General features: G+C 34.7%; 1 protein-coding gene across 1 annotated transcript; it reads right to left on the bottom strand.

Moving 5' to 3' along the window:
* Window positions 1-93,696: 93,696 nt before the first annotated feature.
* LOC149794762 (uncharacterized) lies at window positions 93,697-141,821 on the bottom strand. The gene is made up of 10 exons (XM_089966233.1): window positions 141,668-141,821; window positions 140,148-140,779; window positions 128,874-128,993; window positions 124,239-124,417; window positions 115,592-116,449; window positions 113,544-115,022; window positions 108,475-108,626; window positions 106,529-106,629; window positions 103,223-103,349; window positions 93,697-95,085 (listed from the first exon to the last, which is right to left on the bottom strand). Exons 2-10 carry the CDS (start codon window positions 140,404-140,406, stop codon window positions 95,082-95,084), a joined length of 3,279 nt encoding a protein of 1,092 aa, XP_089822359.1. The 5' UTR covers window positions 140,407-140,779; window positions 141,668-141,821; the 3' UTR covers window positions 93,697-95,081.
* Between the last annotated feature and the right edge of the window lie 2,358 nt (window positions 141,822-144,179).

The raw sequence follows: 144,179 nt of genomic DNA, 5'->3' as shown, positions 1-144,179 counted from the left end.
TCCTTATGAGTATCATGAACATTGACATATTTATAACTTATGCATCCTTATGAGTATCATGAACTTTGACATATTTATAACTTATACATCCTTATGAGTGTCATGAACATTGACATATTTATAACATATACATTCTTTTGAGTATCATGAACATTGACATATTTATAACTTATACATCCTTTTGAGTGTCTTGAACATTGACATATTTATAACTTATACATCCTTATGAGTATCATGAACATGGACAGACTTATAACTTATAAATCCTTATGAGTATCATTAAAATTGACATATTTATAACTTATACATTCTTTTGAGTATCATGAACATTAACATATTTATAACGTATACATCCTTGTGAGTGTCAGGAACATTGACATATTTATGACTTATACATCCTTATGAGTGTCATGAACATTGACATATGTATAACTTATACATCCTCATGAGTGTCTTGAACATTGACATATTTATAACTTATACATCCTTATGAGTGTCATTAACATTGACATATTTATAACTTATACATCCTCATTAGTGTCATGAACATTGATATATTTATAACTTATACATCCTTTTGAGTATCATGAACATTGACATATTTATGACTTATACATCCTTTCGAGTATCATGAACATTGATATATTTATAACCTATACATCCTTATGAGTGTCATGAACATTGACATGTCTATAACTTATACATCCTTGTGAGTTTCATGAACATTGACATACTTATAACTTATACATCCTTATGAGTATCACGGACATTGACATATTTATAACTTATACATCCATATGAATGTCATTAACATTGACAGATTTATAACTTATACATCCTTATGAGTGTCATGAACATTGACATATCTATAACTTATACATCCTTATGAGTATCATGAACATTGACATATTTATAACTTATGCATCCTTATGAGTATCATGAACTTTGACATATTTATAACTAATACATCCTTATGAGTGTCATGAACATTGACATATTTATAACTTATACATCCTTTTGAGTGTCATGAACATTGACATATTTATAACTTATTTATCCTTATGAATGTCATGAATATTCAAATATTTATAACTTAATTATCCTTATGAGTGACATGAACATTGACATATTTATGACTTATACATCCTCATGAGTGTCATTAACATTGACAGATTTATAACTTATTCATACTTATGAGTGTCATTAACATTGACCGATTTATAACTTATACATCCTTATGAGTGTCATGAACATTGACATATTTATAACATATACATTCTTTTAAGTATCATGAACATTGACATATTTATAACTTATACATCCTTATGAGTGTCATTAACATTGACAGATTTATAACTTATTTATCCTATGAATGTCATGAATATTGAAATATGTATAACTTAATTATCCTTATGAGTGTCAGTAACATTGACATGTTTATAACTTCTACATCCTTATGAGTATCATGAACATTGACTTATTTATAACATATACATCCTTATGAGTGTCATTAACATTGTCATTTTTATAACTTATACTTCCTTTTGAGTCTCATGAACTTTGACATATTTATAACTTATACTTCATTATGAGTGTCATTAACAATGACAGATTTATAATTTATACATCATTATGAGTGTCATCAACATTGACAGATTTGTAACTGATACATCCTTATGAGTGTCATTAACATTGACAGATTTATAACTTATACATCCTTATGAGTGTCATCAACATTGACAGATTTATAACTTATACATCCTTATGAGTGTCATTAACATTGAAGATTTATAACTTATACATCCTTATGAGTGTCATTAACATTGACAGATTTATAACTTTTACATCCTTATGAGTGTCATCAACATTGACATATTTATAACTTATACATGCTTATGAGTGTTATTAACATTGACAGGTTTATAACTTATATATCCTTATGAGTGTCATCAACATTGACAGATTTATAACTTATACATCCTTTTGAGTGTTATTAACATTGACATAATTATAACTTATACATCTTTATGAGTATTATGAACATTGATATATTTATAATTTATTTATCGTTATGAGTGTGAACATTGACATATTTTTAACTTATACATCCTTTTTGATTGTCATGAACATTGACAAATTTGTGACTTATTCATCCTTATGAGTGTCATTAATATTGGCAGCTATATAAATTATACTTCCTTATCAGTGTCATTAACATTGACAGATTTATAACTTATACATCCTTACGAGTGTCTTGAACATTGACAGATTTATAACTTATACATCATTATGAGTATCATTAACATTGACATATTTATAACTTATACATCGTTTTGAGTGTCATGAGCACTGACATATTTATAACTTATACATCCTTATGAGTATCATTAACATTGACAGATTTATAACTTATACATCCTTATGAGTGTCATTAACATTGACATATTTATAACTTATACATCCTCATGAGTATCATTAACATTGACATATTTATAACTTAAACATCCTTATGAGTGTCATGAACATTGACATATTTAAAACTTATACATCCTTATGGGTGTCATTAACATTGACATATTTATAGCTTATACATTCTTTTGAGTGTCATGAACATTGACATCTTTATAACTTATACATTCTCTTGAGTGTCATGAACATTGACATATTTATAACTTATATATCCTTATGAGTATCATTAACATTGACATATTTATAACTTAATTATCCTTATGAGTGACATGAACATTGACATATTTATAACTTATACATCGTCATGAGTATCATTAACATTGACAGATTTATAACTTATCCATCCTTATGAGTATCATTAACATTGACAGATTTATAACTTATACATCCTTATGAGTGTCTTGAACATTGACATATTTATAACTTATACATCCTTATGAGTGTCATCAACATTGACAGATTTGTAAGTTATGCATCCTTATCAGTGTCATTAACATTGACATATTTATAACTTAAACATCATTACGAGAGTCATTAACATTGACAGATTTATAACTTATACATCCTGATGAGTGTCATTAATATTGACAGCTATATAACTTATACATCCTTATTAGTGTTATTAACATTGACAGATTTATAACTTATACATCCTTAGGAGTGTCTTGAACATTGACAGATTTATAACTTATACATCCTTATGAGTGTCATCAACATTGACAGATTTGTAAGTGATGCATCCTTATGAGTGTCATTAACATTGACATATTTATAACTTAAACATCATTACGAGAGTCATTAACATTGACAGATTTATAACTTATACATCCTTATGAGTGTCATTAACATTGACATATTTATAACTTATACATCCTTATGAGTGTCATTAACATTGACAGATTTATAACTTATAGATCCTTATGAGTGTCATCAACATTGACAGATTTATAACTTATACATCCTTATGAGTGTTATTAACATTGACATCATTATAACTTATACATCCTTATGAGTATTATGAACATTGATATATTTATAATTGATTTATCCTTATGAGTGTGAACATTGATATATTTTTAGCTTATACATCCTTTTTGAGTGTCATGAACATTGACATATTTGTGACTTATTCATCCTTAGGATTGTCATTAATATTGACAGGTATATAACTTCTACATTCTTATTAGTGTCATTAACATTGACAGATTTATAACTTATACATCCTTATGAGTGTCTTGAACATTGACATATTTATAACTTATACATCCTTATGAGTATCCTTAACATTGACATATTTATAACTTACACATCCTTATGAGTGTCATGAACATTGACATATTTATAACTTATACATTCTTTTGAGTGTCACGAACATTGACATATTTATAACTTATACATCCTTATGAGTGTCATTAACATTGACATATTTATAACTTATACATCCTTATGAGTGTCATTAACATTGACATATTTATAACTTATACATCCTTTTAAGTGTCATGAACATTGACATATTTATAACTTATACATCCTTTTGTGTGTCATGAATATTGACATATTTATAACTTATACATCTTTATGAGTGTCATTAACAATGACAGATTTATAACTTATACATCCTTATGAGTGTCATTAACATTGACATATTTATAACTTAATTATCCTTATGAGTGACATGAACATTGACATATTTATAACTTATACATCCTCATGAGTGTCATTAACATTGACATATTTATTACTTATACATCCTTATGAGTGTCATGAACATTGACCTTTTTATAACTTATACATCCTTATGAGTATCATTAACATTGACATATTTATAACTTATACATTCTTTTGAGTGTCATGAACATTGACATATTTATAACTGATACATTCTTTTGAGTGTCATAAACATTGACATATTTGTAACTTATACATCCTTATAGAAAAAGAAGCATTCTCTTACATACTGCAAAATAGGTTTCAACATTACGCCTTATTTAAGGTCCGTATCAAGCGGTTGAACCAAAACTCATAATTTAAGTGAAAATATATTAGTTTGATATTAAAATCAATTATAAAATGTATAACATTAAACGTATTTGAATGAGAGCTAATTTGCAGTGACCATACATATGGGCAAATAAAATGGTAACACATAAGAAGACAATTGTGCAATTATTTTGCTGGATCTTTGCTGTTTGTAAATGATATAAAGGAAATGCTGCGATTAATTTCATGTCACCAATCTCTGATTAGCAACACTGTATCTGTCAAAGGTAGCAATATAGGTGCTTGGAGTTTGTTAACGGATGTTCAATTATTAATTGTGTCATATAATATAGATCACTGGTTAGCACATGGAGGCAGTATATAGGCCTGTTGTTTGCCAAGTATGTCGGTTCAAGATTAATTCAATCAACACATTAAACCAAATTAAAATGCACCCATGGTTACAAAGCGATGTACCGATAAGATAATGGTTATCAAAATACATCAAAGTTGAGGAACAAGTGATGCCAGTCTATTGGCATACCACTGAAGGGGATTATGCATGACGTAGGAACACTAGATTCATACACGGGTGGTACTAATTAACCTCTCACGCGCCAGTTCACCTAATTATCCACGAAATATGTTGTTTTAAGACATGAGTGCGTCAATTATCTTTAAATGTTGCTGAGTTGCAAGTGTACTTCATAAAGATGATATACCGTATGGAAAAGGAATCTTACATTTTTAATGTATATTTAGCTCGAACTATTTATCTTTACGGCTTCTACTTCCAAGTGGAATGGAGAGAACATGCAAAACGTAGAGCACATCTAAGTTTCGCTAGGTATGTTCTGGAAAACTTGGTTTCGGTGCAGTTCCAGTACACACCACACTTTAATAATGACTAAGCAAAACGGGGAAATTCTGAGTGTCAATACCCATAAATTTGCTTTATGCTGGCTATATTCTTATGACCTACTGACAGGATGTAAGCACCATGACTGACACTGTCTTAGTGAAATCTGGATACGATGTAGGCATCGTCTTTGATACTGTCTTAGTGACATTTGGATACGATGTAGGCACCGTGTTTGACACTGTCTTTGTGACCTTTATACTCCATTTAGGCACAGTGTTCGACATTGTCCTTGTAATTTTTAGACACGATTTACTGACTTTCGGTTATAAGACTTGTCGGCCTATGAATATGTCAGCCCCAAAGCAGTACTGACAAAGAGGTTTCGGGCCTATAATTTAATATTATTTTTCTCTATTTTCACAATTATTTATTTAGATTTTTACACATATTTTTAGTATTGCATGGTAAAATTATAAAACAAACATCATTAGAACTAGTTAAAGTAATATTATTTAAACTATGTGTTATTTTGAGAGGAACATTTATGAACGAATGGGAAACAAACTATAAGATTTAAAACAATGATTGAAAACCAGTCTTGGCGATTTAGCAAACATGTTACAATATATGTTTAAATTACTAAATATATAAATGAGGGGAATATCTAAATTTAACATTTATTTACATTTAGATGGCAAACAATTATATAAACAAAGAAATATGAATCACTTCACCACAAACTTCACAAACAAAATATGTATCAGTTATATAACAGCTTAGCATTTCATGTGGTGTTGCTTTCCGTGTCATTGTGTGCAATTTCCTTCTGGAAATCTCATGTTGTCATCTCTCCACTGTTGTATTTACGAATATGAATAAGGCATATGAATGACTTCTAAATCTTTTTGTCCAAGTGTGATTGCAGTTAACGTCCACGTCAAACGACGCAGTGTTCTGACACAAGTTGCAAGTTGAAGGTTTGCAATTTTGCCTCACTCAGGAGGAATCAGGACGTACACTATAAGACGGGTCCTGTCTGTCTTGCCCTTAATGCGCTGGTGCCACAATGAAATAAACCTAAATATCATACAACGTTTAACAAAAATATAACTAATTAGTATACCGCGCAGTAAGTTACAATTCCTGTTAGTCAATAGTTCTCGTATCGTGTAAAACAGTTATGTTCAGGAATAATGGAACTGGCATAGAGAGAGTTTACTATTTACTATTGCAGTTCGTGCTTATTTTATTATGCTGGCATAGAGTGAGTTCCTTAAATACTATGCCAGATCTTGCGAACTTTATTATCCTGGCAAAGACAGCGTTCATTATATACTTTTCTAGATTTTGCTTATTGTATTATACTGGAAGAGAGGATGTTCATTATATATTATTCTAGTTTTTGCTTATTTTATCCTACTAGCATAGAATGAACTCATTATATAAGATTCCAAGTCTTGTTTATTTTATTAAAGAGAATGATTTCATTTGATACTATTCCACATCTTCCTTACTTTATTTTACAGACAGATAATATTTTCATTATATGCCTTTGTAGATCTTGCTTATTCTATTATACTGGCAAAGAGGGAGTTCATTATATGCTATCCAGATCTTGCTTATTCTATTATACTAACAGAGAATGAGTTTATTATATACTATTCCAGACATTGCTTATTCTATTATACTGGCAGAGAGGAAATTCATCATATACTATTCCAAATTTTGCTTATTCTGTTATACTGGCAGAGAGGGAATTCATTATATGCTATCCAGACTTGGATTATTCTAGTATACTGGCATAGAGGGAATTAATTATATACTCTTCCAGACCTTGTTTATTCTATTATACTGGCAGAGAGGGAATTCATTATTTACTTTTCAAGATGTTGCTTATTTTATTATATCTAAAGCTTCTGTGAAACTTCAAACAATGGATACTACTTTGTAAGTCTTTTAATTAGCAAATACCACAAAAGACTAGAAAGACTGCGTGTAGAATAGAATACCGTAAAGGACTAGCAAGACACATCATGCCGTTAAAATTACCATCACCATTTACAATTTGTCTTTATTATTAATTCCTAATAACTAATATATTTATCAAGAGGAGATTAATGCCTTTTAACTGATTGTATTTGCATATAGTACACAGAGTCGAAAGACACCTAGTACGCAGAAAACCCCCCATATCATTTGCCTTTAGTCTTATATGTTAATAATTGTTTAAATATTTCATCATCACTTTAAGCAGCAGAGAGGGTGAACAGACCACTTAATCCGTCACGTACGTTTTTTAGACAAAAAAAGAAATAGTGACCCTTCATAGAGGTCATTAACATTACAGCGTCATTGATTGACCCAGACAAACAAGGGATGCGGTCACCACCCTCTCTGCTGCTATGTTATTCTGAATAATCCTGGAAATTATCAGAGTAATCTTGAGGATCTTTAAAATTGAAATAATACTCTATCTCTGTTGGTGGTTTTTCTATTTTTGGGTTTATTTTTTTCTTTTTCTGTAATACGCCATCAGACTTCTATATCGATCTCCACAGCAATTTGCACAAATCTGATATAATCCTCTAACGCCGTTGTTACATCCAACACAATGTCGTGAACCAGCATGACGATCTTTTGATAAAATATAATTATGTCCCCTGCAATATTCTCCATGGCACCTTTTGTTGCATTTATCTGTTGTTCCTTGAATCAGCCACGCACAATTGTGCATTATATTAATGATATCTGTTTAATTAAATTTACACCTCTCTCTGCTGCTATTCATCCAAATATTTTATCAAGACCTACACGATATCTTGCTCTAGGATCGTGCAAATTTATTGTTATAAATCCATGCGGAGTAGCTTGCGCTCGTGAAAAGAAGTTTTTAAATTTAATTATATCCATGTCACCGCTGCACCAAGTTTGATGAATATTTCTCATCGTGTGTGTATCAACTCCATTAAACACAACTAAAATATTACAGTTATCTCTGATCACTTTTGGTATTTGTGTGTATCGTTGAGTAACGTAAATGACATCAGTGTTTTTATGTCTACCTCGAGAAAATATTCTAGCTGGGTTTGTTTGTTTATCCAGCATCACATCGTCGTATACAACCAAATTATTAATAAATCCGTCTATGGAATCTACTGATGGTGCTTCATCAATATCAGTTATAAACTTAATAACATCGTCATCCAGTAATCGCGCGTTTTCATTAAAATCCTTGAGCACATCATAACATCGTTGATCATCAACTGACGGGGCTACCAAATACAATTTATCCCACTTTAACCATCTCATTATAAGATTAAGTAACAATTGTGTCTTTCCACTTCCAGATGGTCCTATTATTATCATTCTGAAGGAATTCGGTAACGCAGGATGATGCTTAGCAGGTTCTCGTTTTCTTGTCGCTGAGAAATCAATTATATCCATGCTATATAAAATATCTATGGATTTATATTGTGTAAAGTGCAGGACGAGCACTCCGACGGATACACTAACAACTATTGCTACAAAAAATAATAAATCAGCAGTTACTGGTAAGTGTATGCGGTGTGATACAAAGAATTTCACATTTATCTCTACTGACAAGTCAGTGCAGTCAGGTGAAAAACCAAAACCAAGGTCAAGTTAAAAAAAAAGCAACGCGGAGGTGATATTGCAGCAAAATTAACAAAGTTACCGGGAACTCCGTGGGCTAAATACCCACGAGAAAAACATCTACCAGGATATAATTATTGCGGTCCTGGTACTCGACTCGATATCAGGCTTGATAATCAGGATCAACCAAAACCAGGTGAGTATCCGATAAACGCTATTGATAAAGCGTGTCATGCGCATGATGTAGCTTATAAAAGTAAAAATCTACAAGATAGGCATATTGCAGATGTGAAATTAATTCACGCGCTAGATTCTATAAAAAATGAAAATATCAAAGAAAAATTAGCTAATTGGTTAGTAATATCCGCGATGAAAGGTAAATTAGCACTTGGGGCTGGTAATATATAAAAATGGAATCGATTTATTATTCTCCAAGAGGATACTGGAAAGGTAAAGCAGCAATTAGTAAACTTGCTGATGCAGCAGCGGTTAAACATTCTACTGCTAAAGCGTGGTTATCCAAACAGGCAATATGGCAAATTTACCTACCACCACCTAAGCAAATTCGATTTGCACATTTCGATGTTAATGTTCCTAATGAAGTTCATCAAGCTGATATTCTGTTTTTACCACATGATACTGTACGTAGAAAAACGTACAAATACGCGCTAAGCGTTGTTGATGTTGCAAGTAGATATAAAGATGCGGAACCGCTATCAACGAAAACAGCATCTGAAGTAGCCGATGCGTTTAAACGAATTTATCAACAAGGACCATTACGATGGCCACAGCTGCTACAGGTTGATCCTGGCAAGGAATGTCTTGGTCCAGTATCATCGCTGATGAAACAACATAATACCAAAATACGACGAGGACATACTGAAATTCATCGTGATCAGGCAATTGTTGAACGATTTAATCGTACGCTCGCTGAGTGGTTTTTTGGATATCAATACGCGAAGGAATTTATTCAGGATACGAGATCTCGTGAATGGGTTGCAAGATTACCAAGTGTGATAGCAGCGTTAAATAACGAGATCATTCGAACAACCAACATGAAACCTATTAATGCAATTACAAAAAAAAAAATATACCAATACAACGACGTGATCTTTCAACACAGCCAGTGCTAGGTAATATCACTGTAAGGTATTTATATGAGCCCGGTGAACTCGAAGGTGGTAAAAAAAGAGCGACTGATCCTATTTGGAGTGTTACCACACATAAGATATCCACCGTAACTAGATACTCAGGTAGACCCGCAATCTACAGGCTGGTTTCAACTGCTCCTCAACGTGGATTTGTACGTGAACAATTACAAGTAATTCCCGAGGATACACAATTACCACCGCGATCACTTAACTAGCGCCAAGGGTGCCAGCACCCCGACGTCGGTTACATTCAAGACAGGTCAGCATGATATTTTCTGGATCATTTTTCAGATACCGCTGTAACATTATACAATTACAACTTGCACATTGATTATTCTGTTGTTGTTTTAACGTGCTGATAAATTCGACGTCGAGATCAAAATCGCGTTTATTTTTTTTATCAGATTGTTTAAAACCAGCTAATTGTTTTTCTTTTTATATCACTTTGACATTTGTCAAGGCCCCGACATTTATCGAGGTCATCACTAATCACTGACGAGTCCATGACGATTCGTCTCAATTGAGATTTTCTAACTCGAGACACAGCAAGATAAACTAAGTTCGACCATTCGATGTGATCATCGACGATCCAAACAACTGTATCAGTAATAGTTAATCCCTGAGATGAATGAATCGTCATTGCGTATCCAAGCGTCCACGGGGATTTATCAGCACGTAGAACATCTTCAACAGCGTTGATATCAACTGTGATAATATCATTCAGCACAAGATTCTGTTTCCACTGTCCTGGTATATCAAAGTCAATATTTTTGTCGTCGCGTATCTGCTGGTCGATAACATAACGGAACTGGCAATGTTGGATATTTTTTTTTATGCAACTGAAACAACTCTCGTTTAAGTGTATCACGAACTATCTTTCTGCTTGCAACTATTAAATCGGTTGGTCGCCACGTCTGCAGAAAGTCGTTCATGGGTGTTTCTGAAATTATTCCACGCGTTACTTCACACTGAATTTTATTTGGTTGTAGTCTGATTAATTTTTTAAACTGTTTCAACGTTGCATCAAGTGCTCTATGATCATCATTCATTTCTTCGTAATAATCGACAAAGTTTTTTAGCCATCCATGTGGAGATGGTCCAACTATGGGTGGTGGTTGACCATGATCGCCACACATTATCACAGCAGTATTTCTTGTTAATAACCAATCTAGAAATGTTTTTAATGTTTCTAACGGCACCGTGCATATTTCATCCCAAATGATGATCCTTGGAATGTATTTCTCACCCATCCTCGAAGAGGTCCATGTATCACCCTTCCATCGGAAGAAGCTGTGATAAGTACATGATTGTAGTCCTCGTTGTTTCATTTCTCGCGCGAGTCAATGTGTTGGTGTCAGCACGATCATATCTGATTTCTGAAATAGTTCGATCGCTCGAGTGGTTTTACCAGAAACACCCGGTCCGTTTATGTATATCGTTTTATATCTAGCTATTGGATCATATACCGATGGTAACAACGAAGTTGTCGATGATCTATTTCATCGCTGGTTTTTATAATAATCATCTTTGATCGTAACATCTGCTGATTCTGAATAATCAAGTATACTTTCTTTCTTTATTCTCCATGAACCCCACGGTGCATTATCGTCCGTAAAATCATCCAACAATGTTGCATATTTCTTATCGATATAGAACGAATCCGTTTCAACGATAACTGCGGTATCGGGAAATTTATTTATCATAGATAGCAAGTTTATGCTCACGTAGGCCAACATCGATGATCTTAAATGCGTATACTGAGGCGATTCTCCATCCATATAGCTTACAATCATACCTAATCGTGTTTCATTTGATAAATAAATATCCTCGCGGTTTATAAATATATTTCTCGCTGCTGCATCAGCAACTATAAAATCGTATTCGGTATCATCCAGTATTAATCGTGCATGACGTTGTTTATGATCATATGCACCACCTTGAGTAAACTTTCCTATTATTTTTCTTCCAAGATCTTTTGCTGTTTTATCGCTCTTATTGAGTTTAATCTCGAGGATTCTAGGGATATCATCGGGGGAAGCGTCAGGACATTTTTCTCTAAATTCCTTAATGACCTCATCGAGACTACTATTTTCCTTCGGTGGTAACCAAACCTCGGTTTGTTTCTTATATGATATAATTGCCTCACTAACCACCAACGATAGCAATATCACACAATCGAACATATATCGTAATAAAACTATTGGTGCCCAGCGTTTTTCTGAGAAATGTCTACCAAACATAACATATCGTATGAAGATCCATAGCAAACTCGAATGATTCAACACAAGCAAATCCAGTTAGGTAAAAATCCGGCAATGGTTCATTTATCGATACTCGCGTCATTTCATGTGTTGGATGACCGAACCTTGCAAAATAATTAGAACAATCTCCGTATCCGAGAAAACTTCCTGGATAACACGCAACCATATCAACAGATATCATATCGTTGTAATTATATTTAGTATTCCACAATCCGCCGTGGCCATACTCGACACAACTTGATTGGATATCCGAAAGAAATTCATTTCGGGTTGGTTTCCACGAGTTCTTTTCTCTAGCAGCATGAGCTGCAAAAGATGGAACAGTAAAACAGTTGCTGAGCAACTCATCAATGTTTTCTGAATATCTTTCAGCAAGATTTTTCATTTCTTCATGAAGAAATTCTTTACGATATATTTCACCGTTAGGTCGCACAAATTGAACATATTTTTCATCATCTGAGCTCTTAAATAACCACACTGACACAGGATCATTTTTACTTATTTTGTTAATAAAATCAAACATGTTATCATCATAAAATTTAACAGTTCGATCTCGTGGAAATATTGTTACTGCGCTAGTCCATGCATGCGCGTTATGATCAATGATATTTATTGGAGTTCCTTTTCATTTATACTTTGATTCATACAAAATCTCTCCTGTTATCGTCACTACGGTTACTGGGAATTTTAATCTTTTTCCTAACTCAGTGACATCTTTGATAGACGCCCCGGTATCTTTAACTGTTTCTCCCCACTCGTTTATTATTTTACGTCTTTTATCTGTTAAACCGTTTCCACGGGCCGCGTTTGTAAAATGTTCTATTATTCGTTCAGCTACACAGCTTATTTCTGAAAATTTCATTGGCGCCAGTTTATCAACACTAGGTTTTTCATTTATCACATAGATTCCATAAATAACTGCTGTTACAGGATACGCTCGCTCATAATACGGTTTGTCAATACCGGTCAATAGACCTGGTTTGGAATTTCTACTTAATATGAGTTTTTTTATTACGTGGACGGGATCATATTTGTCACGGATAATCCAGCTATCTGTTTCTGCAAGTATGACAAATTTTATTCTGAAAAGATAACTTCTATCATCGAGCTGTTTAATAATAGCTGCTGCTCTTTTGTCATTCATCGTAGTATCAACACCTTTGGCGTTGACTTTGTCATTGCGAATAATCTTGAACGTTGACCAGACATGATACACCATCTGCGTAAAATTATTTCTTGGCGTCGTGAATTTTATTGATCAAACCTTTATTTTTCCGATCAACCAGATCTTGTATTGGCACGTCAGGAGATATCCTGTCGAGGTTGAATTTACTTGTTTTCCAAGGCTTTATTTGGGATAATCTCTCAAACTCATCCATACTATATTTCAGACAAGTATTTAAATAAAAAGTATTATATATACACAATGTCTCAATGCAAATGGTTAATGATCGGATCATTAACTCGTTGTAATAAACCGTGCAGAAAGGAATTCTGCGGACAACACATGCAAAACGTTCACCGTGGAAGCTTAGGACCAATACCATATCTGCGATGTGGTGCTGAAGTACGAAGAAAAACACAGTTGTGTGCTTGTTGTGGTGGTAAACGATACAGAGAGCTTAAAAATATTATGACAAAAAAATAACGACCCTGACAGAGTTAATAACAACGCTATAAAATCCGTGGAGGATTATTTAACTAAGTTTTCAGACAAATTATGATTTAAACAAATGATATTATTGTATAATGGAGCAAAATATAAACCACGAGTTTATAAAGCATCCTACAATTACAAACTACGAATGCCATATTGATGGTGTGATCAGAAATTGACAGAAAAAAGTACCATTTGGTTTTGTTACTAATACTGGTTATCTATTGTTTACTGTTGGAAAGAAAAATTATCTCTGTCATCGTTTCTTATACGAGTGTCACAAGAGGTTGATCAAAGATGGTCTTGTGATCGATCATATTGACGGGAATCCTCAAAATAATAGTTTATCCAATCTTCAAACTGTTAAACAGAGCGAGAACTCTGCACGGGGATGGACTGGTAAATATGACAGAACAATTATAAGGAGGGCGGTAACATCCACAAACATAGAAACTGGCAAAGAAATTATATTTCAATCAATGAACGCGGCTGCGAAATACTTTGATATTAACTCGCGTGTGGTAAAATACGTCGCAGAAAATATAACCAAATCCACTCTTTCCAAGAAATATAAACAGAAAATCATGTTCCAATATTGTTAATGAGATAAACTATCATCACTACCTCGAATTATATTTATTAACCATTTTTTAACCATTTATCCTTTTTTGTCAGAAAATCTTATTTTTATGCTACTTATTTTTTGACTCATGCGAAAGGGAGATTACTTTTTGGTTTGTATATATTTTTCCGTAGATTTCTGATTTTTATGGTCGTAATTGGTCAATTAACTACCTACGTCGTAATGAATTACTCGTAGAAGGATATTTATGGTTTTTAGCTCACAAAATAAATATATAAACGTATTCCCATCATGCAATGTAGCGAGTTATTTTAGATCTGTTAGAGAACTCGAGGCAGAACACGCAGTTTATATACTTACAATCTGTTTAGAAACCGCTGTTATAATGCATAAATATTTAAACCGAACTGTATAAAACATTTGATAATGCAGTGGTTGCGTGTATATAGACAGAACATGCTGTTTATATATTTACAATCTGTTACGAGAAATCTTGGCAGAACACGCTGTTTATATATTTACAATCTATTCAGAAACCGCTGTTTTAATGTAGAAATATGTATAACTTACAATCTATTCAGAAACCGTAGCTATATAATAATTTCTGGAACGTATATTGTCAGATGATTCGATAGCTCAGTTGGTAACGTATCGGACCGTAATACTTGAGGGCTGGCGATCGAATCCCCATGGCTGACAACTGGTCGGTGGTTACGCATATTTGCGATTTTTATAATTAATTGGGGCGCCGCCAGCCCCTCTACGCTCAGCAGAACCCCTCCAACCACACGTCACTGGTGGTTGATACATGTTTTGTATCACCCACGGGCTGATTATTGGGGGGTGTTCTACTGAGCGTGGAAAATGGCCTCATATATGTTTGTGCCGTCATTCATTCATTGTATATACTCATTCATTGTATGTTTGTGCAGTCCATTTATTCATTGTATATACTCATTCATTGTATGTTTGTGCCGTCCATTTATTCATTGTATATACTCATTCATTCATTGTATATATTTCATGTCATTCATTGTATCTTTATGCTGTCCTTAATTAAGATTATATGTTCCGTGTATCCTCTAAACTTAGTAGAATGCGGTGGCAATCTACGAGTTTAATGGGGATTATATGTTGTGCTGTCTTCACCAAACGCACCCTCTTGGGCCTCTAGACCGTTGTTTGACGGGTTAGGGGCTCTCATAGGGGGTAGTGTTTCGTGCGCCCGTGAACTTGGTAGAATGCGGTGGCAAGCTACGAGTTCTGGGTTGTAAATATGTTGTGCTGTGCCCGTTGAACTTGGTAGAATGCGGTGGCAAGCTACGAGTTCTGAGTTGTACTGTCCTTGTATGTTGTGCTGTGCCCCTTCCTGAACCTGCTAAAAGACTCGAATAGAGGTTCATAGGGGATATATTTTTTCTTTTAAATATATATATATATGCTAAATAATGAACTATAAAAATATCAGTGATGTAATTGTTGCTAGTAAAAAATTAGAAAAAGACAGTATTAATATATCTGATGAACTGAATCCTGAAAAGATTATTTCTGATTTTCAAATCTTACAAGAACGTAAAAATGATGGTGGTTTTACACTGTCGTCTGAATACAAGTTCATAAAACGAATTCAGCCAGCGATGATCCGGTCAATAGCTGCAGTAAAAGATGATCAGGTCAAGGACTTCGTTCCTCTCTCTGCCGCAGTAGAAAAAATTAGATCCGAGTTATCCCACGAATACGAGGCAAATAAAACGATTAGTACTCGTATAAGACAATTAAAGAAGATCATGTTAGATCGTGAAATGACCGAACAAGTGTAATATTTTTATTTATTCTGAAATATTTTTATTTATTCTGAAATATTTTATTTTTTGCAAAAACTGGTCGATTTTGTTAATTTTGAGTACCCATTTACTAGTCAAAATTAACAAACTGATTGATTTGCATGATTTTGAGTACCCATTTACTAGTCAAAATTAACAAGCTGATTGATTTGCATGATTTTGATTACCAATCATCATATCAATTTAAGATATTTCTGATAAAATAAAAAAATATTTCAGAATAATAATAAAATATTTCTGCTAAAATAATAATAATAAAATATTTCTGATAAAATAAAAAAAAATTCAGAATAATAATAAAATAATTTTTTGTAGTATTTTTTGCAAAACTGATTGATTTGCACGATTTTGAGTACCCATTTACCAGTCAAAAATAACAAACTGATTGATTTGCATGACTTTGAGTACCCATTTACTAGTCAAAATTAACAAACTGATTGATTTGCATGACTTTGAGTACTCATTTACTAGTCAAAATTAACAAACTGATTGATTTTATTAATTTGAGTACCAATCACCATATCAATTTTAGAATAAAAAAATATTTCACAATAATATGATATTTTTTCTAGTTTTTTGCAAAACTGATTGATTTTATTAATTTTGAGTACCTAAATATCCATCACAATTAGCAAACTGATCGATTTGCATGATTTTGAGTACCTAAATACCCATCAGAATTAGCAAACTGATTGATTTACACGATTTTAAGTACCAGCCACCATATCAATTTCAGAATAAATACAATATTTTGGATAAAATAAAATATTTCTGATAAAATAAAATATTTCAGAATAAATACAATATTCCTGAAAAATCTACGATAAAATCTTACGACAATCTTAAAATAAAAATCTATGATAAAATCTTACGACAATCTTAAGATAAAGATCTATGATTTCACATATAGATTGACAATCAATTCCTCCCCACGCAGGTCAATTAATCGTCCTATGTGGTCTGTAAGTTTGAAATTTATTCGTGACAAATACTGATTATGTGTACGTAGATAAACAGGATTGGTTGGTACTTGCACGATCAAATCCCCAGGGGGGAACTTGTGGTGTGAACGTGTATAAAATGTATCCTTGTTGAGCCTGATTTGATCTTCCGAGATCTATTTGATAGCTACCATCGATTACGTCACAAACTAGATTAACCGCGACCGTTGAAGCTATATTAATGATTCCCGGAGAGACGTGTCTACCGCCGCCGTGTGGATCATTATTATGTCTGAGAACAAGCGGAAGTGGGGCTTTTTTTCTCCGTGCATCGAGTATTTCAGGAAAGTTTTTGGTGATAAGATCATTGATAGATTTTTTTAATTCGCCTGTGGAAAATCCTGTTAATATGAACGTTGGTATATCCGCGTCAGTTATCTTATGATGATCAGTAAATAAATTTTTAACTGTTATATGAGGTTCAGCATTATAAATTACACTACTATCAGTAAACGCAGACTGTCTTGGAGTGTTGATAGTAAGTGATAGAGTAATACTTTTATTAATATAATTAAGATCTGATATAACATGGTTTAAATGTTGTATTGTTTCAATAATCTGTTGTCCTGTATTTTCTGAATAAAGATGTGCTATATCAAGAAATAAATTTCGTAGATTACCGAATACACGTTCATACTCGGACTTAATTGTACTGGAAAATAAACTAATAAATCCTTCATTGACAAACGCTTTTTTATTACTAACATAGTACATATCATTTCCTACCATCATATGAAGTTGTGTGCCATCAGGTGCAGTAAATACAGTTCTAACACCACCTATATAGTAATTTGTTAGAGCCCATGGGTGTTTGCTTTGATATTCTGGAGTTATTATAAACTTTGTTTAATCTGTGATAAAATCATTTAACCTCGGTTCTGGTGGTCCATGATATTCGCGCGCAATATCAGGCCATCCTAGTACGGATCTGATCGTGGACTGATAAATATCAACGACGTAATCAGGAGAATGTATTTCGATTGTAGAAGATAGCGTCGGCTCATGAACGTTAATCGATATTTTTGATTCTTTTCCTGTTATTGATTTTGTTCTACGTTGAAATTCCTCATTGATCTCTTCAATCTCATAACTGCCAGTTGGTATTCCAACAACGACCTAGTCAGGTGTTCCATCGGGTTTGTTTTTATTAGCAAATACAAGCGAATTATTTGCTTGTGTACCATTAAATGATTTCGATCTGATATTTTGCCAACTATGATATACTCGTAATTCCGCTAGTGCAATTTCATTCGCGTGAATTGCAGTTGGAAAATTGATGCTAAATTCAGGATTAATCGAGCTTACCGAGATCATCGTGGTCTTGTACGGTGTTGTGTTTGTCACGATCTGCTGGAGTAATTCCGTCATTATTAATACTCGTACATTTAACAGCACTGTTATATATTTTAATCATTTCTGAAAACTCAAAATCAAATATAATTCCATCACTGAGACTTGCTGATAACAACGAAGAGAACTTCGAGTATGCGACCGTCGCTGTATGTAATTTTATCATGTAATCGGATAATTTTTCATTCGTGCAAGTACATACTTTTTTTGCAATGATATTGAACACACCTGCAATCGTTGTTGTAGCTGAAATACAAATGGTTACAGCTACTGGTGCCATCATTGTTATTGTTGATAATATAACACCGGTTCCAGCAACAACAGCGGATACTGAATAAACGATTACGTCGACGATAACTAGTCGTCGTCGATATTTTTTTACTTTTACCGTGTATTGTTGGACTCGATCTTTCAACGCTACCTGCCATTCACGCGTTTGATTATACCTGTATTGAGATGCATCGTCGATTGAGGTACTCATCATATTTTATGTAGTAACTAATTGAGGTGTTTCATCTACAAATTCCAAACACCACCAGCAAGATGTTGCGGTTAATTTCTTATCAGCTGCTTCCAGAATAAATATTTCTTCGGTTTCGCTATTTAATATAACAGATACAACCCCAGAAAACTTATCAGTTGAATGGCACCATGGATACGTTGTAATATTTCAAATTTTGCAGCACTGAACACAGATAACCTGTACACGCCAGTGACTGTTACGGTATATTTGATATATTTATTTTGCTGCGACCAGGTTGCGAATCCCGATGATACTGTGTATACGATGTTGGTAATATGCCCGAGAGTTATTCCAGCTGAAATTTTAATCAAATTGGTTTTATTAATGATCTCAGGAATCCCCGCTACGATGTCTTGCTGTGTTCGTTTGATCGTGTCGATGTTCGTCTTGATATCAACGAGTTTTATGTCAACGGTGTGCGGAGCGCCGAAGAAGTCTTCTGCGGTTTTTTTTGATGGTTTCTGCGAAATCTTGCAAAAGCGCTCACATGAACGTCATACTCGGTCCGCAACGTGGATAGTTTACCATCTACGGTGTTGTAGTTGACGTCGACGTATTTTTTTGTTGCTGCGTCTTCGTCGGATGTTGGATCTCTCAAAACTACTATCTTATTCCCGTTCATGCTGAGTTCACCCGTCATTGTGTCACCGGTATTTTTCACGCGATTAGCAACACTTGCTGTAATTTGATCTCTGATGGTTGTAAACGATATACTTGAATCCCTGATTTTACCGCTGTCAGTAAACACAGGGATATTATCCATAACTGCACCAAGTACTCGTCGAACTATATCATTCCATTTGATATTGCTGGTGTTTAGTTTACCATATCCATCCTGAAAAATAACAACCTCATCTGGGTCGACTCCAGCCAGGTTCATAATATCAGCAAGTTCATCTTTAGTCATCTTTAGTCGCGTACTTTGACAGATCAATGTCGCCGGACTTTTTCTTAACGCGTGAAGATCTTCTTCCGTAAATATCAACCATTATATTTTAAGATCTGTTTAAAACGAATCGGTTGCTTGTATAATCATGCACGACTTTATGTGGCGGTTTGGATGATTTTGATATAGCGTTAAGTACATTAATTACCTCACGGCCGCATATTGGCGGATCTGTCATTGTTTGTGTTGGTAGCGTTGAATACCAAACTTGCGCGTGAAGTGGTGCAACATATTTGATAAATTCAACGGGTGGAGCTAACCCGTATGAATCAAAATAAACGATTCCACGCGGATCAACCGCGTATGATACCCAATGAGTACCGGGTCCTGAATTCGAGTCAAGATTAATAATACCTGTTTCAACACTGTTTGGTTGTTTCGGTAATTGATCTCGCATAAAAACACCTCTCAAGTTTTTTATTTTTAATCGTTTAGCAGCATCAAGTAAATCAAAATTTGATGCTGGAGCATCTAACGAAGTGATCCTGGAAGCCTCAAATCTCTTCCCCAACGAGATCCCGGTAATCTTAGGCCGCGTCCCTTTTTTTGTACCCCTTTCCTGTTGCTTTTTTTTTAGAGCCATTCCAGCAGCTGTTCCAACAGCACCCAGTGCTGCTGCTTTTGCTACGGCAGGTGCGGCTGCGCCAATTAACGCTGGAATAGCCGCGAGAAGTGGAAAAATACCACCGGTTTTAATTGAGTCTTTAATCGCACCGGCAGAGAGATTAAGTTTGACGCCTGTTTTTTATTGTTTAGCGTCGTTGAAATGTTTAAGTTGACGTTCTGATAATGATAGTTTATTTTGACCACCCGTCATCTCATCTCGCTTTAGTGATATTTTCATTCCGCAGTTTTTTGCTGAATTTCATTGAAGGTTTTTAATCTGACCAGGAGTCAGACTGATACTAACGTGATGATATGGCATTTTATGATAAATACCTGCCACGCTCCAAATAATGATTAAAGATTTTCCACTGGTGCATCAACGACTCTCATTCGACGACTACCACCTTCAAGTAACATGGCTTTATCGCTGAGTATAACCACGATTGCTCTATAATCAACACCACCTGTATTTAACGTTGCTTTAAGATGTATATCAACGACAGATTGTTTTGATAGATCAAGATGCTCCAGTGAAAAATAATAAATCGGATACAAGGTTCAGAAATCATATTGTGATATTTGCAACCCAGTATCTACATTTTGATCACGTCCCATGAATGACATTAAACGATGATATACACGTCCTATACTATTTTGTTCATAATTTAGTTGTATATTCTCTGTTGGTTCTTGTTGTCCGTTTATCCGTAAAGAAATATTTGTAATACCTAGTTTATCAAATATCATATGAGTACGTTCTTGATTACCTAAACGATCGATGGTCTGAAACGCAATAAAAATATGCCGTGGTGCAGAAACACCTTGTTGTGATGCTATATGCCATGTAAACTGGCCGTTAACGTCAGTTTGCATACTATCTGTGCTTGTTGTTAACCATGACAACAAGGATTTACCACCAGTGTCCATGAAAGAAATCAACTTTTGTTCTTCTGCGATCGTTGGAGTCATTACCGGCATCCACAGTGAAAGTTTCGATAATAGTACTTTACCAGCATCACCAGCAGGTCTCCACAGAGCATCGCTATCATCAACCTTTCTTACAAGAACAACCGTGTGTCTAGCTCCAAAAATAACCTTTCTAACATTTCTACAAAATCCAAAAATATGCGATAGTGGAATTGTACATGAAAAACTTCTATTGGCTCCTAGCAACATAATTTTACGCAATGCAAATCCCAAGTTGAAATTTTCATTAGGGCCATGAACCACCGGCTCCACATCAGCATCATCGGCAGCAGCAGTATGTTTTTTTTTTGGTCGTCTTATATTATGCGGATTATCATCGGGGCGATTAGAATTATCTTTTACAAATATCATTGTGGGACCTGCTGATTTTGTATAATCATCAGAATATCTTGCTAATCCTATTATTGTTGTAGCAACGTCGACATTATTCTGAATTGATTCAATATTTTTTTCCATCGATCATATATGTGGCGCTATCAAATAATGCCATGATCCCGTTGTTGACAAAACCAACTTTTACTGCATCTCCGTAATTAGTATTATCCGTTTTTACAATTGTACCTTCTACCTCAAGAAAAGCCTCAACGGGTAAAAAGGATCTACTTGTGTCATGAACTTGTAGTTCAATTCTTCCTCCACGTTGATCTGGTGTTCGTGCTTCATAAGAATAAAACTGATAATCACGTACCGATTCATCTTTAAGGACAGGTGCTTCCATATCAAATGCTTCGTCGGATACGCGCTTGAACATTTTATTAAAATTATTTCCGTTTAACACGTTGATTACCGCGTTCGGGAAGTTCTACTTCGGGAAGTGCCACTTCCTGATATCAAACTTGAAATATTACTCCTGGGTTCACCGAGTCCTTGATCTGCTAACACTGCCAGTTTTTGATTTGCAGCTTGATTTATTATTTTACTTACGTCTGGGGGCATAATTTCAGTACTTGGTAATTTTACTGGTTGTCGTTTTCGTCGTATTAATTGTGTTAGTCTATCTTTGATCGCCGAGAACGCCTTACCAGCAACATTGACAATTGCACCAGGAGTTATTTCACGAACAATATCAATAGCTTTCATCGATAATTGTTTTGCAGCAGGTGCACCTTTTGGAGCTATCCTTGTGAATAATCCCCGTACAACATCACCAAGTCCATCTCCGTAAATAGCTCTGTAGATTGGTAATCGTGAGTTTACCGCTCTGACCTGTGCGGATTTACGATGATTATTGTGTACTATCATCTTATTTTATTTACCATTTATCTAACAACTAGTCACTGTAATCATCAACAAGTTCATCGATAAGTTCTCGGTAAACGCCGATATCCATGATACCACCTTGAAATAATCGCCGACAAATATCAGCTGCTTCATTAATTATTTCTGGTGAATTATTTCCGGCACGTTTTCCTCTTATGAGAACTTCTAACCGTGACACTTCATTGAGGATATTATCAGGACAAACAAAATTATTTCCCAGACCACTCCCCGTTGCTCCTTCTTCTGTTGTTTTCTTAAATAGTCTTAAGGGTGTTCCTTCTTCTTCTGTTTTTTTAAGTAGCTTAGCACTTTTTTTAAGTTTCGACCTAAACTTTTGCTGCGGTGAAGAAGATTGTTGTTGTTCTATTTGTTGCAGAGGTGGAGGAAGTTGATATGAAGGTTCCTGCTGGGAGAGTTGTTCTTGTTCTATCTGTTGCAGAGGTGGTGAGGTTGATATGAAAGTTTCTGCTGGGAGATTTGTTGTTCTTTTAGTTGTTCCAGTCTCTCTCTATAAAGTCTTTTTACTTCTTCATTAATATTTTCGTATTCTGGACCTCTAGCTTGTCTTTTGTTTCTATATACGCGATATATCCATCTAATAAGATTATCATCACTTACTTTTTCATGACGGGGTTTTAAAATGTCAGATTTATTAAATATACAAAATAATATTGCTTCGGATAATTTTTCTATTATAGTATTTCTAATACCTTCGACAAACCCTTTCTTAAATTTTGCAATCAATTCTACGTTTTTTCTACTAGTTCGGGTTCAGGTGCAAGTTCTTTTCTCACGTCGGCGACTTCAGTAGGAAGTTTTCCAATATCTTCAAGTATTTCTCCACCAACGGGTGGAGGCTGAGCCGCAGCTATATCAGTTGGAAGATCTCGTAAAATCTTTTTTGTTTGTTTGTTCTTTTTGCTATTTTTTCAGTCTGCGCTGCAGTTTGTTCTAATACCGGTAAAATACCCTTTTTCCTCTTCTCATCTTCTTCCGCAATATCTCCCCATATAGTTTTTTCAATAACCGCTGAAGCTTTCTCAGTAGCTGCAGTGACGGGTTTAAACAGTTTTTTAGTGTCTTCTTCGTACTCAACTTGTGATTGTTGCTGCGCTTGCAAGTATTTTTCTAAATGAGTCTCTGACAGGAAGAAATTTTTTGATTGCTTCTAATCGTTCTCGAGCTATCCTTGCAGTATGAGATTCCGGATGTACCATTATTTTAATAACATAATGATTTAATTATATCAGCAGAGAGAGGTGTAAATTTAATTAAACAGATATCATTAATATAATGCACAATTGTGCGTGGCTGATTCAAGGAACAACAGATAAATGCAACAAAAGGTGCCATGGAAAATATTGCAGGAGACATAATTATATTTTATCAAAAAATCCTCATGCTGGTTCACGACATTGTGTTGGATGTAACAACGGCGTTAGAGGATTATATCAGATTTGTGCAAATTGCTGTGGAGATCGATACAGAAGTCTGATGCCGTATTACAGAAAAAGAAAAAAAAAAAAACCAAAAATAGAAAAACCACCAACAGAGATAGAGTATTATTTAAAATTTAAAGATCCTCAAGATTACTCTGATAATTTCCAGGATTATTCAGAATAGCATAGCAGCAGAGAGGGTGGTGACCGCATCCCTTGTTTGTCTGGGTCAATCAATGACGCGGTAATGTTAATGACCTCTATGAAGGGTCACTATTTTTTTTTGTCTAAAAAACGTACGTGACGGATTAAGTGGTCTGTTCACCCTCTCTGCTGCTCTTTATATTAACCACTTTTTCTTGGAAGCAAACTTAATTATATCTGTTACATTTATTTCATCAGAAAGTAAAACGAAGGTCTAAAATTACTCGCTTGATGGCGTCGAATCGTTTATCTACGAATGGCTGAAGTGTCGTAGGACCGAAATATCAGTTTACGTTAGGGACGATGTAGGCACCTTGTTCGACACTGCTTGCCGTTTGACACAAGATGATGTTATTACTGAGAGCACGACGCCAGAACGAAAGTGTATCTTGACTTTTTTTGATCGATGAATCGATGAACGATAATCAATAATGCGAATGACAGAAACCAAAGATGTATACAAAACTGACTGATGTCAACAACACTGTTGTTATTTAAGACAAACAAAGAAACAAGCAAACGAAAACGATGAAAAAATCAAAGCAAATCAGTACAAACAATAATAGGGTGCTCTGATAATTTGTAGCTGAATATAAAGCTGTACAGTTATACTCTTATAGTTGTGCTTTTAATACGTAAAGTCGAATAGTTTGCACTTTTTGAACTAGTAGTACCATGGCAAAGTCTTTTAGTGCAAACGTATCAATGAAACCACTAACGCAGAGATCATGTGTTCTCTCTCAATACTACACACACAATATACACTAAAACCAGGCAAATGTTTCAGTTCTCGATCCATCATATATAATAATGCTAGTAACGTGTCCCATCTCTACCATCAATGCTTAGAATTATTATTTTAGGTTGGGGAACTTTGGAGAAGTAATGTATGTTATGCTCGCAAACACTTGGATAAGGGACTACGTACTAATCTTGAAGTACTCAAACCCAAGAAAAGACAACCTCAGGCAACCTCTCCTGATAATATCGGTATAGAGACGATAAGGGACGTAATGACCTTCGATTCGATGAAGTTAGTGTGTGTGTTCACAAAGACACTGCATGTTATACACGTGTTAGGGGTCACCAATCGGGCTTCTGCAACCAACATCGAAAACTTTACATGAATATCGGGTGTACATTGACCATTCCTGTTGAAAAACAATACTTTTCGACCACCATACCTTTTTTGACGAAGGCGTCGCTTACCATACAGTTATGGTAAAAGTGATATCCTTATGCAAATAACTCTTTAGAACATTTAAAGGGGGACGCGGTTGGGAGAGTGTAGGATTCAAATGGTCAGAGTTTGATGCCAATCCAGACAAACCGGGTTTGCTGCCTCTGTGTGTCCTTTGGAAATGCGCTTAGCTCAAATTCTTGCTATTCTAAAGTCAGTTCATTCCATTAAAAAAACAATAACAATAGCAACACTACTGACAAATGTCAGAGCTTAACAAGATTTTACACTGACCTCGACAAAGTGTTCTTCAATAGCTTGAATTTGAAAGAAGATTATATCTCACACACAAAAATTATTCTAAATTTGTATCTCATTGTAACGAATATTAAAATGTTTTTAAACAAATTGATGAGAATTATTAAAAGGTTAATTATAACAAGGGCCAAATGTAAGATAATACAGGTGAAATCATAACGTGGTCCGCCTGGGCGACAGGAAAAGCCTGGCCCAAACGTGGTCCGCCTGGGCGACAGGAAAAGCCTGGCCCAAACGTGGTCCGCCTGGGCGACAGGAAAAGCCTGGCCCAGCATTATTGTAAGAGGACGAATCACCGGCCCGATCGCTCGTTCAAAAACAATTGATGAACTGCTTTGAGTTTAAGATTGAGCAGGTGTCAAAAGTTTATATTTGTTCTTTATCCTAATGCTATTGCAGTTACTACAACTACTACAGGATACAAATGACAAATGCGATATAGCATTAACGGTAACAGTAGTAGTGGCAACATCAGCAAAAGTACAATCGTACGACGGGGAGAGGACAATTATTTAGAGACTGCTTATCCATATTGCGTCATACACTCGAGGTTATTTTTCCTATAATGAATACAGGCCAGATTTAACTCTGAATGAATCATGATTATTTGTAACAGAGAGCCCATTAGATGGAGGTGGTTTTCAAACATATATTCATGTTTCAATTGTAGCTTTTATTTTATGTGAAAAATATTTATCACATTTCCTTAAAAATAGTCTGTCTGGATACTATAGCTATGTTGCGCTTTTAGATATACGTGGTTAAAGTAACCTGTAAAATTGTTTTCACATAGATTTTATCTATTGTATTCTTGGCTTACAATTCTATTATTTAATGATACCTTACGCAAACGTCGCTCAGAAACAAAGAAGTGATAATTGCAAAAACGTAAAAGAATTTTCGGCTACTAGGTTAAACTTTTGTTGACATTAGTTCTCTACGCGAATAATAATAAATTTATCATGGCAAACATAGCAATGGCGAACTAAGAGCATTAGTCATTGGTACACTATACAGTTGATAGCCTTATGTTCACCGTTAATATGATACAACATATATTTCCAGATTGTATATTGCAACAGGTGCTTCTTATCACAGTAATTGTATAATTGCCTTTTAACAACAGAGACCACCCTCGAAAATTAGGAGGATAAAAAACTGTTGTTAAACTAAAAACAAATGATTTACAATTTGCGTGTCTGCATCTGTTTTTTCTTCTTTCAGAATATGGGTTAGTGTTACGGATGTAACCTCCCTTCCAGAGATATTTCATTTAATTGGTTGCCGTATCAATCATGTGAACTTTAAAACTTGTTATGATTTTAAGCCGATTGTGTGGCAGACTTTCAACCGCTTTTACAACAAACACTCGACGGCTCATGTTACGACAATACTTGTGTGTCAGTATTATAAATGTGGCTTATTTAACTTGTAAATAAGAGATAATAAAAATGTAGCTATGACAAATAGGTGTCAGCGTCGGCCGAATCCTATTTTAGCTGGAAGATAAAGGCATCGGTTTAACACACATATCGTATCATTTCAGGTGTTGACGTCTGGTGGTCTTGAAGATGGAGGAAACCCGAGACTCCAGAGGATGCCACAAGCCGTTAATTGGTAGCTACGTATGTCTAGCTAGTCGTGCTGTACTGTGGCCAATTACTAAACCGAGAACTCAGAGACTAGAACAATCTGAAACTGAATCAATAAAATCCGGTTCTTTTCTTCCATGTTCTAATCTCTCTCCAGTGTGGGATAAAAGAATATAAATTTTATAACTTCACATACCCTTTAGAATTCATGTCTGTGTGCATGGTAATTCTAGTGGAAATGTTGTTCGACTGAACGTCACTTTCTGGATTTAAGTATGTCTTCATTCCCGAGAAGATGAAAACAATGCTTAGATAAATAAAGGAAACGCGATACCTCTATCTATCCATCCATATATATATATATATATATATATATATATATATATATATATATATATATATATATATATATATATATAGGACAATGATACATTGAACACTTATAGTATGGTACATAATTTGCAAAATGAATTAAATTCGGCAGCGTGGACGGCAGCATCAAGTCGTGGTAAGACCATACTGCCATCTTACTGACATTAACATGCAAGAGTAGTAAAATCAATCGGTTCCATATATCATATCAGATACCAAAACCATTGACCGACTACAAAATTCAATTACCTGGTGATCTTTTAATTGACCATTAATTAAATCATCATACTTTAATGATGCAAACAGCACCATAGATCTAAAAAAAATAATATAATCTGTAATAAATCTTGAATATTCCATGTCCACAATACTGGATATATATACATGGACAACAAAAACGGTTATGTTTGCGAAACTTTACATAGCTGATTCTACAGGAATGCAACCTTTTAGCTCTATTATGATTCAACTAGTTTATTTGAACTTGTTGCTGATACTGGAAAATATTTGTATTGACCTAGAAATTGATGAGCCATAACGACATCTTTTATTTTATGTAAATTTATGTGAGCACAGATTATATCCCGGATATTTCATTGTTATAGTAGTCATAGGCTATTAAGCAAATTTAGAGAATTATTTAAAGGAAAATGTGTCGGCTGCAAAAGATAATTTTATTTGTGCATGGTTTTCTTTACCTAGTCTTCTATGTTTAAACCGCTTGGTTTCAAGGTTCTAAGGCGGCGTATCCAGTAAGATTCCTTTTCTTTCCTGATATTGGGACTCGAGTTGGGGTTGTGAACAATTGCAATAAGTGTTATATCGCTGAAAGTGTGGCCAGGGGAGAAGAAGTGTTCTGCGACCGTGCTGCTGTACAGATTCTTTTTTTTATAACATCTGATCTATGAAGGTTGATCCTTTTGTTTAGCTTTTCAGTTTCCCGGCATACTGAGTGCTACAGATCTTGCATGCACGTTTTGTTTGGACCATGTATGTTTAATATTTCTCTAGTCACTGTGCTAGAAAATATCCTGGTCTCCATCATATGTTGACAGGTTTTGCACCTTTTATCGCCACAGGGGCCAGATTGACTAGGGTGGTCTTGATTAGTGATAGCTTGGCCCTGACTAGGATGTCCTTGAAGATTTTTGGTCTCCGGTAGGCGACTACATGTTTATTTTTATTTTTTAGGGAGGATTAACTTTAGTGCGTCCGACGATTCCACGATGTGGCAGTGCTTCCCGATGATTTTACCTACTTTGGGGTAGTCTGGATGGTAGGTCAGGATAAATGGTATTCTATCAGTCTTATTCTTCTTTCCATATTTTAGTAGGTCATCGCGGTTTGCTTGTTTAGCCCTTTGGGTTGCCTCCGTAATCAGGTCTCTGTAGTAGCCTCGGTAAATTAAATATTTAGATAGCTCGTCAGACCTTTTTAGCAATGTTTCATCGTCGGAGCAAAGTATGCGTATCCACAGTGCCTGGCTATATGGGATGTTTCTAATGCAGTGTTTTGGATGACAGCTGCTTGGAATACTGGCGTTTGTCAGTTGGTTTGCAGTAGATGTATGTATGGAGTTTGTTTTCTACCAGTCTGGTTGTTGTGCCCAGGAAGACGTGGCTGGAGTTGGAGATTTCTGCCGGAGATCAAAAATCCTCAAGGACATCCTAGTCATGGTGATGCTAACGCCAATCACTAATTAAGACCACCCTAGTCAATCTGGCCCCTGCGGCGATAAAAGGTGCAAAACCGGTCAATATATATGTAATATAATGCCTCGTGCAATGTTTAGAAGAGACCTAAAACGACTTAAGGTGTATTATTTTTACAAAGATGACAGCGGACAAACATAGACAGGAATAGATAGATTAATTCATGGTATGGTGTCTTATATGATATGCGTTTTAGGTAACCAAGTACAAAATGGAATGTTTCTTTACGACGTCTGTTATAAATGTAAATTTGAGCCCAAAGGATACTACTCGTATGAAATCATTTCAATTGCTCTCAATCCGTATTTTCTGATTGAAAAGTTTGGTTAACTATTTTGTTGGTGAATACGATGGTATATGTTTTTCCAAGTGAGAAGATTACGCAAACGGGTAGTGAGGTAGGTTATAATAACAGTTTATTAAAGTCATCCGTTGTATTTAGTCTATGAATAAATGCTGCTACCAATGCTGATATAGTAAATTATGGGATTCCAACAGATGATAAACAGTCGGTATGAGATCGTCGAGAACAGATTAAGAAAGTAAATCATAGTAAATTAGACAGCGTGGGTACACGTTATCTGGACAAGAGAGACGAAATTGGCAAACGTGTTGTAATTTATTTACTCTACGTATGATCTATATAATGTAAATCACGAAATAAAAGCAAGCTTTTACGACAGTATATGCAAGAGCTTGCTTACATTTTAAATGGACTTTTCTAGGAACGCTTTTCTTTATATTCTTTTCGTTGCAGTATCCCTGACTTTCATGAAACTGCAAAAGATAAACCAATTAATGTTTCACGAAACGAAATAATAGGATAAGCAAATACGGAAAGAATTAGTCCAGGGGATTTAAAAGCAGTCTTATTACACTGTCCATTACACCATGCAATCAAATGATGCATCTTCTTTTTTTATAAAAAATAATAATAGGACTGTTGACAACATGTTCATAAATTCAGTGTATTTTTCCTGCCTTTATCAGAACCACCACCACTTGTTCCACCCTTTACTCGGGTCAAACCATTTTTTAACACGTCTGTAGCAAACGAAATTCAGCGCTTACAGATGGTTACATCTTTGAAGTTTAAAGATGTCTAAAATAACCATCAATTCATTATCGAACATGAATATTGAAAACGTCCTTAAAGTTAAAAGTCGATGAGATTGTAAACAGTTTTTACGATAACGTTAGAAAAACAATAAGCGATAAACCTCAAGATGAACTGGATTTACAAAGATGAAAAATGACATAAATTATATGGTAAAAATAATGAAGTACTTGTCGCAATGATAGAATAGATAGTTGAACAAACTTGTCAGAAAAAAAGAAAGAAAATTTGTAATGAGGCATACCTGTCCGTTTAATTACAATCTGGTATCGTGGGCTATAGGCGACCGAGTGGCCTACTGCCAACTCACTTGTATGGGTTTTGAAGTCTTGGGATAGGACAATCTGGGTATGTGGGAAAGCTTGCCAGTAGTTTCCCGTGTTCTTCTTTCATCAATTATGCAAGCCGCCATTATAGCCTATCTTGTGCTGCAAACTGGCATTAACACACAACGACACGACGCTGACAAATGATAAGGAATTTGTTCAAAACAACTTGGTCTCATCGATCGTGTCCAACAAAACGTCTTCTTGTTGAACATAGCCATATGAAAAAAATCGTATCTACTTAATGGCTGCTTTCATCAAGACAACTTCATGCAACTTTATTGTAATATATGGTAAGATCTATGACAACTGACATAGAGTTTCATAACAGACAATCATTTTACACTTCTAAGGGTAGAGTAGTTATAAAACCGATTTTTCTTTTACTTGGGATTATTTCAGCTCTTGGGACTATTTCAATACTTGGGATTATTTCAGTACTTGGGACTATTTAAATAATTACGATTATTTCAATACTTGGGACTATTTCAATACTTGGGACTATTTCAATAATTGGGATTATTTCAATACTTGGGATTATTTCAATACTTGGGATTATTTCATCACTTGGGATTATTTGAATACTTGGGATTATTCCAATACTTGGGACTATTTCAATACCTGGGATTATTTCATTACTTGGGACTATTTCAATAATTGGGATTATTTCAATACTTGGGACTCTTTCAATAATTGGGATTATTTGAATACTTGGGATTATTTCCATACTTGGGACTATTTCAATAATTGGGATTATTTCAATACTTGGGACTGTTTCAATAATTGGTATTATATGAATACTTGGCATTATTTGAATACATGGGATTATTTCAATACTTGGGACTATTTCAATACTTGGGATTATTTCAATACTTGGGACTATTTTAATACTTGGGACTATTTCGATACTTGGGATTATTTCAATACTTGGGACTATTTTATTAATTACTTGGAATTATTTAAATACATGGTATTATTTCAATACTTGGGATTATTTCAATACTTGGTATTATTTCAATACTTGGGATTATTTCAGTAATTGGTATTATTTCAACACTTGGGATTATTTCAGTACTTGGGATTATTTTACTACTTGGGATCATTTCAATACTTTGTATTATTTTAATACTTGGTATTATTTCAATACTTGGATACTTTTTGCAGCTTACAGATGCAAACACTATTCTCCTGGAACCACAAAGTTGTTCTGCTGGTGCGCCACCATTCAAACCATTTTTAACAAGTCATCATATCTTTACATTCAGTGAGGAGCACCAAAAATGTTATCCTTTGTGTATTTGCTTGTTTATTCCAACTTTCGTAATATGTCTTGTCGTGATCATAGGTATCCGTCTCTAAGTCAAGCACACCGTGACTCAATCTGTGTCTTTACACATTTCATTGTATTACCATACTGGCTTGGTTATTTCAATTGTCCTTTTCTATAACTGTCATATCTTTTTCTATAATTGTTCTAAATTTAAGTGAAATATTGTTTTGAAATTTGAAACGTTTCTCCTCCTAGGGAAACATTTCTACATTCGTCTGCGTTCTTAAATTTTCCATTTGTTCCCTGAAATCAGAGTTATTCGTCAATTTAAAAAAAAATATTTTCAGTCATTATTTGGCTGTTCTCCCACACATATATTCAATTCGATATAAAATTGTGACCATGGCCTCTGATTGAATAAACCCATTCTATGTATCTTTAATTTTTATTCCCAGCTAGACCTACAACTTTAAATTACTGTAGCGAATATAGCTCTGTTTTATTTAATTAAGGTACTGGGGAATTTGTAGTTGTTTTATCTTCAATCGATTTCTTCTTCAATGGAGATATTAGATACTTAAAAGATATTCGATTTTTTGGAACTGAAGGACAGTTTATGAAATGGTCGTGCAATGTGTTGGCATTTATAAATCTACTCTCTATTCAGTTATGTTCATTATGTTCACTGGTAACGTTCTGTGATATCAATCTTTATGACGAATTTGACAATTTTTCTTTCAGTTCGATGGATAAATATAGCTTCATTCAAAATGCATTAAGCTTTTTAAGTTTTCTACTTATTTTGTCATATAAATGTGATAAAGCTTCTTCAACACTAAAATAAACGTTCATGATTCGTTTCACTATCTCCTGTTGCAAACGTTTGTTTGAAACGCTTATGAAATCAATCATGTAGACTGCTTGTCATGTTTATATTTTTGTTCTGAGAAACAAATCTGTTTATTTCTCATCTATATGAAACAAGGTTGTCACCATTTGTTATATTATTGCAAAGTTCTTTTCCTGTTTATAACTTTAGTTTACGTAACAAATATGTTTACTTCTTTGTATCAAACGCATTTTCCCAACATTTATTGTAGCACTATAAGTTTTGCAATTAAACTGCCTGTGTGAAATTTACGGTTATTGAAATAGAATAAGAGTCTTTTCGGCATTATCTAATTTCCTCCATTACAGTACCATCAGGCTTTGCACAAATATATGTGTGCTCTTAAACTAAGAAACAGAAAACAGCGAAAACCATGACGTTTTGTAAAATTCAACAAATAATTTATTTCCCTCGAATACCAAGTGAAAATTTATAAAGAACTTACAGGATTGAACGTTTTTTCACAAGTCCAAATGAAAAGAATTCCAAATGAATTTCAGTGGAGTTCCAAATAAATTACAATATTGAATATCTTAATAGGCATCGAACGTGCTGATGTGTCCGTGGTCTGGGATGTTGCAATGTGTGAATAGTCGTCTTGTTGAATCACGATAATATAATCCAAAATGCCCTTGCCTTAATTCACCATATTTCCAAATTAATGTTCCTGTTTAAAAAAACATTATTGAGTATTTATTAATGCCAGTGAATAATCTTTTTTAATAAAATACACACACACACACACACGCACACACACATATATATATATATATATATATATATATATATATATATATATATATATATATATATATATATATATAAGCGTGCATCATGTTAAACGAATGAATGTCTACCTGCCATTATTTAAACCACAATACTAAAACAATAGATGAATTTCTACCAGCCTTAGTCGTGTACCAATGAGGTCTAATTCGGAATTGTGCATATCTTTTATTGTATTGAATTCCGAGTTAGACCAAATTGCCAAACGACTAAGGAGATTACACTATCAAAGTCTGAAAAAGGATAAAGGACCCCCATGCTTTAGTTAGTCTGGTAGATGCATTACAATATTTTTTAATATATAATTAGTATATAATATCGCCAAAAACGTATATAATTTGATTTGTAAATTTTTATTTAACGTATGTTCAGCTTACCAGTACATCCATCTAAAGTTCCGTGTTTCTTTATAATGAACTTAGTTTTTATTCCTATTTCCTTGTTTACTTTGCTTGATTTAATTGTTAATACACTAAGTTTTTATTAAAATTTCCTTGTTTACTTTCCATAATTTAATTGATAATGAATTTAGTTTGTATTCCTATGTAGTTGCTTTCTTTGATTTAGTTGATAATTAACTTAGTTTTTATTCGTATTTCCTTGTTTACTTTTTGATTTAATTGATAATAAGCTAGACCATCAGTACAGTATTTATATCCGCTTCCAAATGTCATAAAATTGAAATTAATGACTGCAATACATTCATCTATTGTTTAAGTATTTAAACAATAGCTGGTAGACATTCATCTATTGATTTAGTATAGAGGATTATAAAAATGGGCTGGTTGACATTCATCTATTTGTTTAGTATAGAGGTTTAAACAATGACTGTGTCACATTATAAGGCAAGAAATAACTTGTTATCGCCTTAGAACGAGTTAATCATTTTTCATCGTACAATCGTAGAACGTTACCTAGGGTGGATGATTGTTTTTCTTTTAATTTAAGAGACTGAACTAACGGGTATCTCGTCGTAGATCGCTTGTGGTGAGAGATATAAAAAGCACGGTATGCACAGGTATTTTACCCTTACTAATACTAATTCTCCTGTAGATTTCAGGCAAGTGACTTCTATAATTGACACACTGGTATTTTGGATCCTGTCAAGAAGTGTACGTTCTCCATTTTTTTTCTACAGCCATAGGGGTAAGTGTTACGTTTTTTTAATTTGATATGTGAAGCATAGTCAGTTTTTAATGTCATATCGTGAAATGTTGCCTTTACCACTACGCGTATTTGAAACGTTGTGAACTTTTAAATTTTTACAAGTTGCTATTAAGAGTTTAATTTAGTAGCATGTCTCTATAGATTTTAATCCCGTACCTGTTAGTATGACCAGTTTGGTTTTAGTTTAGCTGTGCGTACGTGTGTGCGGGTATGTCAGGCTGTCGGTCTGGCTGTCTGTATGTCTGTATGAGAATTGAAGCAGGTGTGGATATCAAAGCCAAACAAGGATGGAGCTGATGATTTGTAAACTTGTGCGCATGGTGGATCCACGAGGGTGTGTGCGTGGCCAATCCAATTTCGGGCCACCCAAGAATTCAAAAGCGCTGTATGGTTTGACAATGGACACGTGAACCAGGTCAAAATGTTTCGTTTGCAAGTTGTTATAAGTATTTGTGATTCACGCGTCATATGTTTCGTACAATTGTTATGTTGATTACAGTTGAACATATTTGTTTCAATTGATGATGTTTTTTCAATTGAGTACACCTGAGTTACTTTCATTACATGAGATTATTTGAATCTGACTTTCATTACATGAGATTATATGAATTTTACATTCATTACATGAGATTATTTGAATTTTACATTCATTACATGAGATTATTTGAATCTTACTTTCATTACATGAGATATGAATCTTACTTTCATTACATGAGATTATATGAATCTTACCTTCATTTTTGAATATATGAATCACATTTTTGTTTACCCATTTGTGAATGTTTCTGTAAAGTATTAGAACGAGTCACATGTTTAGAACGTTAAAGAATCACTGTATGTGTAGAGTATATACATAGTTTTAATAATTCATTTCATAAACTTCCATCTTTCATCACATTGTGTTGTGTTGTTATTTAATCCAAGCATCCATTCAGGTCAGTCCTGTTACAGGCTGGTAGGCAATCATCTATTGGTTTCGTATAGACGTTTAAACAATGGCTGGTATACATTCATCTATTGGTCTAATGTAGAGCTTGAAACAACGGCTGGTAGACATTCATTAGTTAGTAAATAATATTAAAATCTGGCTGGTATACATTCATCTACTGGTTTAGTATAGAGGTTTAAACAAAGGCTGGTATACATTCTTCTATTGGTTTAGTATAGCTGTTTAAACAATGCTTGCTTGAAATTCATATGTTGGTTTAGTATAGCGATTTAAACAATGATTGTTTGACATTAATTTATCACTATAATATAGAGGTTTAAACAATGGCCGGTATACATTCATCTATTGGTTTAGTATATCTGTTTAAACAATACTTGCTTGAAATTCATCTATTGGTTTAGTATAGCGGTTTAAACAATGATTGCTTGACATTAATCTGTCACTATAATGTAGAGATTTAAACAATGGCTGGAAGACATTCACCTTTTGGTTTGGTATAGAGATTTAAACAATGGCTGGTAGACATTCTTCTATTAGTTTAGCATAGAGGTTTTAACAATGGCTGGTAGACATTCATTTATTTAGTTTAATATAGAGGTTCAAACAATACTTGGTAGATATTCATCTATTGGCTTATCATAGAGGTTTAAACAATGCCTTGTTGACATTCATCTATTAATTTAGAAAGAGGTTTAAAACCTAACGAGAATCTATATCATCCAATTTATTTAGTAGTCCTGAGATCAAAGTTAGTAGAATTTATATCTGACTGCTAAAGTATCCCTTTGAATGGTTTGCTGACCTTTGACTTCACCTTTGCATTGGTTATTGCTGCACGGGCACCGCCAACACGGCAACGGCTGATACAAGTCGATCCAGGCAAATTCGAGGTTGTTCATGTTAGACATATTAACATATATCGCAACCAGGCTATTGCGGAAAGTTATTAGGACTTAAGTACGCGCATACATTTTTGATGAGACTCAGAGTGCTCGTTTTCGAATCGCTGAGTTATCACCCAAATGAGTAACACGACCTCTTTCAGTCAATGAAACAATATATGATGAAATCGTACCAGGAATTGGGTTAAAGCCTGCCATAAAACTTAATTTTTTTATTTTTTTTATTTTTACGCATATCTGTATTCTTTTGTTTATACGACTCCATCGAGTGACTCTGGTCATCTTCATGCTCCCGTTAATCTTTGCTTAAATGCATTCTAAAGCGTAGGTATGACTGCAAGGTTCGTACGGAGACTACATAGTTGTTTTTGTTCAGAAGTTTTGGGATACATTCAGTTAACTTGCTACTGAATTCGTCTACAATTCCACACAAGGCACCACCAACGGTTTTGGAGGTACCGGATATTTGGTATGGATGAGGTGAAACTCCTCTGTAAACCTTAAAGAAATATCTGTGGTTAGTGTCTTGATTGTATTTTGTTCAGGTTTGTTGACGCCCAATCAATCAATTGAAACCCACCGACATGCATGGTCTGCATCAGTGCCCAACCAAGGCGAATGTTCGTATCAGTGCCCACCAAAGACGAATGTTCGGATCAAGATACTTTGATATTACTGTTTGGTAGGGCCAGATCATATCTGACCGCGTTCGGGAAGTTGGCTATGACGTAACGGTGGCTCACCATAGACAAACTCTCACGAATATCACGTACAATATACACATGCTAATCAGTATCATTGAGCCGTTTTAACTCCGCCTTAGATTTTTCAGCAGCTCATTGATCGAGATTGCATCCGCGAGCAACAACACACCTGGGCGTATTTAAATATGTGATTATAAAACAATTACTTCATATACTGAGTCACCAAATATTATTTTTAAAAAATCCGTGTAGGCTGCGCATGTAAACAATCCGTGTAGAGAGATTTCATAAATGAATGAAATTTTAAGTTGTATTGTAAGGCTAGCCCAATAAAACGTTGTGTATTGAGTGATATCACACGTGCATTGCTATAATCCTACTATCAGGATTTATGAAATTTATCTTGATTTATCCTCATTCAATTCCATCTTTAGTTATAACTTACTGCATTTGTATGAGAAATATCAACGAGGTTTCTATGAGCAATGCCACACGATGTTATGAGTGCAGTATTTCTAAGGAAGGAGTTCATCTTTTAAAATACAAATGTAGTAACCTTTCTAATGTATAGTAATTCTGCTCTTCCATGCAAAGTCGAGTAATAAAACGAACACACTACAAGAAACAATGTTACTGAATTTATGATGGTTTCCAGAGAAATTACACAATTGTAGGTTCAACAATACGCATTAACAGTACTGATGCGCTCATATCACCATCCAGCAACCTTTAAACTTTGCATCTTAACGCGCGATCAATTATTCGTTTTAAAATTAAATATCGTTTTGTTCTTCTTAAAATTGAATTAGAGTTATACTGTGAATGAAATCGCTCTGAAACAACCTTTTTATTTGGTCTAGAATGGCACGATTTTGTACATGTGACTGGATGGACTTGCCGTGATGCATCTACACATTTTTCTGTTTTGTCATTGATAGAATGGAATCATATTGTGGAAAATACGATTTGTTTTAACAGCTCACAGTCTGAACGATTCTAATTTGGAAAAGTTATGAACGTTTATTCTAAATAATTGTTTAAATAATCAGAATGGTATTTTCAATACTGCATGTGGCACGTTTATTGTGGACATTGCGGATAATGTTCTGTTTTTGTCTTTGTTGAAAGTTTCAGTGACTCAGTGAACTCATTAACATTGTCAACATTATTATCTTTACTTTCAGATGGACCAAACAGCCTGCTTAGTTTATGAACAGACAAATCTTATTAACCGAAAGCTCAAGCATCTGCTACATGAGCGCACATTGTTTGCTTACAATCAAAAGTAGTTCCTAACAGACAATACTTTTTCATACACACGTTTTGTGTGGTATGCAGCAGCGCAGTATGGAAAAATTCTGCACGATACTGATAATGTAACGTTAATATTTGAATGATAACTTTTATGTTTGCAATCAACAACCAAGCATATGTATTCTTCTATTTAAAATTGTATACACTTACAGAAGAACAAATGATTTAATCCTATCCAAACGTGGAAACAAATTCACAGTAACTCTTGATACCGACATAGTTTCTTCACGCTTTACTTGATAGCCTCCTGTTGAATGGCATAGAGTGGATCATTGCGCCATTATTTGTGTTGTTATTTATACTTTTTTTTTGTTTCGCCACACCAAGAACATACAACTGTTCATGTTGCATTACATGTATATGTATTGACTGAAGACCTGCAGTCTTGTTAGGTTCTCCAATTGAAGAGAAAAGAGAAAGTTTACAAGTGAAGAAAGAAAACCAGGTATTTTGCCCTAGTACATCTTACCTATTCAGAGTATAGACATAACGATGCACCCAACCGGGAATAATCAACTAATCTTCTCCACAGCATCTCTTCTGTATTTTTATTTGCGCATAAATCGAAATACGGTTCAGAAGCTGTATAATATATGTTAATTGATTTTCCCTTGGAAATGAGACATATTCGAATACGTACTTATTTCACAACAGATCGTCAAAGTTAGCTATCTATCGAGAGGCTCATCCGTTTTGACATCTGCTGATTGGAAGCGAGCTCCATCTTGAAAACTAATTACGTACTTTCAACGTACCATACCGGCGCCTTCACTAGGGAAACTTTAAATTGCTCTGAAAATGTAAATATTTTCTGTTTTATGTAAGGATAGTGATAACACATATTGCTTTTTTTTTCTTCCTGGTTTCAACGTTTCTCTAATCATTTGAGTCTGTTGAAAACCTTGACTCTCTGGTTACAGTAGATTTACTTATTATGTTGTGCATATCAATAATATAATAGACTTTATATCAATTTCCCTAAGTTTGTGTATGCGACCTGAGAGCACCCAACCCTCCACCTCCCACCCATAAAATGCAGTCCAGGTTCCTATTCTTTGTGACCAGTACTGTGTGTGGCCTCCTGTTTTGTATCATTAAGCGGCATGGAATTTTAAAATCCAATAGGATCTTTGTCTGGAATTAGAAATCCCATAGGATTTTCATATTGCTGAAATATTTGCATTGTACTCGTGCCACTTGCTTTGTGCACTCAAGTCGATTTTCCAGGACAGCTAATAATGTTGTACTTGGGGTAGTTTATCATCCTGATTTTCTTGTACCTACACTGGGTTAGCTATTTATACTTAGTGAACTACTGTCTCATCCTTGCTGTCCATGATGATCATCATCATTATGATCATCGTCATCACCATCGTCATCATCATCGTCATCACCAAAGAAGGCTTTAGAAAACATTTTAAAATTTTGTGTTATAATGCATGTCCATACAAATACATTGTACAGAAAAAATGTGCAACCGATAATCGAGAAACGCTAACCCTATAATTAGGTTATATAATACACGTTACGGCTGTAGCCATGTAAACCGGTTACCCAATACATGTTTCAGCTGTAACTTACACTCTACGCATTTGGCATGTCTAAAGGTCGTATTATTTATGGCTCTTAGAGACGGTAATGATGCAAGGTCTTTAAGAAAGCTATTTGACACCAACATTTTCCTGGAATATATAACAACTATAAACATCAAATGGTAGATTCTGAGAAAAGGGGGAAAACGAGGAAAGGGCGCTAGTACGATTAGCTTTCTTCCGAAATAATTTAAAAGTAACTTTTATTAGTATTGTGATAAATAACTAGTGATTGGATAATATATGTAAACTAAATCAGAAAATTAAAATAATTTTAGTAAAATTATCCATAAAATAAAGGAGTTTGAACAGGTCTTAAAACTGTCTTCATAGCATGAAGGTGACAATTTAAAAGTAAGTTTTATTACGAATCTATGGTCTTAAACAAAGTAATAGAAAGAGCTAAAGTTTGATAAAATGCAACGAATAAGTTATTTCCTTTTAATACAAAGTGAAAATTGAAAAAGAATGCACAGAACTGTGAATTAAATCTCAAATAGTCCCAAAAGTTCTATCACCAGTCCTAATGAAATCAATTCCTAATTAAATTCCAGTGATGTTTAAATTAAGGTGTCAATGCACTCGTAGTCTTGAATGTACTGATCTACCAGTGGCCTGAAGTACGATAATGTGCTGACAGTATTCCAGTTAATCATAATAATATTATCCAAGATGTCCCTGTCTGAATATTAACTCTAATTCCAAATTAGTGATTCTCTCTAAGAATATTATTTAAGAGCACATTATATTTCCAGTGAATCATAATTTGAATAAATAAATCCACCCAAATCTTCTCGTGGGTCGGTGGTTCTTTCCGGGGGTTTTCCGGGTTCTTCCTCCACCATTAATACTGGCCGCCATGTATAGCCTATCTTGTGCTGAAAAATGGCGTTAAGCCCTACAACAACAATAACAACAACAACAACAAATCCACCCAAATAAAAATTTTACCACAGGAATGTGTAATTTCTCAAGTAAACTAGATTATAATAAAAACGAAGGTAAACTAGATTATAGTAAAATAACTAAGGCAAAATGAAAATACAGGATAAGGGTCTAGAACATTCTAGGCTGTCAGCAAGATAAAATCTGTTGCTAAAACTATCATCAAAAAACGTTCCCAACATTATGTACAATAGGTTATTAGGTGGGGAATACCGGTATCCTAGATCCATACCCAAATAAATATGATTATCTTTGTTGATAATGATCATAATATTGAAGTCACACTCACGGAGAAAGTATTAGCTATGTATTATTTGTTTACCAAAAAAAAAAAAAGTTACTAGTATGGTAGACTATGAACTTGACTTTGGACAAGGCCAAGTCCAAAATACAATTATAGATAACATATTCATGGAGAAAAAACTACAAACATTACAAATGAAATATACATAGCAGTACATAAGTTTAAACAAGTAAGCGAAGTTTTCATTATGGTGACTTTTTAAAGTAAGTGCCTTAAGAAAGTAAGTGAGATTTTCCTTTACGTAATTGAGGTTTTCATTACGGATTTTTCAAATAATGCCTCATCATAAACTACAAGTTGCAGCCGGTCGGGCGGCCAACAAGTTATGTATAATTTCGTGCACGTATTAAGCACCCAGTTGTAAACCAAGTTGAAACAAAATATTTTCTTCTCTTGTAAATATCACGTTGTATTCAAAATGTATGCATCAGAATATGTAATAAACAGTAAACATATTTTCTACAGATATGGTAATAACTGTTTTAAAAAATCAAATAAAATTCATGATGACTACATTAAATATTAAAAAGATTAAACTCAGTTACGATAGATAAATTTTGAAAAAACAAAATTATAATAGATAATATGGTTTTAGATAGGATGTCTTATTCTGTAGCTGGTCAGCGTGAACCATTTTCTAAACTATCTGGAGAGGTCACTTTAGGAGATTACATTTTATCCAGACCTTTTCTTTATTTCTTGTTTTAGTAAATGAGCTTCAAGTATAAATGACTATTTTTCCACAGTAAGCACTTTTTAAACAAATATAACATTTTGATCGAGCGACTACAACTTTTGCGGCATTTAAGGAAATATGGAAAACAAAAAATAATCAAAACTCATGCATACTTAACGAAAGAAAATATTTTGAACTGGTTAATTTTATATCTCTGATAAATATTTATTTATTTATTTATTTATTTATTTATTTATTTATTTATATTTATTTATTTATTTGTACTAAATTTCTTAATTATTTATCACACTGTATACTTGTACTGTATCACAGGCAGTACTGTATCACAGGCAACAAACAAATGGTTTGGAATCCTGCACTGACAAGGCTGCGAAGGCCTTCCTGAGGTAATTCTGGGCAAGCTAATTTACTCCAACTGCATTGGCACGATGTAACCTTTCATTAAACCAGACAAATCAATCGATACATTTTACAGATTAGGATTGCATAAATTAGATAATAGAAAACAGAAAGAAGAAATGGAATGTAATAGGTTCGCGCAGCCGCTTGCAACACTCACACGATATGTTTATTTAATGCACGTATGACAGCCGTTTTGTACAGACTTCACACAGTAACCTCACGGAGTTTCAATTAGACTAAATATCCGCAAGTATCGTTTGAATTGTAAATGTCTCGCCTTGTCTTGAATTGTAAATGTCTTGCCATGCACTATCGTGTATGCGTCCGCATATGTTTTAGTTACGTGTGTATTGCACATCTTTTATTTCCACCACTATACGGATCAAATGCCCATCAGATGATATATAGACAGGATATCTAAGGCAGTACACTATTAAATAAGAAAATGTATGTATGTATGTATGTATGTATAGGGTTTAACGGCACGTCAGTACACCAGTAACTATATAATGTCGATTACAAATTATGTTAAAAATATAAAATCAAACATTTGCAAACAACCCCATTACTCCTCGAGGTCCAGTAAGCCCGCCACACTAAAGGAATATACAGCCTTCCAAATATACATAAAAATAATAGATAAAAGATAAAATATTAAGATGTTAAAAGATTATTTCAAGGTATATAAAGCCAAGATAAAATACTCAAGACTAAATATAAATAATAATTCCCTAAGATTTTCCTTGATGATTTCACATAAATAAATTATGTTTACAGGGCTGAATCATTGATGCGTGTTTTAAGTGTTATGAATTAAAGAATGACAGATGGACACACACACACACACACACACACACACACACACACATATATATATATATATATATATATATATATATATATATATATATATATATATATTTGATTTGATATGATTCGATAAATGTGCAAAAATGTTTTTGACATTAGTGCTTACAAGACTTTGGACATTCCTGTGCACATGCTACGGATATGTAACATAATGCTATGCAACTATTCGATAAAAAATCGATACAAACAGGAACATTAATTTGTCATAATACGGTTCATTTCTTAAACAACCCAAAACTTCCCACCCCACAAAAAATAAAAACAAAATATGAATTGATACAATGGGATTTCAGTTATAAATGGTGAGTATTAAAAAATAAAACTCAATTACTAGAGAATTCCATGAGGTTTGCATGTATCAATATTGGAACTCAATTACTATAGAAGTCTATGTGATTTGCATGTATAAAGTCGGGAATTCAGTTACTGTAGAAGTCTAAATTTAGGAACTTGCTATAAAAGTCTATGGGATTTACATGTACAAAACTGGGAACTGAGTTATGGTCACATACTTTTGTCAATCCGGAAACAAACTAAATAGCAATTTAACATTTTGAGTCTGTTGAGTAGTTCACGCGGCGAATCTCCTACTGATGGTTTGTTCATTGTTACTTGTAAATTATTTGTCTCTCTCATAAAAACTAATACTTAATTCTAAGAACATTTATACGATTTAAGTACTTTAAATAATGCTTAAATTTAGGACTTACCTGCTTGGTATAATAAAACAATTCCTTTTACCTTAACGATTGAATCATCTTAAGGGGATACATCGTACTAGAACATACCATTCATTGCGAACCAGTATTTTTATTATATTCAGTAAAACTGAAATATAGCGTAAACTCTTTGAAAACATAACACAGAGTAAACTCAATGAAACTCTAATACGGAGTAAACTCAAGGAAACTATAACACAGAGTAAACTCAATGAAGCTATAATACAGAGTAAACTCACTGAAACTATAATACAGAGTAAACTCAATGAAACTCTAATACAGGGTAAACTTAATAAACTGTAATATAGAGTAAACTCAATAAACTCTAATACAGGGTAAACTCAGTTAACTGTAATATAGAGTAAACTCAATAAACTCTAATACAGAGTAAACTCAGTTAACTGTAATATAGAGTAAACTCAATAAACTCTAATACAGGGTAAACTCAATAAACTGTAATATAGAGTAAACTCAATAAACTGTAATACACAGTAAACTCAGTGAAACTCTTATGCTGACTAACCCCATTGAAACTATAATACATCGTACATTCATAGAAAAATATAATACACGGTGAACTTGCTGAAGTTACTATACAGAGCAAACTCTATTTAATACAGAGTAAACTCGGGGAAACTGTAATACAGAGAAAGCTCTGTGAAATTCTCAGTGAAACTAATACAGAGTAAACTTCATTGAAACTATAACACAGAGTAAAGTCAGTTTTACTCTATTACAGAATAAACTCAGTGAAAATTTAATACAAAGTAAACTCAGTGAAACTGTAATCCAGAGAAAACTCAATAAAACTCTGATATACAGTAAACTCAATGAAACTCTAAAGCAGAGTAAACTCAATGCAGCTAAAATACAGGGCAAACTTGATTAAAATCTAATAAAGAGTGAACTCAGTGATACTTTAATGCAAAGAAAACTCAATGAAACTTTAATACAGAGTAAACGCAATGAAACCCAAATGCAGAGTAAACTCAATTAAACTCTAATACAGAGTAAACTCAGTGAAACTATAATACAGAGTAAACTCAGTGGTACTCTAATGCAGATTAAACTCACTGGCGCTATGATACTGAGTAAACTCAGTGAAACTCTAATAAAGAGTAAACTCAATGAAAGTTTAAGACAGTAAACTCAATGAAATTTTAATACAGAGTAAACTCAGTGAAACTCTAATGCAGAGTAAACTCAATGAAACTAATACAGAATAAGTTAATGCAACTCTAATGCAGAGTGAACTCAATAAACTCCAGTGCAGAGTAAACTCAATGAAACCATAACACAGAGTAAACACAATGAAACTACAAAGCAGAGAAAACTCAGCGAAACTCTAATTCAGAGTACGTTAATGCATTTCTAATGCAAAGTAAACTCATTGAAACTATATTACAGAGTTAACTCAATGAAACTCTAATACAGAGTAAACTCAGTGAAACTCTAATAAAAAGGAAACTCAGTGAATCTGTAATGGAGAGTAAACTCAATGGAAGTTTAGTATAAACTAAACTCAGTGAAATTCTAATACAGAGTAAACTCAATAAAACTCTAACGCAAAGTACAGAATCCATACAAGGGGAAGTCATGCAATTGTGAAGGTGTGATGCAGTGTGAAGTTGGGACATTTGTGGTCATTGATGGACTAGAAGATAGCTATTTATAGTCTTGGCGCGTTATGAGAACTTACTCTTCACAAACGTTGTAGTCTAGACGTCCTTGGGAAATAGGGAAAAACAATCGACTTCGAGCAGAACTCACGCGAGTGTTTGATTCGCTCGGTAAAGACACCCTTGCATTTGACACAATGAAACGAGTTGAATAATATCAAAATTAGTAATCATAAATCGAGTTTCATAAATTCAGCATTACATAATTGCTCATTTGACAGTCTAATCATCACATAGTCTTTTATTAGGAATGGAAATATTCTAGATAAAATGAAGAACAAATGATTTCCCGCGTTTAATTTACTCTTTTTTAGACGATGCACATGCTTTTGTTGTGCGCGAAGAAAAATAGTCCCAGACTTGAGTTGAACTTATGTTACACAGTTTGATAACCAGTAAGATCTAGAACTTGATTTTGTTTTTACAAATTAAAATTCGAAGAGTAACTGTTTCCCTAATCAAGATAAAATTTTAAACATACATAATTTTCATACACTGGCTGTCGGAGGGTAATTCCCATGTGCTGTGTAATGTTAAATAGTTCGTTCGGTCAGGATAGCAGGAATCTATCTATCTAACCATCTATCCATCCACATATCTATCTATCTATCTATCTATCTATCTATCTATCTATCTATCTATATATATATATATATATATATATATATATATATATATATATATATATATATATATATATATATATATATATATATATATGCATGAATTTCGATGAGACAGCTTCCAACGTTTCAACAGGAAGTGTGTAATATACGGCAAAATAAATAGCATCCCAGTCGTTGGATATTCGCCTGACATGTTGATTACTGGATGCAGAAATTTTACCAGTTCTAGAGGTGTTGCTGGGTATGGAGGATATAGATACCTGTGGTGATATGCATTCACCTGGCTCAAGTTATGCCTAGTTTTATTGCTTTTGTAAGGGACATTTCCATTATTATTATTATTCCACTTTGAATTCCAACAAATAATTGAATTAATAGCAGTAATAAACATAGAAATGTTGTCTGCTCTCCTTATATGCATCTCCACGACCCCGTGACCTATTCTGCCATACATACTCACGTGCCATAGGTCACATTAAATCCCCATCTGATATACGTCGCAAACACTTCAACTATTCAATCGTAAAATTAATTCAAACTATAAACTGTACACGGGTTCATTTTTTTCGAACTCAAACCCAAATAAATAGCATATATATAGCTCATTATTATAAAATACAAATCTGCACTCATGGACAAATATTATCTTTAAAGTATCTTGTTTATAAATGATCAATTCAATCTACTGTGATAGACAAAACTTGAAGACAACATATATATATATATATATATATATATATATATATATATATATATATATATATATATATATATATATATATATATATATATATATATATATATATATAACACCGGATAACATTATAGAGTATATCGTGTTCACCCACATTTCGGTTTAAATGCGTGGATGTTAAGCAGGTTTATTTATGTGCTAGTTTCAGTTGGCCTCTGGAGAATTCTATTCAGGGTAAATGGGTCATTTTTTGATTTGCGTAATCACCATTGTTCGTTTCTATATTGGTCGCCCATTTCTTTTTCCATTGCCCATTCGGCTACTAGCTGGAAAGAAGAATTGCATATGACCGATGCTAATAATACAAAAAAGTGCTTATTAATAATGGAGCAAGAAAAAACCTACGATTTCAGCCAATCAATAATGAAAATACAGCCCAAGGATTTCATGAGTATATTTGGACCAATCGGATTCTCAGAAAGGGGCAAGCTATTTTGTGAGCAAATACAAAAAAATGCTCCGCAAAGTTTAGATTTAAAGTGTACCTAAACATGATAATTAACGGGATGGTATCACGAAAAAGTCAAAGATTGTTTGCCAATACAATATAAAGAAGGAAGAAAGATGTGTCATAGAATGAAAACAGTGAAATAAAAACTCTCACTAAAATCGTGTAATAAAATATTTAATATCGAAAAACACTTATATTAATCAAAATTAGTCATGCGCGAAAAAATAATGACTTCCGGTTAGGTTGTGCAAGAGAATTGACACGAGTCATGCTTTCACCAGTTTAGTTTCATCTGCTTTTTCGTTGTGTACTTTTAGACGGTAAGAACATCAATATTGCAAAACATTATAAGCTCAAACTCGCCATCATATTGTTTCTTTCTTTCCTTACCTTATCTTTCTTCTTCTCTCTTTTTTACTTAATGGTTTTCATGTTAGAATTTTAGCAATTTCAAGATTAAAACAATTTTCATATTCAATAATTTAATCAGATAATTTGACACTAGCATATTTTATACACTTTCACCAAAATAATCTGACACTAGCATGTTAACACACTTTTTCAAGATGGTTTGTCAAATTCTAATCCACAATTTCGAATAGAGGGCATCCCATGCTAATTCTTTAAAATATATAATTGAAAAATCTAATCGAGCTTACATTGATTCCTTTAAAATGATCTTTAAGTGACTTATCATATTGGAGCAAGTTTGTACTGAATTTTGAAGTTATTTGCTAAGGAGGCGCCCTGCTGTTTTATATTTTGCTCAGGTTTAGAGTAAAAAATGCCTTATACATTTAATATATTGTTAAAAGAACTTTGTATTCCCTTTATGTTGGTGTTTGAATGATCGGTGTCATTTGGATTATAGAGCATACAGCTTAGACTTACGTACTTCATATGTGTACTTATTAGAACACTGCATCCTCCGCTTGGTAATTTCCGTAACGTGGATTTTAGAGATAACTTATATATATATATATATATATATATATATATATATATATATATATATATATATATATATATATATATATATATATATATATATATATATATATATAAAGCCGATAACATTTTTATACACGATATACATTTGTTACTTAAAGGAGTAATTCAGACTGATATTTTCAACACACGGGGGCACACATTAGTTATGTACTTAGATCATGGAAAATTCCACAAGTACTATATCCAAAGAAATGTCAGCAATAGCAAATTAAAGTAACATAGAAGTATGCCAAAATTCTCTCCAGTGCGCATGTTGCAAACGCATACAACTTCACCTTATACCTGTCACTCACTCACAAGTTAATAATATCTGTTGAGCGCCCCCCACCACCAAAGAGGGGAATATAGTTAGGAAATATAGTTATTTCAGTTTTCAGCTGATTATCAAGATTTTCCTTTACTTTAGCTATATGTATATGAATATGAATATATATATATATATATATATATATATATATATATATATATATATATATATATATATATATATATATATATATATATATATATATATATATATATATATATATATACATACATATATATGTATATATATATATGTATATATGTATATGTATATATGTATATATATATGTATGTATATATATATATATATATATATATATATATATATATATATATATATATATATATATATATATATATATATATATATATATATATATATGTATGTATGTATATATATCTATATGTATATATGTATATATGTATATATATATGTATATATATATATATATATATATATATATATATATATATATATATATATATATATATATATATATATATATATATATATATATATATATATATATATATATGTATTCTCGCTATCAGTAGATGTATCAAGGCAATATGTTACCCTGAATTAAGATAATACACATATAGTTCTGACTTTCCTCGTTGTTATTTACTCGTCTGATTGGATAATTTACCATACAGTATGGTTCTTTTGGTGGTAATAAGTAGAACTGCTGTTATAATCAATGATATAACCATCATTCTTTTAATTAAATTCAGCATGTTGCCAAGGTAATGTTCTGGGCCTCAAGTGGATTAGTACCAATTACACGATGCATTATTTTAAATATTTGGTTGACATTGCTTGCTGTTCCATTAATATTATGTTTTTCAGGAATTGGGTTTGAAGGGGAAAACATTTTGGCCATATAACAAGAAATTATCTCAGGTACTTCACCATCTTATCATGAATTATTGAGTTCTTGAAAGCCTTGATTGTCAAGAACTGTTTATAGACAAGATTACAGGAGACAAATTTATCAAGCTGCACGGACAACTATGATATTACCCTATTAACTGATACTCAGTCTACAAAATAAAGAACGTTAGTGGAGAAGTGAATGGGGGTTTGAAGCGAACTTTCGCTCTCACTCTAGCAGCAGCAGGTTAGTTGTTATATTGTTGAAGAACACTTTCAAATACGGAATATTGTATGAATTAAATGATCCGTGGGGGATTAAGTTATTGTAGGTATAGGTTACTGCATTTATATGGGAAAATACGAAGGCGGTTTTGAAAATAATACTGCACGACCTCGCGAGCGCAGTTTAAGTCCGATAAAAACGAGTCCATATTTTCCCATGCAAATGCTGCAATCTTGTATTTTGTTTTCCTATCTAAGGCTTAATCATAACAAGATCTCACTGCAAGAAAAATAGTAGTTTAATTTATGCTGTACTCCAAAATAAATGCACAACCGTATATTTATCGATAAACAGTACCAATATTAATACGCACGTATCACCGCCCAGCGACCTTTTAACTTGGTTTCGCTCACAAAATAAGCTTAACAAACCGATTTGATCTACTTAAAATTGAAATTTAGATTCATACCGTGAATGAACGGGCATTGAATAAACTTTTCCAGTTGGACTGGAAAGCGAGGAGTTTGCTTTTAATGTTGATCCGACTTAATTCATTTTTTCTGCTTATGATGGACTGGATTTGTTAGCTAAATCAATTTCGTACGAAGTACACGTAATTTAGGCAGTGGAAAGACACGCATTGAAAGATCTACACTTCTATTTCTCTTATGTCATTGATTTTTTGGAAGCAAAATGTGCGAAAAATATTATTTCCTTCAAATGGAAAAATCAAAATGACGCTATGGAATATCATATTCATTTCGTTTTGAGTGTGATTTCTTTTGGCAGTGTAGTCGAAATTAAAGTACAATTCTGAGTATGTATCAACATTTTGAACATATGACTTGGGTCATGTAATTTGAATTTGCTAACTAAGAAATATATTCCAGGAAAATCAAATGTAAGTATATTTATTGACATTCTTATTATCAGCAAAATAAATGATGTGCTTAAGCCAGGTCACTTACATGCTCTTTGTTGAATGGACCCCAGCTAGGTACATGACGTGTATACTTCTATCACTAGCCTTGTGATGGCTGAAATCCAAAGCATCTCATCAAAAAGAAGTTAAAATAAAGGAAAACATGTAGCAAAGTAGCTGCTGTGTGACAGTCCATTTAACTAACGGAAATAAGTCTTCTTCGTTGTTTTGGTGCATTGTCACCGAGATTCTTAGTTTTCTACCAAAAATCTTCAGTTGTGTCTTTTTCTAAAATTTTGTGTTTTGGCTGATTTGTAAAAATGATACGTCTCTTATAGATATACGAAAGCCCTAGAGTGCACTGGCCATTTTCTGATTCATTATATTGGTGAAAAGGTATGAACATTTCTTAGAAATAACGGGTTTTTTATAATCAGAATGGTATTGTCTATAATGCGTATAATATTTGTTATGGACATTACGAATACCACGTTCATTTGTTTGCTTGGCTGAAAGTTTCTTTTGTGAGTCAGTGAACTCTTCCATATCGTTCACATTATCATTCTTACTTTCAAATGGACGAAATAGTTTGTTTAGCTCATCCCCAAACAAATCTAATGAAGCAAACGTTTAAATCGTCTTCATCATGAGCGTACATTGTTTACAATCAAATCAGTTCCTAATATACGATACTATTCTTAGACACACGTATTGTGAAGTAGAAAGCCGTGCAATATGGAAAAATACTGCACAGTTCTGACAATGTATAGGTAACGGAGAAATGTAATAAATGTTATTATGTATGACAAAAATGATATCAGCAACAATTTACGGACCACATGAAGACAATTAATGTTTAGTAAACAAGTCTTTACAGATTTGAAAAATTGAATAATTTATCAGTAATAAATGGAGGAGATTGATGTGTACCATTAGACTGCTATTTTTTAAAATTTTTTTTAAAAATATTTTTTTATAATGTTTTCTGATTTCATGGTGTTTGTTTTTGTAATCATATCATTATATGTTTTTTTTTTTAAAAATCTTATATATGTTGTCTAATGTTGCAAAGCGCTTAGAGCTTCTAAAGATTAGGCGATGTACAAAGTCTTCATTATTATTATTATTATTATTATTATAGATAATTAACCATGTACATAATAATAAGAACACACAGAAACAAATGCATTCAATAATGGAAGATTTTGACCTTATGAACGCCTGGAGAGAGTAGACCACCACCCTCGGCATATATAGAACGAGATTCCCTTTTAGAAAATAGGCTAGGTTAATAGAACGAGAGGAACTTTTAGGAAAAGGCTAGGTTAATAGAACGAGAGGCCCTTTCAGGAAACAGGCTAGGTTAACTTATTTTTCGATGTAATCAGACCTTCGAAACATATATGACAAGTTCTAATAATGACATTTGCTTCAAATATGATCATTGATCTGTTTTTTAACCAAATTAGAGGACGAGGTACATGGGAATTTAATAATAGCTTTTAATGTTGCCTGGATACAGTAGATATCATGACTGGTTGTATATCTGCTAGTATTGATCAATATAAAATTAATAATGGTTATAACAATCATGATGCAACACGTTTGAACTTGATGATGAATCGTTTTGGGACATTTTTCAAGTTACCATACCCGGGAAAACTATCTCCTACTCCTTTTTAAGAAAGGACAGCGTATCATCTAGTGATTGAGGATGGCTTACACGTAGATGGTTTTACTGCTGAGTTCTATACATTTTGTCTGGATCGACCTGGTGCCCTTTTTGCCCTTAATTATGAAATTATGCATGCGACAACATTATTCTATTTAAAATCAAGGAGTTAGAAAGAAAATCCAAATTCAAAATTGTATCTAAAATAATGGCGACCCATGTGTTTTGAAGAGTTGATATATCGGTGACTGTACACGCCTCAGTAGTTATTTAGTATGAACCATATTTGTTTGAGAAACTTTGCCAAATGCATTTCAAGCTTCCTTTGGATAGAAACTATGACATAACTAAAGGGAACATTCTAGTCAATGACTATTATGGTGTTGGGCTGAAGATGCCACGCAGGCAATCTTTTCTTATGCACTAAAGATCACGTGGATAAAAAGAATTAATGGAACTCAACCATTCAACATGTATACTCCTTCTCATAGACACAAGTGAAGAGTTTAAAGAAAGGAACACTCAACACAGTGTCACAGATGCTTAAAAGTTTTTTGCATGGTTGGAATTGGATGATTATCTCGCCACAACCCCTGAACAAATTTTATCAATTCCACTCTGGTGTAATAAATATATAAAGATAGTACCTTCTTTCTAAAGAATTGGTGTGGAAAAGTCTGTATCCATTATTAACGACATAGTTATGAAAGATTGCATGTTCCTTGAATATAACGAATTCATACAAAAATTTAATGTCACTATTACCCTTGTAGAATTCTATGGAGTTCTTGAATTAATACCAATAAATTGGAAAAACACTATTAAAATCCTATGAGAATAGAATCACCACAAAACGAATATACAGATCTTCTCAGGAAGCAGAACATAATTGCAAAAACATTGTATACATTGTTCAAAAATAAAAGACTACCAGTTTAAACGAAAACTAAATGGAGCTCTACTTTAACGTAGAATTTTTCTCTCGAAGATAAGAACAAATATTTTTCCTTCCCTTCCCTACAATTGAAGATTCAGGACTTCAGAATTTTCATTGCAAAGTTTTCCACATGATTCCTAATACTAAATAGAAGATTGTTTGAAATGAAAATCTCTGAATTATCATCATCAGGTACTCATTGTAATAAAGCTGAAGATACGATGCTTTATTTAGATTTTGGATGTCATGTTGGGAAAACAGTATTAATAATTTTATTTCAATTCTTAGAGACAAATGCAATGTTGACTTAGATTTAATAGAAGATATCAGAATATTTGGTATCAGAGGTTCACCAGAATTAGACGTCATTGATGCTTGCCGGATTCTAATGAAAAGTACATATATAGTTTTAAAATTAAAACTTTCATTCCATGTGTTGTGGTTTGCATAGAACAAATCAAGTTTTATAATGATCTGGGACTGTACTCCTCGGCAAGGGCAGAACAAATAAAGGGACTGTGGGAACCCATCAAATAACATTGAAAGTTATGCGGTAATTAGTATCTATTACAAAAATATACATGTATACACGTATATATAAGATGAGAGCTAATTTGTGGTGACAATAAATATGGGAATTAAAATGGTAATACATATGAAGACAGGGGTGCAACAAATTTGCTGGATCTTTTTAGTTTGTAAATGATGACAAGGAAATGTTGCTATTCATTTGATGACATCAATCTCTGCTTAGCAACACTGTATCTATCAAAGGTAGCAATATAGTTGCTGGAGTTTGCTAACGGATGTTCAGTTATTAAATGTGTCGTGGATTTTAGAGCACCGTTAGGCCACGTGGAGGTAAGTTATAGGCCTGTTGAATAGCAAGACATTCCGAATGTGAATAGTAAAACCAAATATTACAGTCAAGTAAAATACACCTATGCGTACCATGCGATATACTGGTAAGAGGATATTCATCTAAATGCATCAAAATTGGAAAAACAAGTGATTGCAGTCTATTTGGCATTCAGCTGAAGGGGTTTAAGTATGACGCAGCTGTGTACACATGTGGCGTTAGTTAACCTCTCACGTAGCAGTTCGCCCAATTATCCATGAAATCTATTTTCTAAGGCAAGAGTGCGTCAATTATCTTAAATGTTTATTAGGCACACTCGTACCTCACAAAGAACATGATATACTATAATGGAAAAGAGATATTACATTGGCATTGGTTATTAAATGAATCAATCAAACAACGGCTTCTACTTCCTGGAGGAATGAAGAGAAAATACAAGCTAGAGTATATATGTAAACTTTGGCATGTATGTTTCAAAATGCAACATGAAGTAGCCATCATAGCATCCGCAATGTCAAAAAAGTGCAGTAAAATGAGGAATATTTGGAGTGTCAGTGGCCATAATTGTTAATGTCTTTGCTCAGAAACTGTCATTCCTAGTAGCCTTTAGAGAAGATATAAACGTTTTGTAGGCACATCGTTTGACGCTGTTGTTGTGGCCTTTAGGCATGATGAAAGCACATTATTTGACACTTTAATTGTGGCCTTAAGAACCGATGTAGGTACATCGTTTGACACTGTTCTTGTGGCCTTTTAGGCATGATTAAAGCACAGTATTTGACACTTTAATTGTGGCCTTAAGAACCGATGTAGGTACATCGTTTGACACTGTTCTTGTGGCCTTTTAGGCATAAATAAAGCACGGTATTTGACGCTTTCATTGTGGCCTTAAGAACCGATGTAGGCACATCGTTTGACACTGTTCTTGTGGCCTTTAGGCATGATGAACGCACAGTATTTGACACTTTAATTGTGGCATTAAGAACCGATGTAGGCACATCGTTTGACACTGTTCTTGTGGCCTTTAGGCATGATCAAAGCACAGTATTTGACACTTTAATTGTGGCCTTAAGAACCGATGTGGGCACAGTGTTTGACACTGTCCTCTACACGTGATGCAGGTACGTTATTTACACTTTTTTTGTGGTCTTTAGATAAGATGTTGACACAGAGTTTAACACTGTCCTTGTGGACATTACACACGAGGTAGACACGTAGTTTAACACTGTCCTCGTGGACATTACACACGAGGTGGACATAGAGTTTAACACTGTCCCTGTGGACATTACACACGAGGTAGACACGGTGTTTATGCATCATATAGAAGTGTGATGCATGCTGTTTACTAATTGACTTTTAACGGAGAATACCATCGTCCTTAGCAAGCATAATAAGAAATCTTTATTTAAGACGATTTTGTTCTCCGTACCTAACATTTCCTATACAGGCACGAATACTGATTACGAACTGAATTTGTAATTATAAAATATACTTTGCATTCAGTGCAATTCATTTGGCGCGCTATTTTCATAGTACATTTTGCTGCAAATATCGCTATTATTCGTATGGTATAAATACATTTCAGAATGAATTCATAAATCACGGTTTCTTTGCAAGAGAGAACACATTTCATGAAGGAAGCTTTTAAGTATTAATTTGTGCTCCAATTGCAGCTTCTTTTATGTAGAAAAATATATAATATTTAAGTTTTCTCAACTTTAGAATTTTCATACTTGAGTTGATATTGAATACAAATATTTAGCACTGATACTTATCTGGTTAAATATTACCGTCTCAGCAAAAAAAAAAAAAAACTATCCTTGTGAATACCGTAGGCTAGGCGAAACTTTCAGATATACATGGATGAAAGTATCCTACAATATCTAATTTTGTCGCGTAAATAATGGTGAATGTTCGACTGACTTCATTTTTATTTCGTGATGTTTTATGTAAAAGCCGCTCAGAGACTTTTAAATAATAATTGCAAACGTTAAACAAACTAAAATGTCACAATTAATCCACAAAGCAAGGGAGTTAGGCTGAAACTCTGTAGGTTTTCATTCTAACCATCAATTATCGTGGTAAATACGTCAATGGGGAACTGAAAGCATCATCCCTAGGTACACTATACAGCTGACCTCATTATACTCACTGATATTATAATACGTACTATATTTCCATGCTGTATAGTGCAACAGGTGCTCCCTTGTCATACTGTTTTTATTGCCCTTCCATGCTGTATAGTGCAACAGGTGCTCCCTTGTCATACTGTTTTTATTGCCCTTCCATGCTGTATAGTGCAACAGGTGCTCCCTTGTTATACTGTTTTTATTGCCCTTTAACAAAGAAGACCACCATCAAATATATATAAAAACATGTTGTTAAATTAAAAATAAATGATCTGCTATTTGCGTGTCTGCGTCTGTTTTTTTCTTCTTTGAGAATATAGGTTAGTGTTACATCTGAAGTCTTTGATCTTATAAGCTGGTGTAACCTCCCTTTCTGAGGTATTTCATTTTAGTTATCGGCTTATCAAGCATGTATATTTTAAAACTTGTTTTCATTTTAAGCCGATTGTATGGAATATTTTCAGCTGCCGTTACAACGAATATTTGAAGGCTCATGTTAAGACAATCAGTATTATATATTTCATCCATAAAACCTAATTGTGATCTTGTGATACTTGAATAATGATGCTACAATTTGTCTTCAGTAAAGATGCATCTGGGTATTAGCTGCAACATAAAGGCATAATTTGGTAAGTATATCATGCCATTTCTGGTGTTCACCTCCGGTGATCTTCTTGATGGAGGAAACACAAAAATCCAAACAAAACTACCTTCCCTGAATCAGCAAATATTTTCATTTAATAGTGCTGTGCTGGAGTTAATGATCGAGATGGAGAACGCAGAGATGAGAAACGATAGCGTTACCACTATATTATCAACAATGTCTCTTAGTGCAGACGAAATGTATTAAATATATCACCATAAGTGTCTCTTAAATGTTTACTTGGGTATACGGATCATTTAGTTAACTTTACAGAAGATGACTTGAGGAAACTAAAACGTTTTAAACTTTGCAAATCCGGTATAAATCGACGGTAAAACAAATAAGGTGTCTGTCCGGATGATTCCTTGCTTTTTTTACTTATTTTTCTCTAGCCTGATGTGTAAGTATTTCAATCGGATAACTCCGTTCACTATAAATGATTGATTTTCATTTGCAATCTTTATGGCAAATATTCAAATATGCTCTTAATGGTAAATATTCAATATGGTAATGGGGTACTGGTACTACAAAATATACCAGAAACCCTTTCTATTCGCAGTTCATTCTCAAATCAGTTTAGGAGATACCGTTGAAAAACGTTTCATTTTATGCAGAAAAATCGTCATATAAATAGTTTTTTTTGCATTTCTGAAAGACTTACCAGTTATAAAGGATGATGACGGGGTTTATGACAACTGGTCTCATCATTTTCAAAATAATTACTGCAGGCGATGCTTCTGGCCTAATCATTTTCAAAAGTAAATACTACAGGAGATGCGCCTGGTCTCATCATTTTCAAATATAGTTACTGACAATAGCTATTCTTTTAAATAGTCAATGGCCGGAACGATACAACGGAACGCAGCAATCAGAAATGCGCATATTGCGATTCTTTGTCTTCATTACCTGTCATATACCACTCCTTTCTTTGTCTTCATTACCTGTCATATACCACTCCTTTCTTTGTCTTCATTACCTGTCATATACCACTCCTTTCTTTGTCTTCATTATCTGTAATATACCACTCCTTTATTTGTCTTCATTACCTGTCATATACCACTCCTTTCTTTGTCTACATTACCTGTCATATAGCCCCCATTACCTGTCATATATTCCTCCTTTCTGCCTCCAACTTGTGTAGGCTTCAAGTAACGTGGTCACGACAAAACCCATGGATCCCATCCAAACACTTCTGTTTGTATTTTGTCGTTTTAAAAAGTTAACCTTAAATACTTCAAACTAAATCCGCCTGGCACTGACCGAATAGGGTAAAGGGGTTAATATATTGCTACTGGTGGTCGTATTGTGAGATCGTACCTTCTTACAAGGTGTCCGCTTTATTTGGCTATCACTATCTAGAGGGTGATCGCCCTCGGTATTGTTGCCCGGATCGAGAAATATTAAATTAAAGAGTGAAACGTATAGATGGAATAAATAAAGTTCTGAGCATATATATAGAACAGAATGACACGAGCCTCCGTTCATGGAAAAACAAAAATATAATCAATTACATAAGCAACTGTGATAATACATTACATTAGAAAGATATACGTCTATTTGAAATAAATCTTTCACCGAATTTCAAGCACATATTTATTCATATAAATAGCCGATCTGTTTTAAATGATAGAATTTGTTCATCATATAATCTTGTGAACGATCGAAGGTATTGCCTTGTACATCTTCAGAACTTACTTAATCAAGTCCACTCCAACTTCACCGTGGTGGTTCCTCTAGGTCCTTCGCATTTTCCCTCTTCCAATCTACCTACTGTCTCGCCTGTTTTCGGGCCTCAAACTTTGTGTGGGTAGGTGGATAAGTAAGAACGTAGATGCATAGATACCTGGATCAGTAGGTACGTGGACATGTCAGTGGATATTTTGCTGGATACGTCCATGGAGCTATTTCCCCTTTTAAAATAAATAGAGAAGCAACCTAAATCTTCTGTCAGTTGTCCTACTGGGAACAGATCATTAATCCTTTCTCGCTATGTCAGATATCGTTCTATTGGAACTCGAACTGACCAAAGGCTATATGGTCAAACTAAACATGGCAGACCATAAACAATCCTAGTTTCACAAGATTATACGTCATAATGGCTATTTCATCACTGATTCCCAATAAACTTACATGAGACATAACAGTTCCGTTCTCGTCTCAAGTACATAAATGAATGAATGAAATTCATTAAATGCCTTATCTACATTATTTTCAGCGAATACACACATTCAAGTCTTTAGCATACATGAAATCATCTAAGATCGGTGAATTCAAACGGATTCTTGTAACTCATATCAACTAAAGTAATGTATGAAATTCTCAGATTCCTATAACAATCAAGACGACAAGTTAAAACAATTCGTCAAACTTGTATAAAGAAGATCATTGTACGAAATCAGATAGATGGACTTACAGTTACACTCATTTCGAGAATATTGATCTACGGATTAAACCAAATAAATTTATGCAAATATAAACAATACAATTCAAGCAAATCATTATACTTTTATCACAAATGACGTGAAATGGATGGAAATACCTTGTGCTTTCAAGCTTTGCACGATTCTACGGCCAAATTGTGTCCGTTGACTTTCCAGACATCCGGACCCTTTGACCAATGTTTTACGAGAGAATTTCTTCCAAATATACTCTCGGGGTCCCTTAAATTTTCAGTCTTGCAGTAAAGATGTAGACTGACTAGACTTTTGGATGAGGACAATTTGACCTCAAGAATGTTCGTGTGGGAACCACGCCCCTTATTTAGCGTAACCAATCAGGATTAAGTATATCTACCGCCTTTTACAACTAGGCGCCAAAATTGCGGTAAGCCTGACTTAGAGAAGAACTCATCTTCTGGCACTTCTAATATAAAATCGAATTTAACCTTCCCTTTTCTAGTGATCTAACGGTTAAGTAAACGAAGTCTTAATTAAGAATCTCTTCCTCTTCCGACATTAGAAATCATTGCAGTATAGAGATTTAACAAGCACACGTCCCATTAATCTAATCAATTAAGTGAAGTAATGGAATGCCGAGAATATTAGGTGTGCAAGTAAAATAATACCAATCAGTGAAGTAATTGAATGCTGAGGATATCTGGTCTGCAAGTAAAATAATACAATCAATGAAGTAATGGAATGCTGAGGATATCTAGTGTGCAAGTAAAAGAATAGCAATCAGTGAAGTAAAGGAATGCCAAGAATATCTGGTGTACAAGTAAAATAATAGCAATCAATGAAGTAATGGAATGCCGAGAATATCTGGTGTACAAGTAAAATAATAGCAAACAGTGAAGTAAAGGAATGCCGAGTTTGTCTAGTGTGCAAGTAAAATAATAGCAATCAGTGAAGTAATGGAATGCCGATAATATCTAGTGTACAAGTAAAATAATATCAATCAGTGAAGTAAAGGATTGCCAAGAATATCTGGTTTACAAGTAAAATAATACCAATCAGTGAAGTAATGGAATGCCAAGAATATCTAGTGTGCAAGTAAAATAATACCAATCAGTGAAGTAAAGGAATGCCGAGAATATCTAGTGTACAAGTAAAATAATAGCAATCAGTGAAGTAATGGAATGCCGAGAATATCTGGTGTACAAGTAAAATAATACCAATCAGTGAAGTAATTGAATGACGAGAATATCTAGTGTGCAAGTAAAATAATAGCAATCAGTGAAGTAATTGAATGCCGATAATATCTAGTGTACAAGTAAAATAATACCAATCAGTGAAGTAATTGAATGCCGATAATATCTAGTGTACAAGTAAAATAATACCAATCAGTGAAGTAATGGAATGCCAAGAATATCTAGTGTGCAAGTAAAATAATACCAATCAGTGAAGTAAAGGAATGCCGATAATATCTAGTGTACAAGTAAAATAATACCAATCAGTGAAGTAAAGGAATGCCAAGAATATCTGGTGTACAAGTAAAATAATACCAATCAGTGAAGTAAAGGAATGCCGATAATATCTAGTGTACAAGTAAAATAATACCAATCAGTGAAGTAATTGAATGCCGATAATATCTAGTGTGCAAGTAAAATAATACCAATCAGTGAAGTAATGGAATGCCAAGAATATCTAGTGTGCAAGTAAAATAATACCAATCAGTGAAGTAAAGGAATGCCGATAATATCTAGTGTACAAGTAAAATAATACCAATCAGTGAAGTAAAGGAATGCCAAGAATATCTGGTTTACAAGTAAAATAATAGCAATCAGTGAAGTAATGGAATGCCGAGAATATCTAGTGTGCAAGTAAAATAATAGCAATCAGTGAAGTAATTGAATGCCGAGAATATCTGGTGTGCAAGTAAAATAATAGCAATCAGTGAAGTAATGGAATGCCAAGAATATCTGGTGTACAAGTAAAATGATACCAATCAGTGAAGTAAAGGAATGCCGAGAATATCTAGTGTGCAAGTAAAATAATATCAATCAGTGAAGTAAAGGATTGCCAAGAATATCTGGTGTACATGTACAATAATAGCAATCAGTGAAGTAATGGAATGCCGATAATATCTAGTGTACAAGTAAAATAATACCAATCAGTGAAGTAAAGGAATGCCGAGAATATCTAGTGTACAAGTAAAATAATAGCAATCAGTGAAGTAATGGAATGCCGAGAATATCTGGTGTACAAGTAAAATAATATCAATCAGTGAAGTAAAGGATTGCCAAGAATATCTGGTTTACAAGTAAAATAATAGCAATCAGTGAAGTAATGGAATGCCGAGAATATCTAGTGTGCAAGTAAAATAATACCAATCAGTGAAGTAATTGAATGCCGAGAATATCTGGTGTGCAAGTAAAATAATAGCAATCAGTGAAGTAATGGAATGCCGAGAATATCTAGTGTGCAAGTAAAATAATACCAATCAGTGAAGTAATTGAATGCCGAGAATATCTAGTGTGCAAGTAAAATAATACCAGTCAGTGAAGTAATGGAATGCCGAGAATATCTGGTGTGCAAGTAAAATAATAGCAATCAGTGAAGTAATGAAATGCCGAGAATATCTAGTGTGCAAGTAAAATAATACCAGTCAGTGAAGTAATGGAATGCCGAGAATATCTGGTGTGCAAGTAAAATAATAGCAATCAGTGAAGTAATGGAATGCCGATAATATCTAGTGTACAAGTAAAATAATACCAATCAGTGAAGTAATGGAATGCCAAGAATATCTAGTGTGCAAGTAAAATAATGCCAATCAGTGAAGTAATGGAATGCCAAGAATATCTATTGTGCAAGTAAAATAATGCCAATCAGTGAAGTAATGGAATGCCGATAATATCTAGTGTGCAAGTAAAATAATACCAATCAGTGAAGTAACGAAATGCCAAGAATATCTAGTGTGCAAGTAAAATAATACCAATCAGTGAAGTAACGAAATGCCAAGAATATCTAGTGTACAAGTAAAATAATACCAATCAGTGAAGTAATGGAATGCCAAGAATATCTGGTGTACAAGTAAAATAATACCAATCAGTGAAGTAATGGAATGCCAAGAATATCTAGTGTGCAAGTAAAATAATAGCAATCAGTGAAGTAATGGAATGCCGAGAATATCTAGTGTACAAGTAATAATACCAGTCAGTGAAGTAACGAAATGCCAAGAATATCTAGTGTGCAAGTAAAATAATACCAATCAGTGAAGTAATTGAATGCCGATAATATCTGGTGTGCAAGTAAAATAATAGCAATCAGTGAAGTAATGGAATGCCGAGAATATCTAGTGTACAAGTAATAATACCAGTCAGTGAAGTAACGAAATGCCGAGAATATCTAGTGTGCAAGTAAAATAGTACCAGTCACTGAAGTAATGGAATGCCGAGAATATCTAGCGTACAAGTAGAATAATACCAATCAGTGAACTATTGGAAAGACAAGACTTACTGGTTGACAAGAACAGTAATACTAATCACACCAGTATTGGAATGACGCCAACGCAAGCTAATAACAAGCAAGGTCACGAGGATATAATTCCTTTAACGTATAAGATTGTAGTCCATACAGGCGAACATATATCGGGATTTTTTATAAACAATAATTGCAAAGACCATCTTTTCTGTAAAGTAAAAGTTAATGTTGGTATCTATATTTTTTCTAATTGCTGTTAATAGCAGATAACGTTAGTTAACTGTTGGCAAGCACAGAAGCATATTTTGTCATACTCAGCCACTTTTCTGGCCAAGGGATTGCACATTTCAGCGTTTACAGGTAGCCCATAAAAAAGTCTGACTAATATGTCATCAGTCTAGCTGACTTTTTTTCTCCCGAACAGGCGCAGCGTAATAAATCTGCAACATGTTTTTAAAATTACACCGCTTCAACACACGAAATATTAAACTGAGCCATCTCGTTTTTATATATATTATTTTCTGGTATATTTTAACCGCCTTGTATTATAATGATTTGCACACTTTTCACTTGGTTGTATCCATTATGGTTGCTAACATCTGAATCCTCGTTCGGACCTGACAAGTTGTGTTGAATCAGATTATATATGATTTCAGATAACCTTATTTTATTACGTGCGAAACATACCCTGATTTTAAACTGAGTCTTACAACAAAAATACTTGATACGTAAAAGAAGTCAACTGGAACCTTGCTGATAAAAGCTCAGAAGAGAAACTATTTAATGACGTTGGTCAAGTTAATATATGCTTCAAGAACGACATATGTTTTCGCCACAGTGTCTCCAGCGTTCTTTTAGCGGCAGTGAGCGACGACGATGGTGAAATAAGATTCTCTTTGAGGCTGACAAAAAATAAACACGCGACTTTGTTATTAGCTTGTTGGAGCAATCACAAGATCGCTCAACGCAAGGAAGATTTTGTTTCGTATGACATTAACGTTTGAGACAAGGTTTGATAAGTTGATAAAACTGGGCAGCTAAGAAAAACTAACAGTCAAAAATATTCAAAAAATATTGGTTTGGGTGATCAACCTTTTCATCAATGCCTATTTCTTGTACAAACATTACTGGCACGGAAACTGAAGCACATTAGTTAGTAAATTAGACAGCTCTTTTAATATCCATGATCAAAAGTGTTTTCGAATCGCTTAGCAGTGACAAGGACAGAGTATCATGCGAGGGTTCTGGTTGCACTTAACATAGCTTTTCAAGATGGGTCATAAACATCTCTCAGTATGATCTGTTTCATGGACGGTACTTTGGGAGTTGCCAGAGGTAATACAAAATAGCCAAAGGTGTGTACAGATAGAAAAGAACCTTCTCAGTGGATATTCGTTGAAGTTGCTATGCATTAATGGAAGCCTTAGGAAACCAATACAATTGTATCGGTATGCTGTTTGTATAGAACATTTAATAAACAGTTGCATACAGCAGAAGACGTAGACAATTTTATTAAATCTGACACGTGTCAGACTTAGGAAGAAACAAAATGGTTATGACCAAGACAGAAACCACTGTGATATTACCGAAAATTTTTCGCGGTACCGCTCATAAACAGTGCAATTTTCATCTAAGGTTCCGGTGGAGCTGCATAATTTGTGCAATTAAGACTAACCATCGATCGTGAAAATGTTGGAATATATAATCAGGAAATCAATTGTAACCGAAGAACATTGAGCGCTACACCTCAATTTCACTTGGCTATCTGCGTTCCATAGTTAGCAATTATTGCTGGCATCACTGCATGAGCTGGTCAAAAATACAAATGTATATAGATATACCGTGAAGGAATTTGGCGATCTTAAGTTGCTCACATGTAATGGAATCATTTTAAAAAAAAATAAAGATTACATGTCTTCATGGGACAAATTAGGTGACACGAGTCTGTCGCAGGATACTGATATTTATTTAGCCAACGTAATGCAGACACTTTGATTAGGAATATGATTGCAACCTCTGCGACAAATTTGATATAAAAATCATGGCGAATATCACGACCTGCACTTAAAAATTAGCGTGCTGCTTCTGGATGACAGTTTTGAGAATATTCGTGATATCTGCATATTTTATTGTAGTTATGATTTTGTTTGGTATTATTCAGGTCTTGGTATGTCCTTGGATACCGCACTCTAGATGTTTAAGGCGCAGCTAGTGTTAATCAGCGATCGATATGTATCACGTTATCGAGAAAGGACTTATCGGTGGAATTTTCTGATCTCTAATAGGCAAGATGTGGCCAACAGTAGGTATCTGCCTTACTTATGCCGTCGCGCAACAAGGTAAATACATATCTACTTGCATCATCGCAATATTTATGGTTGTCCTATACTGCAGAAAGATGACGACACTGGCTACATTATAGAGCTCATTCGAGAGTAACACCTTGCCCGGAATTCATGAACGATCTACATAACGATGAACTCGCACCAGAAACAAATCACCGTTGACGACACTATGTTAAGTCCACAAACGTTGACACTCAGAGAAAACCTCTGCGTTGGCAGTTTTCATGTTCCATGCTGTGTTTAAATATGACGGTTAAAACACCGAATGTTTGTCATTCACAACATAAATCTGAGACTAATATAATTTGTGTTGGGGTTTGGAACGTGACATGGAAATCGCACGTCAGGGATTTGCTTGTCTTGGTACAAATGGGTCCAAAATATCAGAGCACCCACAACATCAGCAGCAGTGGTATTACCCGAGCTGAACATTAAATGGGGTATAAAGGCTACCTAACCACTGCTCTATTTTCACATCAGAAGTCTGGGCCATCCTAGAAGCCCTCAGATGGATTAAGGACAACAACATAACTAAAGAAGTGATCATAAGTAACTCGCTGAGCGTCATAACATCAATACTAAATAATAATACTAAATCAAGAGAAAATTTCCTTAGGCAAACATATTTATTAATTAAAGAATTATATAACAAAAATAACAAATCGAATTCATGTGGATACCATCCCACATTGACGTTCATTACAGTGTCTGCGAACTCCAAAGCATAACCAAAAACGGTATTGATAGCAAATGGCAGGAATGCTGGAACCAAAACACGAAAGGCAGGAAACTATACTCTACTCTAAAAGATATCAACATGAATAGGATACCACCTAAAATCAACAACAATGAGGGAGGAAGGCTGACTGGCTTCACCCTCCCAGTCTTCACTTTGAGGGATAGCGAAGACTTCCCTTCTTCTCCAGTTCTGCATACGCGGATGTTGCCTTAGTTGCTCCTGCGGCCCATGAGACTCCCGCTCTTGCCTCTGCAATTCTTGGTCCCAGACCTCTATTTGTGGGACGACAGTCCTTTGTGCTGGTTGTGTCTGTGGTTCTGGAATCTTCCTTTAGAGGTGTCCTCACCATAGGTTTAACTCCACAGCTATGTCTTAGCATTAAGTGAGGTAAAATTGTTCTTTTCTTTTCTTTTCCTCTTCTTCTTTCTTTTATCTTCTTCTTTTCCTTTTCTCCCTCTTTTGTCCTGGTCTCCTACTTTATCGCCTCCATATCAGCTCGTCTAATAAACGCCTGGCATATTCCAGGTGAATCTGGAGTTCCTTCAGTTTTGCGAGTCTGCTGCTCATTCTTCACAGATGATGAATCACCAATGGGTAGCCAGACTGACGAGCGCTCCCTTTATATTTGTCAAGCACGGACGTGAAAGAAAACATTCCCGGTCACCAAAACTGACATTGCCCATACAATTACCCGAACAAACATGGATCGCTCGGAAATAAAAGAAACACTCACTCACTTTTTAATTACAAACTCTAATTACAATCACAAACTCACTGACTATTTGACAAGCTACGGAACAGAAGTGTTTATCGACACACTTCTAACAAAGTCAAACCAACGAAGTGCTTATAGACACACTTCTAACAAAGTTAAAGAAGCGAAGTTCTTATAGACACTACTATTTTTAAACTTACTAACATATCATTGGCAATTGAATTAGTATTTCTTTTCTAGAGTATTGATGTAGTGCTGAAAAGGGTTGTTTTTGTGGACGAGGAGTTATGGCAATCTTTTATTGTCTAAGATTGCGTTTACATCTGGCGGCAGGCTTTCCCACAGGATAGGGTCTGCTTCTTCCGAAAGAGAAGGAGAACTATGGTGTCTGCACGGCAGTCCACAAAACCTCTGTCTGGTTCCTGCTGCTGTTGCTGCTGCTGATCGTTCTGTTTCTGAAGTATGTAATTCTCCATCCATTCTTTTTTTTCTTTCTTGATTTACTCTCTGAAGAGCTAATCTATCAGGTCTTCAGTCACTTTCAACATTATGACATTCTCCAATATTCATTAGGGGGATGCGTCAAGAAGGGATGGTCAGACTGGAGACTAAATCGCTTTATATGGATCAAGCGCGGAAAACATTCATATACTGTTTAGAGTGAGAACGGTAGGATGCTTTGATTTATGGGTGAGGGATAGAGAAAAGTCAAAGAGCATGGTTCATCATTAAAATGGATAACAAACGAGAGACGCATTGTTTTTCAAACAACAACATTTTTATTCAAATAACTAACAACCAACAACGAACAATGAACAATTAACAATCATATACAATAACAAACATTTTGTTCTAATGACAAACTATTTTGGACAAAGTTTGACAACGTTGTGAACTGAAGCTAGACTTCGACTGTGGGAAGCCATTGGGCCGTTGATGTATACTACGTTACCTAGTTAAAGACAAAAGATAACCGTATTGGTCACAAAACCATCGATATACTTTGTCATCGTTTCTAAAAGAGTGACGATCAAAATAAGTCGCTAAATGCTCTAAAGAATATCCAAGACTGTGTATGAAGAAAATACAATATTGTACACACACCATGGAATATGTGAGGCGTAATTTCACATCATTGAGTCGTGTCGTCTGGGCATTTCTTCTCATAAAGTCAATGATGTCTTCTAAGCGGAGCGATCCATACGAATGCAAATACTTCACACAACCTTGTTTAGGTAAGTAGACGGCTAACCAGTGGGTTCCTGGGAGATGACTGTCGTCCGTTATACTTTAGCTCGTCGCCACTGATTGTCTTTACGTCTTATCAACATGATGACAGGCATCACGCGTCGTGGAGGAGTTAGCAACGGACTAAATCGGGACAATTCTTGCTTGCTTGTACAAATCCAGTAAACTCTGTAACATGCCCGATCTCTCTTAGACTTTGATTTTTGGAGCAGGTACTTTGTGGGCAGCTACCAGCAACGGAATAGTGGAAGATCCTGATGCTTTGAGAATGTAAGGTTGCGTCCTATCTGAAGTGTCTCTCTTCGGGTAGAAGCTGTTTGCTGGGGGCTTTCCTTTTTCTCGAGAGGATTCTTTTTCTTTTTCTGGGGTTGTGACCTGGTCTTGACATCTTTGCTCTTTTTGTTCTTTGGGGTTCGTTTGGCTTTTTTAGGAGTGGCTTTTGTGTTGGGGACAACTTTGGGGGCATTATGATCCCATTTTAAGAGGGAGCAAATGATGACACTTCCTAGAGAATCGCTCCCTCCAGGTTTCAAAATGATTTGCTTTTCGGTTTGAGTGTCGATGCGGGGATCAGCCAGTTGCGTCAAGGCTACTTTGGTTCTGTCGACAAATCGTTTGATTTGATGAGGAATGTGAATGATGCCTTGCAGTAATTGACGTGTTGTCACCGTGAATCATCGTAAGACTTCTTTGAGATTGACTTCTAAGACACGAGCACGTATTTGTGGATTATTTTCGTGACTGATTCCGTAGATGGCACGAATAAATTTGATGGGAAGATGAGACTGAAAGGATGTCATGTTGACGCTGTATGAAACAGACCCAAAGTGTCCGAGGCTTTTATAGATTTATGTTATTAACACGACTGGCACCAGTGGTGAACCAGATGGGTACGAAATTACAAAAAATCGGGGATGGTGGGTCTTAAATGCATGAGTAAATAGGCTTGCAGGGGTTGAGTTGTACCGTCGTACGCATGAGTCAGCCAAGGTGTTCCTAACGGTTTGGCTAAGACTTGCACTTGCGACTTATCTCTAGGGCTTTTAAACAAGACCACTTAATGAGCATTAAGACTGATGATGTGATGGGCTTTACGTTGTCGAAACACATTTTGAGTGGTGTAAATGACCCTGGCGTTACGATGATGCCCTTTACGCGTAAACCACAGTTTATTGTCTTCTTCGTCTTCTCCTTGCATGTCGAAAATGACTAGATGGTTTTGACTGGGATCAGACAAGATTCCCTCGTCTTCGCTAGGAATTCCTTCCACAAACACGATGAAATCACCTTGACTTTCTCGAACAAAGCTGTACGCCGAGTGCCACTCTTTGTAACACCACACGATCCGTTGAGGTTAAAGATCGATTAAATGATGTTTATATTCCATCAAACGTTTGACAAATTCGGTTTTATCTGAACTGCTAGGTCCGGCAATTAACATGTTAAAGGGATCGCGAAGATACAAGACCTCCCAACTGGCCCGATTTAAGTGTTCGTCGATGACTTTGAAAGTGGATGAAGATGGAGAAGAGACAGCAGAGGTAGCCATAGTGCAAGAATGTCACTTTTGACACGAAATTAGACAAGACAAGAATTTTATTCTTTTTCAGCACACGTTTATTGCAAGTTAAAATGTAACAACACGAAAGACAAAATACATAAAAGCCAAATGGTTAAGGACAGCAATAAACAAAAATACACATCAAAACGATCAAATTTTGTGGTAACCAAGGTGTCCTAGGGACAGTATGTAATGATCTTAGAGTCTCTACAGTGTGTAGTGTCACACAGGTGTCCTCCCGGAATGGAATGATCTATTGGGAATGTCTGTGACAGTTCTGTCCTGAAGGGAGTGGTTCTCCTCGGTACCGGGTTAGTACTTACTTCCCTGGACGTTTGAATTGAGGATCACGACTCGTGGCATACTTGGCCACTTCTTTGGTCCAAGCCTCAAAACCCCAATTATTCCAGTCACGTACATCTGTCCAGTAAAGGTGTGAGTCACAAGCTACACACACATCGTCTTACACATCTTCGGTTAGTAAAAGTTGACGAATCTTTTTTTCCCGTAGAGGCCGAGGAATATCCAGATGAAAGCGCAAGGCTTTGAACAAAATGAGTCTCTCGTCGACATTCCAAGGAGTCACTTTCATGATTTCTTTGGTGACAAGTACTGTTCGTAAAGAGTCCACAAGAAATCGGCTGGTAAACAAAATCCAAGAAAGCAAGTCACTAAGACAGAAACAACATGATGACCCAAATTCAATGGACACAGTTCTCGTAATAAGTTTTGGTAATCCTTCACCGTCTGAATAATGCCATTGATTTCCTTCCACGGAATTTGTTGTATTACTAGTGACAATGGTTGTGGCAAGGTATCCCGTCTTATACCCTCTTTTGTCAGAGGTAATAAGTGTACTTTTTGCACAAAACTAATCGTACTCCAGTAGTCAAACCGAATTGTTTAGTCACTAGTTCGCACAGTACTCTTCGCACAGCATTTTCCTGTAGAGACAAGATTTGATGGCGTAAAAGATTTTGGTAATCCACTAACTCTTCCTTTGGTGATTGTTATAGTATGGCCAACATGTAACAAGTAGGAAGAGTAGACACCAAAGTATTCTGGTCCTCGTCTATTTGAACAATGTCTGACCATTGGAACGTTTTCAAATGAATCAGTCCTCTTATAGCATTCAGACACCAGTGGATTAAAGACCGGTGACGTAACAGATGCAATTGTTTCTTGCGTTTCACTTGTATTTTGACCAGCTCTCGGTAAATGCATTTTCTCAACTCTACAGGCAAACCACGAATGTTCTCTTGTGCAGTATCCATGATCATGTCAGTCAGTATTATTTTATATAAACTCTTCTCCTAGAGCAAAATTAATGAACATAGTGAATAATTTCTGACTACTACACGTCAGGGTGACAGTCAAGAATCTCAATAAAATCTTCTGATGTAAACGGTCTAAATCGGAATAATAGGATGAACGCACACTTGGCCCAGAGAAACCTGACCCGTTTGTTGACTTCTGTCACTTTCCACTTGTGAATTTCTCGACACATACATTCTACAGTCACCCATTGATATTTTGCTCTTGTAAGTCTCTGCCCACTTCATTGTAGATGTTCTCTTGCAGTTCGTTTTGTTATCCTTGAATATTATTTTTAAATGGGGTTTAAATACTGGTCTCGGTGTTGTGCAACGTTTGACTCCTAGCCAAGCTGGTTTCTTAAACGACATAATATGTCACTTCAATGACTCGGTCCCACTAAAGGTAGGTAGGGACAATCCGGAGACCATCGATCATGTTCGAGGTAAGTTGAATCTTTCTGCTCCCACTGGTGTAGTGACACATCACAACTGAAGCACTTGACTTTATCCCCTTCGCCCAAGTAGAAAACTCCGGTTCTGGCTAATTCTTCGGGGGTAGGTTCTCCGAGATATGTATGTCATCTTCCTTGGAAAGTTAGGAATCCACTTTCAAAGTTGCAGTATTCAGGCAAACGCACAGGGAACGAATATTTGTCTTTCACAGGTTCATTTCGATGAGGGTAGGGTGAAATCAGTGGGAGTTTGCTCACTTTTGGATGACATCCGGAGGGTGATAAACGCATGGTCTCGTGTGAAGGATGACATCTACAATGAAAACCAGTAAAGAGTCCGCGATAACGAGTGGCATCGCTTTCGCATCCGTCAGGTTTGACACGGACAGCATCAGTTTCCGTGGTAGTTGTAGTAGTATAGTAGTTATAGAAAAGTTCCCATGATGCTTTACTGCATCGCTGAGGTCTCAGCGTACGGCATCGCTCTCATCGCAAGATGCAGCATCGCGCTTCACTTCAGAATCACCAAACTTGAATGAGGTATGTTTTAAAGAATTCATCTTTCTAGATTGATCTTGGTAGTTACAATGAAATATCGGTCTTGAACGTTGTCCCTTTTTATATGCTGAACAATATCAACGTGAGCGTACGGTAAAGTAAAGTGTTTGGGAAGCCGCAATGGCTTCTGGCATACGATTTGATACAGTTTTTACAAGGATTGACTGACTATTTGGTGTGTGGGTAAACGTACAATCTTGTGCGGTTCGTAGGTGGTCACTTAAAGGTTTCCATCCTGTTCAGTCTGCAAGGCTTCTTTCAATACGCCAAAGTTCACCACTTGACAATTGAGAGTCAGTCCTTTACCTTTACACTCCGTGTGCACTTCTCCTTGTTTGTCCCGGTATTCGTAGCCGTAATTCTTAGGATCGCAACTTGGAAAATTTAGAATCTTTTCGTCCGGGTGTTTGTCTATCCAGGCTCCTAAACGGTCTCCTTCGATGTCAGAATGACGTTGACCCGGGTGATTGATGTAGATGCAACTTAATATCACTGTGGCAAACAATTTAATATCACTTTGGCAAACAATTGCCTGACTTTGTTTTTCTCTATATGGTCTAAAGAGATGCATTCCTGCTCCCAGTATTCTTCTTTGAATTTCATTTGGTCTTCGGGAGTGTGGCACCAGTAAGCAATGCCGCTGGCTTCTTGTCTCAGTTTCAAAAAGGCATACACGTAGTCTGCGAAAATACCTTTCTGAGTCTCGTCGCCCTAGTGGAATTGTTGTGTCTTGGGAAAATGGTAAATTTCGTACACTTCTAATAGTTGGTATCCCAGGTCCAGAGCTTTAAAAAATTCCACGCTGACCCACGTTCCCGTGAACCGTGAAGGCGCGTTCTTCCTGGGTGTGCTGACAAGGTTGGTCTTGATTGCACGTTGCGACACAAGTACGGCACAAGGGAAACATAATTTTTGCTTGGCAACTGTGAGGTAAAACGGGATGGTACAAGTCCGTGGGAGGCAAGACTTTGCACTTGGTCAATCCTTCGTATTGTCAAACGTTTTCTAGGTCGATGTGTCCTGTCAGCGATTGCCGGTGCCCTTCTGGAAAGCGATAATATTTGCACACGTAAGGATACAGTGAACACAGCTCGAAGTATTTGATTTATTCTCCTTTCTCCTCGTCGGCTTGGTACAGTGAACAGGTGGCGTTTATCCGTCCTGCATACAAACTTTTCGGCCGGTTAAGTGGGTCCACCAACTTGTAATATTCCACGATGCTTTTAAACTCAAGATCGGTTTTCAAACGGTGATCTTACTCGTGTTCCCGCATTTCCACCACTTGGTATTCTAGCTGTCCTAACTTCAAGCGTTGCTGACAGGTGGCCTGGTACAATCTTCCATGGTCCGTTGTAAGAACTGAGTTTTAGTGTCACGTTCAGGGTAGCGGAGAGGACATCCTTGATATAAGCAACCGTAAACTCTTACACTATCTTGGGATTTTCTATGTCTCAGCCTTCCACTGAATACGTTCCGATGGTCTTTTCGCCTCCTCCGTTCCGGGCATGCTTCATCCATTTGTCTTCCTTGTCGCACAAGTAATGTAGCCAGCGTAGGGCTTTGACCGATAATTGACGTTTGACAAAGTTGGTCGATTGAGGGCTGCTGACAGCCTGAGTGTTTTCAGGCATGAATCGTTCGCGGTATAGTAAGGAACACGCTTTGGCAATGGTGCAGGTTTCTTTCAAAGGATCGATTCCTCCTTGTTCCTTGAACAGTTTTCAACAGCAGTGGCGTAAAAGGTAAACGTCGGAACGACAATACTTTAACATTTCTTCCTGAAAATCGAAGGGGTCCGAGGCGTGAGCATGGTACCAAGCGTAGAAAGCTTCTCGTTCTTCGGTAGGTTTGTTGTCCGGAAAACAGTCGTGAGCCTCAGGCAAATGGGGTAGAACGGTGTGTTGATTGGCTTTGGTATTGAAAAATCGCTAAATAACCTTTGGCCATTTTTGTAATTCCAAACGTTTTAGGCATTCGACTCAAAGGAATGGCCAAGTAACTCATGGAATCTTTAAACTGCACTTGTCCCACTTGCATGAAAATGATTTTGGCTCCATTCAAAATCACTCTCGGGCGATCGGTACATTGTGCCGTATATTATAGTATCTCAAAAGAAACTGTCCATTGTATCCCGATAAACTGAGCCATCACCGTGGCATGGAGATGACAATCTCCGTAACGTTCAATGTCCTCTTGGCTCCACGTCTCGTCGATGGAGTCGAAAATCCTTTTGGCAAAATCGGCCCACAAGTTCTTTCCTTGAAAGATTTTTTAACGTCCTCCAGGAATTATGCTGAAGTGAGGGCAATGACTAAAGATAGGCTCTTGGATGCACTTCTTGCACGCACGATGAGCCACGCAGAAATTAGGAATGTGAATGCCAGTCTCTTGCATGCATTCGAAATCGAAAAAGATGAAATTGCTTTTTGTTTGGTCATCGTCGTCCTCTTGATGTTTGGAATGGTATTTTGGAATGTAGCATTCGTGTTCCATGTCCACACTTTGTTGACAAATGTGACATCGTTTCTTTCCTAAACATACGTGTGCCTTGACATGTTTGGTACGTAGCAGGCAGGGCTGAAAAATGTACGCTGACAAGCAGGGCAATGCCCTCATTCTTGTCCTTCGTCCAGACAGGTTTGAGAGGCCAAAAATCCTGAGCATTTCGATCCAGAATGCTTGTGTTGCTCTTGGTTGTTATAACCATGGTCACATTTCTCACAATAATAACTGTATGCTAGGAATGCGGTGATACTGATGACGGCATCGAAATGTTCATCATGATGATAGACGTGAATGTATTTTCCGTCTTTGCAGCCTTTTCCTCGAAACAACAAATGTCCGCGCACTTATTGAGGGTGCACTTTCAAGGTGTAGCGTTGAGCCAAGACGTCTTGCAATTTTTGCATTTCAGGAATGCCACAGGTTGTGTCTTTGGATAGCCCAGCTTGCTCTAACAGTAGTTCTGCTTCTCTTTGTTGTTTGGTGCGATTCGATTTTTGATTTATTTGCGAAGCTTTTTTCCATTCTACCGTGTCGTTGTTGTCGGCATCGTTCGTCCCACCACGATGGCACGGGCTAAACACATCTGGTCTTGAGGGCAGTTTATGTGGACGAGGCTACGCTTGTTGCTACGAAAGTCATCCACCAATAATACTTTTCTGCGTTGTCCGGTCTCTTTGGGGAGAGACACGTGGGTCATGAACAGTATATTTTTAACTTCTATCGATTCTATTTATTCCATATATCCCAGTTTCAATTTCCAGAAAATGGGAAGATACTCGGAGTTTTGTCAAAGTTGACCAATATTTATGGTTACTCGGGAAATTGAAATAATATTGGAGGTCGAGTTATTTTTCATATGTTTATATAGAGAATGTTAGAATTTTGTAAACCATTATTCTAGTATGATATTAAAGCATCTGTACTTTTTTGTTTTAAAAATGGAACACGCTTCGAACAAGTTTTGGAGTGAGTAAACCAAGAAATTCACAGAAACAGGAAGTATCCACACTGCACCAAAACCAAATTTATTCAAAGTGTCTTGCAGGAGTGCAACTCTATCGATTCTATTGTTTGATTAATTTTCACTACATAGCTATAATGTGCAATTTTAGGTATAATATTTGCACAATTTTGAATTCAAAGCCAACTTTTAACTAACTTAATCAGCCATAAGTATTTAAATATACGTTTTCAAACTTCACCGTTTACACAGACGTAAAACTATATATTTTTACATTTAACAAATATTGTAAGAACCTTCGTTGTAAATATTTCAATTGAGTCAGCCAGGTGAAAACCCCATACCTTTGATGCACTATGCAAAGCTGGAACAACGTATATATTGCCGCTATTGCTTTATCAGTCAGTGCTTGCTGAGCTTTAGAGAATTTTCCATTGTTCTAGAAAGCAAGACCAAGGTAAACAAAATTTGCAACCACATCGATATTACTCTCGGTTGTATTCCATATTTCATATTATCTAAATGTAGCCACTTTTCTAAAGATTATAAATTAGTTTTCTCAAGATTAGTATTTAGATTTCATTTATTTCAGTAGTCGATCAAATTACCCATAAGCTTTTGTAAACCCTCAATATTTCATGAAAATGAAACTAAATTGAAAGCAAATAGCGTAAAAAATAAAGACAAATCGTCTAACTCTATATAGATATATACAGTAAATTATGATGATAGTTCCGGATCTTCAATAAATAACTAATACAGTATTGGTCATAAGAATTCACCTTGTGGCAAACTTACTCCATATTCAAAAAGATACTATTAGACTGTCACTTGAAGCTTTTATTATTCGTTACTAAAACCAAATCATAATCTTATCTGGAATTAAGGATAAGTACTTTTGATACTGTATCAGTGCATCGCCCACTTCTAAGGACAAAACTATTTTGTAAGCTATATTTCAAATATTTTAAAGTATTTTCTTCAGTAAAATGAATAATTTTACTATATTTCATATTGGTGCGAATAAGAGCAATCATGCAGTGCTTACAAAATGTATACTAGATTGGTTTAATCGATCTCTCCATCTGTCTAGCTATGTGTCTATGTGCGCGTATTGCGCTATGTAGACTCCCACCCAGTCCCCCAAAAAATAACAGAAACAAAAATAAAACAAAACAAAAATAATATTAAGAACCCAACAAATGTACAAGCAAATAAACAAAATCAGAAAGGGTACGTGCTCATTTTAAAAAATATCATTACTTCAGTAAAGAAGAAAAGCAATTTCAGTAGCTGGCAAGATTTCAAATTAGTCTTTGCTCTTGATTTTCGTAGCTATCGAAATAAAAATTATAAAGGTAATAATAACAATTGTAATCTTATACTAAACTTCAACTAACACGGCATCGAACTATTTACCTTCACTCCATTTTATCAGTCGAACGGGGTACAGAAATATATTTGTACAATACTTTTCATTCAAAGTGTATTCCTATCGACTTTCCATATAATATAACCCAGGTTCACGTCCTTACTATACAAGCAAATATGTAACATGTTTGGTGAATTTCTTAACAGTGATTTAGGACGAAAGGAGCTCAAGACACAAGGACAGCTAGGTAGACTAACGAAATAGATGTTGACATATTGTGTATTTCTGTTTAGTCGGAACATGCCATGCTTTTGGAGTAAACCACGACATTTTGGCGGCGACTACTAAACTTCGTACATGCCTGAACCGAGATATCATCTCCTCATGATAACATTTAGATGTAAGCGGTTTAATTATGCGCTTGTTTAGGTCTATATCTTACCGAAATTCCCATCTCCCCGACCCACAGCCACGAAGCAATTGCTGTATATCGCATTTATTGACAAACTAAGGTCTCATGTTCCGTATAGATCCTTTGGTTTAGAACTGAGCTTAGACAGGTGTATCCTACGTATTTGCGATTGCTTCCTGAAGACTCAACAGGAGAAATAAAAACGTGTTGAAATGTTTATCCTGACAAGATGAGCAATGAGGTAATGTCAGTTCCTGTCATTTCTTCACGCTAACTTACAATGCAATAGTTCAAAGCATCAGAAAATTATATTTTCTGCTACAAAAAATTGCCAAAGCAAACAAAGTTATGCAAGTACCTCATTCTTTAGGTTATATATCTGTTTGTGAGACTGTTTTATGCAAGAGATATATAACGAAGCACACTGATGCTGAATTGTCTTCGCTTTCCAATTAGCATGTTTCATCCACAATGATATGATACCTGATTCTCTAACAATCTGCCGAGATAATAACGAAAACAATTTACTAAATGTTCGATGCTGACTAGTCTGAGACGTAACACACTCTACCAAGCTGCCAAGATAGTAACGTAAACGGTACACTAAATGCTCTGTGTTTGCTTGTATGAGACAGGACATACTTTGAAAGATGATATAATAACGTGCACTTGATGTTCGATACTGGAAGGTCGGAGATAGGACACTCTGACAAACTGTTGGTATAGTAACTTCAATTGTAAATTAAATTTTCTATACTGGCTAGTCTAAGACAGAACACATTTGGAAAGCTGATACAGTGACGCAAACGGTTGCTGATATTGTAACGTAAACGGCACACCAAATGCTCGGTACTGGATTGTCTAATATAGGATGCACTTTGACAAGTTAATATATTAATGTCAACCCTACATTAAATGCCCTATGGCATTCTAAATGCTGTCTATAAACCTATTACAATGTTCACGAACTTGAACTTGACTGATAGCCCACATTAAGATAGATGTCTTTGGTGCATTAAAAGAAATCACTACAAAGGGTGGCGGTACAAACTTGTGGATGGACCTTTGAAACTCCTTACATCTGAGTTCTCTTAGATACCAAACTCAACAATTTTGTTTTAATCCAAAATGAAAAAGTTTCCTCCTTGTTATCATTGCTAATCGTAACTGAGGTTTGATGAAAGCTTAAATGTACTCCTGCATACATATCACCAAATGCATGTAGTTAACATCCATAAGGACATAATTCATGTAATTAACATTCATAAGGTTGTACTCCATGTAATTAACATTCATAGGGTTATAATCCATGTAATTAACATTCATAGGGTCAAAATTCATGTAATTAACGTTCATAGGGTTGTAATTCATGCAATTTACATTCATATACAGTAGTCATAATCCATGTAATTAACATTCATAAGGTCATTATTCATGTAACTAACATTCATAAGGTCGTAATTCATGTAATTAACATTCATAAGGTTGTAATTCATGTAATTAACATTCATAGGGTCATAATCCTTGCAAATAACATTCATAGGGTCATTATTCATGTAATTAACATCCATAAGGTTGTAATTCATGTAATTAAATTCATAAGGTTTTAATTCATGTAATTAACATTCATAGGGTCAAAGGTCATGTAATTAACATTCATAAGGTTGTAATTTATGTAATTAACAGTCATAGGGTCATAATCCATGTAATTAACATTCATAAGGTCAAAGGTCATGTAATTAACATTCATAAGGTTTTAATTCATGTAATTAACATTCATAGGGACATAAACCATGTAATTAACATTCATAGGGTTGTAATTCATGTAATTAACATTCATAGGGTCATAATCCATGCAATTAACATTCATAGGGTTATTATTCATGTAATTAACATCCAATTATTCATGTAATTGACATTCATAAGGTTGTAATTCATGTAATTAACATTCATAGGGTCATAATCCATGCAATTAACATTCATAGGGTTATTATTCATGTAATTAACATCCATAGGGTCATTATTCATGTAATTAACATTCATAAGGTCATAATTCATGTAATTAACATTCATAGGGTTGTAATCCATGTAATTAACATTCATAGGGTCAGTATTCATGTAATTAACATCCATAGGGTCATTATTCATGCAATTAACATTCATAAGGTTGTAATTCATGTAATTGACATTCATAGGGTCAAAATTCATGTAATTAACGTTCATAGGGTTGTAATTCATGCAATTAACATTCATATACAGTAGTCATAATCCATGTAATTAACATTCATAGGGTAATTATTCATGTAACTAACATTCATAAGGTCGTAATTCATGTAATTAACATTCATAGGGTTGTAATTCATGTAATTAACATTCATAGGGTCATAATCCATGCAATTAACATTCATAGGGTCATTATTCATATAATTAACATCCATAGGGTCATTATTCATGTAATTAACATTCATAAGGTTGTAATTCATGTAATTAACATTCATAAGGTTTTAATTCATGTAATTAACATGCATAGGGTCATACTCCATGTAATTAACATTCATAGGGTCAAAGGTCATGTAATTAACATTCATAAGGTTGTAATTCATGTAATTAACAGTGATAGGGTCATAATCCATGTAATTAACATTCATAAGGTCAAAAGTCATGTAATTAACATTCATAAGGTTGTAATTCATGTAATTAACATTTAGGGACATAATCCATGTAATTAACATTCATAGGGTTGTAATTCATGTAATTAACATTCATAGGGTCATAATCCATGCAATTAACATTCATAGGGTTATCATTCATGTAATTAACATCCATAGGGTCATTATTCATTTAATTAACATTCATAAGGTTGTAATTCATGTAATTAACATTCATAGGGTCATAATCCATGCAATTAACATTCATAGGGTTATTATTCATGTAATTAACATCCATAGGGTCATTATTCATGTAATTAACATTCATAAGGTCATAATTCATGTAATTAACTTTCATAGGGTTGCAATCCATGTAATTAACATTCATAGGGTCAGTATTCATGTAATTAACATCCATAGGGTCATTATTCATGTAATTAACATTGATAAGGTTGTAATTCATGTAATTAACATTCATAGGGTCATAATCCATGTAATTGACATTCATAGGATCAAAATTCATGTAATTAACATTCATAGGGTCATTATTCCTGTAATTAACATTCATAGGGTTATAATCCATGTAATTAACATTCATAGGGTCATAATCCATGCAATTGACATTCATAGGGTCAAAATTCATGTAATTAACATTCATAGGGTCATAATCCATGCAATTAACATTCATAGGGTCAAAATTCATGCAATTAGCATTCATAAGGTTGTAATTCATGTAATTAACATTCATAGGGTCATAATCCAAGTAATTAATATTCATAGGGTCATTATTCATGTAATTAACATCCATAAGGTCATTATTCATGTAATCAACATCCATAGGGTATTAATGCGTGTAATTAGCAGTCATAGGGTCATATTGCCATTTATGTTTAACTCTTTCTTTGACTGTTGTTTGGTTTCTTCTTTTATACTTGAAAGGTCAAATGATTTAGTTACTTTAATACACTTAGGCTTACAGCGTAGGATCATGTGGTAAGTAAAATGCATTTACTAAATACAGGATATTGCTAATGTTTTAATTTATTTCAAACATCGATCTTAGTTTCAGACTAAACAGACTCTATGTTCGTATCTTTTTTTTTTTTTTTTTTTGGATTCATTCAGAGTGATTACTTATGCAGTTTGTACGGTATAATTGAACCAGCCCAGTAAGTGTGCTTTAAGCTCGAACACATTGCTGCTTCTACTTTGGTTTATACCCTTAATATTTATATTTACCTGAAGTATAACTGATACTCAGTGCAGCATTTAATGAAGTTAAATTTTGATGTGAAGTTTAAACGAGATATCTTACCTGCGGTCTATAATAAATCGTACCCCACTTCCTTGTGACGTAAAAATACAATTCGGTAGATATATGCTGTATATATAACATGCAAGATGAAAATCACCAGTACAATTTTATGAGGGTACGAACTACAGTCACATAATTCTCTCAATCATAATAGTGTAAGGCAAATAGAATATAGACTTTCTAATTTTTTTATTACACGTAGTACTTTCAAAAGCAATGCAATCTGTATATAAAAAGTCTTTATAAAACGTTTGTTGTAATTGGTACTTTTAGCCCAAAGGCTCCTCTCTTTGTTTGGTCCTCAGTGTAAGCGTTGTCTACAAAGTTAACATGACAACTGACCTATGTTTTATGGCTACAAGGGACGACTTCTTTGTTTCGCAGTCTCTGTTATGGGTCCCTTTATTCCTATCCTCTTGGACCGCTCTGTCGGCCTAGCGGTTAAAAAGTCCGCCTCGGATGCGGGAGGTCATGGGTTCCATCCCCGGTCGAGTCATACCAAAGACTTACAAATTACAAAAATAATACTAACAGCTCCCTCGCTTGGCGCTCAGCATTAAGAGGTTAGTGTTAGGACTGGTCGGCCTGGTGTCATGATAATGTGACTGGGTGGGACATGTCTGCGGCATGATGCCCCAGTGCTCGACATCACTATAAACTGTCACACTGCAAAATTCGTAGCGATATGATTTTTTTAATTATATCCTCTTGATTACCATGCCGTGAAGTTTGACCTTATCCTGATACCGGAGTATACTATTATTGTAAATGAGAAGTCTGACTTTTGTTTTGATTGACTTTCTGCAGGGACAATTTATAAAACACTTTTGTTTGCCAAATAGAGTGTGCTGTGTGCAAGAAATGTTTGTCAACAATGTCGCGAACTTTTTCAAATGCCCAGACAAGTGACTAGGAGCAACATTCGATAGCTAAAAAGATATCTGCTGTATTCAAGTGACGATGAATGATCTTTTGCCAGGAAATGCGCTGTGGAATAGATGCTTGAATTCTCGTAGAATCCCAATACAACCAATACAATCCCAAAGGCAAGCACTGGCAAGCTTCATTCAATCTGGTTCTGCTGTCGAAAGCAACAAAGACGCCCCATGCGATATGCTGGGGAAATAACAAAACCAAACGAATCTGCGCTACATAGAACACGATATGAAAATGTTAGAGCAAAATACCACTGACGCTGTGGGTATCCTTGAATGGCTTTGCAGACTTGCCAATCTTCGCTATTCTACTCGACCGAAACAGCGAATGTGTACATAACAACCTGCGAACGTTTCGAAAGACCAGCGACAATTCCGCAACATATCCATCCCAAAGCACGCACCTCACGATAGACATCCCGATACAGATCAGTAACCCAACTGTGTATTGGCTTGACGACATGGATCTGCTACGACCATAGGTCGATGGCGGTGGAACTAGAATTTATGGCGTGCAAAACTACGTTTGCTACCATTTCCTGTGTAAGAAACCAAAACCACCTTATTACACATAGGGACTTACACTAAGTAATAAGATAATGAAAAAAATCGAACAAGCATTCGTTTCTAAACTATAAAATTAATCCCTAATATATATTATCAAGCAAAGAGAAAGAATTAAAAATAACTAACAATGTATGAGTTCCTAGAATATTATCCTAAATTTAACTATCAATTTCACTTCAATATGGAAACTATACAACGATATTCAGAATGAAGGGTCTAATGCGTTTATGTACAACCATGCTAGCATCAGTGAAGACTATCAGTTCTAAATCCAAAAGGTGTTACTTCAAGGTAATTTCGGGAAAGTAGAATATCATTGAAGTTCTTGAAAGTTTAACAAACTTCGACTAATTGTTTTAAATGCTCTAGTCCTAAAATAATTTCTCACAATCCCACAAGTGTTGTCTGCTTTAGAATCAATATGTTCCACTCTGTAAGTCTAACAAACATATAAAGAAATCACAATCTCGTCTGCACATAATTAAAAAATTCAAAGCTGACGTTTTAATCTATTTATATAGCCTCTATGGGCGCACCAAATCAACAAAATCTGAATCACGGTAAAGATTCTCTAACATATAAATCTTTAAATTTGAAATGCTGAACTGTCTTTTTATAATATTGAGACAGAAGAGAGGAGAGAGAGAGACAAAGAGAATCAGAGATATACAAGGAAGAAAGAAAACAAGGGAAATGGCAAAGCCCGCGTGCGAGAGAGAGAGAGAGAGAGAGAGAGAGAGAGAGAGAATGGAGATAGGGAGTTTAAATTAAAGGAATTGGAAACTGACCAATTAATGGCACTTTAGTAAAAAACATACAGGTTCATATTTTCATCTTGTCAAACATATTAGATTATTCACCCTTTTAGAAAAAGAAGGTAGAGAAATATTTTCTCAGATTTGAGAAAAATACTGAGAATTACATGTGACCGAAAGATTATTGGACTACGTTATTGCAGAGTATGTTGATGGTAAAGCTAGTGCTCTCGGTACTTCACTCTCTTCTGAACAACGTGATGGTTATCATGTGGTCAAAGAATATCTCTTAAAGGCTTATGAGATGGTGCCCGAGGCCTGAGGCCTACCCACAAAACTTTAGAAATTGTAAAAATGAGACCATACAGAATCAATCCTGAATTTGCATGAGAAATAGGACGCCTGCTTAATAGATGATATTCAGTCAAGGACGTTGGCAAAGATTATGACGATCTAACAATTCGTATTCATTGAAGAGTTCAAGAACTCGGTCAGTAGCGACACACGAACATAGTTTGATGAGAGAGGGGTTGAAGCACTAGAGAAGGCAGCTAGTACAGCAGATTATTATTTTTCATTTACAACGTTCCATTTGTCCATAAATCTTCGTCTCAACAGGTTTTCACTAAGACACCAGTTCGGTCTCCTTTGAGGAAATGCAAATCTCAAAATTGTATTAATTTGAACAATTTGTGATAAAATGGATAACAAATCCTTATCTATTCCCAAGTGCACTTATTGTAAGAGGAAATGACATATTATTTCTGATTGCTATACAGTGAAAAATAAAGCAACACGATTATAATAGAGCAGTTGCAAATGGCATTGGTTCTAAGAGGTAAAGGGAACTGTCATACATTGAAAGATTACTAGAGATGGGGGTTTGCAACATGGTAAATATACTTCCCTAATGTATTTTAGGATGGTAAATATACTTCCCGACGTATTTTAACGTGATGAATCTACTTTTCGCAATCTTTAAGATGACAAATATAGTTATCGCAGTCTTTTAACATGATAAATCTACTTCCCTAATGTAATTTAACATAGTACAGTAATACCTCGTGCATTCGCGTTTCTGGATTCGCGAATTCACGGATTCGCGAAATTTTCGTTGGTACCCTCTATGTGCATGTTTTCTTTATTTTATTGAATTGTACCTTCGTTATATGACTGCTGTGACATATGAAGTTTACCTAGTTTACCTTCCTGACAATGACAAAGAAAACGTCAGTCATTAAGTTTACGGTCCCATTCGTTAATTGGTCTTACCTTACTGTGAGTGCAAAAGAAAACGGCAGCCAATGAATTAGTACATGTATAGGGGTAATATTAGTATACATGTACCGTACTGTAAATGCGCTAGTGTGGCAAATACCCATTAGGCGATACTGTGCTCTATTTTTACGTCAACCATTTATTTCTCTTTTTAAGGGTAACGTATTAAGCTAACTTTTAAATGAAATTAATGTACTTTGGGAGCATGATTTGGGTCATATTTAGGGTTTAAAGCCTAGAAATAAGCATTTATTAGCATTTTTAGTGACTTGTACCAAACATTCGCGATTCCTCCTGATCCGCGACTGGTTCTGGTACCTAACCTCGCGAATGTTCGAGGTATTACTGTAAATATATTTCACAAACGTATTGAACATGGTAAATCTACTTATCGCTCTCTTTTAAAATGGTAAATACACTTACCGCTCTTTTAATATGGTAAATATACTTCCCGATATATTTTAATATATTAAATTTACTTTCCTCTGTATTTTAAGACGATAAATATACTTCACCTATGTATTTTAGTATGGTAAATATCGTTTCTGATGCATTCTAATATGGGAACTACAGTTTTCATTGGTTTCAGAACAGTCTGGAATCGTTAAGAATTTGTTTCAATGAAAAAAGTCCGAAACGCTTATGAAATCAAGGGCACAGCAGAAGTGTGGATTATCGATAGAATCAACAGAGTTGTTCCCCTTTTAAAGGAATTTCGAAATGTCAAACTAGTCTTCATTCATTCTAGTTTAATTTTAGTTTAATCTTTGGTTGTATTTACGTACAGTCGAAACCAGGAGCAGGAAAAGATGGAGGTGTGGAGCAACATAGTACAATGAAAACCCGGAGCAGGAAATAATGGCGGTGTGGAGCTACACAGTAAAATCGAAACCCGGAGCAGGAAATAATGGAGGTGTGGAGCTACACAGTACAATGAAAACTCGGAGCAGGAAATAATGGAGGTGTGGAGCTACACAATACAATGAAAACCCGGAGCAGGAAACGATGGAGGTGTGGAGCTACACAGTACAATCGAAACCCGGAGCACGAAAAGATGGAGGTGTGGAGCTACACAGTACAATGAAAACCCGGAGCACGAAAAGATGGAGGTGTGGAGCTACACAGTACAATGAAAACCCGGAGCAGGAAATAATGGAGGTGTGGAGCTACACAGTACAATGAAAACCCGGAACAGGAAAAGATGGAGTTGTGGAGCTACACAGTACAATGAAAACCGGGAGCAGGAAAAGATGGAGGTGTGGAGCTACACAGTACAATGAAAACCGAAGCAGAAAAAGATGGAGTTGTGGAGCTACACAGTACAATCAAAACCGGGAGCAGGAAAAGATGGAGGTGTGGAACTACACAGTACAATGAAAACCGGAGCAGAAAAAGATGGAGGTGTGGAGCTACACAGTACAATCAAAACCCAGAGTCGGAAAAGGTGGAGCTGAGGAGCTAGACATTATTTACTAATCTAGAAGAACAAGTGTTTCTTTCAGAGTATTCAAACTATAGTGTTGATCCAGATGTTAGTCAAGATCAAACGTTACGACGACGATAATGATGATGATAATGATTGTGACGATGATGACGGTGAGGAGGAAGTGGAGGAGAGAGTTATCGCTAATAATTGGCTGTTTGTGATTTTTGGACTGATGACATATATCATCTTAATATATTTAACACACTGTTGGAACTTGTACTCATGGATTATATTATAGCTCGTAGATACGTACTACTTTCTTCCTCTGTTAATGGCAATCTGTAGGGCAGTGTACAGAAATAGGACCAATAATCTCGAATCTCCGTAGAGTACGAATTAAAAATTATCTAACCTATATGATACATACATAGTATCAAGAAGGTCGGTGTCTTTATCACTTTTTTGCCAATCGCTAACTTTAAGACTCGCGATAACATAGGCTAGCACTCAGGTACTCTGTCAAAAATTGTTACAAGTACTTTTATGGGTAGCACTATGATTGCTTACAAATAACATTTGTTACATTTCTGCAAATGCGTACAAGCAATATGCATTTGCCGTGATCATCATTTACAGTTTCAAACATAAATACATACATACATACTTCCAACCATACATACATACATACATACATACATACATACATACATACATACACTCATACATACTAATAATAATAATAATGAGGACTTTGTATAGCGCCTAATCTTTAGAAGCTCTAAGCGATTTACAACATTAGACAACACCTATAAGATAAGAAACATATAATGATATGATTACAAAAACAAACACCACGAAATTAGAAAACATTAAAAAACATGCTGAGAATATTTCAGTTAGGAAACATTATTAGGTCTTTAAGTTTGTTCTTGCAGTCGAAATAAGTGAGTTTTGAGAGCCCTCTTGAATGTGATCACTGTGTCTTTGTGTCTAAGTTCAGTGAGAAATTCATTCCACGTTGCTGGGCCCTGGTATGCAAAAGAACGCTGTCCATATGACTTTGTTTTCACACTTGGAATAATGAGTATATGATTGTCAGAAGAGGAGCGTAAGTATCTTGCTGGTGTGTACACATGGGTGAGGTCGGATAGGTATGTTGGACTAGAGTCCGACAGTGAAACGTAGCAAAGAGAACAAATTTCGTGTTTGATTCTGGATCGAATGGATAGCCAGTGTAGGGTACAGAGCAGCGGCGAGGTGTGCTCTTATCGTGGTACTCTAAGTATGATACGAGCAGCTGTGTTTTGAACTTTTTGAAGTTTCTGGAGCAGATATTGAGATGAATCAGACAGAACTGAGTTACAATAGTCCAGTCTTGAAAGTACTAATGAACACACAAGTATTTTAGTGGCATCAACTGAAAGATATTTTCGAATTGAGCTGATGCGTCTCAGCTCAAGATATGCAGCCTTGCATATGTTCGTGATATGTTGGTGCAATGTGAGAGTACTGTCAAGAGTAACACCTAGGCTTCGTACTGATTGTGTGAATTTAATGTTGGTGTTCCTGATATTTATTGTTTGAGGTAAAGGATGTGAATGAGAAAGTGTTTGTGTTGTGATCAGAATGGCCTCAGTTTTATCATCATTCATCTTCAGCTTGTTACATGTCATCCATGATTTCACATCAGAAATGCACCTATCTACACCTTGGATGGTAGCATTAACTTCAGTTGGGTGGCTAGATTTGTATTTTTGGGTGTCATCAGAGTACAGTTGGTGAGACACTGGATGATGATCTATGACACTTGAGAGCGACTCAGTGTACAGAATGAAGAGAACACGTCCAAGAACAGACCCCTGTGGAACACCACAACATAGATCAACTGGACTGGAGTGTATTCCATTTTTGTCCTGTTGACCAAGTAGGACTTGAACCACAGTAAGCATGTATCATGAATGCCAAATACATGCTGAAGACGGTGAAGTAATATAGCATGGTCTATTGTGTCAAACGCTGCAGACAAATCAAGGAGGGTGAGAACTGTAATCTTTCCGCTATCCAACGCAGAGAGAATGTCATTAACTACTTTTAGAAGAGTAGTTTCAGTACTGTGGCAACGGCGATATGCAGAGTGTACATTGCTAAAAAGACTGAATTTAGGTGAGATACAAGCTGGGATAGAACAACCTTTTCTAAGATTTTTTATATGAATGGGAGATTAGAAACTGAGCGATAGTTCTTTAAATCGTTATGGTCTAGTGTTGGTTTCTTCAGCAGAGGCTTTACAATGGCAGTTTTGAAAAATGATGGGAATTCCCGGGATGAGAGAGAGGTATTAATAACATCAGTTAGTGAAGGCAATACTGGATTTAAGCACTCAAGCAGCAGTGATGTTGGAATTGCATCAAGTTCACATGACTTTGGTGCACTCTTCATCAGGATTGTACGTACAAAATCCATAGAGACAGGTTCAAATGCTGCTAATGGTTGCCTCTCAAATTCTGTATCCCAACTGTATGGTGACGACGAGTCAATTGAAATTGTGTGTGTCAAGCTTATCTCTAATGATTTGTACTTTGTCATGGAAGAAATTTGCAAACACATCCGGAAGGTCGACTGGAGAGAAGGTAGTTGGAAGTAGTGTAGATTTGTTCCTTGACATCAGCTTGTTAGTAATCTCGAAGAGCTCTTTGCAGCTGGAACTTTCCCTGATCTTAGTAGTATAGTGGGCTGATTTCGCTGCATGGGCTATATTTGTGACATTCTTCTTAGCGGCTTCATAGATTTGCTTATAAATAGTGAGTCTGGTGGAAAGCTAAAGCCTATCAGCTTTACGGCGGTCTCTTTTAGCAGTGCGAAGCTGGCCCCTAACACTGCTATACCATGGAGAACACTTTTGAATTGATACTCTGCACTTAGTAGCTTGGGCATGTTTGTCAAGCAATGAACGCAGGCAGTTATCAAGTTGTTCTGCGGTAGTAGGTAAGCAACTTCTTAGGTTTGCTTGGATGTCGTGCATTAGTTTGGTTCTATTTATCATACGGAGGTTTCTCTTAGTAGCAGATAAAGGTGGAGGGTTAGGGAGTGGTACATCAAGATGGCATATAATGCAGAGGTGATCTGATGCAAGGTCATGGGATACCAGGGAGGACCGTAGGATGTTATCATCAGGTCTATGAAGAATCCAGTCTAAAATGTGACCATGTTTATGGGTGGGTTGGTTAACTGATTGTTTGAGGTTGAAAACATTAATGGAATCTATGAGTTTTGATGTATTTGGGTTTCCGGGACAGTCAAAGTGAAAGCTGAAATCTCCAAGAATAATCAGGTTGCCACCTATCGAATTTCCATAGTCCAGGAGATTCGGAAACTGCTCCAAAAAGAGAGAGTCAGCCAGGTTACATACATACATACATACATACATACATACATACACACACACACACACACACACAAACACACACACACAAACACACACACACATACATACATACATACATACATACATACATACATACATACATACATACATACATGCATACATACATGCATGCATGCATGCATGCATGCATGCATACATACATACATACATACATACATACATACATGCATGCATGCATACATGCATACATACATACATACATATATGCATGCATGCATACATACATACATACATACATACATACATACATACATACATGCATGCATGCATACTAATAAGTACACAATTATAAGTGTCTATGGCAAACATTTGACGACAATGTTATGGTGAAACAAGCCGTCACAGCTGAGTAATGGGGATAAGATAATTTAAAAAGATAAGAGTAAAATTCTTTATTTCAGATTGCATCTTCCATACAATTATATTATATAAAATGAAAGTGTTTTAAACGAAAAATATATCTTATATACAAATATACCAACACATATACAGCAATGCACTTTGTCAAGCAATGTTAAAAATTAATTTTGTTATTTGTTCCATCTATCTATAACACGAGAAATTAAACGAACATCATAGCTCCACAAAGATTTCAAGATACAATTCTTACTATTAGATATCCTTGTAATCGTTGAGATATAATATCTTCCCATTACTTCAAAACTGTGAAGGTTGAAGTTTACAATCATGTTACAAGCACTTGGAAGGCTTAATAGAAACGAAGACTATTAGTATAACCAGTAACTAGTTTTATTTTGATACATTCACTATAATTTGTCCATATGTTCATCATTCGACCGATTGGATTTTAAATTATTACCCAAATACGCATAATTGTTGACAGATATAAGAGTATGGCCTTAACGATCTAGAGGAGGAAAGTTAATTTGAAGGAATTTGGCCGAAAGACCATGCATATCATTTTTTGTATAATATATATCATTATCAAAGCGTATTGTTCACATATCTTTAATAATTTGCTTAAACATGCGGTAGGAGGACTTATCAATGGCATATTCTTAGCAATACTAAAATTGTTAAGAAATGACACATTAGGTGTCAAATTTAAATCCACGTGACAATGAAACAGATTTTGATCGTCTACGTATATATTACCTAAGAAGCACTTGTGACGACAAAAACATTAATTACTCTTTTATAATATCGTATATAAGATGTACCTAATTTAAAATAATACTTGTATCGTTTATTATCAGTAATGATCTGGATTTAGATTAAACGGAATGTTACACATGTAATGAGCAAGATTTTGATTAAAAGCGCACCAAATCAACGACATGCTACGCTGACGTCAATGTAGAATTCAATATATTATTGTGACAGAGTCGACGGGTATTGGAAACACAGTGATTTTGTATGTTCAATCGATCCGCAGTATATACAAAGCTATCATTTACAGAAAAGTAGATGGCAGTGACATTGTTTGAGTTTGGTTGGGTAAGACTGCAGAACCAATGGTGTTTATATAGGGAGATGAGAGATGTTTAAGTCAAATATATGTTACAGCTGTGAGACATAAATTGACAGGAATTATTTTGAACAATGACAGACTAGTTTGATTAAGCATGCTGCTTTCATTCTTACATATTCAAGATTGCCTGTGGTACCAATCACAAATAGGATAACAATCCATTGATACACATCGATCAATAGAATCACTTATCCAATTTGGTCCCAATATATATCACTATCATTTTCTCATTCCATAGTGACCACTTTGCAATGTAAGTTTTCTTGAACATAAAAATGGACATAAAATGATGATACTGTCAAAAGCTTTCTTGATTCAGCGCCTTCCGATTCAATACAAACATGGATTTTGACATAATTAGTCTTTCCAAAGTGAAACACATTATTTACCTTTTCAAAACACATTTATTTGTCTAAAACATAATTTATTATAGGTCGATCTTATACACGTCGATCTGTGTATTTGAAAGGTAATACATATACATTTGGTAAGGACAACCCTTTCTTTTAGGTTGACTTAAAACTGAATGCATAGTTGAATGTTGAATACGTTAAGAGAATTATACTACAGTCTGTTGGCATGTGTAGTTATCAAATCAAGCCAGATACAATGCTTATTAACGTCAGATTTGTTAACGCTAATGTTATTAATGTTTGAGTTTTACTTGTTTATTTATGTCATCTACAAAGTCTTTAGTAACTGGAAACACTGGGGATAAGCCATTCTTGGTTGGATTTCTGTGGTCACTAAGACTGTATATATTGCTCGGTATATTAAGTTGTAATATTTATTGGCTTTTCTTAATGATTATATGTTATATAGCTTTATATTTTGTATCTGTCTTTGTTCAAAATCATGTCTACTGAGTCCCAGACTTTAGCAATTGATTTGGAAAATATTGTAATATATAGATATGGCTATTATTTTTCTGTGAGAATAGACTCAGTATTAGATTCATTGTCAATGGAAGTATCACGTTTAACACAATCTGAGTCTAGAACGTTGGTATTCCCGTGAATAAACTTTCTTTATTATAATTTTAATGACATATTTTATCTTGTTGACAACTTAGAATTTTCTTTAAATGAATCTATTATTGTGTCTTAGGTTTTTATATTATGTTGTTTACTTGACAAATAAATCATTTTTGCCGTAGCATCTTTATCAGAATCAGTTTTATACTTGTGTTAAATATTTCATTTGGGTGGAATTGATTATTTAAAGCATTATTCACTGGAATTACAAAGTGATCATCAATATTATTAATTTGAAATTAAAGTATATTCAGACAAGAATATATTTGTATTATATTAGTACGATATTTCAAGATAATGTTATCACATGACACCACTATATGATACTGGCACATCAGCATATTCGATACGACAGGCACGTCAACACATTCAGCATTGGAACTCATTTGAGTACTACGAAAACTCCTTTGGACTTGTGATAAAACTTTGAGGACAATTCAGGATTTTATTCGCAAAGTCATAAGTTCTTTTTGTATTATATTGAAATAAGCTATTTGTTGAACTATACAAAACAGTTTGGTTTTCGCTCTTTTATGTTACCCTCGTTTAAGACCACATAGTCGTTATAATATTACGTAGAATATTGCTGAATTCATGAACTTACCTAGATAATTTTTGTCGCTTGTTTATACAGAGTATCAAGGCACACTAAAATGTTATTATGGAATAAGCAAGCGTAAGCATCATTAAAGCTCTAGTGAATGTTTATAGTGTTACGTCTCTTCGTATTAATGTAGCCGTATATGTAATGTTACATATTTTCATGCTGGCAGACATATATATATATATATATATATATATATATATATATATATATATATATATATATATATATACATATATATATATATATATATATATATAATCATCATCAACATCATCATCATCAAATGATTCTGATTTTATGATGCAGGCAATATGACGTGGTCTAGCAATCAAGATCAAATGACTATCAAAAAGATTTTTTTGTTATAAACTTCAATTTTAAGATAATATAACAAACTAACGAAACTTAAATGAGAAAATTGCTTGAGATTTCAGAGTTCCTACTACGAACTTCGTTTTAACTAAATTCATTTTTTTCGAAAGCTAATTTGCTCATAAATATGAGTTATTTTAATCAAGGATGTTACTAACAAGAATTATATGAATCAGGGGTGTTAATAATGTGTGTGTGTGTGTGTGTGTGTGTGTGTGTGTGATTTGGATTGGTAGGTAGTTTGTTACAATAATTTTAATGTCATATCGCTACGATGTCTGCAGTGTGGCAGTTTATAATGATGTCTACCACTGAATTATCATGCATACGAAGCGGACGCTCTAACCACTTAGGCCACCGGAGCGGTCGAGTGTTAATAACACGAGTTATATGAATCACGGGTGCTGATAACATGCGTTTTCCAACACACGCAGGCAGCAGACCCACTCATGTGATGAATCAAGGGTGTTAACAACACGAGTTATATGAATCACGGGTATTAATAACACGAGTTATATGAATCAAGGGTGTTACTAACACGAGTTATAGGAATCAAGGGTGTTAATAACACGAGTTATCCAACGCATGCTGGCAGCAGACCGACTCATGTGATAAATCAAGGGTGTTAATAACATGAGTTATCCAACGCATGCTGGCAGCAGACCCATATATGTTGCATACACATTTATTGTACAGTTGACAGCTTTTGAATCACGGAAACTAATTACACAAAAGTTTATGTTTGTATTTTCAACCATGGGGGGGGGGATACTATGGAACTCCCCGATCCGGCCCTGGTCAATGGATTCAACAATAAATTAAACATCGAGTCATTGCTGAAAGAATATCGTATTTCATATTAAAATCAATAGATAAAATATGTTTCTAGAAGATGTAAAAGGAGCCGCAAAAGCAACAGAAAGATTGCAGAAAAGAGTATTGTATACGTTTTAGATTTGACAGACAAATGTGGTAATTCAATAGCATCGGTTGCCACAAAGGTCTTCCTTTGGTGAGTCTACATATATTTCTAAAGCCAAAATGTCCATGCAAATTTGGTTGTAAAGCTTACTAGCTTTGTTTCCTGGAGTTGTTTGTGGTGGAGGCTTTAACATGTCCCTGGCTGTTTATATGGGTCGTCTTATGGACCTAAGCTCTCTGAAAGATTATCATTAAGTTGTGAAGGAAAGTAGGTCCGTGCTGTGAATGCGCTACCTGAAATATAAATCAAGAATAATTTGATTCATGTATTTCAAGACAAACCAAATGAGATTTAAATATATGCAATCTTTCAGGTATTCAAGATGACACCAGGAATTTTAAGAATTCATTCTTTATAAAGAGTTCCAGGATGTGGAGGAATTCCATATGTTTATTACTGTGGAGGGGGATTACCGCCATAATTATATGCATGTATTTTCTAATCTTCCTTGATGCATTATTGTAAAAGACTGCTTGCAAGTGCTACTTTCATAATTCTATCAACGTATATTGTATTTTCATTCATGTAAATTGTACGAGACAGTTTGCACGTGCTACTTTCCTTATGCATTATTGTACATGACTGCTTGCAAGTGCTACATTCATAATTCTAGTAATGAATTTTCTATTCTTCATTGATTCAATCTGTAAATGGCTGCTTGCAAGTGTTTCGATCTACTTTCCTTCGCGTCATTGTATTTTGCAGTATGCTGACTATTGAACTGATTCTGTAGTTTGTCGTATGGCAAACGTGATGTCAGTTATTACAAGTTTTGTATATTCTGTTTATAAAATTTACAATTACATCATTCCAACTGCTGTTTTCATACAGATTTGGCCTTGTAACAATATAAGTAAATTTTATCAGTATCGTCTTTATTGTCCAACTCGTGTCGCCATCTGTTGTCATAATGACATACTAGAGATTAGCATCATTATGACAACAGACGACGCTCTGAATTTCTAGTCTTTCCTTTACCAAAAATAATTAATGCTCCCCACGGAGCTTTACGACATTCATTTTGGGTCGATAAACATTGTAACTCTTTCAGTCCCTATTTTTAAGGTATACGTTAGCAACGAAGTTTTAATCGTCTCTAAAACCATGTGCTTTCTCGAAGATCTAAGTGATTTAAAACACCCGAAGAAAACAAAAACGCATACTCAACAGCAGGATGATCCATTTTCTTCAACCCCAGTTTTGAAGCACTTAAGTATTTACTTTCACTGTTTAGGAAATCTGCTCCTTAGTGATATCTTTCATTACTTTGGAAACATTAGTTATTTGAGCAAAGTAAGGATCAGAAATGTCAATGATATATTCCCTCGTACTCTTCTAAAAGAGCTTTCATCAGACGACCCCTGGTTGTAAGGATCGTATTGTACGTCACCCATTTTGACGCACCTCACTGATGTCTATCTTTCCCTGTGATACTATTGTACATAAACTCCCGCGAAAATAATATATTTCAGAGCAACATCAATAGCACATTAAGAAAAGGTTTATAGGTAAAATGACATTACAAAATTAAGCATTCCTTACGGTTTTCTTATTCTTATCACGATCTTCATCTTGGAAGACATTTTGTCGCAAAAACCGAAATAATCAAGTTCAGGAAAATTATGTTCGTATCATGATAAAAATATTTACTTGCAATTAGAAGTATTAGATTTAGTGTACGATTGTTTTCCAATACTTAGTTTGCTTTGCAAATGTGTAGAAGTTCAACCTTTTAATGTATTTTTTAAAAAAACACAAAACCCCACCACCCCGAGCTTTAAAACCGGTTTGCCTGCTTTATAACCTTTGTCTCTAAAAGTGGAAATAATCAGAGACAAACAACACACTATTACAGGAGATTTTACTTTTATTTATTGTAATTCTTGCCATTATCAAACCAATTAAAATTAATAATTTGGTTCAAGAATTTCAAAAATATAAATATAGCACCCTTAGATTCTAATTACTCAGCTGCTCTTTGTCACATTAAAGATTTAAAAACAACTTTAAAGAATTTTGGAAATATTAATGTAGTGAAACATGATTCCGACTTATTAAGTGTGCTGCTCTTTGCAATACAAAAGTAGTTTAGTGAATTATCTATGATCAGAGAGAGAGAGAGAGAGAGAGAGAGAGAGAGATAATGCACCAAAACTGCATATTTTATTAGGTTATTGTAATTGTATACATGTATGCTGGGTCGATGAGCGTGTGTAGGGACAGTATCAGGGTCTTTCCTTCGGCAAGTATCAACAAGAGAAACAATTCTACTGATCTTACTCGATAATTACACAGGGTAGAATTTTACTGCTCACTGTCTTTTTATTTGGTTTTATTCTGTTTAATTGCCTACATGTATCCTGGGTAGTTGAGGGTGTTTTGGGACAGTTGTTTTTTTTTGCTGTTTTAGGGTAGTCATGGGGTTTTTCATTTGGTGATAATTACCAACATGGGAAGAAAAACTCTCCTGATCTTGCTCGATAATTATACAATGCAGGATTTTACTGCTCACTGTCTTTTCAAGTTTTGAATCAGCAAAATTGCATACATGTATCCTGGGTAGGTGAGAGTGTTTTCGGACAGTCTTGTGCTAGCCTCATTACCTTCAGGGTGACAGACAAAAAAAAATTAAACTGTTGGATGTCTAATTCATGCATAAGTTGTTGGAAATAATCAAACAAAAAATTGCTGGACAGATTTGGGGTAGGCAAAGAACTGTCAATAAACATTGCCTAAACTTTTAGAACAGTTTTTGCTCTGATATTCTTCAAAGGAATAGCCTATGGAAATCTTGAGGACGCCCACATTATGGTCAACAAGTATTGCTTGCTTGACTTGGTGTTAGGTAAGGAACCGACAGACTACCATTTTTCTGTTAAATGGCTTGTCAAATGGTCAAATGCATGAATAGGCTGCAGATGTGCCTTAGGTATCGTCTTATTGGGATTTCCTACCATTTAATACGTGTGACAAGATCTATGGTACTTATAAACATCACTTTTAATTTTCGGCAAATAAAAATGATTCACGATCTTGTGATAAGTCTTACTGACACCAAAATGACCAGCTTGAGGAGTTTTATGGGCTAGACTACACATTTCCTGTCTATACAACTTAGGAAAAACAATTTGATTGCTCACTGACCACTCATCGCCAGCAGGTACATCAGGTGTCTCCATTTTCTCATAATGACCCCATTTTTCACAAAGTAACAAACTGGTACTTGTGTGGCTTCAATTTCTGAAACCCAATTTTGTGTCTTCTCTTAGGAATAGTACATGGGGGCCTATAACTCACATTAAAATGTCTTGCATGCTTATGAAGTAGCTGTTACTTTCTGCTCAGATATCTTACAACTGCAGTTTGAAATTGGCTAGTGGTTTCTGTTATTCTGTGAAGAAACTAACTTACTTATGAATCTCTCTCTTTCTCTCTCTCTCTGCTGAGTGATTAAGACACTTAAATTATGGAATTTACCTTATTCATTGTTCCTAGACACATATATTAAGGATAACAGGCCGAATTAAAAATTTCATCTCAGGTTCATAAATATAATAGTTTTGTGAAGGTCAAAGTATCAGAAATAACAAATTAGCAAATAAAATATAATCCTTTTCATGGTTGTTTGCTCGTAGCAGGTGCAAACAACTTATTTTATTGCTTGCAAAAAATATTCTCCAAATGGTGAGCATTTTTGTACAGTGTATATATTGAACACAGATCCAGTAATGGAATGTTTTTGAGAATTAATTCTTGAAACTGGCAGTAGGGAATATAACTGACTGTTCTTGAGTCATAATTTACAAATGTACGTGGTACAACAGGTAATGTGTCTTCGGATATCCAGAATTTACAGTTTTAATTCCTCAGAATTTGCAATTATGGAGTGTATGTCCAATCTAAAAGCCAAATTGTGTGAAAAGTCTTTATTCATGTTTTATTCATGTGAAATGGAAAAACAAAAAGGGATTGGCAAATCAATCTATAAGAACAATGTAACGAGACAATCCAGGTATTTTGTTCCTTATAACTGCCTACCTGTAAGATTATTTTTGTTTTTGACTAACTCATCTAACAATATTGTTTTTATGAATACCGGTTTACATCAAATATTTATTTTTCTCTTATACTTCCTATGAAAAGTTAAACATAGGAATGTACATAGTTTTTATTTATTTATTTTCTTTATTGCATAGTTGTATTGTGCTGATATTTGTTTTATCGTGACAATATTAACTTATATTTTAAAAAGGATACAAATAATGATAAAATCACAGACAAATAAAGATGTTTATGCAGGAAGGTGGTGGATGCTACAATATCCTGAGGTGTGAATGGCTTAAAACACTTTAGAAAATTATGTGGGGTGTGTGTGTGTCTTACTCTTCTAACAGAAAACAATCACATCTGTAGAAGATACATGCAATAATTTTGTACTGAACGTTCTGACTACTACATTAATTTCATCTCCCAATGTATCAAGCAAGTTTGGTACTGTATTGTAGCAGTAATAATAAAAACAAATCGAGCTGGTTACTGGTAGAGGTAGAAACATTATTTATATTCAATGTATTATATTTTTATAATTGCTACCAAAGGAGTCTGACGTTTTATCAATGAAGTACTTTACAATCAATCATCTTATCTGTACTATAAATATCGTTTCATATATGGATGCATACTATTTTTAAATAATAAAAAATGTAGTTTCCAGTTTGATATCTGTGGAAATAAAGCATCTCATAACTGTATGGAAATGTTCTTTATGTTTAGATATAGAAAATATATTTTATACTATTAGAATTTATTTTCTTATATAATGAATTAAGTTTCTATTTTTGTAGCATATATATTTGCTACAGCATATTCTTTGTATGTGATGTCCTTGTTTCAAGTCATTGGCTTCTTGCTATTGTATTGGATTTGGAGATTTTTAAATGAAATTTGAGATATGACATGCTTGTCACCGACAACTAGTGACAATACTTGCTGGCTATTGCATAATCGTCCATGCCATACATATAAAAGAAATATAAGAATTCTCTATAGTTTGACTATTTACCTTTGTAAACTGCAGATTTTAGTAGAAAAATAATTACATAGTGATGAGAGAATAAACAGAATCCTCATCTCTGTTATGTACTCTCTCTCTCTCTCTCTCTCTCTGTCCCATGAATAAACAAGAAATAAAGTATGGCCTTGAGGTACAGTTATCTGCAATTTGTTCAATCCTTATGAGGTCTTTACTGATACAAAAATCAGAATTTGCTCTGCACTCTAAAACAATACACGTGCTCTAAACTGATAATATTGTGAACGAGAATTTATAAACAAATTAGGACCTTAAAGCTTGCTTGTAAGCGGCTACCCTATTCTGCCATCGTGCGGCAGTGGTAGATTACACCGACCGTTCAAATAAAATGGGGTGGGAAGGGTCAGCGGAAATATAACGTTGTGTAAATATATCTAATTGTATACAGTTCGATACATTTAATTTGTTTTGTTTTTCTTGCAGGCCACCTCTCTTCCGAATGTTAATACTCTGAGAAATCAGCTGACTGTAATGCTGTAGTATAATTCGAATGATATTTTAAATAAGACACCCAAACATGCCGTAAAGTGGCATAACCTCTTGTTGCTAGGGTCAGAGGAGTAGGCTTATTGTAAGAAATTGACGTGTCACAGCGCCATCTGTTGTCATAATGAGGCATTATTTTATGCTAACATCCGTGATGCTAACTTGCAACGTGCTTGATGCTACATTATAATCATGATTTTAGAAGGTGCAATCTGTGTAACTTGTGATATAGCAAGTTTATAAATAGAATGTTAAAACTTGTTATAACTGACGTAACATTTACCATACGACAAACTACAGAATCAATTCAGTAGTTGATAAATTGCAAGATACAATGGCGCAGAAGGAAAGTCGATCTACGCACTTGCAAGCTGCCATTTACAGCTTTCATCAATGAAAAATAGAAAATTCATGACTAGAATTATGAATGTAGCACTTGCAAGCAGCCATTTACAATAATGCAGAAGGAAAATAGCACTTGCAAACTGCCACGTATAATCTGCATCCATGAAGAATACAATTTTCATTGATAGAATTATGAAAGTAGCACTTGCAGGCAGCCATTGACAATAATGCACCAAGGAAGACTAGAAAATACATGCGTATAATTATGGTGGTCATGCACTTCCATATATTACAACTTCCTTGTATGGCACCGATAAATACAAACAAAAGCACCAGGGATAACTTAACTGGGATATACATTTTACCTATATGTAAGATCCAGCAGTCGAGAAAACCCACTTATAAATGGACCTGTATGTTTTTACACACAGCTTAGATATATATATATATATATATATATATATATATATATATATATATATATATATATATATATATATATATATATATATATATATATATATATATTTATAATATATATATATATATGTGTGTGTGTGTGTGTGTGTGTGTGTGTGTGTGAGTGTGTGTGTGTGTGTGTGTGTGTAGCTGAAGTATAATTGTATTAATAATTATAATGATGATAATATCAATAATAATAATAATAATACTTTCCTTTTTCACAAGCAAATTTTTAGTTTGAAACCATCGAATTATGTGATATGCGATATAAATAAAACTTTCAAATCTCTTTTCACAGTTCAACATCTCTTTAAAACTGTTCTGAGTCCAAGAATGTATGGACATATCTGGGATCTTTTTTGTTGTGTCCTGATGGGCGGTTGATCGATTATGTCCTTAGTACTTGCGTCTTATAAATTTTTTAAATGAGCGGATTTTACATTACGTCACAAATGCATTGTTTTGGAACAGAGTCTGTCCATATTCAATTCCGTCACTTTGGATAAAAGCATACTCATGACGATAATCATCAAAGGTGTCTGGTGTGCTTCATTTAAAGCAACGATTATTATTCGTAAATCACTCACAATCAGCAGTAATTTCTTTTTAATGTAGCTCGTTTCAACGTCTTTTGTGATAGACCGATCAATGTGCTACGAGTAGTTGAGTACAGTGCAAGCAAAACACTCATCATTTCTTTGGGAGACGCAGTTTGTGTTACAAGCGGCTCGATTCTAGAACATCCTGCAATTATTTCGGCCGAATAAACGTGAAACGTATGTGAGTTTAATTAACATATTGGTATGAAATATTGCCATTAATCGGCATATTGGTATGAAATATTGCCATCAATCAGCATATTGGTATGAAATATTGCCATCAATCAGCATACTGGTATGAAATATTGACATCAATCAGCATATTGGTATGAAATATTGACATCAATCAGCATATTGGTATGAAATATTGACATCAATCAGCATACTGGTATGAAATATTGACATCAATCAGCATATTGGTATGAAATATTGACATCAATCAGCATATTGGTATGAAATATTGACATCAATCAGCATATTGGTATGAAATATTGACATCAATCAGCATATTGTTATGAAATATTGACATCAGATACTGATACATTTTAACCATGTCTAACAATTCGCTTGACACCTCAGCCAAGTCTGGTGACGTGGTCAACAATGTAACAATGTCAGGAAATTTGATGAACATCGTAACTATATTTAGTAATTTGGTCAAAATATAACCAAGTCTGGTTACTAGGTCGACATCGTAACCAAGTCCGGTGATTTGGTCAACAAACTAAGGTTTGTTAAATGCAGTGTAACCAAGCCTGGTGATTTGGTCAAAAAACTCAGGTTGGTTCAGTAAGTTTGAGAGCTAAATATGTAATACCTTTCATTATACATTTAATTAATATATTCAGCCATTTTTCTCATTACAACTGCGTAACGACCGATGGACTTTTCTCATTACAACTGCATAACGACCGATGGACTTTTCTCATTATAACTGCGTAACGACTGATGGAATTTTCTCATTACAACTGCGTAATTATTTATTTCCTTCTGGCCATAATTTAAGGATCAGTAGCAGCCAATTTATCGACAGAGATGCATTTAAACTTATCATAAGTACCCATCATTTGAAAGTGAGAAATGAGACCCTTTCAGTCAGGTTATTATATATTGAAGGTTTATTTCTACGAGATGTCCGTTCAACAGATTTTGGAAGAGTGGTTGTATAATGCAGGGAATCGCTTAACAGAAGTAATCCTCAAGACTGGTATTATGACATAGAACCAATGAAATTTCATTTAACGATCTTCATGGGTGAATCGAAAAGTGATATAGTCGGCCAAGCTCCTAAACTTAAATGTCTAGGCGATACCAGTGGTGAGAGAGAGAAGGGGGGGGGGGGGTATTATTCATACAAAATATTATGATATTATGACATATTCTTACTTATCCGTGGCTGGCGTTGGAAAACGGCTTCCTGTAGGAGTAGGACGCTGATGCTGCTGTAAGTCTGCATCATTGTAAACCGGGTTTATATATGGATCGTAGGTCGCGTGCAGATATGTATCTTGTCCTGATTTGTAAAATGGTTTACGATTTATAAAAACGTATAAGCCACATAAAAAATATGAAACAACAGGCTATTATTTCGAAAATAAAGATGTTAGCAGTTGTTTTTCTAGTGACAATAAATAATAATATTTGTCTAGCTTAAAAAAGAATTGACCTAGAGGATGTCCTAGGTAAGACGTCTGAATTACGCGTGTGATGACGTTTAATACACAGATAAACAGTTTCAAACTGCACATGCGTACACTATACAGTTACGCAAGAGTTGTTGTTCTTGAATTGCGAGTTTAAAAAATGGCGTTAACGTGTACTGTGAAGCTTTAACTGTAGGAAGTCAAGTCATATTTGATTAGGACAATAAAAAGTAATAAAATGTTTTTCTTGTTGGCGGAATGTCCCTGTTTCTCATTGCCGATCCTCGACTTTTGCCCCAATGTGATAAAATTTGTTTTTAAAAAAATACATTGCCGAAATTGATTTGTGTATCTATGGTCTGACTACAGTATAGTTTGTAACTCCTTACCAATTTAAATAAAGAAAACGTTTAATGTGATAAAAAGTGCACATAACTAAGTCAAATGAATCACTGATTTATAATTTCTAACCTGACTGTGACCAGAATGACACTAATACTGGCATCCCTTGCACCTTACATGCTTAACGCACTTTCCAAACAAACAAACGGTTGGTATAATCAGACTATAATTGAGCCGGTTTTGCCCAGTGCTTTGAAGTGCTGGAAATATTATTTGATTTATAGAAAATGTTTATAAAAAAAAATGAGAAAAAAACGCCTTACCTAATTTTAAAATCAGTGAATTAGGAAACATACATCACAGCCTTTTTCAGACAAAAACAATATTTTATTTCAGAGGCCATTTTTTAATCTAATTTTTGTCTAAATAGCTTTTCTTACTAATATTTAAAACCAACTTAAAAATAACTTTCATACATCATGAAGTTGTTTGTTTTCATTTAGAGCTAACTACAAGATCACATGTTAACTTATTGTTTACTGGCATAAAAGCCTGGAAAGGCTACTCGTACATCCGGGCTCTACTAAGCAAATGACGGCGCTGATGAAACTGTTTATCGGTATATTGACTAGACATTTCAATATACTATACACAACCTTATTACGGGTTGTCAAATGTCTTTAACACCTGAATAAACATATACACATGTGCATGATGTGTATTTTGTACAACAAATGACAGAACAAGGACTTTATTTTGATGACTCACTAATTAAGTCCAACAGTTGTTGTGTTTATTTTCATGTACCCACTAGACTGATACGTTTCTCTTTTATGTTCAAATTTTCCACCGTCTTCTAGTTCAAAGTTTATTGTATCTTAAATTAAAATTCAAAGGCTGTGTCTTTTTGCTGAAGCAGAATCAACAGATTGAATTTTGGCATACATATGGTGAAACGAAACGTATTAAGGAGCACAAAGTGAGAAAGTCAAACCAATAAACCTAACGGTTATCTAATCATTTGTTTATACAGGGAAGTAACTCATGTTTACGCCGGACCTATCTATAGTGCATTCGTCTTCTCCACGCAGCGACGCTTATTTTCATGAATATTTTATCTATTTTCACTTATTACGCAGAAAGGACAACGATATCAGTATGCAGGCAGATGTTTGGACTCAACCAAAGGAAAATAAAAAGAAAAGTGGACAGGAAATAACAAGATCAGCCCATTGCAATGTCCACTTACAACTAAAGCAACTAATTAAGTAAATAATTAATGCAACACCCTTCAGTAAGGGAGATAAAAAATGATCAAAGGTTAACTGTTTAATTCAGTTCAAATACTTTTTACAATTACAACCTGATAGAAAGAATTGAATATATCCAATTACAATGGTACTATTCGATGCATGCAATAAAACAAAACGGTACACAAGAGGAAAACAATCTTAAATATTTGCAAAGGTAAATCATTGGAAGAAAGCTCGGTAACGTCTCCAAAGTAACCTGTGCAACTGAACAATACAAGCGTGGAAATCTAACTGGCCTTTCCAAAGATAGTCAATGTCACAGCCACTGTTCACGGTTGCACTTTTCGTCTAACAAGATTACAGGGACAGCAAAAGGCAATGTACCATCTATAAATATCTATGCTAATGAATCATTTGAAACTTGGGCGGGGGGGGGGGGGGGCAATTGAGCATGAATTAGAGTCAATGGCACCTGCACCAAGGATTGTCATCGCTAATATCGAATGGATGTTTGAATGGAAATGTGCGAGACAGCAAGCTTGACACACTGCAGCTGGCGATGACAAATGTTATTAAGCTCTGGAACAAATCATTAATTAACCGCAGAACGGTCGATATTTAAAATATATTCAAGCTCTTAAAGCAGGTTTAGTATTTTGAAGGACTAGCAAGATCTGAATCATTAAAAGGTACAAAAAGGTAATCAAGAAATCAGGTAGGCAACACTCGAAGCAGTTAACATTCCCGTCATGATGAAGGCAAGAATACAGAATCTATAGGCATTACAACTATGCATGAAATACATAAAGCTACATCCGTGTTACGCCAACAATCGGAATAGTAAAATAGTCATTAAAACCTTGTTAACAAACTCAGAAAAGTAGAATTAAGTGCAGAAATAAGTGATACTATTATCAGGGATCGACTCGGCAGAGAATAGCAAAGAAATCTTTCGTTATGACTCCAAGATCCAGTATAAACACAGAACAAATTATGGGATATAAGACGTTGAGACGGCTGACAAATATAGCAACCTAATCAACATCTTAGACAAATCAATGCCAGATAAAAATAAACGGAATACCAAGCAGTAGGAGAAAGTAACGTTTGGCGGGAAAGATTTTGAAGTTAGAAGGAAAGAGATTGCATGTAGCGTGGTATCGCACTATAAGAACTAATCCACATATTCTTGAACAAACCGGATTATCTAGAAATAAAACGAAAAGCAACGCTAGGATATAAAGTAACACATAACCGCAGTAACTAAACTAATTTAGAACGCAAAAACTGTACAAACGAAAGCCTTCACTATATATCGCCAGTGAAAGCAGTCCTATCTGAAACAGGCTAGCCTGTTAACATGATAAGCGCTGTCCAATAAGACAATAATACTAAGAACAACGACAATAATAATAATAATAATAATAATAATAATAATGATAATAATAATTTACCTTTCCGTTTGCAAATGATTATTCCTATGATTAAGACAAGCACTACAGCTGCAAGTACGCCGACTAGGGCCCCAAGGACAGGTATCAACACTTCGGGTTTCCTTAGATTAAATTAACATAGAAATGGACACAAGTAAAGCAGATGGTATGCCCAAAAAAAAGAAGAAAGAAACGTTATGGGATCTTTGTAATTTATTTCGTTCTTTATTCCAATATGCACTACCCTAAATTCCCTGTCATTTGTGAAACGGATAAAAGTCCATTTACTTTTATTACAGCGAGAAACCACTTGGAGCTGAGTTTTATGAAGGTGTACATGTACCAATCAACATTTTGTCAAAAAATGCAGATATAATCATTTTTAATGTCTGATATTAGAACCCTCCTGAAACAGTTTCCCTAACACCCATGGAATATGTGATACGGAATCCCTTTAGATAAATATTTTATTCTGTTTCCCGAGAAAACATCCAAATTTTCCTGTACCAATAAAATGTTTGTGTTTCATAGGGATACACCCATTCATTTCCAGCAAACTGTTGCAAGGTAAATAATACAGAATTTCATAATAAATACACTCACATAACAGAAGATTGTATAATTGTTCTAACAAGAAATATTTCACCTGCGTTGCTGGTTCTTTTTATTAAAATCTATATATAAATGTGGGGCAAAATTGTAGATTTGACAGTTTTGTATAAATAAATCGGTGATTACGTATAAAAAGTGTGACCTTCACATTGCTCAAAGGTCAGCAAAACACGACTGTGTGCTGCACTGATGGTTACTCATTATTATCAGACACACTTCTATTACAAGAACAATACGTCAAATATACCTTTGAATTTAGAAAACGAGTATTCTCCCTAATCAATCTAACTGTAGCGCAATGGGATGTATTTGTAACTTTGTACAAACACAAATTACATTAACGAGACAATTCACTATCCTAGTTTGTGGCTTTGTTGTTATTATCATTAATATTTTTATTATTGAAAACAACAATTACTGGAGTGGCCATCGTAAAGGAGAGCTACGTTCGATTGTGAGGCAAATATATAATTTCACCGACAATCTCGCTGTCTCTGTCTGTCTCTTTCTTTCTTCTCTCGTTCTCTCAACATGTCCAGTTAAAGGCTAATCCATTTTAAATGGCAACGCCTCCTTTGGCAAGATAATTAATATAACTTGAGCTAAATGTTCATAATTCATGTTCCAATTATAATTTTCATGGCCTAGTTCTTTTAGTCTTCTTAAAGGTTGTTATTGTTAATGTATACCAAAGTTTGCCAAATACTGATTGAAACGTACTTAGGGAGCTTGAACTTACATGTACAATGGATTGTGATCGTTTGATAATTAAGTCTCCAAAACATTTCATGTACTGTTATCGTGTGGTAATTAAGTCGCTAAAACATTTGATGGACTGTGATCGTTTGGTAATTAAGCAGCCAAATCATTTGATGAATTGCGATCGTTTGGTAATTAAGTCGCTAAAACATTTGATGGACTTTGATCGTTTGGTGATTAAGTCGCTAAAACATTTGATGGACTATGATCGTTTGGTAATTAAGTCGCTAAAACATTTGATGGACTGTGATCGTTTGGTAATTAAGCAGCCAAATCATTTGATGGATTGTGATCGTTTGGTAATTAAGTCGCCAAAAGATTTGTTGCAAATAAACAAAAATGCGGATAATGTAGGAGACGACAATAGAAGATTGATCAAATAGGACAATCAAGGGATTGTTTTCGCTGCACGGTGTAACAAACACCATGAAAAAATCTTTATTATCTAATAATGTTGTTGCACATAGCTATAACGCCTGCTTGAATTTGTGATTGATCATTTATAAGATACAAAGCACTGTTTTCTTCATAACTTTACAAAGAAAGGAAAGGAAGAAAAGCCATAGGTAAGGATATTTTGTCGGAAGATAGGATACTTATTGTCCTCTGTCAAAACTGATGTAGTCTCTGGGAAACACTGTTTACACGCCAGCTCATTAGGACACAGTGATTCCACAGAAAGACCGCCAGGATATTGGATCTTCTCTTTCAGCAACGTTAGACCCTTATCCAACGGATATTGGCCTACCTATATGGTATAAAAAAAAAAAAACAATATCGCTCATACGTTTCATAAAGTTGACCAAAATGTTAGCATGAAGACAACACTAAAGAATGTCTAATCATCGTTACAAAGCGATGCATAAGACATCTAAGACAACCCTGGTTAGGGGTATCATTTCAAATTGCAATACTAGTGGCAATTAGAGCAATGAAATAAATTCGACCTGCTGGATCTCAAGATTTCCCTAAAGAACATCTCAAACAAAAACATTTCTGAATATAATACTTTGACGAAGGCAACGAGATTACAACGATAAATTAGAAATGCATTGTATATACCCTTGAGAAAAATAATGAAAAGATATTTTGGAACTTATTCTGAATTAGATCCAGATTCAGTTCCAATAAATTTTCACACGCTGAGTGGCTACATCTGGTGTTCAGTCGACTGACATATAAATTTCATACTTCGGAGATTTTAATACAAAAGCAAGTGAAATTCAAGAGAAGGAAACAAGAGCCGTTATTAAGTATAAATTCCAATGAATGTCTTTGTGAAGGGGCAAATTTTTGACCATCTATGAAAAACACATTAGTTGAGACCACTCTAGTTTAATCAAAGCTTTTCTGCAAGAGAAAAACAAGTGTAAAGAAGACTCCGATAGGACATTTGTAAGCGATGGGGTCACGCTACCCACGGTCCACTTTGTAGAAACCTTACACAAAGTCCCCTCTTCTTGCAAGAGGTGTGGGTTAGCGGATTGTACCTTCTTTCAAGGTGTCCGCTTAATTTGGATTTTGTTATCTAGAGGTTGACCGCCCTCAATGTTATTGCCCGGTTCGAGTAAATATAAATATAAGTGGTGAAACTTATAGGTGGAATAGATAGAGATTCGAGCAGATATATAGAACAAACCAACACTAGCCCCCGTACATGTAACAAACAATTTAATCAATTACATAAAAACAACTGTGAGAATTCATTGCAACAGGAATATACTCTGCTTTTAGAGATAAAATGTTCACCGAATTGCAAAAAACACAAATATATTTAAATAGAATAGATGATCTGTTTTACTGATAGATTTCGTTCATCATAGGATCGAGTCAACAATCGAAGTCAATGCCTTGTACGAATGCATAACCTGTTCGTTCGGTTCACTCCACTTCCACTGTAGCTGTTCCTTCGACTTTTGTCGGTCTTTGCTCTTTCGGTCCTCACTTAGTGCGTAGCACGTAGATTCACAGATACCTACATCTCATTGTACTTCTCAGAATAATACGTCGCACCATACGTCGCAGAATTAATACGTCGCACCATGTGTCGCAGCAGCTATTTTCTCCCTTTTAAAAATATAAATAGAGACAACCTAAATTTTCTGTTATTTCTGATAACAGGGGCTTTCATTATCCCCATCTCTTTATCAGATCTTACTATCGGTGCTAAACATATACTAAGGCTATCAGTCGGCTCCACATGTCCTATAATGACCCTAGTTAGTTTAATGGCTAATTCATCACGCATCAACATCACACAATAACACCACACGAAGCATAACGGTTCCGACCCAGCCTCAATTTACACAAGTGAATAAATGAGATACATTACATACCTTACTACGTCATTTCAGTCAGTACACACTCTCCCTTAATCATACGTGAAATCTTCTAAATTCGGTGAATTCACAGGGATTCTCTTAATCAAATTAACTAATGTAATGCATTAAATTCTTAGAACCTAATTTTTATGCAAACAAGACGACAAATTCAAACAATTTGTGAAACTTATCTAAAGAAGATTAATGTACGACTTCATATGCATAAACTCTACACATTTATACTTCATAAAGCAAATTGTTATACGAATATAGAAATTAAATCATGCAAATATAAGTAAATAAATTCAACAAAGCATTATATATGGCATCAACAAATTACATGGAATTGTCACAACTACCTTTGCTTTCAACGTTCCTCGCTCTATCGCCAAATTTTTTCGTCGGTTATCCCTCGACAACAGTTTTCTTGGCCAGCAGTTTTACGAGCGAATTTCACCCAAATTTCTCTCGGTTTCTTCTTTACGCTTGTTTTTCTCTTGCAGAAAAGCTTAGACTGATTAAAATTTTCGATGTGGCGATATTAAAACTAGGAAATTTAATGTGCTAAACACGCCCTTTATTTAGCGTAACCAATCAAGATTAAATATATTTGCCGCCTTTTTCCAGAGGCGCGAAATCTGGGGTCAATTTGACCTTCTACGTTGCGACTACATGTCACTGGAAATTCTCAATTTGTGACAGTTTTACCATGAAATCAGAGTTTACCGTGTCCCTAATAGTCCGTCTGGCTGCTGTATAAACAAATTCTTAATTAAGCATGAAATTCTCCCCTCGAAAAGACATTACCGATCGTGGCAGCATGGCGATTCGATACGCGCCTGTCCCCATAAATCTAATTAATTGTTCTCTGGTCTCACCTAATGTGTTCTTCATAGATCGCCAGAAATTTGCCCCTTCGCAGTCTTTATCCAAGAGTTTTGTCAGAGCACGTTTGTATTTCCAGAGAAAAAAAATCACTTGAATTCAACAATTTGAAGAAAATAAAAATTCAGCCCAAACTGGTCGCAACATAATACAACTTAAAGTGTTTGGTGTTAGGGCACAACAATTCTAACAGTCTCAAGATAATATAGTTCTGTTTGACCTCAGGTCACAAATTTGCATTTTCTAAAAACAGCCATTACCTAATGAAAATAACTTTTTAATATGATTTAATGAGCCTTGTTTACTTACAACATAATGACCTATTAAATTCACTTGGGGAGCTCCAAATCCCTGACCCTGATCAACATGTCTACCTGAATAATATTCGGTTAACTAGCTCACACACAAAAGATAACAATGAACCCATTATTAGCTGTTTACTTAAATAAAATTAAAAAAAAAAAACATCAATCAGGTCAAACAGAACTGAACTCAATTTTGGACAAGGTCAAGTCTAGCAAACAATGTTAAATTAGAATAACATGTAATGGAATACAAAACAAACAACAACAAGAACTAACAAACAAACAAATTAAATATAAATAACAAACAGCTATACGTTTACAGAGAATGTTGACAGAGAAAGTCTAAATTGGTATAGATGGATTCGACTGCCACCAGTGCTAAATAAGGTTTTCATTTCAGTCTCGAATGCGTGGATTTTAGTATAGTCTGAACAAATGACGTAAATTGGTGATCAGAAAACGGGATTAGAGAAAGGAACAAGGCACTATGGACAGAATTACTGCTTTGTGCACACTCATAAGGAAATATCTTGGAAAATGGAATTATGGCAGATATTACTGTTCATTCGTAGACCTTCAAAACGAATTTGATAAACTAAAGGTTTGCTAAATATGCTTAAAACAATACAAAAGACCACAAAAGAATAACCGATGCCCTCGGCCGTCCTTGTGATGCAAATCGAGGTAGACGTTTGTCAGTATGATATTTTTCCTTGTTTTGGTATGACTTTCAAACAGTATTGTCAGATGACATGGTGACACTACTTGTGGCGCTATATACTGATGATCTGCTAATATTTACCGAAACACCTATTGAGTTGCAGTGCTTTCTTGATCGACTTGAATCTGTTTTTGTGATGAATGGGAATTAAAGGTCAACAAATGTTGCATTTTACTACAGACCAACGGTAGAAAGTCAAATTATTTTTGGCGCAATCACAAATTAATAATGATTTGATATAATAAAAGCCCAGGTCAGGTATTCTGTACAAGTGGAGTTTGGTGTTAATGATGAAGAGGCTTATCAAAAGGAGAGTCTGATGTATTATTTTCATACAAAAGCAAACTGCTATTAAATCGATGTAGGGGACATTTCATTTGTGATACATCTGACAGTGAAAGAGTACATTGTAGCCACTGTATATATATATATATATATATATATATATATATATATATATATATATATATATATATATATATATATATATATATATATACAGTAAAACGTACGAAATCTACTGCAAACAGTTTGCTTTCGCTGAATCAGGAAGACAAAATCTTTAATCTACCTACAATATAAAGACAATACAATATTGTTAAAAATACTCCATCTGTCTGGCAGTAGACTTCCTAGAATATGTTTTGACATCCAGCTGCAATGGTCGTCTTCATCCATTTGCACAGTATTGGCTCATGCAATGAAATAGGCTCACTTCTTATGGGTTTATAGAAGCATGGAAAAAATCAACCACTTTGACTAATACTTCAAAACAAATTCTAGTAATGATGTAATAATACTGACGTGCAAAGCTTGCATGCAAAATTTGCTGAATTAAGAGATTGAAAATTAGTCCAAACTTTAGTAGAAAATTATATATCGAAGTTATTAAAAAGAATACATTGTACTTTAACCCTTTTTGTAAACTTAAAATTGGCTATATGAAAGATACTTTTTAGTAGATGACATCATATTAGATACCTTGGAAGAATATGTCTCTTCTCTGAATCTCTTACCGAAACAGAATACCCTTTTCTATTTGAATTTTGGACTTTTAAAATGTATCGTAAACTATTAGTTACCTAATTTATTTTTATAGATTCTTCAAAAGAGATTTTGATTTGCTACCTGTCCTGCAAAGTACAATATGGAATTCCCTTTCAAAACAGAGCCAAACACATAAAGGAAATCCAGGAATATTGTAAAGTATGATACGCTGAAGAATAATAATGATAAAACTAATTATATATCATACTTATTACTTGTTAATGTTGCATGCATTATGTAATTTGGGCGAGTGTCTATATTACTTGTTAATGTTGCATGCATTATGTAATTTGGGCGAGTGTCTATCATTACTTCAACAAAGACGTTTACGAAATGTAATGACTTTGTAGATCAGTCCGTTGCAGTAAACTGTCAAATATACTCACGTTTTCGTACAGTATGTTTCCCTCTTTCAACTGAATATTATAAATTTGGTATCCAACAGTTCCATCTCCGTTGTCATCGAATAATTTTATGGCATGTCCAGTTCCTTGCAGATCAAGCGTAACGTTTTTTATTTCTTCAACTAAGCCTTTTGGAGTAGTAACATATTTTTCACACAGTAACTTGCCTGGAGAAGAAGCGCACTTTGACTTGAGATATTTTCCAGCTCCTAATAGCAAAGATTCAGAAGCATATACCGAAAAATTGAACCAAGTATCTGATGTCAACCTTTTTATTTTTTCTCGAGAGCACACAACTGGTTTATCTTTACTGAAGCTCCAATTAAAATAGCAGTCTAATTTGCTTTCGAGATATTGTTGCAACCAGGGAGTGCTTCCGTCTTCTTTCGGATACATATTCTGTACTGTATTTAATTGATCTTCTTTGCCTGGGAGTTCTATGGCTAATGTAAGCGAGCCAATCAATTTATTCGCATTTGCTTGGCTCAGCATATCAGGGTTTGTACCCCATGTTGCGGAGCCGATGAACATGAATTCACCTGTCTTCATCTGTGATGTAAGAGTTTTCATTAATGGCGGAGCTAAGTGAGATCTCACAAAGACAATTACGATTTTTGCATGAGGGTTTTTCCGAAGCTGCTCGTAAAATGCAAAGAAGTTTTCTTCATTTGAATCTTTTATGCTTATAAGAGGTTGCACAATGCAGACTCGCATTTCTTTAGCAACACTCAGCAATGCATCTCTACCATTCTGACCGTAAGGCTCATCGCTGTAGATGACCTGTATATATTCTGCGTTTAATTGTTTTATAAGTTCTATCATAACACGGGTTTGTTTCTTGTCTGGAGTTGCTACACGCATGAAATAAGGGAACTCATTTCGATCATTCAGTCCTGAACTCGTCGACGCCGGACTTATCTGAACGTACCCAAGTTGAGATAAGATCTGGTCGGAAGCTATACTGACTGAGGAACCGATGTCTCCAATGTAGCCAATAACGCGCCTGTTAATGTCCATTCTGCCTTGGTCTGTCGGTACACCATTTGAATGAATTTCAAGAATTTTGCGTCTCACAATAAGTTCACTATTGCAGGTGTTGAGGACAAGTAATCCAATTCGTACATTGCCACCAAAAACAGAGGAGTGATCGCCGCCAGGATTAAACTTGTCCAAAGCATATTTGATTCCTTCTACTAGTTGATAACCATTTGTCGGCCTAATACTGCTGCAACCGATGGGGCCATCTTTTTCATAAACAGGTACCAGTCCCACGACGTACAGATCTCCCGGTATGTGCAGAATCAAGTCTGGCGTGACAGATGACATACACTCTCTGCAGATCTGTCCTATCGGACATTCTGCTTTCCGTATGTTAGGCCAAATCATTTCTCGATCGCTTGCCTCATAATCCCGTATGATCTCTGTGTCCAGCTTCAACTCATCGTTGCTCAAATTGCCGATCTGTAACATAAAACATTTCTTATCATTTATTTTAAAGCTTAAGTAAACAATTCATTCCAAAGAATCTTTTTCTAAAACTTCGAATTTTAACAAATTAAAGAATCGTTTAAAATGTTGTGTACAATGATATATGAATCACCATAATCAATGTCAGGCTCTTTTTCAACGATGAGAAATTGCAGAACGCATGATTACTTTCCCACTAGCTAAATGCCACACAAAAATAAACATTAAAATAGGTCGAAAACGAAAGAGCGAATTTTCCCTTGTACAATGTAAGCAAAAAATTTGATTTGCTACGTGGTTTGAACACTCCTTAGAGAAATTTACTGGCTGTATTATGTCGAAGAAGAACTGCTTTTTCCAAGACTCAACGAGGCACCCTACCAGGACTGAACTGGACGGGTAATGATGCCACAACCCTGGATTAAAAGTTTGACGCTTTTCAAAATGAGATACCGTGAGTTCTATAAACAATATATATCTAAACATCACGACTTGAAAAGTGGTTTTGATTAAAATCGATCTAATGCTTTGATTTGAAAATAGTTAAGAATACCTAAACTCACCTTCTCAAATTTGACGTTATAATGGTTCTGATGTACCATGCGGAAATTAAAAAGTTCATATATTGGAGTTCTAGAGTCAAAAACTATCTCTCCAGAACTATCGAAGGAAAATGCATCCGTTAACGATGGGACTTTCCAAAGGAAATCATTTCTTGGATTGAAGGTCATGTTGCGTATTTTGATTTCCTCTGACATCATTTTCGGCTTGAATGTGTCTAAAAAATTTGAACAAATCGGCAGCTGCCCCGTGCAACCTGATGAGATTACTGAGATTAGAGTTTGTAAAATGACATGCGCGGCTATCAAAGCGTAGCGCACGTATATTGAATGCGAAGTTGGAACATCTGTAAATGCATCTAACAGCCAAGGGTTAGTCTGCGCTTTCTCGTTAAGCTTGGTCGTATTTTGAGATAGACTTGTCCAATATGTCTCAAATTCAGAGATCTCCTTGAATGGCAAGCCGACAGAGTATGAACCGAGAGCTTTAGTTATCAGACCATCGCGATCATAGAATACATCTTCGTCCTGATCGGTATCTTTCGACATGAAAAATATGGGAAGGGACGTTAATCGCCTAGAGTTAGACACTGCCATAAGAACCTTAGCAGTCTTAGCTGTACCAAAGAAAACTACTCCATTAATGGCTTTTATTTCTATGTCCTCGAGTATATTCCGTATTTCATTGACGTCTAATTCTCCAGATGAGCCCACTGTTATTGAATGGATTAAGGATACACATACGCCGTTCACCTCCACCGCTTCTTTAAGTAAACGAGCCTCATCTTCTCTGTAGGTGTCTGATTCATGGACGATGGCAAGTCGTGTCCATCCAAGCCTGTCGACCGTCTTTGCTATAGCCTAGTGAGGAAATAATTTATTTACATATTATTTTTAAATGTTGATTCTGAAGACACACATTGTAGTTACACATATATAGTAAATAGGCAACTTTGACCTAATTCAACCGCTCCGGTGGCCTAGTGGTTAGAGCGTCCGCCTCGGAATAGGGAGGTCGTGGGTTAGTACCCTGGCCGAGTCATACCAAAGACTTACAAAAATAGTACTAACAGCTGCCTCGCTAGACGCTCGGCATTAAGAGGTTACTGTTAGGACTGGTCGGCCTGGTGTCAGGATAATGTGCCTGGGTGGGACATCATGCTACATGTCTGCGGCATGATGCCCCAGTGCTAGACATCACTATAAACTGCCACGCTTCAGACATTGTAGCAATATGACTGGAAAATTGTTAAAGCTACGTTAAAAATTCTAATCACACACACATACACACACACACACACACACGACCTAATTCTGTATCCAGGATATGATTTTTTGTTTCAGATCATGTTAAAATCGTATGACAAATAACTTATATACAATGGATACGTGTTAGATCACATCTTTTTAACAGGTGGACAAAGAAATACATTCAGACAGACAGATTGATAGATATATAGATAAAACTAATATTTCATTCTACACAGTGAAGGAGAAAGTTGTGATAATCCTAAACAATTACAAGACATTGTTTGCATATGGCCATTTGTTACCGAATATTCGGGGTTTCACATTTGATTTGCGAGTGCGTTGGGGGTATAGTCTCACAGGGGAACTGCATAGTGACAGTGGCGGGTACTATATATCAGGTCAACTCGCGGCCTCTCTAGCCTTAAACTCCCACCCCCTGATACCATTTTCTATTTTCCAATCTCGGTAAAAAATTTACCTTGGAACGTCTGACTCCTTAATGAAACGACTTTTTATTAGCTCCAAGTGCAAGCCACCAACTACGTTTGTTCTAATAGTGTGATGTACAAGTGATACTACAGCACGAAATTATTTATCTTCTTTAAATTATAGTGACCTTGACCTTTGACATTATGACGTCCAAATAGAGAGTCATCTTCGTTACAAAAGTTCAAACCATCCGCAATATTTGTGCTAGGTATGAGATACTGAACTAATGTCATTTGGAGAAACCATTCTTCTTCTCCGTCAGAGTTCCCTTGTCATTTGACCTATTGATCTAAAAGTGTATAATACTTTTTTCCTACTTCATGAGCAAGATGAATAAATGAAAATCAAAACTGATTTTTTTCCTGGACGTTTCATCGACGAAGAAAACACTAATTTTGGATTTAATGCAAATGATACATCAAACTTCCTCCAAGGTTCCGATTTCTCTTAGCGTGAAACTTGAATACCCGTGACATGTTTTGCATGGTTCCTGGTTTAAAAGGCAAATGTTGAAAAGTGATATAGATTGGATTAAAAGCAGAAAACCGTGAGAACTATGTATCAACATATCTTTGGACTGAGTAGAAAATGAGTTCTCCAAATGATTCAGCTTGTGGTTCAATACCAAGGATATCAACGGTTTAAACTTGAAGAGAAAAAAAACTGCAAGAAGTGAAAAGCTCTATATTATATATGAAAAGTGATTCTTGGTATTATTTAGAAAACCAATTATTAAAAAAGTAGAAATTGAGCCATCTTTCAGATCATTACTCAATCGATCAAGATCTCTTAAAATCTCTTAGTTCACCCATTTATAAGAAATGATAAAATCAAATGACCTTCAATTACACCATAATTATATATGGCGGAATAGATATTATTAATCTTAATTTACTTTTAAAGTCTTAACGATTTATCGGATTTAGGGATTGGTGGTGTCGAATTTTAAATGGAAAGTTTTTGTAGTTGATTATAACTAAATGGACAATTTTGGGTTGGTTTGGTTTGGTATGGTTTTTTGTTGTTGATTCTTCTAAATGTCAGCACGAGTCAATGTCACATTGGTGATATGAATGTAGACTGGTTTTAGATTGATGTAAGTCTTTTAATTCTTGAATACAGACGGCCGGATTCAATTTCATCGATTTCTCTTAAAATTTTTGCATTAACGATGCTAAAGCATGTACATGCATCAATGGCTAATCAGTGGCATGCATTTCTCTATTTGTTCAGTTACTTAGCTATATTAATAGTTTTATTAACATAAATGTCTCAAATAGAAAATTATACAAGTTCTGTGACAAGTAGTTCGTTATTTTATATATTGTGTGACTGTCACTGTCATTCTATCCATGCCTATACTGTCGTTGGCTTACTCATATAATGAAATTCAATACGAAATGAAAATATTGAAATAAAAATAAAGAATTTTTTAAAAAAAGATGCTCAAGTCATTCTAAAAGTTTGGAAACGACAGATGGCGGAAAACTTGAACTATCAGGCGAAAACGAAATAGATATCAAACGGACGGAAAATGGGTGGAACAGACCAGTGATACCACAAAAACATTCTCATAGCATTACAGCGAATGTATGCAGATAAATAAGATCAAATATTTCATCCCTTATTTTCACCCGGTCAGCACCTACTTTGAAAGGATTATGTGGGTTATAGTACTAAATGCACAATAATGACTGGTAATACTCAGCATTAAAGGAAAGTAATTTCAAACTGAGGCCTTTATACTGGGGTTCGCATCAAAAGGACTCATGACTCTTAAATCACTTTTTTGTAGCATACGGCTAAAACTAAGAACGCGTAAAATATCAAATTCTTGCATATGTCAATTAAAAAAATTAAACGCATAATTAAATTTGACAAATAATTAGTTTTATTTTTAAAAACCTTTTTATTGAAAATATATATTTTTTAAATTTTGAGAGGTTTTAACCGCTCCGTGACCTAGTGGTCGTGGGTTAGATCCCCGGCCGAGTCATACCAAAGACTTACAAAAATGGTACTAACAGCTGCCTCGCTTGGCGCTCAGCATTAAGAGGTTAGTGTTAGGACTGGTCGGCCCGGTGTCAGGATAATGTGACTGGGTGGGACATCATGCTACATGTCTGCGGCATGATGCCCTAGTGCTAAACATCACTTTAAACTGTCACATAGCAGACATCGTAGCGATATGACTGAAAAATTGCTAAAGCTACGTTAAAAATCCAAATCACATCACAGATTAGTGGTCGGCCGGGTGTCAGGATAATGTGACTGGGTGGGACATCGTGCTACATGTCTGCGGCATGATGCCCGAGTGCTAGACATCACTATAAACTGCCACACTGCATATATTGTTGCGATATGACTGAACAATTGTTAAAGCTACGTTAAAAATCCAAGTCACACACACACTTAAGAGGTTTACAGCTTGGCATCATCTTCACTGCTCACCAGGAAGTCAAATAAGATAGTCAATATTCATACTCACATTTTACAGCCCTATTTCCATACTCTTTCCCCTACAAGTCTAAGTGGGGACTATATTGAAACTGCTAGAAGACATCATTCTAGTTGTTTTTGTCATTTACCCTGTTCTATTGCAGATTCAGCCTTTAAATCATGTGATGGTGTGACCTACTTGTAACAGATACATGCTTGTATAGCTTACAATAAGTTTATATTAACATAGTAACATGGTCCTTAACACAGTTACTATGGACCTTGACACAATTACATGATCCTTAACAGTTACATTGTCAGTAACACATTCATATAGTCCTTAATACAGTTACATGGTCCTAAACAGTTACATGGTCCGTAATACATTTACACGGTCCTTAATGAGAGGATGGAGATAAATAATCTTGAGTGAAAAACAATGTGTCTGGTAACTAAGAGTAAAATGAGATGTATCAACATCTGTTATAATAAAGAAAACACATACTGATCAACGAGTACAAATGACAGAATGGAAATAAATAAATGTGGTATTTGGTCTTTGTGTACACTGGTCAACAGTGAAATCATTACTGACTTGAAAAGGCCCTAATCTGTAGTATTTTGGTGTGCCGAACACGAATATAACCGTGAAAAATTTGTATTGGCTCTCGTTTTGAAGATATTCATATACCTCATTTTCTATGTTTCACTGTGTAAATTTCTCCAGTAGGACTGCAGCAACATCCGGAATAATGATGTAACATTGCATAATACCATCATGCTCACATCATCCACAGTTGATTGCATCATTTTCTGATGCAATGCAATACTAATGCCATGCGGCTGCTGAAGTAAGTTGACGTCAGCAGTGTACTATACATGTGTAGGCCTATTATACTAATGCCAGGCGGCTGCTGAAGCTGACGTAAGCAGTGTACTATATAAAGCCCAATCAGATAGGTTCAGCGTTTAAAATATTTTAGACGTTGTGCGAGACAGTTCAAGCTACTGTTACATAAAACTTATTATTTTATCCATTTACGTACAATAAAGAACAGTAATGCCTCGAAAGTGTGTTAATACCGCGGACAATTTTTGCTATATTTGTGGGGAAGTGACATTTGCCAACCAGAAGAAAAGTATCAATTCTCAAGTGAAGAAGGCATATCATCTTTACTTCGGATGCAAGGTTGGTGACCATGACAAGCCTTGGGCTCCGCATATATGCTGTGCTACATGTACAACACAGCTTTCACAGTGGTTGAATTGCAAAAGGTCATCAATGCCGTTTGCAGTCCCAATGGTGTGGAGAGAGCCAAGCAACCACCTAAATGACTGTTACTTCTGCTTGGTTCCTCCTCTTTCCGGCGGAATAACGAAGCGAAAGAAGTCGAGAATAGTCTACCCAAACATTCCGTCTGCATTGAGACCAGTTCCACATGGTGAGGGACTTCCTATTCCAGAACCTCCAGCAGAATATTCTCTTGATTCATCTGACGAAGACAAAGGTGAGTCGACCTGTTCTTCTCCTGGTCCATCAGCATGCAGTGATCCAGATTTTCACTGTGGTGCATCATCAACCCCACACAGAATAACACAGGAAGAACTAAATGACCTGATTCGTGATTTGGACTTATCAAAGAACAAGGCAGAATTGCTAGGATCAAGACTCCAACAATGGAATCTTCTAGAAGAAGATGTCACAATTACTGCATATCGAAAGCGCCACCAGCAATTGGAGCCTTTCTTCAGAAAGGAAAGTAATCTGATATTCTGTTCCGATATTGAGGGCCTCATGAATGCTTTAAAAATCACTCATGACCCACAAGAATGGAGACTATTTGTGGACTCTTCGAAACTGAGTCTCAAGGCTGTGCTTTTGCACAATGGAAACATTCTTCCATCTATTCCAGTAGCGTATGCTGTCCACATGAAAGAGACATACGATAACTTAAGGCAGCTACTGAATTCCATTGAGTATAACAAGTACAGCTGGCACCTCTGTGGTGATTTGAAGGTAGTTGCCCTTTTAATGGGACTGCAGCAGGGATATACAAAATACATGTGTTTCTTATGCGAGTGGGATAGCCGAGCAAGGGAAATGCACTACATGAGGAAGGAATGGACTCACAGGCAGAATGTAGCCACTGGAGAGAAGAATATCCAACACCCAGCTCTGGTTGAGGCTCAGAAAATCTTGCTACCACCCCTTCACATCAAACTAGGTTTGATGAAGAACTTCGTGAAAGCCATTGACCGGACTTTGCCAGCATTCCGATACCTGCGTGAAATATTCCCTCGACTCAGCGAAGCAAAGATTAAAGAGGGAGTTTTTGTGGGTCCTCAGATTCGAGAGCTTTTCAAAGATGACCGGTTCAACAACTTGCTGGAAGGTGACGCGAAACAAGCATGGAATGCTTTTCGCCTAGTTTCTACAAACTTCCTGGGAAATGTTAGGGCAGAAAACTATAAGGAACTAGTAGAAGACATGTTGATGAAGTATAAGAAACTTGGCTGCAATATGTCTCTAAAGATTCACTTCCTTCATTCCCATTTGGATTTCTTTCCTAGCAACTGTGGTATTGTTAGTGATGAACACGGCGAACGTTTTCATCAAGATATCGCAACAATGGAACAAAGATACCAGGGAAAATGGTCCACTACAATGCTGGCTGACTACTGCTGGACACTCCTCAGAGATGCTCCCGAACAGCTGTACAAGAGACAGGTGAAGAAATCTAAGATGTAGTCAATGACTTGATTTTTTATAGGTAGGCTATTACAGTTGACCTTTTACTATTGGAATGCATTTCGTTATGTAAACATTAATTTCTTGCAGATTACAAAAAAACTAGAGCCAATTTTGCAATTTGACTGTCATATTCGTGTTCAGCACATAAAAATTGATAAGAATTGACTAATTTTATTTCAGTAACATGACTTTTGTAAAAATTTGTTGTCCAGTGTACGTATTAGCGTTATAGAAATAAATAATTGTGGTCTTGGGTTATTGTGTATTAGCGTTATGGAAATAAACAATTGTGGTCTTGGGTCATTGTGTATTAGCTTCATGGAACTAAATAATTGTGGTCATGGGTCATTCTGTATTACCATTATGAAATAAATAATTGTGGTCTTGGGGCATTATGTATTAGCGTTATGGAAATAACTAATTGTGGTCTGGGGTCGTTATATAAATAATTGTGGTATTGGATCACTGATTATTAGCGTGATAGAAATATATAATTGTGGTCTTGGGAGGTCTTGGGCCATTGTATATTAGCGTTAGAGAAATAAATAATTGTGGTCTTGGGTCATTGTGTATTAGCGTTATAGAAATAAATAATTGTTGTCTTGGGTCATTGTGTAGTAGCGTTATAGAAATGAATGACTATGGTCTTGGGTCATTTTGTATTAGCGTTATGAAAATTATTAATTGTGGTTTTGGGTTTCTGTGTATTAGCGTTATAGCAATAAATAATTGTGGTCCTGGGTCATTGTGTTTTAGCATTATGGAAATAAATAAATATGGTGTGGGGTCATTGTGTATTAAGCATTATGAATCTTGAATTGTAAGAAAGACCGTTTCGTGTATTTGAAGTCTTTATATCTTATCGAGATGAAAGGGGAATTGTATGACAGACCGTTCCCTATATTAGAGAATTAAACAAAACACTGGTTTATAATGTACGAACGCAACACGAGTAGAGTGAGAGCAAAGGACGAAATCACAAAATGTTGAAATCTTGGAAACTAAACAGATAGTCAGTTGTCTTTTCTTAGTTGTTATATCAGAACCCTGACGAGATTTCAAAATACGTGTTATGGAGACAACCATATAGGTATTATGGAAACAAACAAAAAAAAATAACTCAGCAATGTGCACTTGTTCTGTAAATTCTGGTAAAGAAACATATGCGCTTCAATCAGTGCAAGGTGGATGAATTTTTAAATACTTTTCAGCTATTATTTTTATGAACGTTTTATGTCTTTCATTCCTTGGGCTCTATATCATTATAATTAATCTTTGTTTTTTCTCAAGCGGTTTAATCGCATATCATCCGTAGATACACATAAATGGAGTCAACATAATAATACGTGCCAAGTGGAATACGCTAACTTTGGTCAGTTAGATGAAGTCAACACCAATGTACAACCCGCTTTTTTACAAAGCATATTGAACAAAGAAGTACAAACGCTAACGGCCTTAGGCCGAAGATATCATTATTAGAGGTTCATCGGTTTTAGAACTTTGGCTGTCTAAAAGGGATGTGGCACATTTGTAAAGAGAAATTTCTGCTCTGAAAATAATGTGTAAACTTTCAAATATAATTGTATTATGTGTTAATATTGCTTTTGTTTTTGTTTCACATTTTTCAATATATACTGTTTTAATCCGAGTTCGCGTTTCATATACACTATACATGTCACACACTTGCTATGTTCCAAATATTAAACTAATTGAACTGACCTTGACCTCTATCTTATCATTTGGAATGACACGATATAGGTTGGGAAATAGAGTTCTATTCGCTAGAACAGGGGCCGTAGTGGAGAATCCGACCTGAAGAAGCTGATCCTCTGGCGGCAAGGTGCTAATGATAGATGAAACCACTTCCGCCTCAGAATTCGTTTCAGGGCCGATCACTCCTGTAATCAGATAAAATAATCTTAAAAACAAAAAATATTGTCGGCTTTGAAACAATGTCCCGATCATTGATACCGATATGATTAAAAGTGATGATCACAGAGTTAAACGAGCATTCTCAGCGTAGTAAGCTCCATCTGTTAAATAAAATGTCCACTAATTTCTTTGATAACCAAGTTGCTTCATTCATGAAACAAAATGTGTGTTCCTTGTAAAGAATATAATATATCTGGAGAAGTCTTAATAATCAAGGACTGATTGAACGAAGCTATGCTAGCGAAACGGGGCTGGGCGGTATGAATACCTTGCATCAGTTTTTGACCGAAAACGTTCGTAAATTAATTTTTTTTTTCTTCTTCTAATAACCGTTGGATTACTCATGTACTGTCTTAATTTGTTCGACATACCATAATTGATATATACGGATCTTTAAGCCTCGATATTGTAAGAATTTTTGTGGTAAAAAAGGTGTGTACTTATTAAAACTTATGCCTTAAGTTTGGCGGTATCTCAGTGAAGCTTGTGTTTTATATTCTATATTCGTCGGCATTACAGAAAGCGGGAGCCGCGATAGATAAGTAAGTTCGCTCGTAATCCATTGGTATCGCGATGAATACCCGCCCATGCCAGTCCAGGTCGGTTGCCCCAGTGTGTTCCATTTCCTCGGTATAATCAGTAATGTGTAATAATTTCGGTTGAAAACCACCAAACAAACTTTAAATCAAGATTATTGAAGCTTTGTATGTGACTATTATGGAAAGCGCCCAGTATCGTATTGGTTTTTAAATTTATGTTACACACTAAATACCACGTATTGATCTGTGGGTACCGGTATTTAAGTACAGAATATAAGACACGTATCCGTAATGCCGCTGTAATCTCTCATTCACGACTTAATTTCGATATACATTTCTGACATACTTTGACAGTTGTGTCAAGTATGTTAAATGGCATGTACAATTATCCACTGAAATAGATAATATACATGTAACTGCCCTTGGTTCCAGTCGAGCGTCAAATATCCTTTATGATTTGTTCGTTCGGTGTTTTATGAAGGCAACCCATACCGGCTCTACCAGGCTATAACTGAACAGAATGACACCTGCATTGTTGATTTAAATGGCAGCTATCATACGGTCAGCAAACAAATATAATAGAACATAACGGTGTTTTCGATGTGCTGAATATGTGACATTTTCTGAGTATAAACAGAAAACATTTATATATAGTTTTTGAAAAAAGAAAACATTTAAATGTAGTATCTGAAGAAAAAAAAACATTAAAGGAAACTCGTCATTCAATATTTACATCTATATTCCTAAGGTTTCATGCTATAACTACGAGTGTACATTACATTTATAGATTCTTAGAGAATTCATACTTAAAAACAATGAATTATGATATTATCTTTAGTACTTTATAGTGCTGTGTCTTCAATTACGTCAAAGGACATTTCAAAGTCATTTTTACCAAATATTTTTTTTTTAACCAGCACTGATCAAAACCAGTGTCGTTCGTTGACAACATGACCGTCGTACCTACCATTGATATAAAGTACGTAGAGTACATATTTTTTGGTAATGATGATGACGATGATGATGATGATAAAGCAGACTCAATTAAATGAATAGGAAATACACAGAGCAGTCTTCATGTAAATGTGGGGCACTTTTTGGCAGACAATTTAATGGTATAGAAATATTAGTAGTCGTCCTATATACATTCAAAGGATATAACACTATTGCATGGGATGTACTTGTGATGTACATTTATTGATTTATATCATTTAAGAAACTTCATAAATACATACATACATACATACATACATACATACATACGCACACACACATACATGTATACATACATACGCATACACTCATACACACATACACATACATACATGCAGACATACATACATACATACATACATACATACATACATACATGCATGCATACATACATACGCAAACACACATACATACATACATACACACACATACATACATAGATACATATATACACACATACATACATACATACATACATACGTACTTACATACATACATACATACATACATACATACTTACATACATACATACACGCACATACACACACATACATACATACATACATACGCACACACACGCACATACACACACATACATACATACATACATACATACATACATACATACACACACACACATACATACATACATACATACATACATACATACATACATACATACATACATACATACATGCACGCATGCATGCATGCATGCATGCATGCATGCATGCATACATACATACATACATACATACATACATACGTATTTTAAGGTAGTAGCTTATACAGAAAGTACTATCTGAATGGCTGTTAGCACGACTTACCCAAATAAATGAAAGAAACAAAAATGATATGTTTTCGTAAGCTCACGAGGTGTAGCTATTAAGCAATCGACGGTTTGCGGGAAAAAAGACATACAAGGTGCTTAAATTCATCAATTATGTTATATTTTGACTAAGATAAATTGAAATCATTATTCTTTCTTATACCGAATATTTTCATCTTTGTTTCCAAAACGTTAATAGTTAACCTAGTCTAACATACTCGCTACTCTCTAATATATATATATATATATATATATATATATATATATATATATATATATATATATATATATATATATATATATATATATATATATATATATATAGACGTTATGTAAACAAATGTAACTTTGAAAGGACATATACTGTCATGGAAAAATAAACATCAACAAGCACCCTTCGCTGTCAGGGAAAGGAGAGGTAAAAGTCCAGCATTGGGAGGCGAAGGTGTGACCCTTGGCTGTCAGGGAAAGGAGAGGTAGAAGTCCAGCCATTGGGAGGGGAAGGTGTGACCCTCGGCTGTCAGGGAAAGGCGATGGAAAAATGCAGCCATTGTGAAGCGTGAGTTTGACTCTTGGCTGTTTGGGATAGGAGAGGTAAAAGTACAGCCGTGGGAGGCGAGAGGTTGGAGATATAAGTTCCAATAGAGGATATAGTACGTGAGATCGGCCACCCTCCGCGCTCACAGGCTGACAAGAAACACTCTGTGCGAGACAGTCAAGACTACTCAAATAAAATATAACAATCATACAAAACATAAACATATATTTCAGTAGATTAACAAATAATGGCAGAACTAGGTAGGTTTTACTCGAAAGAGCAAGTGAAATCAAAGGTTAAGTCGCGTCAACAGCAGACGATGATCATGACAGGCTACGCTATTATGGCATCAGGCGAAAAAGACAGACTCACATAAGAGTCTAAGATGACAATGACAAAGGAAAACCACAAACAAATAAAAAATATAACAAATGGGAGAAGAGAAACAGACGTACAAACAAATGTGAGATGGAAAATACACACCTCAGAGATCCGAAACATTTATTCATATTTTGCCTCGAGTGTGGCATGGTTTCATCATGAAAAATGCACATACACGACATCTAAAAAATTCCAGCATAATTATATAGATTTAATATTCGCTTCTCTAACGAGTGTTTACCGGGATCAGCTCTTTCGTTTTGTCCCGGCTAGCGTTGTTGCAAAGAAATACAAAACGTTTTGAGAAATTCAGCACAGTTACTTCAACATCGTTTCTCATCTTAAAGTGGAGTCGTCCTATAAGCAAAGCTAGCCCACGCAAATAGACATTAATACATTTTCACAAACTATGTAAAACTAAAACACTATTTATAAACGAGATTGGAAAGAACAAGACAAAGCCACCAGAACGGAGCCGGATGAGTAGGTTATTCTCATTAGAAAATAGTTCGTTTACCGGCCCAGTCGCCAGAAATGCTAGAATTGTTTATCCCCTACCTTCCATCACAAGGAGTTAAACAGCTTATATAACATTTTTTTTGTTTTAGTTTTTACTAAAAATGTTCAAAGAAACCAGTCTGACAAATATACAGCTGGTCTAAAAGCACAAACAAAACAACCACTCAATGATTTTCTTACTTACATGAAAAGGACAATTATGGAACGACACATAGCAACGATCACTTACTTATTTCAAAAAAAGGGCAAGAAAACCAATCGAAAGGTGCCGTGCCTGAAGATGGCATATAAACGTAATATGGAGTACACTTAATCTAGAGCAGGGGTCTCAAACACGCAACCCGCGGCCCGCTAAGCCGTATCCTGTGGCCCGCGAAATGATTGGTATCACAAGGTGTCATGAGAGATATATATAACATGCTCTCTTTGTAACTATTGTGTTAAAATTGCAATTAAGAACAGGAGTTTACAGAATTTTGGTTTATCCTTTATGCCATTTTATTACCTTTTATGTGTCGTGCGTTGCGTACTTACCTTGGGTTTTCTCTCATCTCAAATAGTAAAAGCTCATTTTATGCTGATTAGCATTTTGTACATATTTAAAATGAATAAAGAAAACTCACCCACAATGTAAGCTTGGCTTTTCCCCTTCGAATCTCTTGCAGCTCGGCTCTTGGAAATTAAGTCATTGATGCTTTCGGATTCCTTTCCCCTTATTCTGCACGTCTTGTAGGCTACAAAACCTGAAAATAATTATCATAAGGTAGATTTAAAAGTAATCCCTCAGACTGTTTGTTGTTTATACACACATCCATCCACAAATACATCCACACATCTATACACATATCCATCCGCACATCCATCCACAAATACATCCACACATCTATACACATATCCATCCACACATCCATCCACACATACACCCACACATCTATACACATATCCATCCACACATACATCCACATATCTAAACACATATCCATCCACACATCCATCCACACATACTTCCACATATCTTTATACATATCCATCCACACATCCTTACTTCCAGTTATACACACACCCATCCACGCTAATATACATTAGACACACTACTATACACTAGACACACTACTATACTCTAGACATACTACTATACACTGGAAACACTACACTAGACACATTACTATACAATAGAAACACTACTATACACTAGAGACACTACTATACACTAGATACGCTACTATACAATAGACACACTACTATACACCATACACACTACTATACAATAGACACACTACTATACACTAGAGACACTACTATGCACTAGACACGCTGATATGCACTAGACACAATACTATACACTAGACATGCTACTATACACTAGACACACTACTATGCAAAAGACACACTACTATACATTAGACAATCTACTATACAATATGCACACTATTATACACTAGATACACTACTATGCAATAGACATTCTACTATACAATAGACACATTACTACACACTAGACACTCTACCATACAATAGACACTCTACTATACACTAGACACACTACTACACAACAGACACACTACTTTACACTAGACACACTAGTATACACTAGACACACTATTTTACAATATACACACTATTATACAATATACACACTACCATAGACTTGACACTCTACTATACAATAGGCAGACTACTATACACTAGACACTCTACTATACAACAGACACTTTACTACATACTAGACACTCTACTATATAATAGACACACTATTATACAATATACACACTACAATACTATAGACACATTACTACGCACTAGACACTCTACTTTGCAATAAACACACTGCTATACATTAGATCCTCTACTATACAATAGACACACTGCTATACCCTTACACAAACAAACTATACACTTAGACATAAGAGAGAGGAGAGGGGATTTAAGTAATAAATGTAAACACAGAAATAGACATAACACAAAAATACAAATATCCCGAAATTGGCAATGATTCAAGATTGACAACAACTTAGCGTTCTCTGTTTATACCAAAACCTGAGTTTAAAAATTTCCTTTACTGTGTTCATTTGAGAATATTTCATTTTGTGCACGATACTCAAAGTAGGTAAAGGTATTGTGAATGTGGACAAGTCAGTCGGAAAGAAATGACCTGTGTGAAGGACAGTAAATGTTAGCCATTACTCACTTTTAGTTTGTAAATGTGTTGAAATTTAATGTCTGTTTTCTTTATTGTTTATGATTATTATTGTGAACTAAGGTTCAAGTGAATCCACTTACTATACATTAAGGTCAAAATAATCTCGAGTCAGGGTAATGGTCAATAGAAAAGATTTGTGAGCCTTATGGTTATCTATTTTCTCTTGCAGTTTGCATCGATGACAAATTGATACTGTACTAAATGATTGGAGCTATAGTCTTACGTTACGACGTCGTCAACGTTGAATCATTGCAAATCGTTGCATGTTTGTTTATGTCTATGTCTATCTTTACAACTAAAACTTGAAACCACTTACCCTTCTCGTGTGTTTGATTGTATAGTATGTTTGTGTGAGGATATAGTAGTGTGTCTATAAACACTCATATACTTGTGTACGAGCGTGTATATATTCTCCCCCTTCATTTATATCTCCCCCTCGTATTGTGTCTGTGTGTATGCATGTATAAGGCGTATGTATAAATACCCCTACCCTATTCATTGGAGTATGGGTGGCATGTATTGGATGTTAGATTTTACCAAAAAGTAGCATTACCATTCCTGTTTCTCCCTATAGAGTTTCGACTTTTAACTTTCAGAGTTTTAACAATGCCATTCTAGTTTGTCCCTAACATAAACCCTTTTGTCCCTATAATACAATTCCCATGTTAAATCCATTGACACATTTAACATAGAGATTTCCCGTATGTCCCCACAAAGTAAGGACAACCACTGATAACAAGGTTGCCATTTACCCCAGTGTTCAAACTATTGACCCATTTCACTTAGGACCCTCTAAGCGTCTCCCCCATGAAAACATAAGAGCGCAGATATAATTATTATTTGTGCCTCAATAGGAATATACCATTTCTCGGGTATATTTAATTTAATTTAATTGTTTGTTTGTTTTTTAGTTTTAAAATTTCTATTTCATTACATGATATTGTAATGTAACATTGTATTCTGGACTTGTCTTGTCCAAACTGAGTTCATTTCTGCTTGACCTCATTGACTGCTTAAATTTTTTAAAATTTAATTTATCTAAACAACTAAGAATAGCTTTATTATTCTCTATGTGTATGAACTTAATACCACGCTTTTTATTCAGGTAAGCCAGAAGGAGTAAATATGATGATTTGGGTCAGGGTATGGAGTTTCCTAAGTGAATTTTACAGGTTATTATGTTGTAAATAAACAAGGCTTATTTGTTTTGCATATTTCATTTAATTTATATCTGATTTAATTCGATTGATTGTTTGTTAGAATTAATTTTTTTATATATTCCATTACATGCTATTGTAATATAACTTTATTTACTGGATTTTACATTTTCCAGAAATTCAGTTCACTTTGACCTGACTGTTTTTCGTAAACACTAGTAATATAAACTTTGTATCTAATGCTGACCTACTTCCTCACAATGATTCATAACCAGTAAGTTGAAGTAAACAATTCGTTTATTATTTATTTGTATTATTTCCCAGAGTAAAATCATTGGTTTAGTCAAGGCCATACTGGGAATACGTGATGTTAGGCATGTAAAAAGCGTCTATGTTGTTCTAGAAGGGTGATCATGTGACCCTTACACAGGAATCTGTTTTGCGCCTTACATTAGTGTATAACCGTCAGTCGGGCTTTAAACCATTGACAATTAAATGTGTTTTCTTGCGACCAGTTTGAGCTATATTTTTAATTTTTCCTCACATTATTTGGTCCAAGAGATCATTTTTCCATGGAAATACTTGTGATCTAAATTAATTCTTGGACAAGGACAGCTATATAAATTTACATCGAATTCAAATACTGGAATATTATTTTTCTGATTCAACAAAGAACTGTTGACACATCAGTAGGACGCATATCATATCATTCGTCATCGCCTTCCATTTTGGATTTCATCGGAATTCGAACTCGGTGTTTTATTACTAGGACTTCTATTATTTAATTCTTGGATCATTCTTGGATTATATATGGATTTGATTCGTAAAACCGTAAGTTTCGTTTCTCATTTTTGCCTAGTTTTTCTTGGACAATAAATTATTTGTTAAATTTTACAAAGCTAGTTGTCTTCACTTTTTTCTTGTTGTGTTTTATAAGAGCATAAATGTAACACATTATATAATTCTAGAAGGTTTTTTCCTTTAGGCAATGGTTATTTTTTTAGAAATTGCTACTTGTGACCTGATGTCGAGGAGAAAACTATGTAATCTTGTGATTTTGAGGATTTAGTCAATTGTGCTTTAACATCTAGCACCTTCAAGTTGTATTATGTTGTGTCCAGTTTGAACTGAATTTTATTTTCTTCAAATTAAAGAATTCAAGTGATTATTTTCTCTGGACATACAAAAGTGCTCTGATAAAATTCTTGGATAAAGACATTTATTGGAGTTCATACTGAATTCAAACCTGGAGTTATATTACTGTGATTCAATAAAAGACTGGACTGTTGACACATCAACACTTTAATAGCTATAACAGACACGTAATCGCCTTCCGTTTTGGATCTCTTCACGATTTCTACTGAATTTTATTCAGGACTTTATAATACTAGGTCTTAAATCTGTAATTCTTGGATTTATTTTTCGATTTAATTCTCAATACCGTAAGTTCTTTTTTCTCATTTTCACTTTCTAGTCTAGGGAAATAAATTATTTGTTAATGGACTATATTGAATAAGGGCCATTTCCGCCCTCTCTCCAGATGTTCTTATATGATGTATACTGTACATATGGGGTGGTAAACATTTATTTCTGATATCAGATTTGTTTTCACGTGTCCGTTACCACGGTTACAGGGTGTCAAAACACTATCAAAAAAGACATGAAAAGTAGTCATCTTTTCCATTTACTTCTCATAGGTACTTGTTTTCCCATTAGCTATTCACTCAGTTTCAAATTTGCAATATTCATTTTTATTATTTTAGGGGTTATAAAGCTCTATAAATAAAATTTAGTTTCTAAAACTATTCCAAAATGGTCCATCATAGGCAAAAATAGAATATCGAACTTATACGTCAACTGAAAACTGTTTCTAAAATACGTTGACAAAAAGGTATTATTGATAAAATATAAAAACTGTTCCTCAATGAAATATTGTTTAATATTATTGAATTATTTAAATGATTGTTTGATATTATTGAATATGACTGTAGAGGAGGCGTTAACAGGAGCCTGTACGTTCGCTTACTCGCCGAATACATGGGTTTGTTACCTTCACTGAAAATGACAAGTGTTCTTTATGTATTTATGTACTTTCATCCTTATATTTTCATGGCTGTATACCACACACACTGCTGTGTTTATATCTTTAGAAGAAGAAAAAAAAAATGTCTTCTACACCCATTGAGGTAGCCTATAGTCAAACTATAATCTATTTATAAACTATATATTCATCCGTAAAGATATAATATGGACATTAATAAGAAAGAAAAAAGCCTATTGGTTCAGCACTTTTAATGAACTTCTGAAAAATGTGAAATTGGTTTTAGAAGTCATGGCATTGGAGAATGCAAGAAAGAAACGGACTATAGGTAATGTACTCTCTAGACCTTTTGCGTCAATTTTTAAATCAGCGCGGGAATACCGCAATACACTGACTTCATACACTTGTCTATGAAATGAGAGGATGTACATGTTTAAAAAATAAAAAGAAACAAAATGATAATAATAATAATGATAATAAAATACCTATAACGAACAAATGGAAACACAATAACTTTTTTTATTCGTTTTGCAAATGTTATTTACCAGCACTTAGAGTCGGCAAAGACTATGGTTTACATCGTGCAAGATTCGGGGATTCATCGAATGAATGCAACTTTCAATGAATTTTTAGGAACAAGTTTGCACATAAACTTGGGAGAAAAATGAGTCAAAGTAAGTATTTTTCAACCTTTTCATTGCTTAAAGTAACTATATACAACTATACTCTCTCTCTCTCTCTCTCTCTCTCTCTCTCTCTCTCTCTCTCTCTCTCTCTCTCTTATGCACATGTAGGCCTATATTCAACTCTTTGTAGCGACTCAACACTGGGGCCCTCGATGGGGGCAACAACCAAATTAAAAAATGTATAGAAACATTTTAGCGCATATAATAACTTTATATATATATATATATATATATATATATATATATATATATATATATATATATATATATATATATATATATATATATATATATATATATATATATATACGATTTATTAACAAATAGAGATAAACAGTTTTAGTAATATTAGTATTATGTATAATACACGCTTATTAGAAGAAAAGAAAATAAATTACAAAAAAAAAAAAAAAAAAAAAAAAAAAAAAATTACAAAGATAAATGTAATCAACATATATACTAGTATAATCATTATAGCTGTTAAAGTGGTTATCAGAACTCAATTTATTTAATAAAAATATGATAAAAATATGGTGTGCATTACGGTTACTATCAAGTATTTTATAAATAATTAATCAAGTATTTTATAAATAATTAATCATATTATATTGATAATTAATTAAAAATTCAATTTCATTTTTTAAAGAATTAGTAAACTTATTTTTATACATACATACATACATATATATATATATTTTATTTTTTATACATACATACATACATATATATATATATATATATATATATATATATATATATATATATATATATATATATATATATATATATATATATATATATATATATATATATATATATATATATATATATATATATATATATATATATATATATATATATATATATACCATTAAAATAAAGCTAGTCACATTATTACATTAACTATTATAATTTGACAGCGGTTTTGAAGACATATTTTGTGCCAAAATATTTTTAGTACTGTATACTTATACATGTAGGTCGACATGCTTCTCCGTATTCCTACGCAAAACTCATGCGATTATCTCTCCGCAAGGCTTTCTATATAACATTTTTTAATTTCACATTTAGTAGTGGGGCGGCGTACATTAATATTTTCAGTGATAAGGGCCCTGGAAGGCCTTAATCTGGCAATTGTTGTGTATTATCATTCTCTCTTCCTCAATATCACACAATTAAGATGCCATAATAATGGAAACATTATGATATGGATGACAATTCAAATTATACAAAAATTATCATTTGTCATATAAACATAAAAGGAGTCAGATGACTACTGATGAAAGTAGTGGTCAAAGTGTAGAAAAACAACTCCTTATTTGATTCCCAGTTGTCACAATCACATTCTGGAATGGATGATACATCCTTAAGATGACTAGTTAGTGATACCTTCTTTGTCAACTCATCATTTATCCATCTTTTTCATCCTATAAACAGTAGGACACTAAACACATAGGCACAATACCCAACAACCCGAGCACCAACCTTGCAAATACAATACCATCCTTTGATGGAGTCCATGGAATATTTTGGCTTGTTTTGGATCCACAGCAAATGGAATTTATTTTTGGAGTGGCGAGAATGGATTTTTACATGAAACAAACCTGCGAAGTTCATACATGCCATAACCTCTGAGTGCCCCTCATCTGTGAGATGCTCATTTGTATACTTTGGAGCCTGTTTGACTTGATAAATGCCCATAGTGATGTCACACAGGTAATCAACTGATATCATGGGGAATTCATTCAATTTCCAAGTGGATGCATCCATCCTGAAGTACGATTTGTGCTTATTCAGCAAGTTGTTCTCTTGAACCAGGATTTAAGCATTATTCCGTTACAGGAATTGATTCATTTGCAAGCAAAACAAGATAGAAATAGTCAGCACTGGATAAGGGAGAAGGAAATCAAAGTTAAGATATGACTTTGTTTTAATTAACTCGCACAGATTTTGTTAAAGTGATTTCATATCTGTTCTTGAAAAGTTTTCAGACTCTTGTTGCAGTGATGATCGCAGGGATTCATTAGTAAAGTAGGAGATATCCAAATGGAACTTGCAATATCTACTATTTGACTTTATAAAAAATAATACACTCTGAAAAAGACTGAGTTATGGCACACACTGGGACATTAACAAGATGACTTTGATACCTATGTGATCTTTTACATACAACATAATATCTGTGAGATCTTAATGTCGATGGAATTTGAAGTTGTATTGATTGTGGGCCTTTTATAACATCCTTTGAAGTGTTTTAGACCATTCACCAAATTTGTCATATCTGATATAAAGTCTCGTTTGTCAGGTGCTTTTCATACATTTGCAAGTATTAACGTTGCCTGCCATATTTAGTCTATAACGATACACATAGTCGGCGAATTCCATTTAACTAGTTCTTGTAGGGATGGAGCCAGAAACTAATTTTATGAACAGTATCTAAAAATAAACAACTCGGCTTATTATGTATTAATTATCATAATTTTTGTTTTATATCATAAATTATTGTGTCATCCATTATGCAATGTTACATAGCAACATTTTTCACTTCAGAATAGTTTTGATTATTATATACTGTATGCTTGATATGCTTCATGGTTAGTGCCAACTCCCCCATGTTTGTTTCCACTAGAAAAACTAGGTAGATATACATTCTTTTAGTATTATTATTAATGCTGTCATTATTGTTATTGTTATTATTATTATTATTATTATTATTATTAGCAGTAGTAGTAGTAGTGGTAGTATTCATAGTAGTGGTACTTATATTCAAGCAGGATGTCCTTTGAATAAAAGATTTTCATCTGTAAATGTTATTATATTTATGATTTTCTGTTGTTATAATCAGTAAGTGCATCAGGTTAGTAGGTTATCATTTAATGAAATAAAGAAAATATGATATTGTAATAAATATGCAGTATTTTGATAAATATATGGAACAAATAACTTTGTTTATGTTTAGTTTTGATGTTTAGGAGGTAGGAATAATACCATTATCCTTTTCAACTAACAAACCATAAATCAATTCATTTACTTTTTTTGCTTCCATCCTGACCTTTGGACATGTTACCCACTGTTTGGAAACAAAATGTGTAATTTATAATTTCAGTAATTGTTAGAAAAATCATTGAGTTATTAGGCAAGTAAAAATTTATGTCAGTCCAAAACCAGTTTTTCTTGATTTGGAGGAGTGATTAGGAAACTGTGATAAAGCATTAGGTCTTAATATTTTTAGAATAAACAAACATGTATAAAAAAATTTATAGCATATAACTATGGAATAATAATCGCTTCACAACACTGGTTCCACGACAATCATTTTCTGATGCAAAGATATTTGGCCACTATCCTCTAGTTTCCTTTTAGATGAATACCATACCCTTACAAATATTGCACTTTAGGAACATACATATAAAATGATTTGCAAATGATTGAGGCTCATAAAATTACTGGTCTTTGGCGCAGAAGTAATGTAAAAATATTCAGTTAAAAGGGTCACAACACGGGTTCCACTACCATTATTTTCTGATGCAGATTTGATCTGGCACCCTTGTAATTTTCCATTTTGATGAGTACCATATTGATAAAAATGTCACCTTGTATGACATAAAAATAAAATGATTTTCAAATTGTGCATTATTTTTTGTTGGTCTTGAAAACTGAGCAGTTACTAATTTTATTTCAATCGGCAAATTGACAGATGTTGATATATTATGGATAATAATTCTTAAAAAGTAAAAAAGATATAAAAAAAAGAAGAAAAAAGACAGCTGTTTTGGGGGATTCGAACTTGGTGCCACAATTTGACGCAATAAATGCTATATCGTTTGAGCTATGGAAACTTGCATTGTCGGGTATGTATATCATGCAGATGACACATTTTTTCCAAGTAGATTTATATAACTGCAGTATATCCTTCGTTGTTTGCCCAGTTAATGCTTTAGTTTTAAAGAATTAATATTGTTACTCTATGAAAAAAGACCCAGTTAACAAAATTTAATGAAAAAATACACAGGCTGTAAATGTTATTTCCTTCAGAAAATAGACATATTCATTAAAAATTATATGTACAGAATTGCACTGTAATAGTGATTTAAACGTTTCAAACGGCATCGTGATGGAAATGAACTGTTATTAATCTATAAAATAAATAATATATATGTACTTACCCTATTATTTACAGCATCATTTTGCTAAAAATTGGCAACGTTAAAATGCATTTAATGTTTATATTAGGACATAATTCTTTTAGTAAATGTAATAAGATTGAAATTTTTTTCTAAATCGTGTTAAAAGTAATTTTTCATTAAAGGCTATTGAAAGTAATTTTCTATTAAAATACATTGAGATTAAATTCATTTATTTCGGTATTACAATTATAAACTATTTAATAAAGATTGCGCCCTTATGAGCAAAAGGCAAAACTCTCTTGCACTATACATTTCCCTTGTATCATAAGTCAGCAAAAAACTACATTCTGTAAGTTGTGTAGGTAGCTGAATTAACGAATTCCAAAAAATTCCCTCTGAGTGGGTAAACGAGCTGATGTGGCAAAATTGTCTGTCTAATGAGGTACATAGACCCAGACGATAGTCTGTAAGAAACGATGAAGCCTCACTTTTAGATTCTGGCGTGGCTCAAGAACTAGACGTATGACCATATTTGGGTACCTCCTAAGAAACTGCATAAAAGGTGAGGAGATTTGCGGAAGAATTAGTCCGTTCGTTGGAATCTCAAAGGGGTTTGTATCGTTACAGAATCGCGTACCTTCGCTTGCCATATTCCCCAGATCTGGCCATATATACGCCGTCAAAGTGACACCTCTTTTAAGAGACTCTGAACTTCTTCTTCTCGTCTATCTCTCTCTTTTATATATGGTCATGGAAAACAGCATTACTACGAGTTTATGAGACAAACAGTCTCGTAAAGTTTACTCCACGCGGTCTTTTTTAACATATAGTTCCAAAGGCCCATTCAGCGCCTCTTTGAAAAAATCCTGTTCCCAAGGCAATTTAGAAAGAATGAAGAAAGAGAGAAATGAATGGATAACATTTTTTAAAAAATATCTGAATCGTTATTCTGGGAATTTTTTAATATAATAATGAAGGAAACAAAATAGCGCACTCTAGAAGAGCTGGTTTAATTTCTCACGCGTAGCGATACGTCGGCAGCTATTGTTCAACATGGAAAAAAACGACAATGATACATAGCAAAATTCAAGAAGTTTTTCATTTTTAATGATTAGCGCAAACGTGAACGCATAAGTTAATAAGAGAATCGATTTTTTTTTCATAAAAAATCAATTAGTCAGTGTAAATACCTTGTCTGATCAAGCCTTATCTTATTTCTAGTTTCAAGTTGCTCAAATGTAGCATTTTCTCCTACATTTCCCATACCAGACCATGTTCAAAGGTCGTGTTTAGGTATGAAAAAGAAATTTATATGCATATTTAACGCAGAATATGGTGATTTATACATCGAATAACACAATGAGACACAGAGTTGTGATATTTGCAAGAATGTTTTTCCCCATATAAACGGGGATAGAAAATGGCCCTTATTCAATATAGTCCTTTTTACAAAGTTTGTTGTCTTTCACTCTTTTCTGTTACTTATTTTGAAGAGAATAGACTCGGAACATACTAAGTACAAACTGAATCATGTTTTAAGACAACAGAACCTTTTTGTGCATTATTTTTATTCAAAATTTGATATAGTGAGGAAATATATTACTGTGTTTTAAAAATGAACTTACAGCAGTACTCATAACATGTATTGATTAAAATTTGATGTCAAGGATGCATAACTGTACTTACCTATTTTAAATGAAAAGTTGCTTTGAGAATTTAGATTGTCAATGTACCATCGTATGGCTTCAACGTTCTTGACAGAATGTACGTTAACATTCGAACATATCCCATTCCTATTCTCCTGAACCGAGAATATTCCCGCTACCATGACGTCACCTGGAGTCAGGATTGTACCTGTACCTGGAATCGTGTCACTTGGACTGACTAGTGTGATGTAGGCAAGTGACATTACAACCCATCTATATAAATCTTTTTTAGCACCCATCAATGCAGTCAGCTTTTTGTTCTTGAATGAGTTCTTTTTATTCCTGTGAAAAAGATGCGTTGAAAGCGGTATGCTGTTAAACAATTCCACCACTGGTTCTCATTCGAACATTTAATTATATGAAAAATGAAGGTAAATGCCTTTGTGCACAATATATCTACTGATAGTGTAATTCGAAACCATCATCCAGGAGAAATAAAACTGTATAATATCTGTTACATAATGCTTGCTTTAGTATTTTATTGTCTTGCTTTGAAAAGCCAGGATCAGGAAAAGTTGTTTTTCCATGTCCCAAAGTGGAATCGCATCATTTCACACGAATTTATTTTGCTTACGAATCTATGACCAGGCCTACGACTGTATCGATCGGCTTCTGCAACGAAGAATACACACGTACATTAAGTAAATCATTCATTAGAAAGTATACATTTATTCGTGCATGAAAACAATGTCGTTTGAAAACTGATGCTAATTTAAATCTAACATGGTATTTAGGAACGCTCGTGTAAACTTTGAAATGACCTGTAACAGCAACGACTGCAAAAATGCATGAACTTAGATACAAAAACTAATAGTAGTATGGTATTTAGGAATGTTCATGTAAACGTTGAAATGACCTATAACAAAGACTGCAAAAATGCGTGACCTTAGTTATAAAAACTAAAATTATCATAGTATTTTGGAACGCCCGTGTAAACTTTGAAATTACATATAACAACAAAGACTGCAAAGATGTATGATCTTAAATATAAAAACTAAAATCACCAGGGAACAAGAGAAGGGTAGAGATGGGTTGCTGTGCAAGTGCGATACATTAAAACACTTAATTGACACGAAAAATAAAAGTCAATTTGTAGCAATTAATATTTTCTGCCAGTGTTGTAACAATGGAATGCCACAAGCAACAATAGCGCAAGCGGAATTGGAATTTGGGAAGGGGTAATTTGTCCCAGGGCACTAGAAGTCTGCGGGGGCATTCCGATTTTTTTATAAAGCTCAAATTTTCATAGTATTTCACCTTGAGTTTAGTTGACAAAACTTTCAAAAAGAGGGGTTGGAGGTTTGCAAAATACATAAAACTGTTATCTGCAGCAAAATAAGGGTACCACTAAAGAGTACTGAAACAAGGCGCTTGCCCCCGACCCCCTTCCCGTTTACCCTCGACCCCCTTCCCGCTTGCCCCCGACCCCCTTCCTGCTTACCCCCGACCCCCTTCCTGCTTCTACGTTGTTGCTGGATATAGGCAGGTTATTATACTAACCTTCGTAGTTTTGACTCACAAGATGAACACATTTCTGTGTCGATTTTGTCTGGCTAGAAAAGATTCCAACAAGTGAAAAAACATTATTGTCATATTTGTAACATCCAGACAAGGAAAATAATAGATCACTTCGATGGAACTTAAATTTCACAAGTGAACGATGACTCGCCAGTCAAAACAAAAACTCAATGGACTTGACTGCATATTACCGGATAGGTAGTCACGAAAGGGTTATTGTCATATGGGTATATATTATGTACGTGTTAGTACTGATTCCTATTTTGTTGCTGGACGGATCCAAAAATATCTCTTAGGGGTGTGTGGGTGAGAGTACAAACAAGTAGGCGAGTGGTCTGTGGCATATAACCCCTGTTGGGGTCGAGGGGTTGGGGTTGAAGCACCATGATGCTCTTTCATTTGAATCCTTTTCAGGGCATAATTTTGAACATCTAATTGTAAAAAAAAAATACGAAATGTTCAAGTTGTCTCACGCTTAATGTTAAGGGTGGAATGGGGGTCGCCAGCTCCTCTGAAAATGTATTTGCTACACTAAATCGTATCGTATATATATATATATATATATATATATATATATATATATATATATATATATATAACGGTATAACCCGTTTTATGCTGTTATACATTAATATATTTCATTAGTCTTTTTTTCATCTCTTCATTTTAACCGCTGTTGTGGCCTAAGTGGTTAGAGCGTCCGCCTCTGAAGCGGGAGGTCGCGGGTTCTAACCCCTGCCAAGTCATACCAAAGACATACAAATGGTACTATCAGCTGCCTTTCTTGGCGCTCAGCATTAAGATGTTAGTGTTAGGACTGATCGGCCTGGTGTCAGGATAATGTGACTGGGAGGGACATCATGCGACCTGTTTGCGGCATGATGCCCCAAGACATCACTATAAACTTCTAGACTGCATACATCGTAGTGATATGACTGAATTATTTTTTAAAGCTATGTTAAAAATCTAAATCACTATCTCTCCCTCTCTCTTGCTATCTTTGGATTTAGTTCAAATTCAGCCTTTAGTTCTATGAGAAAATTGTATTTTTAGTTAAGCGCTTTCATAACGGGGAATTCCAAATGTATGTATACTATCAAATTATTAGCTGAATCGTTTACCGACTTAATTGGTCGGTATTTTCCTTCTCTAGAAGACATTGCGTTAAACCATTGCTAAATGATTAAGGTGGACGTCCCTGAATCCCGTGATCTTTCTTCATTAAAAAAAGATAGCAAAGATGGATGATACATGTGATACGTATTGGTACAAAAGTTCTAAAACAATGATTTTTAAGTCACTGTAAGATGAACGAAGCAAAACTCCATACTTTTCTGATCATATTTGTTAGCTGACAGTTGATCAAGCATGAAGGGACATGATGCCTTACAAACACATTATTCACTACAAAGTACATCATGCTATAACACACGCATATCAGATGATGTCCAATGCTGTTCGATGATTTCCTCAAAGTATAGCAATTCCTTTTCGGTGCATTTTTAGGTCAATGAACAAGACTGGAACTTAAAATGTAACACTTTCATGGAACTCCTGCCTCTAAATCAATTGCGTATGCATACAAGAAAGCTTTAAAGTATAAAATAATTACATTAATAAGTATGCGTCTACGTAAGCAAAAAATCATCTGCAGAATTGGCCCGAGACATATAACAAGAGGAAAAATCCGAAACTGAAATATATGCAAGACACGAGGCTTCAGAGTAAGTCGGAACCTATTTAAAATTTTCGACATCAAATACAGTGCTATTATGCGGCTCGATTCTGTTAAATGGATGTGATGAGTTTTGAAGTTGTTATTTTTTTTACTTCTCACAATCAAATGAACCGATCAAATTTAGTACAACTATCACGTTCATACCCTATAGTGGCAATTCGCAATCAATTGATGAAAGCAGAGCAAACAGTAAACGCCAAAATAAACGTTGTAAGAGAACGTGCACCATTCGAGTCTTAAAGAAGGTATGGGGAATGACCGTTATCTCTCCTGCGGTACCAATCACATACAGATGTCCTCTTCTAATTTTGTGGTGTCCATACTTTAAGTTTATAAATGTCTTTATGACTTCACAACCTGTGGGAAAATTGCAAATTTAATCATTTTACGGGGTAATCAACATCCTGAGGTGAATTTGAGATATTTGCATGACATTTGGGAGTTGTTTACATTTTAATTGGATTTTGTAATATATATTTAAGCATGAAAATTTATTTAAAAGATCAAAAATGCACGAAACATATATTTAAGAAGATCAACTTAAAAAACCAATACTTGTATCTCACTTACCTAGAATAATAACTTCCAAAAATCTGATCACGACTTTTTTGTTGATTTCTTTGTGTGTGCAAACCCTGTTCTTTTTTCATGACAGTGCGATATTCCAACCAAAACTGGAAATATCTATCAGTGGAATAGATTCATAAAGTGAAATGTAATCACTTTAATGAATAACCCCGACATGATCACATGATT

Source organism: Sinohyriopsis cumingii, chromosome 7 (assembly GCF_028554795.1).
Source record: "Sinohyriopsis cumingii isolate HCF-2022 chromosome 7, ASM2855479v2, whole genome shotgun sequence".
Lineage (NCBI taxonomy): Eukaryota > Metazoa > Mollusca > Bivalvia > Unionida > Unionidae > Sinohyriopsis > Sinohyriopsis cumingii.
The sequence above is the reverse complement of the archived record's forward strand: the minus strand, read 5'-3'. Positions and strand labels throughout refer to the sequence as shown.

Coding starts and splice junctions, on each gene's coding strand:
- LOC149794762 (XM_089966233.1), bottom strand. CDS start 140,406: ATGGGTGCTAAAAAAGATTTATATAGATGGGTTGTAATGTCACTTGCC. Junction 124,418..128,873: donor AAGCCAAGCTTACATTGTGG/GTGAGTTTTCTT, acceptor ATCTGATTACAG/GAGTGATCGGCCCTGAAACG. Junction 116,450..124,238: donor ATGATAAGATAGAGGTCAAG/GTCAGTTCAATT, acceptor TTTCCTCACTAG/GCTATAGCAAAGACGGTCGA.